This window comes from Puma concolor, chromosome C2, assembly GCF_028749965.1.
Source record: "Puma concolor isolate L17-30 chromosome C2, mPumCon1.1.hap2, whole genome shotgun sequence".
Classification (NCBI taxonomy): Eukaryota; Metazoa; Chordata; class Mammalia; order Carnivora; family Felidae; genus Puma; species Puma concolor.
The window spans coordinates 158,080,145-158,218,587 of NC_141675.1; the positions used below are offsets into that span (position 1 = coordinate 158,080,145).

Consider the following 138,443-nt stretch of genomic DNA (forward strand, 5'->3'; position numbering starts at 1 on the left):
GTGACCCCATTCTTTGATTACCAGGCTATTGGCACAAAGAACTCGCAGTGGCCATGAGTAACCCTTGCTTTATTTCAGGGTAATGTAGCACAACTCCAGTGGGGGCACCCCCACATTCCTTCCAAGCCAGCACCTCCAATCCAACAGAACGTGAGGTTGCAGGGATGGGACGCACCCTTTTGCCAGTGTTTCCGGGACAAATATCAAGGCGCCGGTCCCACGCCTATCTCTTGGTTCCCAGGTTGTGTATTCTGATGACCAGGGATGTGACCGGAGGCTCAGCTATTGGCTAAACGTCCTGGGATTTAACACCCCAAGCCCACAGGGTTGGTGCCTTGGCAGAGCCTTGGCTGGGCCTGGCGTCTCAAGAGGCTGACGCTCTGGGGTGATGTGACATGACAGACCAGTGATTTCTGCAGTCACAACTCTTTTGCCAGAAAACGAGTCCCTTGCACAGAGGCTGTGATTGGCGAGGTCCTGGGTCGGTAAATGCAGCACTAGTGGAGGCTTGAATAGCGACGTGGGCACAGGCACTGTGGGCGGGGAGACAAGCCTGTGGCCGGAAGTGCCCAGCCCTCTGGCGTGGACCGGGTCTCCTGTCTCCAGTCAGACCCCAAGTGGCTTGTTGAACTCCTTGAGAAAAAGACCCTCTCAAAGCCTCAGCATCACTGTCTTGGCTGGCAGGGGGGCCACTCAGCCACGTCGCCCTTTGAGAGAGGGAGCGCATGCTGCCGGCCCCCCCCGCGGCCCCCTGCACCGCGCCGTCCGACCCCCCCCCCAGCCTCTTATACCCCTGCACTGCGCTGCCTGCCCCCCGCCACGGCCCCCTGCACCCCTGCACCGTGCCCCTGGCCCACCCGCGGCCTCCTGCACCCCTGCGCTGTGCTGTCCGCTCCCCCTACCCACCCCCCTGGCCTCCTATACCCCTGCATTGTACTGCCTGCCCACCCGTGGCCCCCTGCACCCCTGCACCGCTCTGTCCGTCCCGCCTACCGCCCCCCCGCCTCCTATACCCCTGCACTGCGCTGCCCGCCCACAAGCGGCCCCCCGCACCCCTACACCGTGCCGTCTGCCCCCCTACCCCCCCGCCGCCTATACCCCTGCACTGCGCTGCCCGCCCACAAGCGGCCCCCCGCACCCCTACACCGTGCCGTCTGCCCCCCTACCCCCCCGCCGCCTACACCCCTGCACTGCATGGCCCGCCCCCCCCCCCCCGAGGCCCCTTGCACCCCCTGCATAGGGGCAGCTCAGTCCAGGAGCCCATCGGGCCAGCACTGGTCTGGCCGGAGAGTGAGGAAGGCTGGCATCCGCCAGAGGAGTCCTCTGTCCCCCATGCTTGTTCTCTGCATGTTCTCTCCCTAGTGGCATTGACAGGACATAAGACCCACAAACTTTGCTCCACCCGCTTAGACCAATTCACTTGCCCAAAGGCATCCTGCCGACAGCCGACACCTGGCCCCCAAACCTTCTCGACTCTGCCCTTCCTACTTTGCTGCTTCCAGACGCGTGACCGGCAAGCCAAACCCTTCACACCACTCCTCCCCCCATACAGTGTCCTGTCCAACCCTGCACGCCAGAGGGTCCCTCTCACCACGGGCCCCTGGGACACGCCTGGCGGGCCAGGGTACAGGCGAGGTGCCTGTGCGGTCTGCACCGTCGAATCACGCAGAGCCTCTCGTGAATCAGGCCTGTGGTGCTCCATCAGTGGTTGTGGGGAGCACCACAGGCGTGTGAGAGGGAGCCAGGCGTGCGCTGGGAGGCCGGTGTCAGGGCAACCCGGATCGTGGGAGGGTCTGGACCACGCACCGTGTGCCTGGCCGGCTCGGGCTCGGTCCCAGATGTCCCACGGCCCTCACATGACAGACCGCTGTGGTGCCTGCCCGACCTTGTGACCCAGCGGGTTTGCGGGTACGTAGCTTGGGGGGGGGGGATAGTGCCCCCGCAATGCGGCCCTCAGTAGCTTCTAGGAGCCGGGAGCATGCCAGGGACTGCTCTCAGCGTTTAGCTGTCTGTTGCAGAAGGCATGGCATTACTCCAGAACCCTAGGGCCCTGGGCCCTGACACTTCTCCTGACCTAGGCAGAGGCCTGGCCCTAGTTAGTGCTCTGTAAGCAGGGAGAGCAGTGGTGGTGGTGGGGGGGGGGGTGGGGATCTTGTGAGACGTCTGACCAGGTGGGGTCTCTGTGGCTCTCCGGGTAAGGGGGGGTGGTTTCCCGTTTGGGGGAGAGGGATCCTGCTGGCCCACAGGTCAGGGGGATTTGGGGTTCAAGATTCCCAGGCTTGTCTAGTAACATTCACCCCATTCTGAGTCTCAAGGTCCCATTTAGTTCCTATCATGGCCTCGTCCTTAGCACAGGAGACCTGTCCATGCAGCTCTGCTTCCCTTTTGATTAAGGTGAACAACCCTCCAGTTTTCCGGACACTGTCTTCCTTTTAGCCCTGAAGGTCCTGTGTCCTGAAACCCCTTAGGCGTGGGCAGACCGAGGGAGTCTCGGACTTAGAGTCAGATCCTCCTGATTTTCGGCACCGCCTGACGGAAGGTGACTGAACACCCAGGGACACATCCGGGGAAGCTGCTGAGGACACACCTGCCGGTGTCCTGCCTGACACCATTAACTGGCTGAAACCACTTTCATTTAATTCTTGTAATTAAAATTCTGTTCAAATAAAGGGAACTTGAGGACCCCAAGAGTAAGCAATAGGTCGTGTCATTTACTTTGAAAATGCAGAATCAAGATTCACAAGCGCATGGGGAGTGAGATCAGTTAATTCGGGGACCGAGATCAAATTCCCCTTAAGGGCCTGAGCACGCGCCCGGCCCAGAGTGCGGCTCATGGAGACACTGATGCTAGGTAGCTTTCCCAGCCTGGCCTGAGGAGTCATTTGGGGACAAGATGTGTCCGAGTGAGGATAAGCAGAGTGGCCTGTTCTTGGCAGGCACATGGGGATCGTGCCCAGAGGCCATCCCGAATGGAGGTGTAACCACCTCCGGCAGCCACCCCGGGGCCCTCCTGCCACCCAGCTGGAGCCTCCAAGGCCACACAACCCATTTAGAGGGTGGCCCCGACTAATGGCCACTTAAAAATGCATGACTGTGGCTCCCGCCAGGTCCTTGGCGGCATTGGGAGGATCCATCCCCAAGGTCCCTCTGGAAGGACCGGGGGAGCCCTGGAATCAGCATCTCCTTAGTCTCCCTCTGTCTTCTCTCCCCCCCTCCCTCCCCTGAGCTCTGTCACAGGTTCTAATTGTGTCCTGGCCCTTCTGCCGGGCTTGGTTCGGGCTCTGCACTTCAGCCACGGCGTGAGGACGAATCCTGTGGCTATGAAAGCCGAGGTTGCTGTCTGGCCCATTTTCTGCTCAAATGCACCAAAGAGCATCAGTACCCAGCACAGCTGTGTTCCCCACTTCCTGCCCTCCAGCTGGCTCTCAGCTTGTACCAGCCTCCGCTCAGACAGCAGGATTTGGCTCTTGCAACCCTGACAGACACCAGCTTACGGGAGGCTGAGTGGATTTTGAGGACAGCTCCCAGGCCGAGGGCTCGGTCAGGGAGGAGCTGTCTCTCTGAGCTCCTCTGCTTCCACAGTGGCCCCTGTAGTCTGAGTCCAGCCTTCTCTCGCGAGACTTCGCGGTGACAGAACTCCCTGTCCTCCCAAGCCCAGTGGGTGGCACTTTGTCATCACACTGCAGACCTCCGCCCTGCCTGCATGGGCGGCTCCTCCCTCCTCCCTCAGCCACGCCCACACGCAGGGGTCGGCCACGGGTGGCATTCAGTGGCGTTGGATGCCACCAGCAGGAGACCCTGCTAACGGTGGCCTAAACAAGAAGGAGGTGGTGTTCTCCCACGACAAGGGTCCATACTGACCTGGCTCGGCAGCCGGACAAGGTCATGGCCATTGTCTGGCCCAAGAGACGGCCATCTGCATATCACTGGCCAGCACGTTGCCCTGCAAACAGTCCAGGCTGAAGTGTGGCTGGGAACGTGCCTGCCTGGCTGTCCTGCGTCCACGTGGAGGCCCTGGAGTGGGTGGTGTCGGGATGTCTGCTGGGTGTCTCTGGAACATGCTACTTCCAGCACCTGTGTTCCCAGAAATGTTCCCCAGCCCTCCAAACCACACCGAGAGTCTAAGGGGCTTTAAGTGCCTGGGCTTCAGCAACACATGTGCTAAAAGTGGAACAGCGCACCGGGGAGCCCAAAGCCGCTGAACCCCCACAGGTAGAACCCCCGAAGGGCTGAACCCCCACAGGTAGAACTGGGGCCTGAGCAAACTGGCTACCGAGGTGTTCGGGAGTCAGGGGGCTTCCGTGGGCCCAGGACCCTCGAAGGCAAGGGACGGGGGCCTGAGAAAAGTAAGCTGGCAGCAGTTGCCATGGTTACCATGCATCTTCCCCCCAGGGACACAGGGGCCTAGACTTGGATGGAAAGGGCCTGACTGATTTTAAAGAAAGTCCTTAAGGCATCTCTTTATTGGAAAGGCCCTGGAACTCGTCCGGTTTTATTGGGTTAGGATGTCTCTCTCTGCATAAAGTTCACCCCATTCCCAGGAGGGTTCTCAAGTGATAGGAGCGGGTTAAACATCGTCTGTTGAATTTTTTGGATTAGTTAATACACTACCATATAGCCCAGTACCCACAGAGAGGTCCAGTGTCCTGGGGCCTTCCTGCTGGTGCCCCTCCCCCACACCCCCCCCAACACACCTGCTCTGAGGGGGGCAGCGTGGGTGTGGCACGTGGGTGGAGGCCGCTAATCCACACGTGGACCTGGCCACCTTCTGTCTGCCACCGGCAATACAGGGGTCCTACTTCCCACCACAGCATCACTGAATAGGTTGTCAATTTTAGACTTTTGCTGATTTGATGAGTGTCAGATAATAGGAACTATAGTGCTGGTCTCTGCCCGCGTCCCCGGCACAGAGCTCCCGAAGGCCCCGTAATTTTCTAGGTGACAAGGGCACTGGGAGCATCTTTTGGGCTAATGAGGTGACTCAGTGGGCTCCTGGATCGGTCCTGGGTCTTTCTGGGGACCTGAAGCTCGGGACTGGAAGCTCTGAACTTTCAGCCCTGACCCCCAATTCTCTGGGGAGGGGGAGGGGCCGGGTATGGAGGTGATGAGCCATCTCATTCCTGCGTGAGGAAGCCCCGCAAATCCCAGCAGGTGGGGCCCAGAGAGCTGCCGGGCAGGTGCACACATCCCCACCGAGAGGCTGACGCACCCCAAGTCTGCGGGACAGAAGGTCCTGTGCTCAGGACCCTCCGGGACCCGCCGTACCCACCCCTCCATCCGACTGCTCATCTGCAACTTTGTCCCCTCCTTTATCACACGATGACCCGGTGACCGTGTTTCCTGGAGATCTGGGAGCCGCTCTAGCAAACTGATGGAAGCCCAGGAGGGTCGTGGGAACCCTGGTTGCAGCCCGTGGTCAGAAGCGGTGGGTCCGCTGGGCCCTGCTGGTCATGATTGGCACCTGAGGTCGGGGGGTGGCTCACGTCTTTACCTTTTTATCTGGTTGGGTTTTTTCTTCTTGATTTTCAGGAACTCTTTATATATTGCCTACTAGCAAGATTAATCCTTTGTGATCTATACTACCTTTCTTTTCAGGGTGTTTATCTTTTGACTTTGTTTATGATGTTTTTTTCCAGGCATGTCTTTATTTTTACAGTCACATTTATAAGTCTTGCATTCTTTGGTTTCTGGATTTTGACACGTTATTAGAAAGGCCTTCTCCACTCCAGGGTTAAAGGGATTCATGCTATTTTCTTGTAACGATTTCATGGTTTCATGTTCTACATGCAGATGTTTGATCTGCCCGGACTGTACCCCCCGGGGTAGAGTGTGAAGCGTGGATTTAATGAATCTTCTCCCAGTTGGGCACTTAGCTGTCTCAACATAATTCGTCTAACGCCTGTCTTTGTGATGACTCTTTTTTTCAAATATCTGATAAGCCTCCCCAAAGCCCTATAAGATTAGTATCGATTCTATTTGATAAATAGATCTACAACAATAAAATGGGATAAGATCTATCTTCTGGGTGGCTGGGATTCAATGAGATAAGCATATGTAAACCCCTGAGCACAAAGTAGGCACTACTCAATAGCATTTTTAAAACCACGGCGCTAAACCAGGATTACCCTGCTGTATGGAATCTCAGAATCAGCCTGGGCCACAGTAGTGATAAATGAGGAGAAACGCCTTGTTGTGTTACACTACTTTGGCCCTACTCCTGAAAATAGTTATGAAAATAACAGGAATACAACTTATACTTCTTTATTCAATGCCTCTTGGTCTTGGGCTCTCCTGCCACTTCCCAAAGATTTTCATTTCAGTCCGTGTCTATGTTCGATTTGAAATTCCAACTCTGTCTCACGCTAAATGCCCATGTGTATTTGGGTCTATTTCTTTTTATTCTTTTAATACTTTATTTATTTATTTTGAGAGAGAGAGAAAGTGCGAGTGGAGAAGGGGCAGAGAGAGAGAGAGGAAGAGAGAAAGAATCCCAAGCAAGCTCCGCACCATCAGCACAGAGCCCGGCGTGGAGCTCGATTCCATGAACTGTGACATCATGACCTGAGCTGGATCAAACCAAGAAGGGGACGCTTAACCGACTGAGCCCCCCGCCCCCACCCTCCAGCTGCTCCTGTTTGGGTCTGTTTCCAGCTGTCTGAGGTCCCGCTGGTCGGCGGGCGGGACGCTGTCCAGCCCTCTCCGTTTGCGCTGTTAAGCCTTCGTAAAGGACTTCGCCACCTCGTAGAGCGTGCTTGTTATTCTTCCTTCACAGAATTTTCCTGGCTACTTTTTCTTGTTTGTTCTTAATACCGTGTTTGAAGTTAGCCTTTCTAGTTACAGAAAAAATAGGGCTGTTGATATTTGTTATTGTAAGGAGTGCCTTAAATTTGGAAAGCGGCTTGGGGAGAGCTGCCCATCCACAACGTTAAGTCCTCCAGCCCAGAGCACACTTTGTGTTTTCACCCGGGCCACTTTGGGGGGTCTTTGAAGGTTCTCCCCATATGTGTTTTACATGTTACACGTATGCCTCGATACTTCCTGTTTATGCTATAGCTGTTGTGGGGCCCTCTTTGTCGCATCTTTTATATGGTACACATACACGTATGCACGCATGCATTATCTATCAATCGTTGTAGACGTATATGAAGGGCACTAATTCATTAATGCAGATTAGTTTCAATATTATAAGTAACCCACTAAACTATCTTATTACTTGTGCTTATTTAAAATGTGTGCTTGGGGCACCTGGGAGTTAAGCGTCTGACTTTGGCTCAGGTCATGATCTCGAGGTTCGTGAGTTCGAGCCCCACGTCAGGCTCTGGGCTGACAGCTCAGAGCCTGGAGCCTGCTTCGGATTCGGTGTCTCCCTCTCCCTCTGCCCCTCCCCTGCTTGTGCTCTCTCTCTCTCTCTCTGCCTCTCTCCTGCTTGTGCTCTCTCTCTCTCTCTAAGAATAAATAAACATTAAAAATATTTGTAAAAAACGGGTGCTTTATCAAGTCATCTAATTGCCAAAATAATAATAGTTTTTATGCCTCGAATTTCTTTCTCTTGTCTAATTCCCCTCTCTGCCAGTACCTCGTGCAATGTTAAATAGCAATAGGGGTAGGGGGATCGCTGTCTCGTCTCTGACTTCAAGGGAATAACTCCAGATCCTCTTCATTAAATACAGAGCTGCCTGATGGGCTGGTATTTACACGACTGTAGCATTATATATGTTGCTGTATTAAGGAAGAATCCAGCATTCTTATTTCCTGGAGCATTTTTTTTTTAAAATCAAGAATGTTGAATTTGGTAAATGCCTTTCCTGAATTAATAGAGATAATCATAAGGGTTTTCTTCTTAGATCTATCCCTAGGATGCATTATATGAGCAGATTTTCCAATACTAACTCACCTTTTTACTTTTGCAACAGATTGCATTTGCTGGTCGACTGTTCTTTAGCATGTTAATGGATTCTAGTTGCTAATGTTTTATTTAAGACTTCTGCATTGATATTTGTAAGCTACACTTGTTTCTAGATTTCTCTTCCTTTGTGCAGTGTTTATCCAATTTGGCATTCATGTTATAGTTCTTTAATGTAAAAGAGACATAAGTTTTCCCTCTTTTTCTACGCTCTGCTGTAGTTCAGAGACGGTGGGCTTGCCCTGGGAAGCCCTCTGAGCGAGCGGTATTTTCTGAGAAGGAGGGAGGGAGGCTTTAACAACTTTCACTATTTTTTATTTGGAAATTATCTGTTTAGTCTTTCTATATATTCCAGAGTCCATTTTTTCCCTAGAAAATTAAATGTCATCCCAGCTTAAGATTTATTTTAAACAAATACTGTAGTTGCTTAGATTAAATCAGTGCACATTAGTCACTGAGAACCATTTTCCCTCGTTTCTGTGGTTACTCCAGGGCATTTGTACCGCCCCCGCTGTCCTCACCCGCTCTCCTGGCCCCCCCCCCCTGCCCCGTGCCAGGCGGGTCCTTCCCGGGCCCCTGCTCCTCACCTCCTGCTCCTTTGTCACCTTCCTTCTGCTTTCCTGCCATCTAGTTTTCTGACCTGCTAAGTCAGTGCTGAACTCATTTATTTTCGTTCTTCCTTTTTTAAATATTGATGTGTGTGAACCTGAGGCCGTGTGTGTTCCAGGCAGCTCCTCCTTGACTTTGTTCTCGGGAACTGTGCCTCCAGGCTGACATCCGCCCCTTGACCCGAGAGCCACCGAGGAGCAGATCTGTAGATTTCCCAAGCAGAATGGCTGTTTGTGTATCAATCCCTGGTGTTGTTGCGTTACGATCGGAAAAAGTGGCTGTGGTATTCCTGAAGTTTGGAAAGTGATCGAGGGTCTCTCGGCGGCTTTGTGGACGGACAACACAGTTTCCTGTCCCGGTGCCCGGGAGAAGGTGGCCGGCCCTGCTGCTGGCCCAGTGGCATCTCCCCGACGTGTATGTTACGGCTCATCGTGGGGCCTCGAATACAGCTCCTCTGTGTCCTAGTTCTGCCTGGGACTGGGAGAGTAGAACACAGTTTCCTGCTGGTAGCGGGTCAGCCTCTGTCTTTGTGTCTCTTCACAGGAGAACCTACCTGAAGTAAAGACACAACCTCTTCCTCCATGCGGAAGTCTGGATGGTGTGAGTGACCGGGCTGGAATGCCCGGAGGGCGTCTGGCCTCCTTCCCCCTCGCCCTCTTCCCCACTTGTGCGTGTCTGTGCAAGTGTCTGCAAAGGAAGGAACCAGAGGGTGCAGGGAGGGCCCCGGGGCCAGTGGGGGCTGCTGGGTCTGGGGGAAGGAGCCCTGGGGGCCCAAGAGCATGAGGCACAGGAGAACCCAGCTGGTGCTGCTGTGCTGGCCGCAGCCGAGGCAGGACAGAGGGGCCCTGGCAAGCCACCCACCGGCACCCACACCACGCCAGCCTCTTTAAAGTCGTCTGTCGCCTTTCATCTGGAGCCCCGGGCCCAGTCTGCCGGGGACAGCTGGCTGACCCCTTGGAGGGAAGCCTTCAGTGCCCACCAGAACTGGGCTGGGGGGTGTGGCAGCCTGGCCGGGTAGCCACGGGCCCTTCTGGGCTGTGGACTTGCATTTTCGTTTAAAAGGTGCAGGGAGGGGCGCCTGGGTGGCTCGGACGGTTGAGCGTCTGACTTCGGCTCAGGTCATGATCTCACAGCTCTTGAGTTCAAGTCCCACACAGGGCTCCACACTGATGGCTCAGAGCCTGGAGCCTGCTTCGGATTCTGTGTCTCCCTCTCTCTCTGCCCCTCCCGCATTTGCGCTCTGTTTGTCTTTCTCAAAAAAAAAAAACAAAAAAAAACAAAACTAAAAAATTTCAGAACGTGCAGGGAGAAGCTGGATTTTCTGTAACAGTTAAGTGCTCAATGTTCAAAATGAAGCATTTATTAGGCGTGATTCTCTGAGCCCGGTGAGTTCTGGGGCAGAGCATTAAACAATAAATGAATCGATTTTCAGTAACCGGCCGTGGACGCGTGTGGTTTAGACCCTTGGGCAACCATGGGTGCCCCCTCGCAGGCTGCTGGCGGGACGCACATGCCGTTGCACGCGTGTGCGGCAGACTGGCTTCATGTTGGGGGGACCGTGAGCTGGGACTCAGGCGCAGGTGGTCAATGTGCCAGTGGCTCCAGAAAAGAAGAAGGGAGTGGGGACGGTGAGGGAGGGCCGGTCAATGAGCGACCGCCTGCCCACAGAGCCGGTTTTCTATTCGGGCTTGACCCCGTGGGGCCCTCTCAGGAGCTGTGCACAGTGCACTCTGAGAAAGCGGGGGCGGGTGTGTGTGCACATTTGTCCCCCCCCCCCAACTCAGGGGAGGGCCTGCTGGGTGAACTTCCTGGAGAAGGTCCTGGGCTTGGGGCAGGAAAGTGGAGACCAGCAGGTCTCAGAGGTGGGACCCTACCAGTACCCCGGCCATCCAGCCGCCACCAATCAGAGTGAAGTGCGGGAAGGTGGCCTGGGCTGGGTTGTCTAGTACAGCCTGTATGCACCACTCAGGCCCCTGTGACCGGACGGTTGTACACGCCGCTGATTTGGTGGGAAGAGACACAGAAATCTGGGTCAGCTGACACCACCCTCCCACCTATTCCAATGAGTTCTGGGGCCTCTGGAGGTGACTGTCCTGGGCGGCCCGGCCCTTGCCTCCCACCACCCTTTTTTGCCCCTGGTGCCTGACGTGACACGTGCCAGGGGCCGGCCCAGGTGGTGCCAGCAGGGCAGGGGCAGCTCCCTGGGCGTGAGAACAGCCAGGAAAAGCTGGATGGAGGTCAATGAGGGTCTCCGGCAAGGCGGTCGCTCCTGCCCCTGACTCCCACCTCCGTTGATCAGGACACAGGTGAGGGGCAGGCCTCTCAGGGGGAGAACCTCAGCTTGAAAGGATAAAGCGAGGGTCCAGGCTGTCCGAAAGCCAAGAAAGAAGGCAGCGGAGCTAAACACAGGAGCACAGAGCAGAATGTCGGGAAATGTCATCCGCAGGGCCAGGTCTGATTTCGTGATCCCTGATTATTCGAGTCACATCACGCAGAGTAAAACCTGGGAAGAGGGTACTGTCTCTGCACAAGCAGATGTGGAGAGCGGGTTCTCTCTGAAAACAACGCACAAGGACAACAGCGGTTTCTGGGAGGGGTGGGGGCCCGGGTTGCGCCCCAGCTCTGCCCTCTAACCCGCCGTGCACCCCTCCTCCCCGCCCCTCCTGTGTTGAGGGGATGAGAGCAGCAGGCTTGCTCCCACACTTGGCCGATGCTGTGAAGAGTGCTGCAGCAGGTGTGTTTCCAGTCACCCAGGCTGGGGAGAGACTGCGTCCTTAACGACAGGCAGCGCCATTGCCGGGTCAAAGGATGGAACGTAATCACTGCCTTTTGCAACGGTGGGCTCGGGGAAGCCACCAACGCCCCCGCCAGCACCCTGGAGTCAACGCGATGCCCACCCTCACCTTCCTCGGCTCTCCCCACCCCCGGCAAGTTTTTGTTAGTTTAGGAGGAAGAAAACGTTTGTATGGCATTTCCTTGCTTCCTCACGACGAAGGTTATTTCTCCGCAAAATTGTTCCTGCTTCCACTTGCCTTCTGTGGACTATCTGCCGGCCCGAGGATGTAATTGACAGATGGCTCGGACGCCGGGACGCATCGAAACGCGTGTAGGGAAACGTCTGACCTGGAGGGGCCAGGCTGCCTGGCCCAGCACAGTGCTGCGCGTGGAGACGCTTCCCAACACGAGGTGAGCCCACCAAGCGCGATCACAGAGGAGCGGGCAAGGGCCAAAATGTTCAGAGCATCACGCAGCTCACCTTGTGGATCCTTTGGAGACTCGCCTGTTAACTACTTTAATGCCAGTTGGGTTTTTAAATATTTATTTATTTTGGGGAGAGTGCAAGCAGGGGAGGGGCAGAGAGAGGGGGTGAGACAAGCTGACAGCAGCGAGCCCCACGTGGGGCGCAAACTCACGAACCACAAGATCATGACCTGAGCCAAAGTTGGACGCTCAACAGACCGAGCCACCCAGGCGCCCCAATGTCAGCTGGGTTTCTAATTAAACTTTTCTTTTGGGATAATGTAGATTCACGTGCAACTCTAAGTGTGCCCTTTACCTCTTTTCTCCCCAGGGGCGACACCTTGCATTGCCTCCAGTGCCCACCCCGACGGGACGGTGACGTTGACACAGCCCAGATGCTGCACCGTCCGTCCCCACCAGGGTTCTTCCGCCCCCTTCCCTGCTTACCCACACCCTCTCCTTAACTCTCGGCTAACACTCATCTGTTCCCTATCTCTGTAATTTTGTCATTTCACGAGTGTTCAGTAATGGGATTGCAGAGCATGCGACCTTTGGGTTTGGATGTCCTCATTCGGAACCATTCTCTCAAGGCCCACCCAGGTCCCTGCACCTCCCAGCAGGGTTCTTTACCGCTGTGTAGTGTTCCAGGTGCGGAAGGCCTGTTTAACCAGCCACCTATCAGAGGACATCTGGGTTGTTTCCGGTTTGGGGCTACTTCAAATTAACCTGCCACGAACATTTGCTGGCTGGCCATTCCTTTGGCCCGGGTCTCTGAGCGGCGGGACAGAGTAAGCGCCGCGATGCCTTCCTGCAGGCACCGAATATGCAGTGCCCCGATACATAATTTAACAGGCTCTTTGGAGCCTGGAGACAAGGTAACGGGCTACCAGGAAAAGACCATTTGGGCACCAGCTCCAGCGACCTTTAAAAAACCCGAATGCTATCAGGAGCAGAGGATCTGGAAAGAGAATAGACATTGATTAATGGGAATAGCATCATGTTCACCATTATTAGGAGGAATCGCCAGACCAGTATTTGTGCTGAATTCAAGCATTTTTCAAATTCCCATGTGAAAAAAAGTTCTGATAGGTCTGTTCGCAGGGAAAAGAGCCCAGAAGCCCCCTTCCTGCTCATGAACCCAGAGGCTGGCTGCAATGGAGTGGGAGGCTTGGCCCTTACCTTCCTTCCCTCCAGAAAGGAAACTTCCATACCTTGGCTATTATAAATACTGCTGCAATAAACACAGGGGTGCACATATCTTTTCAAATTAGTGTTTTCATTTTCTTTGGGTAAACACCCAGTAGTGGAATTATTGGATCATATGGTAGTTCTATTTTTTTTTTAAGTTTATTTATTTTGAGAGAGAGAGAGAGAGAGTGCAAGTGAGGGAGGGGCAGAAAGAGAGACAAAATTCCAAGCAGGCACTGACACTGTCAGTACAGGGCCCAACGTGGGGCTCGAACTCACAAACCGTGAGATCATGATGTGAGTTGAAATCAAGAGCCGGCCAGATGCTTAACTGACTGAGCCACCCACGTGCCCCTGGTAGTTCTATTTAAAAAAAATTTTTTTTAATGCTTATTTATTTTTGAGAGTGAGAGATAGAGCACGAACAGAGGAGGGGCAGAGAGAGAGGGAGACACAGAATCGGAAGCAGGCTCCAGGCTCTGAGCTGTCAGCACAGAGCCCGATGTGGGGCTCAGATCCATGAACCATGAGATCACGACCTAAGCCCAAATCAAGAGTTGGACGCTTAACCGACTGAGCCACCCAGGCGCCCCTAACTAGTTCCCTTTTAAGGGAACTATGGAAAGAAAAAAGTGCAACAACTTGTGTTTACCCATTTGTTAACCACTCCCAGATCTATCCTTCCTACACATCCAAGTTTCGATCTTCTTCCTTTCCCTCTGCAGAACAGCCCTGACCATTTCCTGTTGCACCTGCCTGCTGGCCACAGATTCTTGCAACTCAATCTGAAAATATCTTTATCTGCTCTCATTTTTTAAGAATACTTTTGGGGCGTCTGCGTGGCTCAGTCAGTTAAGTGTCTGACTTCGGCTCAGGTCACGATCTCGCGTGGGTTCGAGCCCCCTATCGGGCTCTCTGATGTTGGTGCAAAGCCTGCTTCAGATCCTCTGTCTCCCTGTCTCTTGGCCCATTCCCTGCTCTTTTTCTCTCTCTCTCTCTCAAAGTAAATAAATAAATAAATAAATAAATAAAAGAATACTTTGCTGGACATAGAGTTTTGGGTTAAGCTTTTTCTTTAATTTGGCACTTTAAAGGTTTATGCCATTAGTTTCTGGTTGACGCCATGTCTGAATGAGTGTCTGAATGAGAAATGAGTGGAAATTTCCATCATTGTTCCCCAGAGGGCCGTGTGTCCTTTGCTGCCTGCTTTTACGACATTCTTTTTCAGTTGTTAGCACTTTGACCCTGATATCCTTGTACATAAGCTTCTTTGCATGTGTTCTACGGAGGCTCTACTGAGTTTCTTGACCAGTAAGTTGAGGTTTTTCAGCAAATTTGTGGGTTTTTGGCCATTGGTTTTTCAAATGAATTTTCTGTCGCATTCTGACGGTTTTCTCCTTCCGGGATTCCTATTACACGTGTGTTAGGTCACTTTATCCTGTCCATGGGTCTCTGACGCTCTGCCCATTTCATTTTCAGTCTTTTTTCTCTTTTTCAGATTGAATAATTTGTTTTGATTTGTCTTTCAAGGTCACTGAGTCTTTCTGCTCTTTCCAACCTGCTGGTAAGGCAGTGAAATCCTCAGTTATTGTGCTTCTCAGTTCTAGACTTTTCATTTGGTTGTTTTTATACTTATTCTGTCTCTGTCTTTCCTCATTAAGAGAGTATTTGCTTTTCATTCTTTGAACACATGTATTACAGCTGCTTTATAGCCTTAACCTATGAATACGCTATTTGGGCAGTTAGGGGCAGGTTTCTAATGACTGCCTTTTGTCTTGACTGTGGTTTACACTTTCTAGTTTTCTTATGCCTAGTAGGTTTTTAGTATATATTGGGCATTGGTAAATCATAAGTTGTAGGGGCTCTGGATCATCTTCCACCGAAGCGTCTTGACTTTTGTTCTTGCTGGCAGTTCAGCTAGACTTTATCACCTTGACTTTGGAGAGGCATAGTTTTATGATTTTTGTTAGGGTGGATCTGAGGAATGTTCAAGGTGTCCCCAAGCCCCAGAACTCGGCAAGATTTAACATCCAAATGCTGTCTGTCTCGCAGACCATGTCAAGGCTTTGCATTATACTGCGTTACACTATACTGCGTTAAGATAGGTCTGGTGTGGGCCTTATTTTAGGGCAGGAGCTGGCAACCTAAGGCTCACAGACCACCTCTGGGCCATGCCCTGTTTTTGTATGGCTGTTGAGCTAAGAATGGTTTTTATATTTTTAAATAACTGTTTTTTGTTGTTGTTGTTGTTTTTTTAAAGTCCCAAAGGAAAATGTAAGACAGAAACCGTATGTGACCTGCAAAGCCTAAAATACTCATCTGGGCCTTCGCCGATAAAGTTGGCTGACCCCTGGGCACATGGTCCTCCATCTAGTGTCTCAGCTGAATGCCCTGGGAGTTAATGAGGTACCAATGAGGTCTTTCCTGTAGCCCAGCTTCACGTCTAGCCTTTGTGCCATGCTTGACTCTGTCACGGCCATGTTCTGGTAAGCCCCAGGGAGCTTTATCCCACCCACGCTGAGCCCAGCCAAAGCCACATGGATTCTGGCTCTGTGGCCCTCCTTAGCTCCTTCTTCCCCTGTGCTCCGCCTCACGGGCTCCAGCTGTCCGAAACTCTGCTCTTGGCCTCCTCGCCCAGCCACAACGCACACGCTACGCTCTACACACACACTCGGCAGCTTTGATCACACCCAGACTACTTCGCCCGTTCATTTACTTTCTCTCATTTGCAAAAGTCAAACCACCTTCCTTGCACAAGAAACTTACACGTGTTCTAGTAGGGTTTAATTCTGTGGCACTCCCCAAACATGCCCACTGGGTGAAGGCCCTGCGTGGCTGGGCACGAGGGAGGGCTCAGGACACAAGTAAAAGGCACAGCCCCTCATTCCAGAATTTTGCAGTACGGTGGGGGCAGGCGTGGAGGCAACCTGCTGTGGAAATTCAGAGAGAGGCAGTTCCTTCCAACCACCTGGGAGGGTCTGTGCGCGGCTGCCTCCCAGGAAAGCCTGGAGCAGGAACCGCAGGGCTGTAGGGTCTCTGGCTACAGCCGGAAGGTGTGTAATCTTGCTGTGCTTTACGGCGGCGACGCTACTTGCTAAAACCAGTGTCACACGAAAACACAGGACCGGGAGTTTCGCAAGGGGTAACCGCCATTCAGTCCAGCGGTGGGAGTTAAGCTGGTGCCTTGACCGGCTCCCCTGAGGCACTGGGTGTCTGGTTACAACAGCAAGAGCTGGGTGATGGGCAACAGGTCACAGAGGTGAGCAAGTGCCTCACCGGTGCCCACATGCCCCCCCCGCCCCCTTAGTGACCCCAGGGTCGTCCCAGTGCCCACGTGCTGCCAGTGCCCCTCAGGGTCACACCAGTGTCCAGTGATCCCCGGGGTCATCCGTGTCCGCGTGCTGTCGGTGACCCCCGGGGTCGCGCCCGCGTCCAGGTGCTGCCAGTGAGTCGCGGTGGCCGCCGCCCCCGGGCCCCGAGTCCCAGGGGATCCGCACGGGGGGCGGCGGCCGCGCAGCCGGGTGGCCAGACGCTGGGGGGCGGTGGAGGCGTCCCCTCGGCCGTGGGCCCGAGGGAAGAGCCGCGCGTCCCGCGTCCCCCACGCCGAGGGGACCCTGCTGGCGGGGGACGCCCGCAAGTAGACCTCAGCGCGGGACCACCTCGCGTGGAGCCGCGGCTCCGGGACGCACGTGGGAGCCCCGCAGGGCCGCGCCGGGCCCGCCCCCCGCGCCGCCCCGCCCCCCGGCTGTCGGAGGACAGCGCCCGCCCCCGGCCCGGAGGCCTCCCCTTTAAGCCGCGCGCCCCGGAAGCGGTAGCGCGGCGGCGCCGGGACCGGAAGTGGAGCGGCCGGCGGGCGGCGGCGGCGGCGGCGGGCGGCCGGCTCGGGAGCTGCCTCGCGCGGCCGGGCGGGCCTCCCTGTCGCGGCGCCGCTCAGGCTCGGGCTGGCCCGGCGCGGCCTCGGGGCTGCCCATGGGGCGCGGGGGGCCGGGCCGGTGACGGCGGACGCCCATGGACGCCCCTGAGGCGCCGCTGCCGCCGGTGATCTACACCATGGAGAACAAGCCCATCGTCACCTGTGAGTCCCGTCGGCGCGGGAGGGGGCGGCGGCCGTTGCGGGGCCGCCCGGCCCGGGCTCCCGTCCCCAGCCCCCGGCCCTTGCGGCCCGGCCCCCGCGCTCCCTGCCCGGCCGCTTCCTGGAACGGAGGTGTGGCCGGGGCGGAGGCTGCGGCGGGGCCCTCCGAGCGGGAAGGCGACCTCCGACCCCGCCGGGACGGCCTGGCGGGCCGGGGCCGCTGCACTTGGACGGCTCCCGGGAGGCGCGCGCGCCCCGGAATCGCGGGCGCGGAACGGGGGGCCCCGCCGTGCGGCCCCGTGCAGCCCCGAGGCTTGGCAGGCGGCCCCGCGCGCGGAGGGGACGGGCCTTCCCGGTGGGGGCGGACCTGTCCTTCCCGCCCGCCGTCCCCTCCGCTCCCGTGGGAGGGTCTCGTGGCTCTGAGAGTTGCGAGCGTGGACGAAGTTTGCGTGCGTGCGCACTTCGCTCGGGGAAGTGGTAGACGTAGTGGGAGACCGAGCACGCGACGCCGGTGATGGGTCGCAGCGGTGCGAAGTGTGCGGCCACCGGCCTGACAGCTGCCGGCCGAGCTGGGCTGCGAGCCACCCCCAGTTCCGGGCGCGTTACCCGCGAGCCCTCCCCGCGGCCAGAGGACAGACCCGCTGCACGGGTGAGCGTCCCCCTGGCCGGCTCGCTCTCGGGACAGCCAGACGGGTGGCTCCCTGTCGGGCGTGCGCCACATCTAGGCATGCACGCGGGGCCCGTTTGCTTTACAGAAACAAAAATTCTACTTTTTACAGGAACTTTAGGGTTAGATGCTTAAAGGAACACGGAGGCTATAGGAGATGTCGAAAGGTCGGCTGACGTTTTGATGTCTTGCAGGGAGGTGTTTCAGGCTGTTAGGATTTTTGACCTGTGACAGTGTTCAGTTTGTTGCCAGTGGTCTTCTTCTCCAGCACAGTTGGGGCGCCCAGGCCCTAGTGGAGTCCGCTGTGTGGGCCTTGAGCATCTCCTGTTTCCTCCCTTTATTCTCCTTTACTGGTTACGGACGCACTCCTGTGTGCGTCCTCTCGTCGGACCCTGAGAGGTGGCGTGTTTAAGGTTGAAGCGGGCTGCTCCGTCGTGACGTGGTAGACCTCCTTAGGGAGACGGGCTGCGTCTGCTCTGAATTTGGACCCTGGCGTGGTTCAGCAATGGCTGTTTTCTTTTCTCCCCCGGAGTATTTGTCACCTGAAAGTCTTATTCAAGGTGTTGCACCTGCACACCTTCAGCCCGGGCGGACAGGTGCGTGTGGCCCTGCGGAGGCCCTGCGCTCTGAACCCTCCAGGAGGAGGGGCCCTGCTGGCCCCGGTCTTCACCGTGTCGGAGTAATCCAGATCCTGGAAACGCCTCCCCCAAATGCGGGGTGCTGGGAGCGCTGGGGGGGTCCCCAGAATCTAATTACAGCTTCTGCCCTTTGGCTTGTCTTCTGTAAGCACCTTCCTGGAGGGAAAGCTCCTGGGTGTCCTGGCTTCGTGCGTGAATTGTTACCCCGAAGGACAGCGGTCCACAGGGGTGTTGAATGTTCGCTTTTATACACACGCGTGTGACCGCTAGAGGACACGCTCTCCTTTCCGGCAGGTTTGTCATGAAGGCTTGTCCCCTGTGTGGAAAGCACACCGAGTAAGGGTCTGAAAAGGCACACAACCGGTCAGGAGGCTTGAGAGAATGTTCGCTGGGAAAGTAAAAAAGGTCCCTTTAAACGTGCCACGTTCTAGGAGACGTGGCTTCCCCGTTCACACGTGAAGTTAGCTTGGTGTTTCCGTGCCAGGGGCTGACGCTCCGGGAGGCACCTGTCTGGTCCCTTCTCCCGGCCCGGCTTTGCAGGGAGGAGCTGGTAGTCCCAGCCATAGACAGAATCCGCCCCAGGCTCCGTGCTCTTCAGATTTTTGATCGTACGCACCCGTCTTAGTTTGCAGCACTTCTGTTCTCCAAGTCTGTTGGCCTCTTGGACGCCCTGCACCTGGGAGGTCGGGCCTCGTTCCTTTTCTGGCGAAGGCAGAGCCTGTGCTTGGTTTTGATGTTTCTCGTACAGCTTAGGACATCTCACTTTCAGTGGAAGTGAATCGTGAGGACCTTCCTGGCGAGAATGTGGGGTGGGACTGGGTCGGGTAAGTTTAGGAAGTGCTTCTATGTATGTGGCCGGGAGAAGGGCGGAAAGCGCCCAGAGACTCAGGTAAGTAGGCTGCGTTATCACTTGGCAAGCTGGCTGGGTTATTTTGATAAGATTCTGAAGCTGCCTGTAAAGCATCCTGACCTTCAGCCCGTCATTAGCAGTTTCTGAACCTGCTGCTCACTTCCTCCTCCCGACTCCCTCAGCAGGGGGTGTGTGTAGACCCGGGACTAGCTAAGTTAGTAAATCCCAGAGAAATGCACAGGGAGGTCGGCCGAGCAGGTAGTGGTGCTTAATAGCGTGACCCGATCGGAGCGATTTGAATACCTGTAGGATAAGTTATTAATCACGAAAGATGCACAGTCTGAAACAAACCCAGCAGTTTATTTGATCTAAATTTAAGTTGGGTCTTAGATTTCCCCCTCCCCCCCCCCCCCCCCCCCCCCGGCCACTGGGTCAGTTGTCTACTGTGGAATGAAGGCTTAGGTTTCTGTTCCAAAGGTATGTCAAGAAAGATATGTTCCTTTCCCGGCTCTCGTTTAGTGGGCAGAGTTAGTGTAATTCCACTGATTTGTGGTGTTTCTTTGTTGACTGCTGGCATCACGCCTAAAATGGCACATACCGTCTCTCCACCTGGAAGTGCACAGTATTCGAAAAATAATAGTGCTTCATCCAAATGATCTTACCGGTCACTTCTTAGGTTGCGTACTTTATTTTTCTGAATCTCTGTATTTGGTTGGGGTTCACATCTGACATTATACATTTTGAAAGGGGGAAAAGGCGACAAAAACGAGCACGTATGTAAATGCTTTGAACCTGGTTGGAGTTCGATCCCCCACCCCCTGTAGTTTGCCAATTTGCACGTTGTAATTTTCTACCCACCCTGGAAGTATGATGCTTGTGATTTAATCACTGTCTCAGTTTGAGTACCAGAAAAGTAACTTAAATTCATGCACACAAACGCAGGTCTTGGTCCATATTAAAATTTTTTTTTAATGTTTGTTTATTCTTGAGAGAAAGAGCATGAGCGGAAGAGGGGCTGAGAGACGGAGACCCAGAATCCGAAGCAGGCTCCAGGCTCCCAGCCGTCAGCACAGAGCCGGACGCGGGGCTCACACCCACGAACCGCGAGATCGTGACCTGAGCCGAAGTCGGACGCTCCACCGACGGAGCCACCCAGGCGCCCCTAAATTCTTAAGCCAATAGTGAATCAATAGTGGACATGTGGGAGAAACATTTGTCCTTAGGGAACCTCCTGCTGTTCCGTGAGGTATATTTGGAGGGCAGGGACCGGAGGTGCTACCAGAGGTTCTCACCCTGCAGTTTGTGTGTTGTGTATGTGTGCGTGCTTAACACGGGTAGGTCTTCCATGCATGACCTAGAGCACGTCATGGTCTCTTCCTTATCTGCGAAGTAGGGATGGTGATAGTACCGATCTCGTAGGGTCGATAAGCGCTCGGAAGAAGAACCAACGCGCAAGAAAAGTTAACTACCGAGCAGTGATTTCTAAACTTTCCTTTATTCACAGTGCCTTTAGCGTCTCAGTAATTTTTTCATGGTATCTCTAAGTTAAGAAGAAGACTTCAGGGGCACCTGGGTGGCTCAGTCATTTGGGCGTCCGACTTCAGCTCAGGTCATGATCTCGCAGTCCGTGAGTTCGAGCCCCGCGTTGGGCTCTGTGCTGATGGCTCGGAGCCTGGAGCCTGCTTTGGATTCTGTGTCTCCCCCCACCCCTTCCCCCACTTATGCTCTGTCTCTCAAAAACGAATAAATGTTAAACAAAAAATTTAAAAAGAAAAGAATACTTTGTAACTCCACTTATTAGTTAGGTCCAAATAATTTTATTAAGTAAGTATTATGTCTTAACGGTAGTTATTTGAAAAAATAATACACATAAGTTAGAGGAAACATTTTCATTTCATTCTTAGATAACCAGCCACAGTAACATAAATGGGATGGTTGTACCTGTTGGGCACTGTACAACTTCTGTAGCTTGGGAGTCAGATTGGACAATGCCATCCTCTGTGTGTGTGGGGGGGTGGTTTATGGTACTTTCCTTTTATCCTAGCAACCACCCTGTTTTATGATATAAAGATGTCTTTGAAAGGAATGTAGCAGGACCCGATACTGAAACTGAATACGTCGAGTGGGGTTCAGTACCTCTCAGCACTGCTGTCTTCCTCGTAAATTCAGAATACTGTCTGATGGGGCCTCTGTGGGTTTGCTACAGTACCGGGAGGCACCAGGGTACATGGCTTGGAAACCCACGTTACTAGTGTATTACCTCTAGGGTGGATTTGAAAGGATAATGTAGAAGTAAAGTTCCTTTTCTGTTTGAATTTGCTTACAGGCCTGATTTACAAGATGTGTTTGTGAAGAGTTTCCAGTGAAGTGTGATTTGGTTTATGCAGGTGAAACTCCAGGGTCTGATTTTCGTTCCTAAGCTCTGCCGGGACGAGGTAGTCCAGTCCAGCGGACGTCACGACCGCGTGTGCCCAGAGAGGAGCAGAGCACGGGGCGGCCTGACACGCTGGTGGGGACCGGCGGCCTGGGGGGGGTCGCCTTCTGCGGGCGTGCAAGTGACGGGCGGAAGCACTGCTCGTCTCAGAAACCTTTTGGCCGGTCGTCAGAGCGTGTGCTCCCGGGAGCCGCAGGATTCGGTGTGTGCGGTCACGGGGTGCTGGTCCCCCAGCGCCTCTGGTGCCTGGCGCTTCCATCCCGCCGCCACCGGCCGCCGGCCTTTGGTCCCCTGGGCGCACCGGTCGCTCCCACCTCCCTGAGCCTCTGCCACCCTGTGCCCTGTGCGGCCTTGGCCTTGCTCCCTCCCGTGCGGGCGTCTTTCCTCTGTAACTGCTCTGGGCGGGAGTGTATGCACGTGCACTCGGTGTTTTGGTCGCAGAGAATATTTGGTTTTTCAGCGGAACATTGAGGACTCCTCTCTTTCTCTCACAACTGGCAGTCAGTCTGCCCACGGTTGTCGTTGACCTCTGACATTTGTCTACAATCCAGCCACTTCTCCCACCTTTGCTGTTGCTCCCCCGAGCACCAGCCAGCGTTGCTCTCCCGGCTCTGCCCCAGCGGCCTCCCCGCCGCCTGCCTGCCTCCGCCCCAGCCCTTTGAAGCCGGTTCTCCCTGGGGTTCGGGCGAGCCCGCCCTAAGAGAAGTCCCGGCGTGCACTTCCCTCGCTCGGACCCTTCCAGGACCGCGCATCAGCTGTCCCTCTGCACTGGTGTTTTCTAGACATTTCGTCCAGACGGAATCCCGTGGCGTGCAGCCTTGTGGCTGCCTTTTTGTCCTCAGCGGTGTCTGGAGGCTGATCGTCCTCGTCCTTGGAGGCTGTGCCTTCATCTGGAGTCCGTTCCTTTCATTTGTGGCTAGCGGGCCGCCCGAGGGACGGACCCCGTCTTGTTGAGCTGTTCCCCGGCTGGTGGACGTTCGGAGTGTTTCCGCTTTTTGGCTGTTGCGAATAGTGTGGCCGGAGCATTTGCGGGTCTATCTGTGTGGACGTGTTATCATTTTTTGCGGGGGGATTCTTAGGAGCCGAACTGCTGTGTTGTGTGATAAGCTTATGTTTAACTTTTTAAGAAACTGCTCAGTTGGTTTCCAAAGTGTCTGTAGTGCTTGGCCATGGCCACCAGCAGTGTGCGAGGGTTCCAGAAGCTCGGTATGCCCGTGGACACACACCTGTTGGTGTTTTTTTTTTTTTTATTAGAGCCATCCCAGCAGACGTGACATGGTGTCTGATTTTGGTTTTAATTTGCATTTCCGTCACGACTAGTGAAGTTGAGCATTTTTGCCAATTCTTAGTAGCCTTTTGTATATCTTCTTTAGTGAAAAATTTATTCAGATATTTGGTCCTTTTTTGATTTTTTTTTAAATGTTTGTTTATTTTTGAGAGAGACAGAGCACAAGTGAGGAAGGGGCAGAGAGAGGGAGGGAGAGAGAGAGAGAGAGAGGGAGAGAATCCAAAGCAGGCTTCAGGCTCAGAGCTGTCAGCACAGAACCTGACACGGGGCTCGAACTCAGGAACCGTGAGATCATGACCTGAGCCGAAGTCACATGCTTAACTGATTGAGCCACCCAGCCACCTTGTCCTTTTTTTTTTTTTTAAGTTTATTATTTTTTGAGAGAGACAGTGCCCCCATGTGTGCATGAGTGAGGGAGAGTCAGAGAGAGAGAGAGAGACAGAGAGAGAAAATATCCAAAGCAGGCTCTGTGCTGTCAGAACGGAGCCCGATGTGGGGCTTGAACTGTTGAACAGAGAGTGTGACCTGAGCCACAATCAAGAGACGAACGCTTAACCGACTGAGCCACACAAGAGTTCCTGTTTTGCCCTTTTTTAAATTAGATTATCATTGAGTTATAAGAGTTCACTGTATTTTCTGATACCTGTCCTTTCTCAGATCCATGATTTGCAAATATTTTTTTCTAATCTTTGGCGGTCTTTAATTTTCTGAATGCTGTCTTTTGGAGTACAAACATTTTTAATTTTTTTAAATTTTTTTTAATGTTTATTTATTTTTGAGACAGAGAGAGACAGAGCATGAACAGGGGAGGGGCAGAGAGAGAGGGAGACACAGAATCGGAAGCAGGCTCCAGGCTCTGAGCCATCAGCCCAGAGCCTGATGCGGGGCTCGAACTCACGAACCGCGAGATCATGACCTGAGCTGAAGTCGGACGCTCAACCGACTGAGCCACCTAGGCGCCCCCAAACATTTTTAATTTTGATGAAGTCTCATTATTAATTTTTTTACTTTTGGGTGGTGCTGTTGACATTGTATCCAGGATCTCTTTGTTCAGCCTCAGCCCAAGTTCATTGTAGTTGTTTGGTGGGGCATTTACCTGATGATTAGTTCTTTTTATGTGTTTATTGATGATTGGACCGCTTCTGAGTTACATGTTCAGCTGCGTTTACTTTGACATTTAAGAGGTATAGCCAAAAACATGACTAAAACACGAATTGGAATGGTGCTAGGAAAAAAAGTGCATTCTATTTTGTATTTTATGCCATATACCTTAGTTTCCTAGGGCTGTTGTAACAGATTATCGGAAACCTGCTAGCTTAAAACCATGGAAATCTGTTCTCCTGCAGTTCTGGAGACCGGAAGTGGAAAAGCGAGGTGCTGTAGGCCGTGCTCCCTCCTGCGGCTCCTGGGGAAGACCCTTCCTGCCTCTGCACGCCGCCAGCAGCCCCTGGCATCCCTTGGCTCGTAGCTGCGCCGCTCTCGTCTCTGTCTTGTGTCCGCCTTGTCTCGCGTGGTTTGTCTCTCTCTGCATTTGCTCCCCTGTCTCTTATCGGGACGCGTGTCGTGGGATGTAGCGCCCACCCGGATGATCTGGGGTGATCTCATTTGGGATCCTGAACTTCATTCCATCTACAAATCCTTTTTCCAAGTAAGATCCCAGCCGCAGGTTTAGGGGTTCGGGAGGTGGACAGGTCGTTGGGGGGCCGAGTTCGTTCCCTGCCGCAGTGTCTGCGTTGGCATCCGGGCGCACATCAGCCAACATCCCTCGAGCTTCCCTGGTTGCGTAACGCGGCCTCGGTCGTAGAGGTTTGTCTTTGCCGGTCTCTTGACCAGGGGCATGATTCCTCGGCATCTGGGATTTGGGGCTCTAGATGTTGGCACGAGGTGGGATGGTCTCTTAGAAAAAGTGAACATTTTTGGTAATGTCTCTCTCCTTTATTATTTTCTCCTGGGCGGTCAGTGCCTTTATTTAGCTTCTTGTGCTTGTGTTCCGTGGTGTTTTGTTCCTTCATGTTCTTTTAGGTCCTTGTTTGCAAAATTTTAAAGAAAGTGAGCAGAGAAATTATGAGGAAACTGACAACAGGTTTAGACCTTGGTTTCACTGGGAACTGTTGTAAGTTTGGAGTGTTTCTTGTTTTCAACAGATCTGTTTAGCATTCAGAAGTAATTGTGTACATTTTAGAGCTAAAATTTTAGGTAGAGCCTTGGAACTAATAATAACCTTTTCAGGTAGTGATTTTTACTAGCTTCACAGCTCCCCATTTATGGGCACTTTTGGATCAGTGGATCAGTTAGTAGGTTTCTAAGTGTGGAGGTGAAAATAGGATGGGCCGTCAGGGGTCATTTTGAAGGTGAAGATGCCAGGGCGGGTTCGGCTGTGCCCGAAAAGGGTCCCTCAGTATTTGATGGCACAGCGGGGATCGGCCTCCTCCCGTGCCACGACTTTACCAAGTAGGTGGGGAGGCAGACACCGTCTGCCCACACTGAGGGGGGGACTTGTCTCTAAAATTACCCCTCAGAGAAATCCTTTGCCATAGAGTTAAGTAAAATAAAAGTCTCGCTTCCTAAGTCTCAGAACCGAGTAAGTCAGCCACGCTAGAAATCCTCAGTGTGATCTTATCCATTCTAAAGTTGCATTCATAGCCTGGGAGCATATTCTGACCCCCAGCACTTGGCGTTCATCTCTGCTGCAGGGTGCCCTGAGCTGCGGGGGCCCTGGCTGTCTGGTGTAGGGTTGGGCTCCACAGCGGTGATGTGTGCAGGTGCATCCGTGAGCACAGACCCCAGCCCTCGTAGAGCCTACATTCCAGCAAGAGGAGGTAGACAGCACGCATGTGTAGTAAATTATGTAACTGTTGGTAAGTGCTGTGGGAAAAAAGAAAAGGGTAAGAGAAGTGGGAGAACTGTAGCATTTCAACTTTTTGTTGCAAGTATGGAGACTTGCAAATGTGTACAAAAGTAGTGAGAACGGGGTAAAGGAACTCCGTGAACCTGTCACCCAACTTCAGCAGTTGGACGGATTGGCCAGTCTTGCACGTCCAAACCCCCATCCCCCTGATCCCGTGTTATTTCCGAAGCAAACCCCAAGTGTATACACTTATCTGTAAGTGTATGTGTTATGGACCAAAGGTTTGGCTCCCCTCCCCGCAGTTCGTAGGTGGGAGCCCCGCTCCCCAGTGTGGCAGTATTGCGAGACGGGGGTCTTTGGGTGGTGAGCGGGTTAGGAGGGGATGTAGGCCCCGGGGATGGAGTCAGAGGCCTATGAGAAGAGGGCGAGCACGCGCCCTCCCTCCCCCTGCACGGCAAGGAAAGGCCACTGAGCACCAGGATGGGCAAGGCACCAACCAGGAAGAAATCAGGCACCTGGCACTGAATGGCCAGCACCTCGATCTTGGACTTCCGGGCTCCAGAACTGGGAGAAAACAACTCCTGTCGTGGTACTTTGTCATGGCAGCCGGAGCGAAGACAGCGTGTGCCTTTCGAGATAGCATATCTCTGAAAGACCGGGACTTTTATTTTTTGAAGTTTATTTACTTATTTTGAGAAAGAGAGAGAACGAGCTGGGGAGGGACAGAGGAGAGAGAGAATCCCAGGCCGGCTCCGTGCTCTGTGCTGAGCCCAACTCAGGTCTCCATCTCATGACTGTGAGATCATGGCCTGAGCTGAAGTCAGATGCTTAACTGACTGAGCCGCCCAGGGGCCCTGGTGTTTACGTTTTCAATGTCTTTTTTTTTTTTTTTTAATCTTTGAATTAATTAGTATACCAGTAGGGTTTTGAGCTCAATGCTCTTCTGGTCTGTCTTCAGATCCCGGTTTCCCTCTATCTCTCTTTTGAGGTTTAATTAACTGCTCTCTCTTCCAGTTTTCTCCCCCCCCCCCCTTTCTGTGGGTACTTGGGGATGAGAGAGGTAGAGCGAGAGCTGCATCAGAATCCCCTAGAGGGCTTGTTAGAACCTGACCCCGGGCTCCACCCTAATTTCTGACTCAGCGGGTCAGGGGCGGGCCTGGGAACGGACATTTCTAACAAACACCTTGGTGATGGGGCTGCTGCAGGCCCAGGGAGCCACTTAACGCAGTCTCTTTCACTCAGCCGTCGACAGTGACTCGTGAACTCCGAGTTCAAACATTTCTAATAGCTCTCTGATGTTTGGATATATCCCACTAGGAGCGCAGTCGGACCGCCTCCCTTGTCCGACTTCTTTCTTGGTGCTTATACTGCCCACGAGCATACATTTAACTTCATTTGTTGTATTTTTTTCTGGCGTTTTTAGGGAAAGCTTTTTAGAAGTTTAACCTTATTTTGTAATAATGTAAAATATTTACACGCTTTCAAAATCGTATCTTCCAAGCAAGGCACATGGACAAGAAGGCAGTGTGTACTTGGGTCCTCTCCGCCCTGTCCCTTCCTTCTCCAAGTATTCTCCTTCCATAAAAAAAATTCATGCGTATTTGTACTTCCCTTTCTTGGGTAGGAGATTGCAGACCACACACACACATTCCCCCCCTCGCTTTTTTTCTCAACATTTCCTGGAGATCTTTCCTGTTGGTGTTTTCAGTCCCGCAGAACTCTGTTATGTAGCCATTCCGTGGTTTGTTCTCCTTGGCCCCCATCCGGGGAGAGAAATGGTTTTGTATTTTGCTGTTTCATACAGTCCTGAATCAAACAGCTTTGTGCGTGTGTCTGTTGGGATAGATCCCTTCAGGGATTGCCGGGGCTACGGAAAACACGTGATTTTGCTAGATGTTGCCAAATTCCCCTCCATGATGGTGCGCCCTTTGGAAGCTACAGCTGGACCTCACTGAGAAGGTGGTCTTTGGGAACCCTAGGGGAAGAGCGGTTTTAGGAGCCCTTGTCTCCAAAGCCCCAGAGCAGGGGTGGGCCTGTGGCAGGCATGATCTCTTGAACTCGTAAATGCTGTGTGTGATTCAGACTGCTACAGTCATTTCGTATTTTCTTTTCTTTTTTTTTTTTTTAACTAAAAAAAATTCTTTTAGGTTCATTTTGAGAGTGTGTGCATATTCAGAAGAAGAGCAGAGAGGGGGGGGGGCAGGGGGAGAATCCGAAGCGGAGCCCGACGTGGGACCCGAACCCACAAACCATGATTACGACCTGAGCCGAAATCAAGAGTTGGAGGCTTAACCTACTGAGCCACCTCTCCATGTTTTCTTTATTTAAAAATATGTAAACCGACAAGGGCTAACTCTTCAGTGCTCTTCATTTAGATGCACTCATCCAGTCTCCTGTTTATGTTTCATCTCCTGAGTTTTAGGCCGTGTTCGATCCGTGAATGCCAGAGAAGGGGACTGTTGTCCTGGTTAGAATTGTTTACTCGAACCTTTTGGCGCTCTTGGCGTGTGCTAAATTGTCTTCGTGTCAAAAAGGAAGGCGACTTTGGGGCTTTATATCTTGTGCGTAGTCTCTGCGTATTGGCTGTGGTTCCTTTCCTGCTTTCTCCCGCGGCACACAACTTGATTACTGCCAGCGTAGATTGTACTTTTCGCCTTTGATCACACCCGGGGTGGTAGCTGTTCTAGAGACCGGCTGCTGGGGGAGAGAAGAGCAGCGTGGAGAGCGGCCACGTGCACATGTCACAGCGGTGAGAGCGGGGTGCAGTGGGTGTACCTTGAACTCCAGTGCTGGAGGGGCAGGATACACGACTCGTGATTTAACGTCTGTATTTTGGCAGGACAGCGGACGACCCGACAAGGGAGCTCTCTGTCATCCCCATCGTGTTGACTGTGGGAAATTGCTTTTCTTTACGCTTGGCCTCTGTGGTGCAGCGCTGGGGGAGGGAGGGCTCACTTGCTTCCCAAGCATGCGCCTCGCGATGAAGGGAGGGCAGAGTTTATACGCTGAAGCGAGGGGTCAGTTGCCCATCTTACAGGACAGACTACACCTGGGTTTCTGCTTCTAGAATCTGAATGACTTCTGGATCTTCTTTGTTTTTTCTCATTAACCTCACTCCCCACTTCCAAGCCCCAAATGTGAAAACCTTGTATGTGCAGATACTCGGGGAGGACCACGGGGGAGGGTTTCTATATCCTGTGATTATGCATCTGACATTAGGCTTCCCCACGAAAGAGCTACCGGTTTGAAGCATTCATTAATTTTCATTACTGTGCTGACATGGTACGGGAAGTATAGCAAACATGCTTTACACAGGATTGAACGGGCTGGCGGGACCTCCCCGCTTGTGACCTTGGACGTTTTTATCGTCTGTTTGAAAGTCCGTTCTCCGAAAAGCTGTTGAGCAACGGAGTCATGTATGGTCTGTGGGCAAGTGCGTGCGGTGTTCGGGTCACTGACGGTGCTCTCTCTTCAGCCCCCCGTTTTCAGACGGGAACACACTGCCGGCTGCTGAACCGTAGCTTGCGTTCGTTAACCGCAAACCCGAAGAGTGGCTCTTTCTGAAGATTTTTCTGTAAGGCGAAGGCTAGATACGTTATATATTTCCTTTGACGTATTTGTTCAAAGGTAGAATCATTGAATCCCTCGCTTGGAAGGGCCTCGAAATTGGTCGTCCGTCCCTAGGCCAGGCACCCCACAGCTGGCAGCCTCCAGTATCCCGGCGAGGAGGTCCTCAGAGCGGGGACACCCAGGCCTCCAAACGCAGGTTCCTCGGTCTCTCACCAGCACTTGTTCACGTTGAGTTACAACCCGTCCGTCTTGGCCACCCGTCCGTGCGGGAACCTGTGGAGTCCCGCAGGCTGAGTCTAATGCTTTTAAGATAAGACATTGCCCGTTAGATTGTTGAGGACACCCACTTTGCTAACAGGCTAAAATAATCTGGACGTCTTCGAGAGCTTGAGATCAAGTGAGAGGAGTGTTTTATTGCAGAAGTTACTATTTCCCTTTACTAAGATTATACTAAAGAATTTGAAGAAAAATTATACTGTATGAGAAATTTGTATCAACAGATATTTAAAAGCTTTATTTAAGATCTTTTACCCAACATCAATCTGCAACTAAAAATACTGAGCTTGAAAATACACGTATTAATTATGAGGGACGCTACCCATCAGCTGCAAATTGGCCGAACCTTTTGTTTTTCTCTGCAACTCTCTCATGGTTATAGTGTCCCGATCCTTTTATACTTCTGTGTTAAGATTTCATAGCTTTGCATGTTTAAGGGCTGGTAACTGGTAAGCAAATGACAGAAATGTTCGCTGTTGAGGGAAGGAAGGGTCTCCTGGAACCTGTATCTTCAGTCAAGCAGCATCGACAGAGCCTGTCTGCAGATTAATCAGCACACAATAAAATTAAGAAATAGAGACGCAACCCAGAGCCGTAGAGAAGAGTGTTGAGCGCAGAGCCAGGCTGTCTGGAGGTGAGTCAGTCCCAGCTTTGAGGCTTATTGGTTGCTTGACCTTGGGCAGGTTAGGGCGATGCACCTGCTCGGGCCTCAGTTTCCATTTGCGGAGTGGCCTTCTCTCCTCGGGCCGGCTTGCGAGTGCAGAGCGCGTGTGCCCAGTGCTGAGGGTGTCCCCGGTGCACTGTGCTGTGTTTGGACAGTAAATGGACGGCCCCTCTCTGACTTCTTGTAGCCAGCTCTCACCTGGTGCCAAACCGCCTGTAGCTTAGCAAGCCCTCCTAGAACCTCAGCAGAAAGGTATTTTGCAAAATTTGTCGTTGTTGCAAATTAAGCGCTTTAATTTTTCTTGTGGTGTCGTAACAAATTGTATAGACTCAGTGCCTTAAAAGAGCACAATATATTATTTTAGGGTCGTGGAGGTCAGAAGTCTGAAGTGGGTCTCATTGGGCTAAAATCAGCGGGCCGCCGGGCTGATTCCTTCTGGAGGCTCCGGGGGAGAATCCCTCGCCTTGTCCTTTTCCGGCGTCTAGAGGCTGCCCACGTTGTTCGGCTCACGGCCCTTCCTCCGCCTTCAGAGGCAACGGTGACCAGTTGGGTCCTTCTCAGGATGCCACCTCTTTGCTTCTGGCCCTGCTGCCTCCCTCCTCCCCCATTGAATACTCTCCTGTGAGCACCTTGGCCCTCCCGGAGGATCCGGGGATAATCTCTTTGTTTAAGATCACCCGAGGAGCAGCCCTGTCTAGCTGCACCCTTGCCGTGTGAGGGAACGTATTCACAGGTGGAGGAAGGCAGGACCGTGACGTAGATTCCGAAATGCCCTTCCCACGTGTCTTGGGGAAAAAAAAATCATGGGAAGTAACGGTTCTACAAGTGTGAAAACCCCGTGTCCTTCCCAACTGAAAGTAACTTTTAATTTAGCCTTGTGTTTCCCCTGAGGCATAATTTATAGCTGTCAAGTACTCAAACCACATTTGGTAATTTATGCAACTTTTTCTGTAGACCGTTTAGTGCCAAATTCAATCCTCCTGTCATAATTGAGTCCTAAAATCGTTTAAAAGTTGTTGCATAAACATCGTAGGAACATCAGATTTATAGCTTTCTGAAGGTAGGTACGGGTGTTTTTCTTTTAGGTAAAGAGAATACCTTTATGTTATTTTAGTTGAGACATCCCATATTCCTGAAATGCAGAAAGCAAACACCCCTGTGATCTTGTCCCTCAGATAGAACCCCTTTGGACGGTTTGCTTTGGACGGAGACTTCCGGGGGTAAAGTGCCAGTTGTTGGCCTTGTTTGAGGCATTTTTGCACAAAGGAGGGCATCCTGACGTCCTCTAGTCTGTAAGTGTCAACCTAACGTTGATTCTGTTCCAGCTGTTGTCCACTGTTACGAATGAAAACTCTGGGGGCGCCTGGGTGGCTCAGTTGGTTAAGTGTTTGACTCTTGGTTTCAGCTCAGGTCATGACCTCACCTCTTTCTCGAAAGAAAGAAAGAGAGAAAGAGAAGGAGAGAGAGAGAGAGAGAGAGAGAAAGAGAGAGAGAGAGAGGGAGAAAGAAAGAAAGAGAAAGAAAGAAAGAAAGAAAGAAAGAAAGAAAGAAAGAAAGAAAGAAAACGAATTCAGAATCTGAGTCTCAAAAATTTGGACACTAAATAACTTTGTGACTTTGTAGTTGTAGTGGACCTAAGATAAAGGCTTCGTGCTCAACGTGATTGAAGGTGAATGTCGTACGGCTCTTCTGGTTGCTGTAGGACAAATGATCTAGGGTTGTGTGGGCAGCTCGCGGCTGGCCTGGCGCTCGCGTGGTGTCGTCAGGTGGGGGGTGGGGCATCTGGGCCTGCTGTTAAGCTCTGGTTAGACTCTCATCTCAGTGACAGCATCTTGGGTCAGAAAAGACTGTAGCCGACAGGTTTCTATTTTTAGTTGTGATCGACTTCTTTGAAGATTAGAGCTGTTTCAAAAATAGCTGTTTTCCTACTGTTGGTGATCTAAAATCGAAGTGATACATCTGTTTCTGAAGTCATATTTTGTAAATTGGACACGTTAGTGTCTTTTTAATGTTGGTATAAGTTCCTAATTACTTTCTCTACAATTGAGTTCCCAAGCCCTTCTGTTTTAAAGGTCTGAGAAAAATGTTGAGTTTGTTGAAAAAGACCCATTTATGCTTAAATCACTGAAGTCATATTTTTTAATTCTTTTTCACTCTGTGTTTAGTTAGTTCCTATCTGCTTTTAGCATAAAAACTTTTGAATAACATGATTAATACATATAAATATATACTTGTAAACATTTCAGAATACAGTAATAGTTCAGGAAATAACGAAGGTCTGGCCAGTCATCTGACAGCATGTAACAGAAAATCCGGTTAACTATTGGCATAAGCAATAAGAAAACAGGTTCATATAATCAGAAACCTGGGACTCTGCCTGCCTTTGTTAGGGGTGTCCGAGCTGGACTTTGCTCAGCGGGTCTGGGCGGCGCCCCGGGTGGTTACAGCCCTGTCTTCAGAGCAAGGTGACTGTCCCAATGTTTCCCTTCACATTTGAGTGGCTCCTGTGCCTATGCTCTTCTCCCCCCTCCTGCCAGGGTCCTGCCGGCAAGGCAGTACCCTGCGCAGAGGGTGACTTGTGGTCCGCAGCCCCCTGGAGCCGCCTGTGGGTGTGGGGGCCACTGTGTGCTCCCTAGTCCTCCTGTCTCCACGTGTCCCCTGGAGTGACGAGAGCGGGGTCATACTTGTAGTCACACATGCAGGGAGAGAGGTTTATGTTAATGGGATTATGCTTTGAATTACCCTTAGTAATTATTTTGAAGTCTCCCCTTTCCCTCCCTCCCTCTCCCTCTCTCTCCCTCCCTCTCCCTCTCTCTCCCTCCCTCTCCCTCCCTTTCCCTCCCTCCCCCGTCCCCCCCCCCCCCCCCCCCCCCAGGGATCTTAGTTGTTGCAATAAATACTTTGACTTTACTTTTTTAATAGGGTTCTCAGGGTGGAAAAGTAAACAGGACAATTTCCTGAACAGGGTTCTCTAAACTTGAGCACATCAGTCTTAAGCCTCATTTTTGCTTTTAGTAGCTACTTAAAAAAAATTTTTTAATGTTTTATTTATTTATTTTTTATTAAAATAGTTCTTTTAACGTTTATTTTTGAGAGACAGAGACAGAGACAGAGACAGAGTGCAAGTGAAGGAGGGGCAGAGAGAGGGAGACGCAGAGTCCGAAGCAGGCTCCAGGCTCCGAGCCGTCAGCACAGAGCCCGACGTGGGGCTCGAACTCACGGACTGCTGAGATCACGACCTGAGTCGAAGTCGGCCCTCAACCGGCTGAGCCCCCCAGGGGCCCCCGTAGCTACTTTCAAAGAACTGAATCCTTGGTGTTTCTCCCTCTGTTGCCCATGGGATTAAAGTTGAAACATCAGCTTGGACGTTCTGTCTTACCATTCAGACCTCAAAGCTCTAAGGCCTTTTCTACTTTGTGGCTGTTTTGGGGACTCTACAAAGTATGTGTTGCTGATTACTTATCACATTAGCTGAGATTTCATTCTTTAAGAGTTTTAGCTTCAACTCCTATCTTCCCCTTTGCATGCTCCGACTCTCCAGAGCCCGTTTTCAGGGGGCATCGCAGGTTTTCATAACCCTCGATCTGAAGGTGGAAGAGAATTATGGTAATAGGTGTATATTCTGGAACATCATGGTAGCTTTTCTCTATTCTGATTCCACAGTGTAGCTAGAGCCTCAGTGGGTTAGAAGAATTTGGTCTCCAAATGTAAATCGGGGGGCATGGTTCTGTCTGCTCGGGCTGCCTTTGTGGCTGAAGCAACCGAAACTTGCAGTTCTGGAGGCCGGGAGTCCAAGATCAAGGTCTCAGTAGGGTCTGCTGCTGAGCCTTTCCCTTCTTGCCATGTAGACAGCTGTCTTCTCTCTGTCCTCCCACAATCTTGTCACATCCCTGCTGTCTCTCTCTGTGCGTTCACATTTTTCTTTTCTTAGAAGGGCACCAGTCAGATGGGATCAGGGCCTGGAGACCTTAAAGACGTCATTTAACGTAATTGCCTCTTCAGCGACCTGATCTCCAAATACAGTCCCATTCAGAGCCACTGGGGTTAGGACTTCAACGTGACTTTTGTGGGGGAACACAGTTCAGTTCAGAACAGGCACTGAGGTCAGCCGGTCACATTTAAGCCCACAGTTACTGTGCTGGTTGACCTGTAATCTTTTAAAATTAAATTTGGGACACAAATTAAAGATTTATTCCATGAGAGAATTCAAGAAAATTACAGTCTCCATTGACATGAGTTTTACTGTTAGGATTTTCCTGGGAGCTCACTTGGTGGGAGGGCATAAGGGGCATTTCATCGTTCCGCTCTGTGTCCACATGTATGCCCGCTGGAGACTCTGGGACGAGGACGGGCGAACACCAGTGAGACAGGGGACAGCTTCCGTGTGGTTGCCCTTACTGCCGTGTTAGCACAAGAGTGGTAATTTTTGTACATTAATCTTGGAACCTTCTAGAGACAGTAGGAATGGCGGTCCACGGTAAGAAATGTGCTGCTAACCGAATATTTTCTTACTTTAATGATTTCTAAGGTGGCTGCCAACTGAATGTAAAACATAAAAATTGTTTTTATTTTAACAAAAAATGTAGTAGGAGGAACCCAAAATACTTTGTGTCAGGCCTCGTTCCAGGTTATTTGTGTGGCCGCAGCCCTCGGTATTATTTTCCTACCTCGCAGATGGCCCTCGGAGGCACAGGAGGGTGGCGGTGTCCCCCGGCTGACTCAGCTGATTAAGTAGGTGGCGTTGGCGAGGAGCCGGGGCCGGGCGGTCAGGCTGTCAGCGCCCGTGTGTCCGGTCCCCTCGCCCCCGCCCCTGATGCTCCGCTGCCCGGAAACACCGCTCCTCTCAGCGGGGACTCGATACCGTTCCGTGGTTTGGGGGAGGTGTTTTGTTTGGTCTCGTCTTGTTTTTTTTAATGTTCACGATAGCAAAACAAGCAACTGTGTTAATGGCCCGCATCAATTCCCAATGATTTCCTTAAGATCAATACGAAAGCAATTTGGATAATGGTTTTGCTTCAAGTTTGAGGATCCTCGAGCGTAAGAGTTTGAGTCATCTACGTTAAAAGGTTCTGTTTTAGCTTAGGAATGATGTGGTCGTGCTATGATTTAATGAGAGCTAATGGACTTCCCGTTGCGTTGGGGCTAAGATGACAGAGCCGAGTTAAGCCCGAGCGTGTGGCCCGAAGTCGGGCACCCGGTTCATAACTAGGCCCCGCCCGCAGCCCCGTGGCCCGAGCGCCTCGGCCTCTCACGTGCCGCCTGCATGTCACCTTCCCGGTCGGTGAGGTCGGGTGCTTGCCGGCCTGAGCGGTCAGTGAGGCCCGCCGGGTGTGGTGTGTGTCACGTGCACGGACAGTGTGCTGTACGTCTTAGCTCCTGCCAGCCTGTCGATGCATATCGAGTCTGTTTCAGTGAAGAAATTCGTGTTCACTTCTCAGGGTTTCCTTTTCTGCACGGCGTTTGTGGCTGGTCTCACAAAGTCAAGGAAAGCGATGGCTGTGGATCACGGGCTCGGGAGGCAGCTGGAGGGAGCCAGCTCCCTCTCTCCTGAGCTCCGTGGCCTTGGGCAGGGCGCTCCGCTTTTCTGATCCTCATTCTCTGCGTGGGGAAAGGGGTCCCTGCCTCGTGGAGGTGCCGTAAGGGAGAAGCTGGGTTACGGGTGTCAGGTGAGATCAGTTATTTATTTACTCGTTTTTTATTTTTGGGATCAGTATTTAAAGGTATAGAACGATTTTGTTTTGTGATGTCATTTTGCTAAATATAAAACTGTCTACAGTTAGCAACTCAATAAATTCTAGAGCTCATGTTGCCCGTTTTCACCTAAAACTGTTGTAACTGCCTTTCTCTTTATTCCTGTTGTAGGTGCTGGGGATCAGAATTTATTTACTTCTATTTATCCAACGCTTTCCCAGCAGCTTCCGAGGGAACCGATGGAATGGAGAAGGTGTGGCCTGTTTGGTTTTTTTGGCTTTATCTCCCTCTTCACTTTTTAGACATTTCTGTGAGCAAGTGAGGTAGTCAAAGTTAAAGCCTAAGTTCTAAAGTGTATTGGAACGAAACTGAACATGTTACAAGATCTCTTGGCCTCACTCTTTAAGGAGTGTGTTGGCTTTGTTACCGAGACATAGGGTGGTAGAAGCAAGACTGCTCTTTTGAGTTCAGGGCCCTCTTTTATAGGAATGACGTGCGTGCTTCTTCCTGGTGGCTTAGAGTGTCTTAAAGACACAGGCATTTTGGAAACGAGACCTGCACTCTGACCCCGCACGGAAACGGAAGGTGTCGCCTTCACCTGTGCTCTCAGCAGGACCGCTCTCCTCCCTGAGCTCCTGTGCTCTTCTCTGAAGGATGAGCACGTATATGGAAAATGTTACATAAAAATCGGGGGGAAACCAGATCAGCCGTCCCGTTTTCCCTTTCCTGTGTATTGTTCATCTCATGACTTGGTCGGAGAAATGGTTGGCGTTTGAATTATCTCATTGGGAAACTTCTTTCTGCTGAGATGAGATGTATTATTTCTGGAAGATGCTTGGATTTTGACTTGCTAGTTCAGGTAATCTGCTTTTAACCGGTTGTCACGCACACTCACGTAGTCCCGGTTGTCACTGTCACTGCATTATTTCTTACTGACCAGAGTGTGTGTTCCCTGACACCATGCAGATGAATGTGGCTTTCTGGGTGTCACTCACCAGGGCTCTCTACGGGCTCTGGGCTCGTGTCTGTGTCCGCCTGTAGCATTAGAAGGAAATGTGTTACTAAATTTAAAGTAAAGGGCAGATAGAAAATGGGAGAATCGGTCACCATCTGAGGAGGCCCAGCGCCGTCCATGAGAGACGTGATTCGGCGGAGGAGGAATTCGTATCTGGAGAAGATTTCTCATGCACGTTATTTCGACATCCAGAAAGATAAAAGAGGTGTGTCCGCGAAGCAAGAAAAGGGCTTACGAGGAGACAAGGAGAAACTGTAGATTCAGCGTGTGCTCATCTCTTCGTGTTCCCGAGCCTCCCTGAGCGGGAGGAGAGGGCTGAGGAGGCGGGAGGGCGCAGGCACGTAGCCGGGCGGGGGGGATGCAGCGGAGACTCCACACCTTCCCGGGGAAGGAAGAGAGACGGGGGCCTCGGGAGAGAAGGCCGAGCCCGTGTGTCTGCAGAGGCGGCTCCCAGGGAAGCAGGTCACCGGGCCCAGGACGGTGGCGGGCGAAGGCAAGGGCGTGCTGGAAGGGGGCAGGCGGGGCGCGGGCGGGGAGCGGTCGCCCACCTCTGCGGGACAGAGGACGCCCACCTCTGCTGACGAGGCACCGCGGAGCGGGGAGAAGTGCCATGCTGGCAGCGGCCGGTCGGGATCTGAACAGGGGCAGCCACGTCGTGGCGGAGCTCAGGCCCCACCCCTGCTCCCCAGGCAGGAGAGTGGAGAATTCCTCGGGACTGGCCGATGGCCCCAGGAAAAGTCCTAGCGTGCTCCCACGCGCTCCCACGGTGCCTTCCCGATGGGAGCAGGAGGCCTTCTGAGGGCCGTGAGCCGGGGAAAGGGACTGCCGGGCTAGCTGAGGCTTGACTGTGTGGGTGGCCCTTGGGTTTATGGCTCTGCCGGAGAGCTTGGGAAGGATTAGAAATGGTGACCGTGGGCTGGGGAAATGAAGAATGCCGCGAGACCACGGGCACGTCACTGAGCCGCTGTAGCCCGAGTGTGTTGCTCAAGCGTGAGCAGTGGCACACACTTAACACTAGGGGAAGCACGCGGCAGGGGTGGCAGTCGCCCGCGAGAGGGCCGTCGGGAGGGTGCGGGGCGCGCAAGAGGACGGACGGGCAGGCGGAGCCTGGCCTGCATCTGTCACGGACGGTCGGACATCCTGTCTCAGAGCGTTCGAGGAGATACAGTGGGTTGAATTGTGGCCCCCAAAAGACAGGTCCATCTGGAAGCTGTGAGTGTGACTTTATTTGGAAGAAGGCTCTTTACTCATCTGGAGTAGCGTGGGCCCTACATCCAGTGACAGGTGTCCTGAGAAGACACAGGCACACAGGAGAAGTCCGCTGGGGGTGGAGGCAGCCGTTGGCGTGGTGGGTCTGCCAGCGGAAGACCGCCACCGTTTGCTGGAAGGGAGGAGAGACCAGAACGCAGCCTCCCCCGGAGCTTCCAGAGGAAGCCAGCACTGCCAGCACCTTGGTTTCAAACTTCTGGCCTCCTGAGATGCGAGCAAGTTAATGTTGTGTTAAGCGTCTGGGTTTGTGCTAATGTGTGAGCGCAGCTCTAGGGAGCGAGCACAGCCGGGAGGTGGAGGAGGCTGGGCCAGGCAGCCGCTTGTCAGTGTGAGAGAGAGAAAGGCTTTTGGACACCATTTGACACGTTAAAGTAGGTACATGTGGCTCTGATGAAAATTTACAGGTAATTGAGTAGATCTTGGATCTAAACTTGAAGCCGGAACTTTACTGGATGCAGTGAACAGGTGTGTGGTGGAGAGCCATCGGTGAGCCGGAGGACGGGGCTCTGTCGCCCTGCAGCTGGGGCTCGGTGCCGAGAGCACAGGTGCGGGGCCCAAGGACACGCCAAGATGCGGGGACAGCCACAGGTGTCGGAGCAGAGGCTAGAGAACCGGGGACAGGCACCACGTTCCCCGAGGCAGATGAGAAGCTTGCTGGAGCCCACTGAAAGTCCAGTGGGGTGAAAGCCGACTGGAGCAAACCAGAAGCCGTGCCGGGCAAACAGACGGACAAGGACACCAGTCTCTAACGACACTGCAAATGCAGCGGGGCAGACCGCGCTTCTCAAAGTACTCACGGAAGACACCTTTCAACCTCGAGTCTGTGTTAGTCAGACTCCGGTGTGGAACGGAAAACCTAGTCGGCGCCCCTGCCTGTGGGCCCGGCTGCCGTGGGACTGAGAAGGTTTGTCCCTCGAAGGGCTGGGAGCCAGCTGGGGCCGGGATCTGTCACTTCTGGCTGCACTAGGCCACACGTGTCTACTCCCGAGCGCCATTCAGATGTTGTGTTCGTTGCTTGCCATGACGTGGAGCCGGTTGGGAAAGAAAGAAAAACGATAGAAACGTTTTCAGACACGTGTGATCGGAAACCTTCCCACCCTGAAGGAATAAAAGGACACGTCGCAACAGGAAAGAAAACGAACCCAGAATTCGTAGGATGAAAGGCACAGCTGCCGGTAAATGAGTCAGAAAAACATTTTCTGTTTTTCTGAAGTTAAGGTGTCAGCCCTTTTAAAAATTAAAAAATCTAAAACTTTAGAAGTGGGGAAGAAGCAGAGGGAAGAAAGTACTTGATGTATTCAGGGAGAAGAGAGACATTTACTCTAGTCTTTGAAGAAAAAAATGTATGCATATTAAAAAATGAAAATGTAACAAACAGGAGGACAGAAATAGATGGTTAAGCTTTCGAACCAGCAGAGAAAAAGGATGGAAAAAGAAAATTTGATTGGTTTCCCAAAGGACAGGAAGGAAGAGTGAGCCCGCAGGTAGAAAATACACAAGGTCAGGCATCCGCATGATCATGTGAAATGTGGTTAGTTTCAGTTTATTACACGTAGACTCTTTATTGAACAAAACGTACAAAATCCAGCTGTAGGATTTCTAGGGGTGGAAAATCCAAGTGTGGAGGAAAGATACCCGTAGCATGGTGGACTTTTCACAAGCGCAGTGATCTGGCACCCATGCCCTGATAGCCTTTCTTTGGGTGTCTGCAGCCTTCCGGGGCTTCTCTGTCCCTCCTCCCTGGGGGGTGGGGGGCAGCTCTCTGCCACCAGTCGTCCTCTGTTTTGGATAATACAGGTGATCACACAAGTATGTGTGTGGCTTAAAGCTTTCATATCTTCCAACTGCGCTTTTGGGAATCTCTTTTTTTTTACAGTAACTTCTTTTTATAGTGAAACTCTTAAGGAAAAGCCGTTTTTCTCAGAAGTCTGTGTTGCAAAGAAGCCTGTGTGTGCCACTGAGTAAAAGGACAGACTTTATGGAGAGGGAGCTTTGATACGTAATTTTGAGCCTTGTTGAGATAATTTATGGAATCTTTTTGGACAGAATATTATCGCTGTAATTCAGGACTAATAGCATATGTGTACTTCCAAACTCACAGATGTGGTTACAGTTACTGTCGGATTTTTCCCTTTTCTTTCTGCTGAACATCCTTCATTTTCCTCAGTGACGTTTTAAAAATTGTTTGTAGGTCCTATGGCCGTGCTCCAAAGATGATTCACCTGGAATCCAACTTCGTTCAATTCAAAGAGGAGCTGCTACCCAAAGATGGAAACAAAGCTCTGCTCACTTTCCCCTTTCTTCATATTTATTGGACGGAATGCTGTGTAAGTATTTCTGTAGGGAGAGAATTACGAGAAAATGCCTTGGAGCAGGATTCAGAATTCACAGGTCTAGCTTTTGTTCAGGCGGCTCTACTTAATCAAATTGACTTTTCAACGTACTCTGTCTTGGTGTGCTCTCTTCTCCGTTCCTCAGCCGAATGTCTGGCTTCGTCCTTCCGTGTTTCTGCTCTGGTCCAGTGCGTCGCCCTCTTGGTCATCACCAAGTACGGTCTTCTTGTGTTTGGAGATCTTGTGAGCCCCCCGCGCCCTCGTGGCCTCTAGGTATTGTTAATATTGACTCCGAGCTTCCTTTTCCAAACTCCCCATGTTCACTCTCAGGTGGTTACTTGACTTCGTAATCCTTGTTGGTCTCCCCTGCTGGTTTGTAGGCTTTCTGAGGGCAGGGGATGGCCCTGCTTCCCCACCGCCGTGGTGCCCGTACAGCGGGCGCTCCACGACTACCCGAGTGACGCTCGACGTCACGGCCCTTACGTGTACTTGGCAATCGTGTGTGTATGAGCCCAGAAGGAAGCTCGTCACTCTTGACAGAACTCTTGTGCCCTGAACTGAGAGGACACCCTGTGGGTCATTTCTTCCTGTCTGTTTCGGCTCTAATAAAACAAGCATTTCATGATAAATAGCACACATAGGTCATTCCACGTTGTGACAGTTTCACCTGAACGTGAGCACGCAGAGGTAGCATTTTGTAATTATAATAAGAAAGGACTAGAAGCTTATGCCTGGACCCTTTTGCCTTTGCTGATTTTGCTTTGTAGCCTTTCCCAGTGGAGACAGTCGTGCAGGGTGGGCTTATACCTCCAGCAGTGAGCATGACGTCCCGTGGGAGATGTCCACCGGGGAGCTTGTCAGAGATCAGCGCCCAGGGCTTTTTTTGGGGTCTGGGCACGTGGGCACCCTCTACCTGCCTCGTACCAAAACTCTAGGCTCCCAGAGGGCAAACAGGTGTTCAGCACAGGCCATATTTGTCCATAGAGCCCGGGCCCCGTGAGGCCCTCCTGTCACGTGGTGGTGGGAACCATCCCACGATCCGTGTTCCCAGGCCTCAGCCAAGGGCCCACCCTGTGAGCAGGCCCACGGACGGCCGTGCCGGGCCCGCGGTGCTAACTGCCCCTTCTCTCCACGCCTGCGCGGTGGCAAGTTTCTCCATGCTGTAGTTAGTGTTTTCCCCTGCCACTGATAAGCTATGTCTGGGGGGCCACGGAGACCACCGGATTATCTTGCCCCTCGTCCGGCTCTCCCGCTTAGGTTGAGCACCCAACAATAATTCTTCTGAACTGGTCTTCCTTGGGGCCACAAACACATTCTGCCGAACGGATCAGCCGGTGCTCCACTCCAGGAAAGAGCCTGCGTGGACCTCTGTCTCATAAGATGTTGTCATCAGGTATCCTTGCTTATCTTGCTGCTCAGGTCGTCCCAGATTTGGCCAGGGAGGGTCACTGTAGGCTGGCCCCGTGTTCTTTTCAGGGACGTGTCTTGAACTTTCCAGCACAGCAAGGTATCCTTGCTGAAGGCTCTCCTGCCTTCGCTGTCCTTGTCCTGGAATCAGCCATTTCTTTGCAGAGCGAGCCCTCAGGCCTCTGGCAGTGAGGGCGTGTCGGTGCCTGTGGCCCTTGGGCGGACAGAGCTAGGAAAGCGTGTGTCTGAGGGACCGTGGGCTGACACCCGTGCCTCCGATTTGAGCCTCACCCGCGGGGCTCTTTGTTGCCGAGTCCCATGCCGTGTTTGCATCTCCCGTGGCTCTGGACAGCATCACCACGGTTGACACGTGCAGACACAGTCTCAGCATCACTGTACCTGCGCGACAGCTAGAAACACAGCTGCCGAGGCGTCCGTGACTATTCGCGGGCGGCTAACGGGTTCACGGCGTGTCTTCCTGCCTGGCCGGCAGACCAGGTGCCCGGACGTCTGACCCCGAGCGAGGGGCGTCTTTCTGCTTGTGTAAGTCCACTTTTGTGTCTTTGGAAGTGCTTTGTACTTTTCTCCATTGTAGATTTTAATTGTTTCTTGTCAGATTTCTAAGATTTTCCTTTTTTTTTTGCTAATGTAAGTGGGGTTTTCTCCCTCATTGTATCTTCTAGTTGGTTTGTTTTGTGTATATGAGGGCTGTTGATTTTTTTCAACAAGGTTGATGTTAACCTTGATTTCTCTTATTGTTTGAGTTAGTTTTGTTGCTGATTCTCTAGGGCCCAAAGTCTGGGGCTTTTCCACATATCCTATCATGTCGTCTTCTCTTTCTCGGTTCTTATGCCTCGGGTTCGTTTTGTCTGTCTGGACCCGTTGTTAAGGAGTAGTGGAGGTCGTGGGCATCGTCGCCTGGTTCCTGACCTCAGTGGGCTGCCTGCGGTGTGTGCCCAGTAAGGAGGGAGCTGGCCCCACGACTCACGCAAACTTCCACGAGCACGTGAAGGGGCTTCCATCCGCTCCTGTTTTCCCAAGGATCTTCATTAGGAATACATCTCGAATTTTGGTAAAGGCTTTTTCAGACTCCATGGAGACAGTCGTATGGGTTTTTTCCTCTTAAATTCATGGATGTGTTGAATTGTATTCATGGATTTCCTATTCTTGAGCTGTACTTGCATTCCTGGTATAAATAACGCTTGGTCAAAGTATTGTTTTCTTAATGTGGTAGTAGTGTCTGTTCATTCAGGGTTTTTTGCGTCTGTGGTCACAAGTGATTGGTCTATAACTTCTTTGGTGCTATCTTTATCAGGTTTAGGTGGCAATACTGCACTTGCTTTGTAAATATAATTTGGAAGTTTTCATTTATTGTCTATTTGTGAGACAATTTATGTGGCTCTGGGACTGTCTAGTCTCTCAGGTTTGGTGGAGTTCTCCCTTGACACCTTCTGGACCTGGCGCTTTCCTGTGGGATCGCTCTTTGATCGCTTTCTCTATCCCTTTTGTGGAAACGGGTCTGTTTCAGTCGCTTGTCAGTTTTGGTAAACTACCTTTTCCTTAGAAATTCTGCATTTCAATTAAGTTATAAAGTTTAATTTCATTGGGGTGCGCCAAGTGGTCTTTTTTGGCTCTAAAATATGCTCTGTGGCGGGGTGCCTGGGTGGCTCAGTCGGTTGAGCGTCCGACTTGGGCTAATGTCACGATCTCACGGTTTGTGGGTTTGAGCCCCGCGTCGGGCTCGCCGCTGTCAGTCTGTCAGTGCAGAGCCTGCCTCGCACCCTCTGTCCCCTTCTCTCTGCCCCTTCCCCACTTGCACTTTCCCAAAAATAAATAAATACTAAAAAAAAAAAAAAAAGAAAAAAAAGAAAAAGAAGAAAATACGTTCTGTGGCAATAGTTATTTCCCCATTGTTATTTCTTTGTATATTTGTACTTTCTCCCTTTCTTCCTTGATTAAATTAGCCATTAGTTTGTAGTTTGATGATTCCTTCTACCCAGAGAGGCAGGGTTTTATTTTCTGATACACTATTCATATGTTTGCTACTTTATTAATTTCTGCTTTCATTTTTATTATTTCCTTCCTTTTGCTTTCTTATGGTTTACTTTGTTCTTTTTCTAGGTTTTGGTTTTCTTTTTTGGGGGGCTAGTTGGGGACACATTTATTTTCATTTTAAATATAAACAATACAGGTCTTTAAAGATAGGAATTTCAATCCCAGTATTCAGTAATTTTTCAGAAATTCTCTGTTTTGTTTGTATTGCCTCTCTTACCTCATAGTTTAACATGAAGTTTTCTTATTTCCAGAAAGAAATTCTTTAAAATGTTTACTTTAAAACTTCTGATTTTATTGCATGGTGATTAGGGTGTTGTTTATAATATTTCTGCTTTATGAAACTTATTTTTTCTCTGTGACCTAATAGTTTTTGTGGGTATTCTGTGTGTGTCTGAGAATGTATTTTCACTTTTTTAATTTTTATGTTTTAATTTTTTAAGTTTTTTATGTTTCTTTATTTTGAGAGAGCGGGAGAGAGAGAAAGAGGGGGGCAAAGAGGGGTAGAGAGAGGCGGAGAGAGAGAATCCCAAGCAGGCTCCACACTGCCAGCACAGAGCCCCATGAGGGGCTTGAACTCACGAACCGTGAGATCCTGACGGAGTTGAAATCAGAGGCTTGACTGACTGAGCCCCCCTCAGGCACCCCTCTCTGCTTTTTCGGTTGTAACGTTAAATGTAGATCCGTAAGAGCTGCCTTACCGATTTGCTGTTTGTGTCATTTATATTTCAATGTTTTGTCCACTCACCCTGCCTCAGCGGACAGCGGTAGGTCGAAGTCTTCTATTGTTGGTATGTGTCTGTGGCATCTGCAGTTTCTGTTTTGCGTCGACGGGTCACGTATCACTTAGTGCATAGGTTCGTGGCTATTACAGTTTTTATGGAGTGAAATCTGTCATTTTAAAAAGTGGTTTCTGAGTAGAGCATATCATGTTTAGGAAGGCCTTGTCTGTCTGAAGATGATAAGTGGTTCTCTCCTATGTTTCCTTGTAAGAATTCTATTTATTTATTTATTTGTTATTATTTTTTAATGTTTTTATTTATTTTTGAGACAGAGAGAGACAGAGCACGAGCAGGTGAGGGGCAGAGAGAGAGGGAGACACAGGATCCGAAGCAGCTTCAGGCTCCGAGCTGTCAGCACAGAGCCCGACGCGGGGCTCGAACTCACAGACCGTGAGATCATGACCCGAGCTGAAGCCGGACGCTCAACCGACTGAGCCCCCCAGGCGCCCCATCTTGTAATAATTTTATAATTTGTGTTTTATCCTTGGATCTGTATAGCTTCAAGGTATTTTTGTGAGTGGCGGGAGCTGTGGGGGTGTAGGGTCTAATTTTACAGTCTTAAGTGGGTAGCAGATTGGTCTACCGTCGTTTTTTAATGGTCTGTCTCTTTTCCCGTTACTGAAAATGTCACCTTTGTTTGAAACCAGCATCATGTATGCACAGTATTCTGGACATTTCAGTTCTGTTAACTCCTGTCTATTCTGTGCCAGGACCAGACTTGTAATAATTCTATTTTTGTATGTATTGATATGGGTTCTTTTAAGAGAAATGCCCTTGCTAGTGTACAAAACTTATCTTCCAAAAGTGACTGTATCCACCTACTCCATCGTCCCCCATGCTCTTCTCCACATGGCAGTGACTTTCTTCCATCGAGAGGAAAAATGGTCGTGTTTCCTCTAGTTGAATCTGAATGGGCATCTGACTGGCAGGAGGGACACTGTGACTTTTTTTTAAATATATATTTTAAAAAATTTTTATTTTGAGAGAGAGAGATAGCAAGCGGGGGAGGGGCAGAGAGACAGAGAGACAGAACCCCAAGCCGCTTCTGTGCTGCCAGCGCACAGCCCGATGCGGGGCTCAAACTCAGGAACTGTGAGCCAAAGTCAAGAATCGGATGCTTAATTGATTGAGCCACCCAGATACCCCGACACTGTGACTTTTGAGACTAAGTCAGAAAAGGTAATACATCTTCTGTGGTGTCCTCTTGGGTGCTTGCTCTCAGAGCCCAGCCACCGTTCTTTGTTTTATAAATTGTTTTAAATAAGTTTATTTATTTATTCTGAGAGAGACAGAAACAATGCAAGCAGGAGAGGGGCAGAGAACGAGGGAGAGAGAATCCCAAGCAGGCTCTGCCAGATACAGGGCTCAAACCCACGAAACCGCGAGATCATGACCTGAGCTGAAACCAAGAGTTGGATGCTCAACTGACTGAGCTCCCCAGGTGCTCCCCCAGCCACCATTCCATGAGGAAGTCAGGTGTCCCCGCGGGAAGGCCACCTGGGGAGCGTCGGTCCCTGCACTCCGGCAATGATCGCCTTCTCGTTGCCTTGTCCGCAGCCTGCAGGCGCCACAGGGGGGGCAGAGGAGCTGGGTGCCCCATGCTGTGTAGACTGTAGATGTGTGAGCAGAGAGAGGGGATGGGTCGCCTTGTAGCAGTTTGTCACAAAGCCACGCAGAACAGGAGGAGAGGTCGAAAAGAAAAGGAAAGAGCAGAGGGGTTTGGTTGGGATCGCCTTGAGTAAATTCGGGTTGATTGGGGAAGAATTTTAGTAATCACAAAGCTTCCCATCTGGGAATGTGGTTTTATTCTCCATTGTCTCTGCCCTTTTTTTACGCCCTCAGTCATGTGTTCTGATGTTTTCCCTAATTCTTGCATTTTTATTGCTAAAGTTTTCGTAGACGTTATGAATGAGGGGTTTTTTTTCCCTCTTAAAATTACATTTCCTAGTAGGGAGCCCGTGTTTTGCGGTTGTTTTGCATTAGTTTTATTATCTATTAAGGAAGTTTTCTGGAGCAAGTTGATCATAATTGGAATTTTAGGATGAAGAGAGAAACTCCCGTGTTGTTGTAGCAGTCACTTTCCGGTTCGTGGTGCAGACCCTGGGCATCCCCTCCTTCCTGCCAGTGTGCGCCTGCACCTGCCTGCTGGTCCCTGCTGTCCCTGCCGTCCTCCAGGCTGGTTGTTACTGGTTTTGCCTTATACCCTTACATTGTAGAGATGAGTCTCTCTTTGAGTTACCACTTCTGGTGCCTGCCCCCCTTTCTGGCGCACAGGGGAGAGTCCTTCCAGTTTCTGCAGATCTGAGCAAGTCTTTATGTTTGCAGAATATTTTACTGGATGTACAATTCTGCTCTGACAGCCGCTGTGTTTCGATTTACATTGTGACCCATGAGGAGGAGTCTTTGCTACTTTCACATAAACTTTTTTTTTTTTTTTTTTTTCCCTTCTGCAGTTTGAGATTTTTTTTTCTCTTCATGGGTGTTAAACCTTGTGTGATATGCCCTGGTGTGCTTTTCTTCATGTTTCTTGTGCGTGGATTTTTTTTAGGCTTTGTGGGTCTGTAATTTTAATTTAAATTTGGAACATTTCTGGTCGTTACTGTAGTTACTTGTTCTGTTCCTGCCTCTCGTCTCCTCTGGGGACCCCAGTCACTCACATATTGGCCCCTGGAAGCCCTACTGCTCAGGGACACTGTGCTGATGGCTTTGCAGTGTTTCTCTTTGTCTCATTTGGATGGTTTCTGCTTCTGTGTGTTCAAGTTAACTAATTGTTCAGTCTGTGGTATCTAATCTGCTCGTAACCCCCCACTCAGGGTATTTTGCAGTTCAGACGCCGTGGTTTTCAGCTCTAGAAGATCCTTAGGGGTCTTTGCCTTTTTCAACAATTATCTTCCATGTTAAGCGGAAGCTTAACATCGGTTTTTTCTTTGCTTTCTTGAACACACTGGATATGGCCGCAGTAAGGGTTCTCATGGTTTTGTCTGCTAATTCTCTTACGTGTGTCATTGCCACATCCATTCTGTTGGTTGATGTTTCTACTTGTCATGGATCATATATTCTTACTTCTTTGCCTGCTTGGCAATTTTTTATGGGATTCCAGACATCGTGAGTCTTTCATTTTTGGAATTCTAGACATTTTCTTCAGCTTTGCGTAATTAAGTTACTTCAGATCCTTTTAGCTATTGCTTTCATGATTTGGGGGTCTGAAACAGCGGTCAGCCTGAGACTAATTCCTCCTTCCTTCCTCAGTTCTCCTCCCAATGCCCTGCGGATTCGGAGGTTTCCAGCGTGGTCTGTGGGAGTAGGCCCTGATCCCAGGCCCTGTGGGTGTTGGGTCCCGTCTGGATGGGTCTCTCCTGGCTTTGGGTAGTTTGTACACTCCTCTGCTGGTCAGCCCCTCTGAGCGCTCTCTCCAGGGGCCCCCTGACCTCTGACCTGTGACATCACGGCCTTTGCGTCCGGGGCCCTGTGTTTGCGCCGCGCGGGGCGCCTGGGAGCTCCGAGCACTCGGCTGGCCCGCTGCACGGCTCGCCTCCCGTGTCTCCCTCTCTGTGTTTTGGTTGTTTCCGGTGGTTGGGTCGGTCTGCCCCCTGCCACTTCACCGTGTCTGGAGGCAGCTGTCCTGCTTATCGGTTGAGGTCCCGTCTGCACCCGTTGACTTCGAATTGGGGAGTGTAATCTGTTACTGTTAGTATCACTTTGAGTGCTCACGTTGTCCCAGATTTGGCCTCTGTGACCTTTTGACATGTCCCTGTTCTCGGAGCTCTCCCTAACACAAGACGTGCCAAGGTCAGCTCGTCCCTTCCCTGCCTAAGCCCCGGGGTCAGCTGCTTCTCCAGGGAGCACTGGTTCCTTCTAGTGGGAAATGGTATTTAGAGACCAAGCCCTGGACTAGACGTGCCCTTTGCTCTGGAGCACGTATGTGTGCACAGGCGTGGCTGCCCCCACACACATGTACACACGCATGTTCCGATTGCAGTCCTGGTGCCTTTCCTTTCCACGTTTGCGACTTCCTTCTCCGAGAAGCCAGGCACTCCTTGTCGTGCGTATGTCTGCTTACTCGAATAATCGCGGTCACTGAGCATTCTCTCACTGCTGTCCTGCTCCTCTCCCCCCACAGGTGCCCTCTCCCTGCCCTGGGGCTGACGCTCCCCACAGGACCGCTTCCCTCCTCACCTCAGCTGACCCACAACACCCAGATGAGGTCACCCCAACAGGGAGGCCCTCTTTGCCGTCCGGGCCTCTGACACCTCAGCCAGCCCCCAAGCCTTCATCGTCTCTCTTGGGGTGTCACATCTTGCACTCTGATACCCTTCTTGCCCTGCATGGCTCTGGTTCCCCGGGTGGGGCCACTCTGCACCCTCCCTGCCAGTGGCTTCTTCCTGTATTGGCTTTGCTTTCTGGAGACACCCTTCACCTCATTGGCTCAGCCTGGGCTCTTCTGAACGGTCACCGGGTCTTTTTAGTAATGTGCGGGGTTTGCTCACTGTTGGAAGCCATGGCCCAGATTATCCACTGCTCATCTCCCCCAGAACTTTGGGGGACTCCGCCCTGCCTGTTGCTCTGCGAGGTCTCTGTCCCAAGCACAGTGTCCCGAGAGGGGATGCTGGTGTCCCCTCAGGGGGTGTGGCAGCCCCTCCCGGGTTTGTAGACCTGGGAGCCAGGGCTGGGCTGGGCAGAGGGTGCCTGGTCCCAGCCCTGTGGCGGCGGCCTATTTCAAAGCGGTCGGGGTGTCTGTGGCCTTTGGTTTCACTCTGCAGGTGTGATGCACTTAGGCCCCTGGCCTGGCAGAGCACCAGCAGCATGGAGTGGGAGCATCCAGTCCGGGAGCTGCCCTTCTGTGGAGGCTGCGGCGTAGGAACGCCTTCCAGGGCACGTGGAGTCTCAGAAAACCGGTCTTTGCGGGATGGCTTTCCTGTTAATTTTTCAGCAAAAGATCTTTCCAGATTGTATTTGTATGTAATGTAAACTGAGGATACGGAGGTTTTAAAAATCAGACTAAAAATTATAAGTACCGATTTCTGGAACTTTTCACTTACTGATTAAACCAAAGGAGGGGCTGGGTGCAGAATTTGAGGTTTCTTGTTCATGGCTCGTTCCCTTTAGCATATTCAAGAGAGACTAAAAAATCCAGAGAAAGTATGGGCAGGATAACAAAGAATCTTTCTATTAAAAAAGGGGAAAATCTATGTATTTATAAATAATAGCTAAAAATTACAGTTTGTCCGATTTGGAAGTGAAGCATGTTGGTTTTAGATTTTTCACTCTGAATTTGCCAAGTGGATTTATGGAGCATAAGGGCAATTATAGACCATTGCTGATAGCAAGTAAACTTTCTGTGTCTCCGCCTGTCTGTGGAGGGGCTGAGGCCGGCCCGTGGGCTTTCTGTGCAGGCCGGCGTGTGCATCTCTGAGTGCATCTCAGTGTTGACTTTTTAGGAGCAGGACGGCTCCCCTGTTGGTCCTCGTGAATTGGAATGGCTTTCAGGAAGCCCTAGGTTGTCCTTTTCCCCTGGGTTTGCATCTGAGGCTGCCTCGCCCCCATGTGGCCTGCAAGTGGCATTGGCTTTCGAGGGGTTCCGGGCGCCGGCAGAGGGCCAAGGGGCTACGGAGGAGGCACCCGGAGGGGCCCGGGCATCCGGCTTCCTGCAGGTGCACGGCCTCTGGCCTGCAGGTCCCAAGCCGGGTGGTGGTGGGGGGCGCTTAGCCCCACTGACATGGCACTTGCCAGGATGGGACTAATCACGTAGTTGGTGTGCACGGGGCCTTTGGCATAGCAGACCTGAGTTTTGTTTTTTTTTTAATTTTTTTTTTTTTTTAATGTTTATTTTTGAGACAGAGCATGAGCAGGGGAGGGGCAGAGAGAGAGGGAGGCACAGAAGCTGAAGCAGGCTCCAGGCTCTGAGCTGTCAGCACAGAGCCCGACGCGGGGCTCGAACTCACAGACCGTGAGATCATGACCTGAGCCGAAGTTGGACGCTTAACTGAATGAGCCACCCAGGCGCCCCAGACCTGAGTTTTAAAGTCCCAACTTACCCAGTGGACTGTGTTGCCTTGGGCAGCTTACTAGGCTCTCTCTCTCGGTCTCTTCCTCTGTGACACTGGAACCATCTTCCCTCGGCGTCCCTGGGCCTGCCCAGAGCACCCACAGGCGCCAGGCTCTGCGTGGAGGGCCCCATCGCGAAGCTATAAAGCGCGGTGGCCAATGTGTTCTCTGTTAGTACACACGTGTTGCTGTTAAATTAAAGGGCGTTGATTAACTTTCCTTCACGGTGACTTATTTATTTTTAGGATACCGAAGTGTATAAAGCTACGGTAAAAGACGACCTTACCAAATGGCAGAATGTTCTGAAAGCTCATAGCTCTGTGGACTGGCTCATAGTGGTAGTTGAAAATGATGCCAAGAAAAAAAACAAAACCAACATCCTTCCCCGAACTTCTATTGTGGACAAAATAAGAAATGATTTTTGTAATAAACAGAGTGACAGGTAAGTGGATCTTTAATTTTACCTCATTGGCAGACCCCTGGGTGATAGAGATGGCTGGTTTCTGCGTAGGGGTACTTCCTCAGCGAGTGCACGGGGCGCCTGACACGTCAGCACGTGGGGGTGCTGCACACCGGGTCCCCGCTCATGGAGCTCCCGGTCTGCTGGGTGAAACACGGGCAGCTGTAACCCCCGGCGTGCTGCCCGGTGACCGCGGCGGGAGAGACCGCACAGCGGCTTCCCTTTGAGGATCCGTGGCGCGTGTTGGTGTGGCCAGGGCTTGGGGACACCTTCTGTCCTTGTGTACGGGAGGGCCCCTTAAGCCTGTGGTGCGTGTGTTTACCTTCACACCTGTTCGGAGTTCCTAAGAACCAAAATTCTGAAATGCCGACTGTATCTTTAGAATCTTCAAAAGCGAACCACGAGACCGCGGCGGCCGCTGTGTCGCGTGGACTTCCCTTCCCCGTGCTCGGCTCTGTCCGGCCCTGTTCTGGCTGCTGGGGGTCACTTCCCTCTCGGCGGTGCCACGGCCCCGCCGGGCAGGCTGGCGGACTTCCTGGTGCCTGCTCGACGGTGTGGTCTCACGGCCGGGCGGGCCGGGCGTTGCTTTGCGCCTGCGTCGCCACACCTGTGGTCGCCCCGGTGGCAGGTGCTCAGAGTGGAGCAGGGGGCCGGGCTACGGAGCGAGGGGAGGAGCCCGGGCGGAAACCCCGGGCCCGTGGCCGGAGTAGCGACCGACACTGCCACGCGCTCTTAGAATTCCGTGACCGCGTCCGGTGTCGGGGCCCCCCGGTGGATCGACGGTTCTCCAGGGGAAGGAGCCTCTGTGGGCGTCCTTTTTATGTTCCCCACAGTTGTGGGCGCTGAGTGATGTTCAGACTCGTTTTGCTTACAGTTTGAGATAAACGTTAGATTGTCGAGCTCACGGTTTCTCTTAGAGAAATTTTGTGCCATCTGGACTTGGGGGATTTTTTCCTACGGTCTGTTATTCCTGAGTCAGTTGTCCCAAAGGAATCGGCTTAGCATGTCGCAAGACCCCAGAACTGAGGACCCGTTCCCTGTGTGGTTTGGCTGTGCGGGCTCGCTTGCTCTGGAAAGGGGAGCCGGCTGCCGGGAGGCTGGCAGGGAGCCCAGCTCTGGGCCCCGTCGGGGGGAGGGACGGGAAGCAGGGTGTGGGGCCGCGGAGCCGGGGGGCTCACCGGCGGCCAGGCCACACGGCCTTCCGGTCATGTCTCTTTGGGATTTTATTAAGAACATAAATTGGTAGCAATGGGGCAGATTGGTCTAAGCCTGTGAGATGTTCGAATTCTGTAATTTTTTCAAAGTGCCCATTGACTCCTTTTAAGGCTACGGTGTAATTTTATCTAATCGCTTAAAGTACGTTCCTGCTGAGCCCACTGAAACCTAACTTGTCTTCAGTGACGAATTCTTTGTACATAAAATTCAACTTCCTGAGATTTTCAGCATTTCTCAGTATATAAACATGCCTTCTAACGTTTTCATTTTCATTAATTCGCAAGCTACCTTCAACAAATCTGTTCTTTATTATTTTTTCAGTGAAGAGCTGGGTCCATACCTTCGAATTTGGAAATATCTGTATTGACAGTTGTTGTATTAGCCTGTTTGATTTCTGGCCTTTGGAAACATTGGCCCACCTGGCCCTGCGGTGGCTTTCTGTTTTCTTTAACTTTAATCTTGTACGCAATTTCTGATTATAAACACTGCACGTTCATCGTAGGATTATTAGAAGAAGGTAATGAGCAAAACGAAAATTGATCTTAACTCTTGGTGTTTGGTATGTGTTTTTCAACCTTTTCCTCTCTACGCACGCTTAGACACGGGTAGTGTGTGTGTGTGTGTGTGTGTGTGTGTGTGTGCACGTGATACACCACGCGTTACATTTTGTGTTTGCTTTTTCCGCCTAATGCGTTGTAAAAATGTTCCCGTGAACAATAAATGTATTTCTCCACCATTATTGTCAGTGAGCACGTAACACTCCATAGCAGAGATGGTATTGGAAGTTGTTCACCCAGTCCTCTACTGGACAGACACGTTACCGCCTGTTATAAACAGCACTGTAAACATCTTTTGAGCTCGGGTGTTGTGTACGTCCTTAGTTATTTCCTTAGGATAAATCCCTAAAATGAAAATTGCTTGGCCCAAACGATTTGTGCATTTTTCAGGCTTTTGGTGAGTACTTCAGGCGTTTGGTAAAGGGTCAGAGGGCTGCCCCGTTAGCTGTGTTCGCAGCGGCCCCGGTGACTGGTGGAGGCCCGGGCCTCTGGCTCCCTGCCGCCCTGGGCACCGGCCGCCAGCACACGCCGAGGAGCCCTTCTCCATGCTGGCGCCCGCCGGTCTGGTGAGCTGTTCTGGGCTGTCTCTCTTGAGTTAACCGCCTGGGCTTAACGCGAACTTCTGAAGCACAGTTCTTTTTTGTTAGAAAAAGAAAATCTAGAAACTGTGCAAGTTGAAGGCACAATAAGAGAGAGAACGTAATGAACGTTTTGTCTGCTTGGTAAGCACCGGCTCACGGAAGACGAGGACCATCCGGGCGGTCGGCGTTTGCCGGCAGTTTCCTTCCCCATCCACCCTGTGGCTTTAGGGGACAGTCAGGGGTACGTGTCGATGATGACCCAGGCTGGAGGATGCCTTGAGGATACATGGCCGAACCGATAGACTCTCGCAGCTCATGCAGGGCATAAAACACGTCAGTCCTTCGGGGCTGTAGGAATGAGCTGGCGGGACGCCTTGTCTTTCGTGGTAACAGGCCCGTGGGGTGGAGTGACTGGAATGACCAGCTACTGATTCTTAAGTTTTCTTCCTGGTACTGGTGGCTCACCTGGTGGATCATCTAGGCCGTGGGCTTCGCGTTTTGGTCCGCTGGTTTGTGATGCCAGAGGTCCAGCCCTTCCTCCAAAGGCTGTGATGGCACACGGAGACTTAGAATCGGTCCGTTTTGCTACTTGCTAGTAAATAAGGCAACACATTCACCACGGAGAAATATCGAAGCTCACAGCATCAGTATTTTAAAATCATTTCTGAGTTCATGTTTATTCATCTTCTTTCTAAATTTTTATCATAAAAGGTAAAGAAATCTATGTTTTCCAACCTGTTAGATGAACATACTGCCTTTTCTAAATCCATTGGAAACTTGTAATTTTGTGCCTTTGGTATTTCCGTGCCACAGATAGTCTTTTTAAAACAAAAAAAAATTTTTAATGTTTGTTTCTGATAGAGGCAGAGCACGAGTGGGGGAGGAGCAGAGAGCGAGGGAGACAGAGAATCTGAAGCAGCCTCCAGGCTCCGAGCTGTCAGCACAGAGCCCGACACGGGTCTCAGAGCCACAAACTGTGAGATCACGATCTGAACCGATGTTGGATGCTTAACTGACTGAGTCCCCCCACTGGGTGCCCCCAGATAGTCTTTTTGTAGGGAAATTGTATCATACCTACATGTTAAGCCATATTCTTTAAGCTTTTATTTAACTGATTACTTCTAAACCCTGCTCTTGAGGAGCTCGCGGCCTAGGGCCCAGGGGGAGAGACGGAGCTATGGAGAGGGAGTGTATACTGCGCGACACTCACCGCCGGGGTAGTGGGGTCACAGGGCAGCGGGGGAGAGGTTCCGGGAGGACGTGCGTCGGCCGAGCCGGATTTGGAAGGGTGAACGGGAGTGTGCTGGATGAAGAGAGAGTAGAGCTCGAGACGTTGGGTGGGCTTGGCTAGGAATAGTGAGAAGGGCTGGGCAGCCAGCCCGGGGCAGGCCGCAACGACCCTCGTGTGCCATGTCAGTAACTCTGAGTGCTGTCCTGTCAGGTACGGGGGACCGGCGACGTTTGTGAAGTGGGCAGTGCGAGTGAGGCTTGGGAGCTGATTGTGTGGGGATCGCCTTACCTTCCAGGGGGCCCTGGAGGCCGGATCTGAGACGACTCATCATATACCCCCGCCCGCTGCCGGGGTTCTGCAGCACTCGCTGCTCCTGTGGTGCTAAACCAGTTCACGATGAAACCTTCTCCTAATCTGGCTTCTCAGCATCTGCCTGGTGGTTGCCAGCGGTTAACGAAGGAAGGAAGTAGGGGCGGAAGCAGTTGGGCTGCGTGCTGTGCTCGGAGAGTGTTTTCCAGACCGTCCGTTCGTGTCTCTGCAGGTGTGTCGTGCTCTCCGACCCCTTGAAGGACTCTTCTCGAACTCAGGAATCCTGGAATGCCTTCCTGACCAAACTCAGGACCTCACTTCTTATGTCTTTTACCAAAAACTTGGGCAAGTTTGAGGACGACATGAGGACGTTGAGGGAGAAGAGGACGGAGCCAGGCTGGAGCTTCTGTGACTATTTCATGGTCCAGGTATGGGACTAAGTATAGAACTAGACGCTTCCGTCTTCTCTTCCTTTATAAATAAGGCAGGCTTTTTGTGGTCGCTCGTATCGGCATAGTTTTTAAAACCAAGAGACAAGGTAGTAGCTAACAGATGTTTCCATCTTTGGGCTCATGAAGCAGATCAGAGGTGGTCTCCTGGGTCATTCTGCCATCAGCTCTCCTGCTCAGCATCTATCTGTTTTCGAGAGGGCCTTGTCCCTCAGAGTGATTTTGGTTTTGTTAGTATCTCGGGCCTTCTGGGGTATCCGCCATGGAAGTGTCTCAGGCAGAGGGGCCCTCGCCGTGGTGTTGATCCTGAGGACAAAGATGCCTACTGCCTGCATGGCACCGATTACATCAGGGCTCCCCGGGGACATTTATTTCCTCTGTAGCTTTGATTTATTATTATTATTTTTTTTAATGTTAATTTATTTTTGACAGACAGAGCATGAGCGGGGGAGGGGCAGGGAGAGAGGGAGACACAGAATCCGAAGCAGGCTCCGGGCTCTGAGCTGTGAGCACAGAGCCCGACGCGGGGCTCAAACTCATAAACCGTGAGACCATGACCTGAGCCGAAGTCAGACGCTCAACCGACTGAGCCACCCAGGCGCCCCTGTAGTTTTGACTTATAATCTGGGGTTCTGATAAAGGCTAGTTTCCAGTGAACCTTTCTAACACTGCAAAGAGTGACAGGAACGTGGCCCTTAGGTTTCCTTATTCTTGTTCACCATGTTGAGACAAAAAAAATTTTCATATTTAAATTGCACTTGTGTGTTAATTACTGAAGAAATAATGCACTTTGAACAAATAAAAGACCAATTCTGATTAGAAATTTTGATGTTTATCTCTGACTCTATTGCTTATATCTTAGTGGTATTTGGGTGATCGGGCGCACATGAGGGAATTACGTGTGTTCATGTTCACGGGATGAGTGACCTGTTACCGACCTTTCCGATGGCCTTGTCACTTCGCCTTTCAAGTGTATCTACACTTGATTTCTAAGAGTTATAAACCTGGAGGGGGAGAATCTAGGTGGACCCAATGGTGTCGGATTGGACTCTGAGATACCATTGTGAACCCATGGTGGGATGGATGGATGGATGGATGGATGGATGGATGGATGGACGGACGGACGGACGGACGGACGGACAGGTGGATGGATAGATCAGGAATATAGATCCGTGTGTGTGAGGATCGTACGTACGCTTGTATTTCCTCGCCCCGTCCTCTGACAGGGCCTGGAGAAAAGATGACTTCCCGGTAGCGGTAAACCCACTTAGTGCTAATAAGGTCTTAGATTCTAAATTCCGTTCTGAAAAAGTGCCAGGGCTTCTGGGAGCAGTGGTTGATCCTCGGGCCGGTGTAGTCCTGCGGGGGCCTCGTGCTGTCAGCTTGGAGCCTGACTTGGGACTCGGACCCACGGCCGTGAGATCATGACCTGAGCTGAAAACAAGAGTCGGCGGCTCCACCGACTGACCCCCTGGGCACGCCCTGCCTGAGCGTCACTCTTAGCGCCGCAGGCTTTTCTCCGTTGTAATCTTTACTGGCTACACATTGTTTCAAAAAGCCGACTGACATGTTTGCTTTTTTAAAAACTTTTGTTTGGATCACCAGGAGGAACTGGCCTTTGTATTTGAGATGCTGCAGCAATTTGAAGATGCCCTCGTACAGTATGATGAACTGGACGCCCTGTTTTCTCAGTACGTCGTCAACTTTGGTGCTGGGGGTGAGTAGTGAACTTGTGGAAGCAAACTCGAGTCTCAGCATAGTTTTCCTCACTTTTGAGTAGTCTGCAGGCTGCCATTATTTAGCCATGATTTGTTCCCCCAATAATTAAATCACCGTTTGTTGCTTTGTGCAAATTACATAGGATGCATTTTTGTGGTTCTAATAGGAAGTGAGACGAGAATTGAGAATTGGTCGTTTTCATTGTTAGAAGAATCTTAAATAAAAGCATTTGAGGAGGAGGTATTTTTGTTAGGTATAGAGAGTCATCTCTACAACTTGCAGCTGCCTGGGTATGCTTCCGATGCTGTGCCTCCTTGCCAGCCTAGGAGTGGGCCTCCTGTACCGCGTTGACAAGTTGTCTTCGTAACATTTGGGTGCTCGTTGCAGAGTTTTAAACGACACCACTGTAATGAGTGCTCGCTGCTCTTTTAAAATTTTAAAGTCTTGAGTTATTTTGGAAGTGCAAGATTAGCACAGCGAGACCACGTACAGAGAAGAACGTTGATCATTCTCACTGTTTTTTGGTTGATAACTTGCTTTGCTGGAAATGGCATCATACATATCACGTGGACGTTTGTCCGTAGCTTGTCGCGCTTAGTAACAGCCCTCTGTGGGCATCGTCCCAAGTTAGCGCGTGAGGTTTTGAGCTGTTGCTATCACTAGCTGCATCATGCCGTGCAGTGTTTATCTGAGCGCCCCTCGGCGTGGGACATCTGGGTTGTCCCCAGTCCCGCCGCCACAAACAATGTGGTGCCAGACATCTTTGTCGGGCGTCCCGAGAGAACCCTGATACGGTGTGTGACGAAAGGAGTGATTTCAGGGAACCGCGGTGTCTGCTAGAAAACCTGTAGGACGATGAGGTACCGGGACAGCCCGCTGAAGCCCCGGGCACTGGCTTTCTTCTAGAAACGACGAACGCCACCCATTCGTTCTCTCTCAAACCCAAGTTTGGGAGGTTCAGGTTTGGATCTCTTACTTTGCTGAAACACAAATGTAAGCATAGCCAGAGCAAAATATTTACTAATTACATTTAAAAATTTTGAGAAGAGGTAAAATTACATTTTATGTATCCATATCATACACGTTTAAATATCTTACATATCTCTTTGAGCATATTTCACATAAAATCCTTGTCCTCTTAGTTTTAAAATAAATGTGGGACCAATTAAAATCCGAAAGTAAGCCTGGACCAAGTTGTGCAGCTCAATGATAAGACTGTTCATTTTTGTTCACTGATTTAGTGGATGCTTATTGAGATCTGTGTATGTACCAGGTGCTGTTCTGAATGTAATAGGGAACAAAACAAAACCCCTTCCTTCATGGGGTTGACGAAGGGGAAGCATAAATAACTTACGGTGGGAAAATAAATAGCTTGAAGTCAGACAGTGTGATAATGAGAATAAATAACTTGACGTCAGGCAGTGTAATGGGCGCGGGCCGCAGGAGGGGTTGTGGGTGAAGGGGCAGAGTGTGACGCTAGGTGCTGGGTGATCTCGGACAGTGTGGTCCTGGAGGCCGTCTGAGGAGGCGGCACCGGCACAGAGGCCCGAGTGGAATGTGAGAGGCAGCCAGGGGAATGCTAGGCAGGGGGCCGGCCGAGGGGCCTGCTGGTGGAGGCTCCCGGGGGGGTGGGGGGGGCACCTCCCTGAGTGTGCACTTGGACAGCTCTGTGTAAATCCCGGTCAGTGAAGGATGCTGTTGTAAGTTGGCACTCGAGATGTTTACTAACGTCAGCGTGCCGACACGGAGTCATACCCGGTGGGGACATAGCATGAAATGGTATAACCGCTCTCTTTTGGAGTGAGTGAATAGATTCAATTTTTGCCATATGGATTGAATGGCTAGTTATCGTGGGCTCTTATGCTTACTTTAAGACCGTGTTTGAGTCTGGGGCTGTCCGTGAGAATTGGGGAGCCTCGTTGGAAGGTTTTGACAGGCAAGAATTTTTACCTTCTGCCCCCCACTACTACTTCTTCTTTGTGCCTCCTGTCCTTCCCCAGGAGCGTGATTTAGGTAGCTGACACGGTTGAGTTAGAGACAGGCGTGAGGCTCAAGGATGGGTGAAAATGGGTGAGGGAGACGGAACAGACAGCACGGTCACGTGAACGGGCCGCTCTCGGCGCCCGGGCAGAGGGGAGCCGGCACAGCGTGCCCCAGCCCAGGCCTCGTGCCTTCTCCCGGAGCTGGCCGAGCGCGGAGCCTGGGCCTCCCTGACCCCGAGCCCGGCAGTCTCCCGTTGCCTCCCGACCTGCTCGTGACCCCCTGGGTGCGGGACGCCGGTGTGCCTCGTGGCCCGGGCGCGCTGCCTTGTGCCTGTCATCAGTTGCTGAGTACCGGGCGGGCCGCGGGCCGTCACTACCCGGTCCGCGCGTCTCTAGACTGGTTCCGTGCCAACGCTGAGGGGGCGGACCGGTGGTGAGGGGGCGACCGGTTGTTCAGCTGCCCGTCGGTACCCGGGGTCCCGCAGCCCCGAGCGAGAACCTCGGTGAGGTGAAGTGATGTGTCGTCAGCGCCTTTCATGATGTGTGTCTGTTTAGATGGTGCCAACTGGCTGACTTTTTTCTGCCAGCCGGTGAAGAGCTGGAACGGACTGATCCTCCGAAAGCCCATAGACATGGAGAAGCGGGAGTTGATACAGAGGCAGGAAGCCACCCTGTTGGACCTGCGCAGTTACCTGTTCTCTCGCCAGTGCACCTTGCTCCTCTTCCTGCAGAGGCCGTGGGAGGTGGCCCAGCGCGCCCTGGAGCTGCTGCACGGCTGCGTGCAGGAGCTGAAGCTCCTGGAAGTGAGTCCCCTGTTCCCCGTTTCCCCGCTGCCTTATTGTTCAAACACAGGACTCCGAGCCCCAACCCCAGGCATCGAACCGTTGGTGCCTGACGGAAGAGTTTTCTTTTTTTTCTGAACGTTCTTAATTTTTAGCGTACCGTTTGTTCCCCTTTACGTGAATTAACCGTTCAAAAGTGTCATTTCCGCTCTCAACGCGGTGGAGTTCGTGTGGCCCGAAGCAAGGTGTTTCTTCATATAAGTTTTTCAGGTGCCTTTGGCTTATTCTGGGGGTCAGGGCCGGGGGGCGGAGGGGGCGGGCTGGCCTTCCCTGAGAAGGAGAGCTCACCTGGCGGACACGCAGTGTTAGGTTTTGTAGGTGGACCTCCGTCTTACTGCAGGACCGTCTTTTTGTCTTGCACGTGAAAACACGGGTAGCACCGTGAGGGACGCACACCGGCTGTGCCACGTGCGTCAGCAGCACGGTGTCTTGGCCAGGTACGTCGTGAATGCGCGTGCGCATGTGCGGGTGAGTGGGGGAGACCAGGCAGTGAGGCTTGACGCTGTGCGTCGCTAGTGAGGCGTCTGCCTTGAAGGATGGCCTCCCTCCAGGCCCGCTGCGCTCGCCCACGGCCCACGGACCCAGACACGTTGCAGTGAAGTAAAGGGAACTTTATTGACGGTCTCGTGGGGGGTGGGGGGGGGTCTTCACCTTTTTTGTTTCTTTGCCCGGAAAAAGGCACACATGCACATATAGAATCTTGCACACAATTTCAGAGGATTCGTAGACACCCCCACCCCACCCCACCCCGTTCCCCGGTTAAGAACTAAGTGAGTGTTCGAACTGCATCTTACAAATGAGGAAAGTGGGCCTGGAAATGGTTAGACTTACCCAGTAACACAACCAGTCTCAGCATCAGACCCTCCACGCCAGACTCGCGTTCTTTCTGTCACACCCCTGCCAGCGTGTCGAGGGCCGCAGTTATAAGAGGTCCTGGCGTATAATTGTACTGCATGAGCCGAACCATGGTGGAGTGTCTTTCGTTATACGGTGACTTGGATCCTGTGTATCCTAGAATGCTAAGTAATAGCCTTAACACTTAGTTTGAATAATCTTAATTTAAACAATTTTTTTTTACCCAAATGAAATTATTTTAGTTGATTTCTAAAGGAGAAATGCTTAGCCTAGCTGAGCTACAAACTCAGGAATGTAAGAATTTGTATCAAATTATTTTTCTTGCCTAGATACCTAATCGAGCAAATGAGGGAAATAGCATTTTCCACCTTGAAATGATACTCTTTTGGCTTCGTCTAACCACATAGACTTGGGTGATCTGCTTTGGCCTCTCCGATCTGACCGTACAGACCAGGGGGCCGTGAAGTAACCGTTCATTAATTGGACAGGGCTGTCTGTGTTCGTGTGCCTAGATACTTCACCTGATTCCGAGATTTTGTCACCTTTAGCGGACGGGGGGTGGGGGGGTGGGAAGCAGGGTGTGTGGGAGAGGCCACGCAGTTCACGCTCAGTACCTTCAAAGCGATGACCCCAGGAGGGTTATTAGGAAGCACTGTCTACGGCACAGCGCACGGGTGGGAAACCGCGGAGGGTGGTGCAGCCAGTCTCTAGTGCTGGTTCCCCTCCTGTCACAAACCGAAGGATTTAAGAATCTGTCCGAGAGGCTTTCTCTCGCCTTAGGAAATTGACTGGTCCCAGCACGGCCAGTCTGGCGGGAGAGGAGACACTGGGAGAGTGGTGAGGGCTGCTGGCCCTGCAGGGAGGGAGCCGGGCCCCTGCGGCCCCGTCCTTACACCTTCTGGAAGCTGGAGGGCGGGGGAGCCTGCGGAAGCGTTAAGTACAGCTCCCTGGATCTGGGAGGCCTGCCCGGGGACACCAGCACAGGGTAGGCATGGGGGGACCATTTCCTCAGATGCCGGCTCCCAGGTGTCCTGGTCCCACCACGGATCCCTTCTTGTCCCGACGCACCAAATGGGGCCAGTGGGCTACATGGGGACGTGCACGGTGGCCCGCTCTTCCGTGGCCCTGCCGCCCACCCCAGCTCGTCTCCCGAGCGCTGTGATACTTCTGGCTGTGGCAGGAGTACGCAGAAATGGGGCACCCTTCCGGCTGGAAAGAGGCACGTGAGCAGCAGGTGGCTTGGGCTCTGTTCGGAGCCGCTCCTGGCTCGGGGTTGGCAAGTCAGCCGGAAGCGGTAGGATTCTGCAGGCTCTCGTCCTCCCCGTGCAGGTGCCCCGAGGGCTTGGCACACGCTTGGTGTCGTGTTGTGCACTTCACATCCCTTGTGGTAATGTTTCCGCTCCCTTCTTTCCTGAGTAAAGTGGTCATCGTCATCGACCGTTCCTCCGGGGGAGGCCGTCCCCCGCTTTCAATCACGTTGATTGCACTTGGCACCTCTCCGGGTCTGCCGTGTCCTGCTTGCTCTGCGTGGACCACAGCTGGATTCGGGGTGGGGACACACACCCCACTGTCCGCTTTCCCTTTCTCCATGCTGGCGACCCACCTTCTCGTTCCCTCTTCTCCGCGTGCCGGGCCATCCCTTGGCGTCCCCAGCGCACGAGGGCCATGGACAGTAGCTGGGCCCTGGAAGTGTGGCCTGCCGGTTAAACCGTGTGGGGCCCAGAGCTGCCGACCTCCTCTGTCGACTCCGCTCGTCCCACAGCTGAGCCTGCGCAGTCCTCACGCAGCACCTGCTCTCACGTGTGGTCAGCCGTCCGCTTGTAGCTGTCCGCTGGGAGCTTCCCTTTGTCCCCTGTCCTGTCCCAGCAATTTGGCCATAATCTCGTCATCAGGTGTCCTTGTGAGGGTCGGCTTTGGGGAAGACAGTCTAGCATAGGCTGGGAGGGGGGGCTCTGGAGCCAGACTGTCTGTGCTTGGACCCCACCTACCCCTCCCCGCCGGAGACCTTGACTCACTTACCCCTCAGAGCTCCCCTTTTCCATCTGTGAGATGGAGGCAGACCCGTAGCTGCCATTCGGGTGGTGAGGACTCAAGAGGTGACGCACATCCAGGGAGCAGAGCCGCAGCGCCTGCGTGTGTCAGCCCTTCGGACACAACTTGTCATCTCAGCCTCTCTCTGTAGGTTGGTTTTGGGTGAGGGAGAACACTGTTAGGTCCCGAGTAACAGTTTTTCCATTGGCAGTTACCTAGAAAAGTTTACTCTTTGGGTTTCTTTTAAGTTTTTGTAGAAACTTTCAAAATCCCAAAGACCCCCAAATTATTTACGTTTTCTGTACATTTAATTCTACTCTAAAAAATAGACTCAGTTCCCGGTGTCTGGGATAGCTTTTTGGTGGGGTGTTTCTCGCATCCGTGTCAGTGGCCAGTGCGGAGCTGTGGCTCTGACCCCAGCCGAGGGGGCTTGCGATGGTGCCGTGTGCGGAGGGAGAGGCCGGGGACCCGGCCAGCTTGCAGGCTGGGCCCGTGCGTGGTTCTTTTGGGGTTAGGCCGCTTTTGTGAAGTCTGTTAAGCCTAAGCATTACAGCCTGTTTGTGCATTTCCAATTACGACATTTCTTTAGCAGAAGACGCTAGTATGTTTGCCTTTGTGATTTGTAAAACATGTCCTCGTAACAACCGCCTGGTTGATTTTAGCCATTGATGTAAAGTATCTTCTTTGAGAGTCGGAGTCCGTGCGGTGGCCAGATGCCGTGGGAGCAAGCCCCCACCTCTGTCATGGGACCTGGCGTCCCACATCACGGGTGCCGGTGAAGAGCCTGGGCCAGCTCTCGTTCAAAACGTGTACAGCTGGGGATTGGGCCTGCCCTGTGAGCTCTGAGGGATCGAGAGGGAGCATCCCTAAAGTATGCCAGTGCTGCGCGAGTTCAGATGACGCTTTCACAGGGTTTCTCTTTTTTTTGTACAACATTGAAAAAGATTTTCTCTCCGTTTACCAAAAGTTGAATATATTCTCTATATAAATTTGGAAGGTAAAGATAAACATACAGAAGAAAATGTCACCTGATGGCAGGAGGTTTCCTTTCCGATCTACGGCCTTTCTGTCTACAGAGGAATGGAGTTGTTTAATCAGTCCTATTTTGAACATTTGAATTGCTCAGAATTATTTGCAATTGTGTCAGTGTGTATTCTCATCCATTTATCTTTACATGATGTATTCATGCAAGTGGACTTGCCCTTTCAAGGACACGTGTTTTTACAGCTTTTAGTGTGCATTGTAGAACTGCCTTCCAGAAAGATCCTCCCATTTTTCAGTTAACAGAGCAGTTCCTATTTCCCTGCATTTTTGGTAAGAAAAAAAGTAATAACGTGCAGATATTTTAGTGTTTACCAAATTATAAGTGAGAATATAAGGAAGATATTTTCTAGAAGGCCGTTATACATTTGTTACAATGACTGCCCAAATGATTTTTTTAAAAACGTGTCCTCCATGGGGCGCCTGGATGGCTCAGTCGGTGAAGCGTCTGATTTTGGCTCAAGTCGGGATCTCAGGGTACATGGGTTCGAGCCATCCAGGGCTCCATGCTGACAGCTCAGAGCCTGGAGCCTGCTTCGGATTCTGTGTCTTCCTCTCTCTCTGCCCTCCCCTGCTCACGCTTTTTCTCTCTGTCTCTCTCTCTCTTTCAAAAAATAAACGTTGAAAGAAAAGTTATGCATTAAAAAATAATAATAAAGTAAATAAAAACGTGTCCCCCTCAGTACCGATTTGTCTTTTGTTGGGTTCGGTTCTGATTATGGTCCCAGGGTAGGCCAGGAAGGCTCGGGATCCCAGAAGAGTGACCTGGTCTAGAGACTGGCCGGAGCCATGCACAAGAGCCCAGTCATGGCCAGTCTGCCGGTTTGCGAGCGGGGGCCACGTGTGCTAGAAGCTTCCACATTAAACTGGATGGAACAGAAAAGGCGTGCCTTCCAGGCTGGCCCCTAGGATTGGCACCCCGAGGTTCGGGCTCAGCAGAGGGCAGAAGCAGAGGTGGAGCTGAGGGGTGGAGCTCCGGGTCGTTGAGTGTGTGCTGCTCCAGGCGCTCCGCGGGGCCCCTCCGTGGACAGGTGGAGTTGTTGCGTGACCGTGAGTCACGTGGACCTGAGCTGGCCGAGCAGCAGGAGCGGACGGGAGGACAGGTAAATGCCAGAGGTGTTGCCGAGGAAGAACCAGTGAGGGTTGGTGGCTCTCGGGAAAAGAGAAGAGGGGCTGCCAAGAGTCCTTCGGGAATCGGTCGATGGCTGCAGGGCACGGGGGTAAACACAGGGTGGGGGGTAGGGCGCGCAGATGAGGAAGAACTCGGGAGACCCGCGCCCGAGGGCACTGAGCCAGCCAGGTGAGCAGAGCATCAGAGATCGGTGTCACCAGGCTGTCGGGGCGGGAGGAGTGTCAAGGCCGCAGAGGCCGCACCTCTGCACGGCTGCCTCAGTTCAGTTCGGCAAACCCAACCGGCGCCTGCTGTGTGCTAGGGAAGATTTCTAGAGGTGGCCTTGTACGAGCTGGGTTGAAAAGGACTCTTCCATTCAGCAGGCACTCCTTGAGCACCTGGGCTGTGCCGGGCAAGCATTGTTCTGGGCGCTGCATTTTCAGCAGAGAGCAAGATAGACCAAACCCCATCCCTGGGAGCCTGCTTTCAATAGAAGGAGTAGACCGAGTGAGAATTTGCCAGGCGGATGTGGCCTGTGGCGGCAGATACGAGCACGTGTGAGGCAGAGAAAGTTTTACTGAAGGAACTCGAAAGGAGCACGGTCTTGCTGGAACCTAAGGGACGAGGCAGGCCTTGTCGGGAAGGCTGCAGAGGTACTAGAAGCTGGGTTTTGAGGAGATTATGGAAGTATTTGTATGTCATCCTGAAGCCTGGGCTTTGTTCCATAGTGCAGTAAGGAGTCGCTGCAGAGCCATGGAAGGTGAGGGACCTGGTGGGGCAGAGGGCAGGGGGAGGCCAGCGATTAGATGGAGCGGGGAGGAGAGCCAGGGACTGAGGGCGTAATCCGGTGGGGAGGACAGGGTTCGGAACTAGAGCACTTGGGGCACATTTAAAAAAAATTTTTTTTGAGTTTGAGAGAGAGAGCGAGCGAGCACATGAGCGGGGAAGGGGCAGAGAGAGAGAGAATCTCAAGCAGCCTCCGTGCTCTTAGCGCAGAGCCCAACACGGGGCTCACACCCACAAACCGTGAGATCATGACCTGAGCCGAAATCAAGAATCGTTTAACTGAGCCACCCAGGTGATCCCATCGGGGCACATTTTGTTTGTTTGTTTATTTATGTTTATTTTTGAGAGAGAGAGAGAGACTGTGTGAGTGGAGGAGGGGCAGAGAGAGAGGGAGACACAGAATCCGAAGCAGGCTCCAGGCTCTGAGCTGTCAGTGTGGAGCCCTGCGTGGGGCTCAACTCAAGAACCGTGAGATCACGATCTGAGCCAAAGCCAGACGTTTAACCGACTGAGCCACCGAGGCGCCCCTGGGGTATATTTTAAATAAATGGATTCAAGAAAAGTCATTCTGTGTGCCTACTAAATACATGTGGAGATAAATCTTGATCTCCTACCGCACACAAGTAATCCCAGGTGGAGTTTTGGTCTAAGCACGAAAGGTGAAACAAGGGAGCTTCTGGAAGATAGCATGGGAGAACGTCTCCATGGCCTGGAGGCCGGCAGGTATTTCTTACCCAGGACTGCAGAAGAGTGACAGGCCGGACTGCACGGAGATCACAACTTCTCTCCTACGTGCGTGTGAACGCCCAGCATCGAGCGAGTGAAGAGGCCGCGGAGTTGAACCCCGTGGGTTATGCGGTCAGGACCGGCTCTGGCCCGGATGCAGAGCCCCTGCAAATCAGCGAAAAAAGACTGACAGATCAGTAGAAAAATAGGCTGAAGAAGATACCCAAATGGCCGAAAAGCATACGGAGAGGTACTTCATCTCCTTCATCACAGTAAAAGCAGACTGGTGGCAGAGAGATGCCCACACGTGGCCGGGTGGGACCCGGTGCCTCCCTGGGGAGAGCTGTGCTGTGCGGCACTGCCTGCCAGGGCGAAACACACACGCACCCCGGGACCCAGCCGGCCGCCCCCGGCGTCTGCACACACACGGACGCACGGACACACAGACGTGCGTGCCCCAGGAGATGAGCGCAGAAATGCTCGTGGTAGCAGGATTCGGAATTGCCGGAAACGAAGTCACCCGGATGTCCGTCACGTACAAGGGACACAGTCGTGCTCTGTTTGGGCAGTGGACTAGCAGACAGCAGCGAAAACAGATGGACTTGGACACGAGAGCAAAACAAGTCACACGCGGAGGAACATGTACGTTTTAAATCCGTGTGTACAACGTTCAGATTAAGCAAAAGCAGTCTGCTGTGAAGCGTCTCACCAGGGATGGGTTTGCAAAGGGGATGGCAACCGGCGGGGCTGGCGGGGGGCCGGGGGGGGGGAGGGGGGGCACTGCACGTGTGATTCTCCAGCAGGGGGTGGGCACGCTGGGGTGCTTAGGATGCTATGTTTTTAGTGTTTGGTCTTAGAAAAAATGTAAGTTTAACAAGAATAAAAAGAATGCCTTTAACTTGAGGCTTAGAAAATGGTAAAACAGCTCTTGGGTTAGTAATAACAGCAGTACAAGGAAAGGGGGGACTTCAGGAAACTAAAGAAGAAACACAGGTATCCCCGATTTTCCCAAGTTTGCTTTACAGAGGGCTTGTCTTGGTACCTGTTCTCACCGACCAGGAGAAGTCTCGGAGAGGCTTCCTGCTTTTAGGGAAGAAAACGTGAGAAGCATCCAGTCTGTTCTGCAGGGGCCGTAGCCGAGGCGGCGTGCACCTGCGCCGCCCCGGGACCTGCACGCAGTTCCGCAGCCTCCAGCCGCCGCAGCTCTGAGCCGTGTCCCTGAGCGCTGGGCTTGATCGTGACCGATTTTGTGCACGTTAGCAAAACGGGTCTTGGGGAGCAGAAGAGCCTAAGAGGTGGTTTTGGGGTCTGGAAACGCTCGAAAACTTTTCTACGTAAATTAGGGGTAACTGCATGTTCACTTTATGCCATTTAGGACTTGCCGAAGGCTTCATGGGAGCGCTGTGCCTGCGGATAGTGGGTGACACCTGTATTAAGAAATCAGTTTTTTTTTTTTTTTTTTTAATTTTTTTTTTTTCAACGTTTATTTATTTTTGGGACAGAGAGAGACAGAGCATGAACGGGGGAGGGGCAGAGAGAGAGGGAGACACAGAATCGGAAACAGGCTCCAGGCTCTGAGCCATCAGCCCAGAGCCTGACGCGGGGCTCGAACTCACGGACCGTGAGATCGTGACCTGGCTGAAGTCGGACGCTTAACCGACTGCGCCACCCAGGCGCCCCAAGAAATCAGTTTTAAAAGTCTGTTGTTTACAAAAGAGGTTCTCCAGAAGGCCCAGAAGTCTGTGGACAGGTGGTCAGCATCCTTCTTGTTCCATCCTTGTCAAGAGCTGCTGAGCCCACCGCCCGGTTCCAAGTGACACAAAGAGCTGTGGCAGGCTTGCCTTCAGCAAAGGAGAGGCTCATCTTTGCTGGGTTTGGGCGGCGTGGGGTTGGGGGGATGTGGGTTTCGAGGGGCTGTCGCCACCTGGGTGAGTCCCGTGGCACACTCGAGTGTTTGTTGACCCACGTGTGTCCCACAGGGGCCGCCACACCCAGACCGGCCTGCAGAGGCGAGCAGGGTTGTTTGAGTGGGTTTAGAACTGGATCTCGTGGAGACTTGTTGCCGTGGCTGTAAACAAGCCCTCTTTCCCAGAGTTCGTGGGACTTTGGAACAATTCTCAAGCTGTACCACAGTGGACGGAAAGAACGTTTAGAAAAGACTGACGACACCAGACAAAAATTGGAACTCGCACGTGCTGATACAAGTGCGAATGTGTCCAGCCGCTTTGGAAAACTTTTTGTCACTGTCTGCTCAAGCTGCAAGCCTGTCCGTGGACTCAGCAATCCCAGATTCCTAGGTACGTGCCAAGAAAAATGAGTCCTGCCGAAAGACAGTAGGAGCTTGTGAACTAGCAGGAGGGTCTGACCTTGGCTGACGTCCCGGCTTGGGTTCCCTGGAAACGGATGGAGCTGGTGCAGTTGTGTTCCAGACAGCCTGGCTTAGGACCGGGTCACCAGTCGCCTGGACTGGGAGATGACAGACGTCTGATGGGGAGCCCGTGTTCTCAGCCCCCCTTGATGGCGGCTCTTGTAACCGCCCCTTGCCGTACCCGTGCAGCTGTTACCAGAGACCGTGGCTCCCGTGGGCCTTGAGGCATCCCGAGAGACCCGGTGTTGATCTCTCCTCCTTGCCCTGATGCCGCAGGGATCCCTGCAGGAGAGGGGCACCTGATGCTGCCTGCCTTCTCCTCCCGTGTGGATTGGCTCCGGGGCTTGGGGGTCTCCCGAGTCTGAGAAGGCTGCTCCCCTAGAGAGGCGGGCAGCACTACCAAGAGTTTTGCCCGTAGTAGCCAAACCCCGGAAACCACCCGTAGGAAGGCGTACGGCCCAGCGGTAGGAACAGGCCTCTGACAAGCCTGGCAAGGTGGGATTGCACTGTTCCGTCCGTTCCATGTGATTCCGCTCATGGGAAGGGCAGCAATCAGGCATAAGTCACCGGTGGCGACAGAGGACGGAAAGGGGTTCCTCTTGGGGTGGGTGTTGACTGGGAAGAGGGCCTCGAGGGAACCTTCTAAGGTAACGCAAGTGGTCAGTTCTCGATTTGAGTGCTGCTTATATTTGTACAACTTCACGGAGCTCTAAACTTAGGATTTGTATCCTTCACACATCTCCCCGTATGTGTTTGTAACTTAGTTTTTTAAAGCAATGAGGAAAGTATGGCTACGATTATACTTGAAGCGAAGTTTGTTTCACGAGTGTTTCTGGAAGTCTTAGATGAGCCACTTCTGAAGTCCTGGCTGCCGGAGCCCAGCTCTGTCAGGCCCGGCGATGTGTTGAGAAGCATGCAGAGGGTCGCTGGTCCCTTTGGGGTGTTTCAGGCCCGGAGATGTGTTGAGAAGCATGCAGAGGGTCGCTGGTCCCTTTGGGGTGTTTAGTTGGGATTTGCTTGGGAGCCAAGATGGACGGACACACGTAAGTAGCAGGGCGAGAGGCCGGTGCACCTTGAAGCCCGAGATCAGGGGGTGCTGTGAGGTGCCGCGGGCCGTGCCAATTAACACGCACGTGTCCCCCAGGAGGAGCTTCCACGGAAGAGGGCGTGTTCCGGGAAGTGCCAGGAGCTGCGGTCACCTCTGCGAAGGGAGCCCGTGAGAACGCTGAGGTTACCGAGCGGACCTGCGGGAGCCAGGGGAGGGACCGGCTGGGGGGCACCCGTTCCGGTCCCGGAACAAGCGCCGGGTCTGGGTAGTAGAGCGCCTCCCCTTGGTTCTTGTGCGGCACCTGCCGGCTGGGTCGCTCTGCTGGCTCTGGCCTCCGCCGCGGCGCAAGTCGAAGCTCCAGCAGCGGCCGGTGGCGGCCACGAGTGCTGCCCTGTTTACCCCCAGAAAAGCTGCCGCTCACTGACCCTGCTGCTTTCTCTTACACGCTGCTTTCCAGAGGGCGGTGCTTGCTCCTTGCAGAAAAGCAAGATGCCATGAACATACCTATTCCACGGTCTTTCTGTGAACTAAAACCTTCATATCGCGGCGTGTGCCTCTTTAGGGTCTGCACGTGCACACGGGTGCCCTCTGGGCGCCTCACTCTCAGGTTCTTGGCCACTTTCGCTCCTCCCAACAAGTGCTCCGATCCCGGAAACCTGCCAGCCCACACCTGGCTCTTCTCAGTGTCCATTGCCCCGTGTCCCCTCCTAGTGCTCCCCCTGCTCCCTGCAGCCCTTCTCGGTGCTCCCCTGCCCGCGTGTTCTCTCTCAGAGCTCCCCCCTGCACCCCTCACTGTGGGCTCCCCTGCCGTGGTCCCCCGTAGTGCTCCTCCCTGCAGCCCCTCCCGGTGCTCCCCCCCACGGCCCTGTCAGTGCCCTCTTTAGCAGCCCCTCTCAGTGCTCCCCGCCATGGTCCCTTCAGGTGCTCCCCTCCCAAGGCTCTCCCTGTGCTCTTCCCCGCGGCAGCTGCCTGCTGTGACGACTGGGGTTTCCCTTTCCCTCTCTGGGTTCGTCCGAATCAGAAGCACTGTGCGCAGCCTTGATACGTGCCCTTTATTCTCGCGGGCGAGTAACCAGTGTGTGCCCGAGGAGAGGTGGCGTTCAGCAGAAGTTTCCACAGAATGGCTGCCTGTGGTCGCAGGGTCTTGGAAGGTGACAGTACCCAGGACATGTGGCACCTAGTTCGCAGGAGGGCCCGCCGAGCTGAGTCAGCTGACCGAGAGCCCACCCCGGTTTGACTGGGGAGGGAGGGACGTGCCCCATCAGGCTCCCGGGCTGTCTCCTGCTGACAGTTCTTCTGCGCGTCCCTGCGTGTGGTCCGTTGTCTCTGCCAGGTTTTCTCTTCAGACATCTAAATGGTTCATCTCATTTTGCAGAGACGGGGCAATTTGGCTTTTACAGGACCATGAAACGGCACCCTGGCTCCTTCTAGTTGGTTCCAGGTCCTTTTACTTGTGCTCAGGGTGTGTTGAAGGAGGCTTTTTGTCAGCGTTAGCAGCTTCCCTCGTCACCTGGTGTAGAATTACCTCTGACGTTCCCATTTTTGAATAGTTCGTATTAACATATCTCAGCAAACTGGGATACCGGATGTAAGATCCCTCATGACATTAGTGCCGTCAAGAAAACGGTCGGTCCTGTCAACTTTATGTGTTAAGATGCCATTGGTGGGAGACACATTCCTATTTCAGAGGTGCTTAAGTGTGGGAAAAAGTGCATCTCAGAATTGGTTCTGTGCAGTTGATGGTTTTTTGCGTATGTGGTAATGTAATATTTATCTTACTGGTCCTTTAATGGAGAGGCTCAAATACACACAACAGTCGAGAGGATAACGTGATGAACTTCTGGGTGACCCGTCCCCAGCCACAGCAGACGACCATTCTCTTGTTTCATCCGTGTCCCTGCCCGCTTTCCCCTGCATTATTTTTAGGCAGATCTTAGACATCATGTTTTAATTGTGGGTAGTCGTTCGCTGTGTATCTCGAGGCAGCAAGAGTTCTTTTTAACAAACATAATGACACCTGAGAAGATTACCATGTTGTATAATTCCCGAGTGTCACCTGACAGCTACTTGATGTTCGCATCTCACGTATGGAGCATGATCTTTCTGAAATGGGGCCCAGTGCTCATCTGAGGTCCTGGCCTCTGCCCTTTGTCATGTGGCCTCTTCAGACTTAGAGTGAATGCTGACAGTCACCCTTTTTGTGGGCTTCTTTTCTTAATGATCTTTCCAGAATATATTATTGAACGTTCTATCCCTGCCCGGTCTCTCCTGTCGTTGGAAATGTAAAACCAAATACCGTGTTTGGACGTAGATCACCCCTCCCCTCTCCATAAGCGAGCCGATGGGATTATTGTTCCGTCCCTTCTCTCCCCTGATAGTTTTGCAGATGGCGGCCCGTTATTTGGGCCGCGCTTGAAGGGGCGCACTAGGACGTGGGGGTTCCGGTGCCTTCCCTGGGTGCTGTCCTCACGGCCACACTTACACCCTCCAGGTCTCTGTCCCGCCTGGCGCTCTGGACTGCTGGGTGTTCCTGAGCTGTCTGGAGGTGCTGCAGAGGATAGAAGGTTGTTGTGACCGGGCACAGATAGACTCGAACATTGCCCACACTGTGGGCTTATGGAGCTATGCCACCGAGAAGGTAACCGTGCCAGATGCAGATGTGGGCGTTGTTCGTGGGCTGTGCGCCTGGGGCGGACGGGCGGAGGAAGCCGTTTGGAGAAGCGTCCACTGGGTCACTGCATGGGCCGTTCTGGTTACTTCAGGGCGTGTCTGGTAGCAGGGATGCGCCAGATGGCTCCCTGACTGCTGAAGATGTTCCACGCCAGGAATTGGGGGAGGGGGTACGAAGAAGGGTGAAGCCGGAAGTGTGTAGAAATGCAAGTGGCTTCTGCTTAAGTGACTGACGGTCACCGCGTGTGTGCAGAGGATGGCCTGCTGGCGTCAGGGTGGCTGGGCGCAGACCGGGCGGGAGGCCTGGGGAGGCTCAGGACGGTGTGGGTCGGTTAGTGGCGTAAGCTCAGAACTGCCAGCCTCGGAAATCACTCAGAATTCTTGCACACGGGTGTGAATCCGAGATGGTCCCAGTAAGATACGTTTTTATATGCAGATGAGAATTATTTGGATAGGAAGGCTAAATTTCTTCTAGGATTTAGTTGGATTTTAATTTGTGTATTCAAATTCATAAATTCTCTGCTGATCACTTCTGTAAATAACGGAAAATGGTGGGTTTATCTCAACAGCTAAAGTCCTTGGGCTATCTGTGCGGACTTGTGTCGGAAAAAGGACCTAACTCAGAGGACCTCAACAGGACAGTTGACCTTCTGGCAGGTTTGGGAGCTGAGCGACCCGAAACAGGTACTTCTGGACGTGTGTCTGTGCACTGGCACGGTGGACAGTGACGAAGACGTCGCTTGCATCTTGCCACATTTAATTCATATTCTGACGGTGTAATTGCTCCCATTTGGGAGATTGTGCTCCTTGTTAGCTGACCAGGTTAACACACAGAGTGTTTTACCATTTAATAGTGTCAAGAAATGTTAGAGATAGCGTAAGAAATTGGAAGGATTTTAAAAAACGTTTCTGAGTTTCTCATAGGCTTGAATGAGCGGATCATGACTTTTTACAGCCTGTGTGGAGTCAAAATGCACCAGTCTCCCTCTGAATTAACAGGGGACCTAGTTTCCTAACAGTATGGCCAGAGAAATCCTTTTACTCGGTAAACTACTCCTAGGTCATAAAGCCCTTTGAAAGGAGCCTTCCCGATTCTTGGAGGTGTGAACCGAGACGTAAGAGTGTGATTTAGCCAAAGCCTTGCTGAGGTCTGGCCCGCGGGCAGACCGAAAGTATCCGGCGGGCCGTGCGGTGTTCACATTCCACGGTGACCACTTGGGTGAGACCACTTCCGATCGTCGTGGAAGTGATGGAATTAAAAACTCTGGTCTCAGTCAAGAATGAAACACCACGTGAAGGGTTCCAGACTATTTCGTGACTGTATTGCTTGGACAAGCACGGAAGTAGGGATGGAGTTCTGGGGGGCACGGCTGTTTGTGGGTCCACAGGCAGCAGGTGCAGGTGAGTGCCTCTCCCCGTGGCATTTGAGGGTGACTGTAGACTCATGACGGGTCCGAGGATGTGTGTAGGAATGCAAGTGGCTTCTGTGTAAGTGACTGGCGGTCACCCCATGTGTGCAGAGGATGGCCTGCTGGGGTCAGGGTGGCCGGGCGCAGACTGGGCGGGAGGCGTCGAGAGCTCAGGACGATGCGGGTTGGTTAGTTAGGACTGCCAGGCTCAGAATCACTCAGAATTCTTTTTTTTTTTTTTTTTTTTTTTCAACGTTTATTTATTTTTGGGACAGAGAGAGACAGAGCATGAACGGGGGAGGAGCAGAGAGAGAGGGAGACACAGAATCGGAAACAGGCTCCAGGCTCTGAGCCATAAGCCCAGAGCCTGATGCGGGGCTCGAACTCATGGACCGCGAGATCGTGACCTGGCTGAAGTCGGACGCTTAACCGACTGCGCCACCCAGGCGCCCCAGAATCACTCAGAATTCTTACACACAGGTGTGGATGAATAAGGATGAAAAAGGACCGAGGGTAAATAAGAACTCTTATTTCTTTTTAAGCCAACACAGCTCAGAGTCCTTATAAGAAGCTCAAAGAAGCATTATCATCAGTAGAAGCTTTTGAAAAACACTACTTAGTAAGTATTACAAACGATACCTGTCTACCCACGGCCCAAGGCTGTCTCCAGAAGGCTCTGTTGACCTTGGGGCTGAGAATGGGATAGTGTTCGGGACCTCCTCCTTGTGGGCCTTTTCCACTTCCTGGCGGGTGCCCTAGGGAGCTACGGGTGACACCCAGGATAGTTGCTGTTCATTAAATGTGCATTGGTATCCATGGTGCCATAATTAGGCATGAAAGCATCTTTGGATGTTTATAATTTTGTTCAGAGTGATACTGCGCGTTCGATGCAATAGAAATTGTAAGAGAGGCTAATGAATGGTTTTGTGCATACCAGAAAATACAGTAGACTTGAACAAATCTATTGTGCTTCATTTTAAAAGATTTCGATTTGGAGAGACCGTAGGAAGCGCAGTGTAGGTAGGAGCTTGGTGGGCCAGCCGGACTCCTGACTTGCAGGTAACTTGGGAGCATTTGATAGAGCGTTTTTGTCCCTATTGTCCAGAAAGTGAGAAAAATACTAAAAATGTTACCCTATATGGGAAGTACTTTGAGAAGTTAAATATTCTATGCCTGCTGAGTTCCTATTTCTTTTATCATTAGGCTTCATAATTCACGTACAAGTTGATGACTTTGCATAAGTCACACATTACATAAAAACGCAGCACGACGATAGACGTAAACAGTGATGTCGTTAACAGCGAAGTCTTTCGCTTCAGTGCTGGGCAGATCCGTGGGGGGTTGCCCAGTGATCAACTACGGGCTCATGCGGATTTCCGCTTTCCCGCAGGATCTGTCGCACGCGGCCATCGAAATGCACACGAGCATCGGAAGGCTCCGGTCTGCTAAGTTTGTTGGGAAGGACCTGGCAGAGTTTTACATGTAATTGAATTTGAAATTTTCTTTGAGTTTCAGACATTTCACACACGTACTGAGAATGTCAGGTATGGGGTTAATACGAAGCGTACATAAATGTGTAGAATGAAAAATGTAGAATACGTCAACCGATCATTTATCAGGTGTTTTTTTCTGTTTCTTCTAAAAACCAAATGGAGAGATTCCTCAGCCTGTTACTCTTAATATCTGTGTTTCTTTGTGATCTCTCTGTGATCTTTGTGTTTCTTTAATTAAATTAGTGTAACGTAACTATATACGCAGGTGGTATACGTAACATCTATGGTATGTAATAACTTTACTTAATGAAAGAGTTATGAGGAAATGGTTAGAAATCTATATCCAGTGGCATAAACTGGGATACCGATTCGTAAGTATTTTGTTATATAGCATTTTCCCTAGTTACCTCAGTTGTCTTCTGGGAAGATGGACAGCCTCGAGGTCAGTGATGTCAACGTCCAGGAGAGTGGGGTGCTCGTGGCGGGTTGAGGGGCGGTGTGCCTGGTGCAGACTGGCGCCAGCTTTGGAGTCGAAAAGACTCCGCGGATTTCTCACATGGCTGATGAAATCGGCCCTTCGAGGAGCTGGCGGTGTGCTTGCTATTTGAGCCCTGGAGAGGGATGTAAATCCTAAGGGAAAAGACGGTTAAGTTTGCCTAAATGTGTGTTTGAGACGCTATCTTGAAATCTGTCATTAAGAAAGTAATTTTATTAGCCGAAACCAGAAAAGATAACTTACTTTCACTGATTAAAGTGGCCGCAGAGGGCTTCGTAAATCGTCTGAGGGACTTCCTAGTTTTCCACACGCGCTTGTAGCCGCTAGCCAGTCACACACCTGAGGACAGGGCGAGAGTGTGGCACTCCTGAGCCTCCATCTAGTAAATCTGAGGACTGAGTTTTTAGTTGTTGGAGCGAAGAGGCCGCCCCCTCGGATGCTGTGAGCCGAGCCCCCCCTGTACACCGGCTCTGGCGAGGCCGGGAGCTCCAGCGGGCTGGCGCTGGTCCGCCCAGAGGCTCGGCTCCCGGCCCCTGCTTGCCGCAGGCTCGCTGGGGGGGCCGCTGGCCTCCGTGTCCGGGGGCTGGGCGCTGGCCTGTAGACTGCCTGCTCTAGAACATGAGAATCTTTGGCTAGAGATAGTAACTGAAGAAGTATTAAAGGTTCTGACCCCTTTGAAACACGGGGACGTAGGAATGCCAACGTGCGTCGTTTGATAGCTTACAAATTTACGTGATTTGAGAATTTGAGAACCTTACTTCTTCAAGAGTAGGCTAGTCAACACTGGAAGGTCTCCCAAGGGTGCCTAGAGCGGACGAGTGCTTGTTCCGCGCTGGCCTTTGTCTAGCGAGCTCAGGAGAGCCCGGACCCTCCAGGGAAGGACCCTCCGTGTCGTCACCGAGGCTTTGGCAAGCTCTCCTCAGTTGTGCCCTGTTTTACTCTAAACATCTTGAAGGTTTAAACTGGGACTGGAAGATCCTCTTGGGCGATGTGTGTTGCTATTTAAATTCTTCCGGGTTCTCTGTAAATCTCCAAGGCCTGGCGAGGGCCGTTTGCCCGAGTTTCAGAGCCTGTCCGAGCTCCCTCTCAGTCAGGCTGTACGGACCGCTTCTGCGTGTGCCCGTCTTTAGCAGGTGCTGTGGCACCGACACGGGTGGACACGGGCGTCAGCGCTTCCTGGCCAACCAGCCGCGTCCCCGTGGATGAGTCCTTCACCTCGCCTCGCCCTTGGCCTTCCCACGCGTCCTGCTCCCGTGGGGAGCGCCAGAGAGGGACTCAGACGGCACAGCGTCGGTGCAGAGGGCGGCGGGCAGGGCGGGATTGTCATGAACCATGACGAAAGCTTCTGTGTGTTGGTTTGCAAGGAGGAAAAAGTCTCCACAGAAGGCGGAAGTGTACCTTCAGGGAGCACTGAAGAACTACCTGGCTGAGGGCTGGGCGCTGCCCATCACTCACACGAGGAAGCAACTCGCCGAGTGTCAGAAACACCTTGGACAGACCGAAAAGTATCCTTTGGGTTTAATATTCCCCGCGAAATAGGAGACTTGCTTTCTGTCCGTACGAGCAGCGGGGCCCACGGTGAGCGTTTGGCAGACACCCAACGGCGAAGAGAGGAGAAGCCCGCCTCGTGCTCACGGACCGGGCCGCCTGTAAGTTAGGGGCCTGGTCGGCACGTCTCACGTCTGTCCTGGAGCTCCTGATAACGTAGGCCCCGAGGAGACTCCGCGCCGGGCTGCACGTGGAGGCTCTGGGGACCGGGAGCCCCTGGTGCCGGTGCCGCTGGGGGAGTGGGGCCTTTTCTCAGATCCTTGACTCTCCTCCAGCTACCTTCAGACCAGTAGCCTTTTGGCCAGCGATCACCACCTGACTGAGGACGAACGGAAGCACTTCTGCCGGGAGATACTCAGCTTTGCCAGCCGACAGACGGACAGCCCAGGTCAGACCCGCTCTTTGCGGGGAGGGGCGGGGGGTGCTTTCAAGAACCTCACTTTTGAAAACCCGCTTCGCGCTGAAGCAGAGTTGGCGCACGGCGTTCTAGTAGTTTCGGGTGTGGGCGTGGCGATTCAGCGGTTCTCTGCACACTCTGTGCTCGTCACGACAAGTGTGCTCTTCATCCCCGCCCCTCCCGCCTCCCTTCTGGCGACCACCAGTGTGTTCTGTATTTAAGAGGTCTTTGTCTCTTTTCCGTTCGTTCGTTTTGTTTCCTCCTTTTTATTTTGAGAGAGCGAGAGAGAGAGCATGAGCAGGGGAGGGGCAGAGAGAGAGGGGGAGAGAGAAGCCCAGGCAGGCTCCGCACTGTCAGCACAGAGCCCGATGTGGGGCTCGAACCCACGAACCGTGAGATCGTGACCTGATCCGAGATCAAGAGTCAGACGTGTAACCGACTGAGCCACCCAGGCGCCCCTGTTCTGTTTCTTAAATTCCACATATGAGTGAAATCGTGGTATTTGTCTCATTTCTTTCTGACAGATACTCAACTTGACCAGCTGACAGCCCTGGTCAGACTCACTTTTAAAACTTCTCCTTGTAGGGGCGCCTGGGTGGCGCAGTCGGTTAAGCGTCCGACTTCAGCCAGGTCACGATCTCGCGGTCCGTGAGTTCGAGCCCCGCATCAGGCTCTGGGCTGATGGCTCAGAGCCTGGAGCCTGTTTCCGATTCTGTGTCTCCCTCTCTCTCTGCTCCTCCCCCGTTCATGCTCTGTCTCTCTCTGTCCCAAAAATGAATAAACGTTGAAAAAAAAAATTAAAAAAAAAAACAACTTCTCCTTGTGAAAACTTTCAAATACTGTAGGAAAGTAAAAAAATAACACAGTATATAACACAGGCTACCCACCTAGATTCAGCAGCTGTTAACTTTTGCCATGTGGCAAACATGTATCTGTATCTTTCTTTCTGCTGAACTTGGCAGTGACTCCAGACCACATGACACACTTCACCCTGAAACTGCTTAGCGCGGCCTTCTGAAATCAAGGGTACCCCCAGCCACCCAAAGAGCAAGGTTCTGACTTCAGCTACTAAGTGGTCTATATTCAAATCTTCCTAAATGGTGCAAAAGAAATGTTTTTATAAAGTATTTTTAGTAGAGTCCAGTCAGGGATCACAAATTGCATTTGATTGTTATATCTCACTTCTCTTTTAATTACTTTTTACTTTTTTATTTTTTGAGGGAGAGAGAAAGCGTCAGCAGGGAGAGGGACAGAGGGAGAGAGAATCTCAAGCCGGCTCCGCGCTGTCCGTGCAGAGCCCGACACGGGCTTGATCTCGCAATTGTGAGCGCGTGACCCGAGCCAAAATCGAGTTGGATGCTCAACCAACTGAGCCGTCAGATACCTCACTTCTTTTTTAATTTAGAACAGTTCTTCCTATCTCTTTTCCTTTTTTTAATATGCTGTTTTTAATATACCAGCTTTATGGAGACACAATTCACCCATTTGCAGCGTACAATTCAGTGGCTTGTAGAATATTCATAGATATGCACGGCCATCGCCATACAGTGAATTCTAGAACATTTTTGTCTCCCCCAAAAGAAGCCTCATACTTATTTCTCCCAGCCTTCCTCCTACCCCCACCCCTGGCAACCACTGATCCACTTTCTATCTCTGTAGATGCCCATTCTGAGTATTTCACGTAAATGGAGCAACCACACGTAGTCCTTTGTGACTAGCTCATGTCCCTGCGCGTCACGTTTTTAGCACTCATCCATGTCGCAGCCCGTGTCGGTGCTTCCTTCCTTTTCGTGGCTGAAAGTAGTCCTTGTATGGATGGACCGCACTCTGTTTATCCCTTTGTCCACTGTGTGACATCTGGGTTGTAAGATGCTGACCTTTTAAAGGCATCGAGCCCATTGTCTCACAGGCTCCCCACCTTGTGGAATTTGCTGAGTGTTTGCTCAAGGGAGCATCACCTAGGAAGGTAGGTCTGAAAGGCTTAGATTTAGGCCAGAGATTCGGCAGATCATTTCATAAGTGGTGCTGTGTGGTGAGGTTAAATTTATTGTAACATTTAGCTCCTCGTGTTTAGTTTTTCAAGAAGAGTGCTCATTTAAGATGGTTGCTGCCTTAGTCCACTTAGACTGCCATAGCAAAATGCCTCACGCCAGATGCTTAAACAACAGACATTGTTTCTTGCAGTTCTGGAGGCTGGACGTCCAAAGTCAGGGTGCCAGCAAGGTTGGTTTCTGATGAGGCTTGTCTTCCTGACGTGTCTTTACGTGGCAACAGGAGACAGAAGTGGGGTGGGAGGGGCAGGGTGGAGAGGGGTGGGGGGGAGGGCGAGGGAGGGGGAGAGCTCGCTCTACTGTCTCCTGATAAAGACACTAACGCTTCATGACCTCATCCAAACCTCATCATCTCCTAAAGGGCCCATGTCCACGTACCATTGTACTGGGGGCTAGGACTTCCACTTAAAAAGGGGGACCACAGTGGGACCCCTGAGGGCTTAGTCAGTTAAGCTTCTGACTCTTGAGCTCAGGTCACGATCTCACAGTTTGTGGGATTGAGCCCCATGTCAGGCTCTCACTGACAGCACGGATTCTCTCTCCCTCTCTCTCTGCTCCTTCCCCGCTCATGTGCATGCACTCTCTCTCTCTCTCTCTCTCTCTCACTCTCAAAGTAAATACACTTAAAAAAGAGGATGGGGTTGACCACAGTGCAGTCTATAGCAGTTTTTAAGTACTTGAAAGCCAGTGTTTCCAAAGATTTTGGCTTCAGGTAGGTAGATATACGGTTGTTGATTGCTGGGGTGCATTTCACTCAAATTGAGCTATCTGGATGGTTTCTCAGGAGCAACATGGCATTGGTTTGTTTGTGTTTTTTTAGATTCTTTTTTTTTTTAAATTTTTTTTTTTAACGTTTATTTTTGAGACAGGGAGAGACAGAGCATGAACAGGGGAGGGGCAGAGAGAGAGGGAGACACAGAATCCGAAGCAGGCTCCAGGCTCTGAGCTGTCAGCACAGAGCCCAACCCCGAGGCTCGAACTCGGGAACCATACAATCATGACCTGAGCCAAAGTCGGACGCTTAACCGACCGAGCCACCCAGGCGCCCCTTTTAGATTCTTTAATGTGCCCCAAATGGTCATTGGCAGAGCCATGTGCCACGTCTGCTTTATGTGACACGTATGTGAGACTGCACAGGCACGCCTCCTGCCAGCATTCCTTGACGATGTCTTTGTAGGACTGAGATAGTCTATGATTGACCACTTGTGCTTCCTTTCCTTCTCTCCTTCCTTCCTTTTAATTAAAGTTTATTTATTTATAATTTATAGTTAAAAGGGAGAAAGAGAGCACATGTATGAGAGCTGGGGAGGGGCAGAGAGAGAGGAAGAGAGAATCCTAAGCAGGATCCGTGCTGTGCTGTCAGCGTGGAGCCCGACGTGGGGCTGGAGCCCATGTTCCGGGAGATCGTGACCTGAGCCAAAATTCAGAGCCAGACACTCGGCCGACTGAGCCACCCACGCCGCCCCTCAAGTGCTTTTAGAACATTAATCTCCGCAAGTCTTTCCTTAAGTTGATTAGTGTTTAATAGACTTACCAGTCTGGCAGCCTTGTACATTTTCTGGCAAACCAGAAAGAAGGCCAGAGAGTACAGCGGGTTCTCCCGCTTAGTAACTGGGAGGCTGTGGCCTCGCTGCCCTCTGGGGGTCCAGGGCACAGGGCTCCCCACTGGCTGGTTTCATAGGCTGGCAGGCACCTGGGTTTATTTCCAGATATATGGGGGGAACGTGGGCGTCTTTACTTAAGAATTTCTTTTTGTTGAGAATTTTCTTTATGTAGGTGGGAAAGCGGTGGAGTGCTTTGAAACAATTCTAATAATTGGACTATTTATAAATACCGTTTTGAAATTCAGGGGTTAATTGACCTGTTTTTCTCTTAGGTTTGCCAAAACAGAGCTTACAGACCTTGATTTCTTCACATTTTGTGACTTCCAGGAGTTATCTGGGCATGTGTTTATGCTCCCCTTTTGACCAAATACCTCGTTTAGCTGTGTGAAGACGGCGCGGGGCCGGGGGGGTTTACGCCGTCCCCTCTGAATAGCGTCGCTTCCTGCTTCTCGTGCCCGGTAGCGACCGAGGCCCCGCCGCCTGCAGGCAAGCCAAGGTGAGACCTGGCGACTAACTCGTGGTAATGTGCGTTTACAGGTCAGAAAATAGTGCTCCCTCTGCACTGTTTTGCACAGCTGAGAGACCTCCATTTTACCCCTTCCAACGCCGTGGTCCACGTGGGGGGGGTTCTGTCCGTGGAGATCACCTTGTGCAGCCAGATGCCCATGCCCGTCCACGTGGAGCAGGTCGCCATCAACGTCCACTTCAGCATCGACAGAAACAACTACCGCAAGACCGCCGAGTGGCTGACCAAGCACAAGACGTCCAATGGGACCATTAACTTTCCGCCAGAGACCTCGCCTCTCCCCGCACCGCAGAACGACTTACCCGCGCTGGAGTTGTATGAGATGTTTGAGAGAAGTCCTTCGGACAATTCCTTGAACACAACGGGGATTATATGCAGGAATGTTCACATGCTCCTGAGAAGGCAGGAGAGCAGCACTTCCCTAGAAACGTCCTCCGGTGTGGCTCTGGAGGACGGGGCCCATGTGCTGAGATGTAGCGGTGTGACTCTGGAACCGGGGGCCAATAGGATAACGTTCAAGACGCAGGTACGTGTCGAGGTGGGGAGCTGACTTTAAAGACGGGTCGGGAAGGGTGTCGAGCTCGCCCCAGCTGTTGGAAGTGTGGCGTCTCTGTGCCCTACCCTGGGTTTTGTTTGTATCCTTAAAGAAAAATAGACTGACGTTTTAAAAAATCTTTTATACTTGAACAGATTTATGGCAGTTGATACATTTTTTTACAGATGTTTGTTTGTTTGTTTGTTTATTTATTTATTTATTTATTTATTTATTTATTTATTTATTTTGAGAGAGAGGGTGCAAGCATGCTGGCCGGGGAGGGGCAGAGAGAGAATCCCAAGCAGGCTCCACCCGCGAGCCCGGACGTGGGGCTCGATCTCATGAATCGTGACCTGAGCCGAAATCAAGAGTCTGATGCTTAACTGCCTGAGCCACCCAGGCACCTGGCAGTTGATACATTGTGAAAGAAGTTCTTAACGTGGATAATTCTGTTTGCTCTCGCTGGTATTAAAAAATACCATTTGTTGGCCTGTGCTTTCAAAGAAGGTGGCTGTCATACTAAACTCTGTTTCCTTTTGTTGGCTGCTCGGCTGTCAAATTAGCGGCTCTGACCTCTCTCAAATTAGCGGCTCTGACCTCTCTTCCAAACCTTGCCCTCAGGCAGAGAGCCCTGTAGTTCCGGGACTGACGACGTGGCCAGCGCAAAGTACCGCTCGCTGTTGGTCACGAGTTCTTAGTGTAGGCCCAGAGCAGGGCTCCGATCTCATGCCGGATGTTCCATTAAACGCCTGTCGGAAGAGAACGCCAGTTTGTTCCATTGAAAATAACGGACTAGAAGCAGAAGGGCAAAGTTACGCCTCAGTGACTTAGGAAATCCTCGATGTGGGTGGAGGGCGCTCCCGAGCGACCTCCTGTGCGGCTGGCCCTGGAAGTGCAGGGCGGAGGGGGGAGGGCGGGGCGGGGACGGGCCGCTAGGACGGCACAGCCCTCCCTCGGAGGATCCATAGATCGATAGATCGGATTGGTACAGGAGTGGGGGTGACTCGCCCGCTTGTGCCTCTAGGCCAGGGAGCCCGGAACGTACACGCTGCGGCAGCTGTGCGCCTCGGTGGGCCCGGTGCGCTTCGTCCTCCCTCACCTGTACCCCCCGGTGCAGTACGACGTGTACTCGCAGGAGCCGCAACTGCGCGTCGAGCCGCTGGCCGGTGAGTGGGCGCCGGGCTGGGCGGGGCCCTTCCCGAGGGGTCCCCCGGTCCCTCTCCGCAGCCACTGCCCTTTTGTTAAGTCCTCAGAGTAGGAGGAACTGGCGCAAAGACCACGTGGCGCTTAATTGAAAGCACAGAGGAGTGAATTTCTCAGCTGTTTAGGCCGAAGACGACGTATTTACTTGGCTTATTTCTTCCATTTGGGAAGAAGAGTCAAGGAAAGCATTTTTTCTATTTACTCTCTCCATACTCCCTACTTTTCTTTTTTTTAAAAAAAAGCCCCCCATGGCCTCCAGGGAAGGCCCTCGGGTGCTGAGCCGTCTCAGCCGGTTCCAGGGCGCCACCGGAGGGCCTCTGCTGACACGAACCTAGCGCCGTGGCCCCGAGGGCCCAAGTGCTCCGAGCGCCATGGTCGCGGTGCTCATACCTTGCTCCCGGCCATGGCCCTCACTCCCGTTCTTGCCTGCGCCTTCCCACCCCTCTCACCTGTTTCTTCCTCCTCCCCCTTCCTCGCCTCTTGCCTTCTTCCTTCTGCCCGTCCTGGGGTGGGATTCACAGAGACCGCGGCCCACCTCCGCCCTCCATTTCCTTCCGGGAGAAAGCAGTGGCTGCACCTTCTGCCCAAAGGTCCAGACCTAACCCGAAGAAGCCAGAAGCGGTTCTGAATAGCAGCAGTACATTCGATTCCACGTCCGGTCTTTAGTGTCCTTACCGGATTCTCTCTCGCTGCCTTTTTGGCAGATCAGTTTTGAGACCCTCACAGACGTGGTTGCCACTGTGATCCCCAGGTCTCTCCTCGGTACTGACGGGTCTCAGGTTCTCTTGTTCCCAGCGAGGGCCCCCTCAACTGTGCACCCCACATCACCGAGATGAAGAGTGAGGGTGGAGGGGTGGGCCGTGGGGGGATCATGGAGCACCTAAAGGGAACACATCTGGTTTAGTAGGAGAAACGGAGCATCCTTTTAACCTCACGGTGGGCCTTCCGTCCACTGATTGTGATACTGATCGCTGTCTTTTTCCCTTTAGATAGCCTTCTGGCTGGTATCCCTCAGAAGGTAAAGTTCACTGTCACCACTGGCCATTATACAGTAAAAAACGGGGACAGCCTGCAGCTCAGCAACGCGGAAGCCATGCTCATCCTGTGTCACGCAGAGAACAGAGCAGTGATCTACTCCAACACGAGAGGTGAGGTGGCAGTCACCTGGTGAAGGCGGACCCTACCGTGTGAGGCTGTAAGGCGCCTGTCGTCCAGGCCGCGCTCAGGCGGTGTCTGAGGACCACTTCTCCCTGCAGCTCTCTCATGGCAATGGCCTGCCTGTAGGTGGGCTAGGACCCTGTCGCTGGATGGGACATTATATTTGGGGGGGGGGGGATGGACTGAGAGCCGTGCATATGTTTGGTGGCCAGGCGGTGCTGAGCTTGCTAAGGACTTGTAATGCAGTATCCTGGCTGGGGTCCCTGCTCCAAGATGATGCCCTGTCAGCCTCCAGTCTCCTCCCACCTCCCCACCCCCACCCCCATCACCAAAAAGCAAAAGCAAATCAGCCTTTTTAGGCACTGGGCAGAAGCCCTAAAAAAGTCCCGTGTCCCCCGGTCCCCAGGCAGGAGGTGTGGAGAGAGGACACTGGTCCCCTTCTGGGCAGGCGTGGGTCTGGTGGTGGGACGGAGCGGGAGCACGTGATGCAGGGAAACACACAGTAGGCCACGGGTGGGCCCTGTGGGAAGTGTCCCTTTTCTGCTTTCAGACTTAGCACAGCGACCGTTCTCTGGCCCACGGCCAGCCAGCTTCCAGACAGTATTACTGTCTTAGAGGGTTTGTTCCCGATTTTCCTGCCTCTGCCCTCCCACCGTAATCCTTTCTAGTACACTCTTCTGCACACGTAGCAGCAGCAGGAGTTGGGCTGGACCTTCACTGCTGAGCCTGTCGCCTACTAGTAGAGAAAGGAACAGCGGAGGGAATGTGTTAGAAGTGACTCTTTCTGTCTTTCCTAGAAAAGGCTTCTGATGCATTGCTCCGGGTTCAGTCGTCTGACAAGGTCACAAGCATCAGTCTGCCCGCTGCTCCTGCGTACCACATGATTGAATTTGAACTGGAAGTTCTCTCTTTACCTTCAGCTCCAGTAACTGGAGGAGAGAGCAGCGTGCTGGGGATGACAGAGTCCCACAGGAAGCATAAGGACACACAGAAAGCCGGCCAGTGCATGGCTACCACAGACCACAAAGTAAGGAGGGGCTGGAATCGCTCAGCTCGGGAAGGCAGCCTCTGCCTGCCGCACTCGCGCGAAAGAGGGGGCTTCTGTTGAAGTGGCAGATTGCCCTTTCCTGATGTCACAGCCTCTCGTTGGATTTAGCATGTGTAGCTTCGAATCACCCTTTCTTAGATAAGGGGTACGTCGTGCAAGGACAGAGACAAACAGGCTCTGAGTTTCCTACACCAACTCAAGAGGGAAGGACGGTGTATCGTAAGAGAGAATGTTTGCTTAGGGGAGGGAAGTTTGGGTCTGTAGTCCATTTGTCTTGATGAAGAGGCTAGGCTGAGTTCTGTGTCTTGGTGTGCTTCCATTTCTGTCCACTGAAACGCCCCATCAGACTTAGCCAGGAGGAAGCGCCATCATTTTACGCTTTGATGTTGATGTCGATCGACCGTTATCTGAGAGATCCATGGCTTAGGTCCACATCCACGGTCCTTCAGCTCAAGGACTGCGTAGCTGCCGTTGTGCTCATTCGGGCATGTCCATGTCTTGCAACACAGATGTCACTTCTGAGGGTTTTTAATGGCCCCACAGGACTGTACGTATTTGCACACCTTAAAAAGCTGCTGCCGGTGGGCCTGGCTTCCAGTCACCCTGAATCTGCGTGCTGAGACCCTCCGCTCTGGGACAATGACAAGTCTTGGCACACCCTCCACTGCGGGAGGTATCAAAGACACAACAGGTGCTGGGACAGCACGAAGGTTTGAGTGACAACCGAAAGCTGGGACGGGCCTGAATGACGAGGTTCATCCCCTACACGAGGCCGCTCCTTCCAGACTGGGAGAGGCGGGTGTTCCCAGTTGGTACAGGGACCAACTCGGAGAGTCCAGCGAAACGGACAAACAGGAATATGCTCCCAGGAAAGAACAAGATAAAACCTCAGGAAAAAGCATCTCAGGGAAACGGAGACAGTTTACCGATAAGGAGTTCAAAGCGATGGTCACGAAGACGCTCACCAAACAGGACAAAAACCGATGGACACCAAACCTCAACAAAGAGATGGGAAATACAAGAACGTACCAAAGAGAAATCGCAGAGTGAACAACAGAACGGCTGAACTGAAATACAGACCAGATGAAGCAGAAGAAAGGATCAGCCACTCGAGGTCAGTGGAACTCAGTCAATGAGAGCAGCAAAAAGAATGACAAAAAGTGAAGACAGTTAGCAGCTCATAAGACATCAAGGAGACTAATACTTGCATCATGGGGCTTCCAGAGGAGGAGAGAGAAAGGGTCAGAAATCTCCTTGAAGAAGTAATGGCTGAAAACTTCCCTAATCTGGGGAAGGAAACAGGCATCTAGATCCAAGAAGCCCAGAGAGTTTCAAGGAAGAAGAACCCAGAGAGACCCACACCAAGACACCTTATAATTACCTACCAAAAAGTAAAAGCCAGGAGAGAACCTTAAAAGCAGCAAGATGAAAACCACTTGTTATGTACATGTACGTGATGCTAAGTCTATCGGCAGACTTTTCGGCAGAAACTTTTCAGGCCAGAGGCAGAGGCACGATACATTCAAAGCACTGAAAGGAAAATCTCCAACCAAGAATACTCTCCCCGGCAAAGTTACGACTCAGAAGCGAAGGAGAGGCAAAGGGCTCTCCAGAGAAACAAAAGCTAAAGGGGTTCATCACCACTAACCCGGCCTTGTTACAGGGAATTCTTTAAGCTGAAAAGAAAGGGTGTTCACGAGAACACATGTGCGAGAATAAATCTCACTGGAAAGGTAAGTATATAGTAAAAGTACTGGGTTAATCAGTTATAAAGCTAATGTGAAGGTTAAAAGACCTAAGTAGTAAAAATAACTACCATTATAATAACTCATTAAGGAACACACAGATAGAAAGATATAAAGCATGACTCAAAAATATCAAATGTGGGGGCGAGGAAGAGTAAAAGTGTTGAGCTTTAGAATGGGATCAAACTTCAGTATTAACTGAAAATAGATTGTTACAGATACAAGTTGTCACATGTAAGCCACATGGTAGCCACAAAGCAAAAACCTGTAGCAAATGCACAAAAAGTAAAGAAAAGGAACATAAGCATACCACCAAAGTCATCAAACCACAAAGAGAAAAGAAGAAAGGAACAGAGAGAAACTACAGAAACAGAAAACAACAAAAATGGCAACAGGCACGTGCCTGTCAGTAATTACTTTAAACGAACTCACTCTGTGTCCAGTCAAAAGACACAGAGCGGCTGAATGGGTGAAAAACGCAAGACCTGTGGATATTCTGCTTACAAGAGGCTCACTTCAGATACAGGGACACACACAGACAACAGTGAAACCAAATAAAGAAATCAAAAATCTAGAACAGCTAGACTTCTATCAGACAAAATAGACCTTAAAACAAAGACTATAATAAGAGACAAGGGGGAGAGTGTTACTTAGTGGGGTCAATCCAACAAGAAGATAGAACACTTGTAAATGTTTGTGTGCACAACACGGTTACAGCTAAGTATGTAAAGCAAATGTTAACAGACCTACAGGGAGAAATGGACAGCAATACAATGATAGTAGGGGATTTTAATGCCCCATTTATATCAATGGATAGATGATCCAGACAAAATCAGTAAGGAGACATTGGCCTTAAGTGACACATTAGACCAGATGGACTTAACAGATGTTTACGGAACATTCTGTCCACAGGCAGCAGAATACACATTCTTCTCAAGTGCACATGGAACATTCTCCAGGATAGATTGTATATTAGGCCACAAAACAAGACTTAACAAATTTAAGAGTATTGAAATCACGTCATGCATCTTTTCTGACCCCAACAGTATGAAACTAGAAATTAATTACATGAAGAAAACTGGAATATTCACAGATATGCGGGGATTAAACAACAGGTTACTGAACAACCCCTAGGTCAAACAAGAACTCAAAAGAGAAATCAAAACATGCTTTGCGACAAATGAAAATGGAGATGGGACATACCCAAATTGGCCAGATGTGGCAAAGGCAGGTCTAACAGGGACGTTTGTAGGGATAAATGCCCACCTCAAGAAACCGGAAGTCTCAAGTAACCTAACTTTACTAACCTGAAGGAACTAGAAAAAGAGGAACAAAGCCCAGACTTAGTAGAAGGAAAGAAATAACAAACGTTAGAGCAGAAAGAAATGAAGCAGACTAAAAAGGCAATAGGAATGATCAATGAAACTGGGAGCTGGTTCTTTGAAACGATACAATCGACAAACTTTTAGCTAGACTCACCAAGATAAAAAGAGAGAGGATTCACATCAGAAATCGAGGAGATGTTACAGCTGACACCACGGAAATACAAAGGATCACAAGAGACTGTTACGGACAATCGTATGCCGACAAATCGGGCAACCTAGAAGAAAGGGATAGATTCCTAGGAACATACCACCTACCAAGAGTGAACCATGATGAAACAAAATCTGAACAGAATGATTACTAGTAAGGAGACTGAATCAATAATCAGAACCTCCCAACAAATGAAAGTCCAGCCAGAAGGTTTCACTGGTGAAGTCTACAGAATGTTCAAAGAAGATGTATTAATTCTTAGTACATTCTTACTACAGTTCTTAAACTCTTCGAGAAAACAGAAGAGGGGGGATCTCTTCCAAACTCATTCTACGAGGCCAGCACTGACCTGGTACCAAAACCGGAAAAGGACACCACAAGAAACAAAAATTACAGGCCAGTGTCTCTGATGCGCCTATGTGCAAAAGCCCTCAACAGAATATTAGCAAGCCGTATTTAGCAATACACTAAAAGGATCATACACATGATCAAAAGGGCTTTATTTCAGGGATGCAAGCATGGTTCACCAGCCACAAATCCGTCCGTGTGATACACCATGGTAACAGTAGCGAAGTGAAGGCTGAAAAGAGACACAGGAAAGGCATTTGGCAAAATTCGACATCCATTTATGGTAGAAACTCTCAACAAAGTGGAGATAGAGGGAACATACCACAACGTAATAAAGTCCACGTATGACAAGCCCACGCTAATAATGTGCTGGACGCTGAAAGCCTTTCTTTTAAGATCAGGAGTGAGACAAGGATGCCTGCTCTTGTCACTTTTATTCCACGTGGTACTGGAAGTCTTTGCCAGAGCAGTTAGGCAAGAAAAAAGAAATAAAAGGCATCCAAATCGGAGGGAAAGAAGTAAAATGTCACTATTTGCAGATGGCATATTGCGTGTGTGTGTGTGTGTGTGTGTGTGTGTGTGTATACATATATATAAAGCTCTAAAGGCTTCATCAAAAAACTTAAATTCAGTAAAGGTGCAGGATACCAAATGAGTATGCAGACATCTGTTGTGGTTCTCTATACTAATGATGAGCTATTGGAAAGAGAAATAAAGAAAACAGTTCTATTTACAGTTGCATCTAAAAGAATAAAATACCTAGGAATGAATTTAACCAGGGAGGTGACAAGCCCACATACTGAAAACTACAAAACAGATGAACATAAGAGAATCTAAAAACATAAAAATAATATAAAAATAGGGAGGGGTACAAAACATAAGAGAGTCTAAAATACAGAGAGCAAAATGAGGGGGGCTGGAGGGGTTGTGGGGGGGGGATGGGCCAAATAGGCAAGGGGCACTAAGGAGGACACTTGTTGGGGTGAGCACTGGGTGTTGTGCGTAGGGGACCAATCACTGGATTCTACTCCTGAAATCGTTACTGCACTATATGCTGACTAACTTGGATGTAAATTAAAAAAATCAATCAAATAAGTGAAATTTTAAAAAAAAAGAAAGAAAACTACAAAACTTTGATGAAAGAAATTGAAGAAGATACAAATACATGGAAAGATAACCTGTGCTCTTGGATTGGAAGATTTAATACTGTTAAAATGCCCATAACTACCCAAAGCAATATACAGATTGAGTGTAATCCCTACCGAAACTCTGATGGCATTTTTTGTAGAAATAGAACAGAGAATCGTAAAATGTATGAAACCACAAAAAACCCCAAATACCCACCACTTTCTTGAGAAAGAATAAAGCTGTGGGCACCATGCTCCCTGACTTCAAACTATATTACAAAGCTATAGTAATCAAAACATTATGGTGTTGGCATAAAAGCACATACACAGATCAGTGGAACAGAATATAGAGTGCAGAAATAAATGCACGCGTATGTGATCAGTTTATTTATGACAGAGGAGCCAGGAATGTGTAATGGAGAAAAGACAGTGTCTTCAGATAAATGGTGCTGGAAAAACTGGGCAGCTACATGCAAAAGAATGAAGCCGGACCCGTGTCTTACGCACAAAAAAAAAACCTCAAAATGGATTAAAAGCTAGAATGTAAGACCTAAAGCCATAAAATCCTAGGAGAAAATAGGTGGTGAGCTCCTTGACATTGGTCTTGGCAGTGATTTTACGGATCTGACACCAAAAGCAAAAATTAACAAGTGGGACCACATCAAATAAAAAAGCTTTTACACAGCAAAGGAAACCATCCACAGAGTCAAAAGACAACCTACTGAACGGGAGAAAATATTTTCAAATCGTATCTATCTGATAAGGTGGTAATACCCAAAATATATCAAGGACTCCTACAACTCTAGCAAAAGCCCCCACAACCTGATAAAAATGGGCAGAAGATCTGAATAGACATTTTTCCAGAGAAGACACACAGATGCTCAACATTACTAGTCAGGCTGATGGGATGTGCAGAGACGGAGCCCTCATGTGCTGTTGGTGGGGATGCCGACTGGGGCGGCGCTCTGGAGAACAGTATGAACGTGCCTCAAAACATTAAGAATAGGGGCGCCTGGGGGGCTCAGTCGGTTGAGTGTCCGATTTAGCTCAGGCCGTGATCTCATGGTTTGTGGGTTCGAGCCCCGCATCGGGGTCTGTGCTGACAGCGCGGAACCTGGAACCTGCTTCGGATTCTGTGTCCCTCTCTCTCTGCTCGTCCCCTGCTCACCCCCTGTCTCTCTCTTTCTCTCTCTCTTTCTCTCAAAAATAAACATTAAAAATAGAACTACCCTACAATCTAGCAATTCTACTTCTGGGCATTTATCCAAAGAGAATGAAAACAGTTACTTGAAAAGGTATCTGCACCCCCGTGTTCACCGCAGCTTTATTTGCAACAGCCCTAAGTGTCCAGCGATGGATGAATGAATGGATAGAGAAAACATTGTGTAGATGCACCGTGGAATATTACTCACCATAAAAAAGAAGGAAATCTTGCCATTTGCAGTCTTCCCATGGACCTTGAGGACGTTACGCTCACTGAAATAAGAGAAAGACAAATACCATACGATCTCTCTTCTATATGGAATCTAAAAACAACTAAAACTAAGCTCATAGATAGAGCAGACCGGTGGATGCCAGAGGCAGGGGTGAGAGATGAGACAGGAGAAATGGGTGAGCTGGGTTTTTTTGTTTTTTGTGTGTTTTTTTTAGTTGAAATAAGTCGAATAATTAAAAAAAAAAAACATGCGTCAGGCTAACACACACAGTCATCGCAGAGAGATGAGGCTTAGAACACAAGACTGGTCAGCACCTCAGGGATAATGTTTTAATTTTCATTCCTTGACATTTTCTTCCCTTATCTGGTAACAGAGTTCAGGAGGTGAAGTTGATACTTACTTCAACGTGAGCGTGAAACCAGGGCTGGATGAACATGCATCTGTGCTCTGTGTCATTTGTTCCAGGGGGAAGTAAACGGAAGCTTGAAGCAAGGCTCATGCCCTTAGCGGAGTTACCAGCTGGGTCCACACCGCGCCCCCAAAGTGCTTGCTTCTCTGTTACGTAGTCGTTGTCGTGTGGATTATTTGGCTAATTCATTTTGTAACAGTGATTGATCATGTCGACTTGACAGAGCACTTTGTTATAACCTCCCGCACGTTAAAAACCGCCTTTGGCGTCGCGGCCATGTTGGTGTGGGAAGAGCGAGGTGGCGCTGGTGTTCCTTGCCACGGCATCAGCTCTGGAGCTTTGGAGACCGTTCTGGTGACTCCCGCACATTTGGCCGCTTCCGTGTTTATTTTTCTCGTCTGTGTACGTAGTTTTATGTTTCCCCTTTGTTCATGCATGTGATTAATGGAGGTTTGCTTTCTAAGCAAGAAATGGCGAGGCCATCGAATGTCTAAGAGATTGGCAGCCACCGCTGATTTGGATGGATGGTGTGGCGGTGGCTGTGGTCGTCGAGTGGTCTGAACGCGTGTCCCTCCGTCTCTCCTCAGGTGTCCATTGACTGCCCGTGGTCCATCTACTCCACTGTCATCGCCCTGACCTTCAGCGTGCCCTTCAGGACCACACACTCTCTTCTGTCCGCCGGGACACGGTAAAGGTGGCCCCCAGGCCTTGCTCCTGCCCCACGCCCTCCTCCACGGAGCCCCTGGCTGCGCAGAGCTCGGCCTCAGGGACACTGAGCATGTTTTCTTACGTAACCGTGACGCCGCTTTCCACGTGTTGAGATTCACAGGGATTTCCTGCTGCTCTGTAACAGCCGGTCCGGATTCACATTTCCCCAGGTGTCTCAGAAATGCCTTTGTGCGGTTAGGATGTGGGCAGTGGGATCCAAACCAAGGCCCCATTTGATTATTAGAGACTTTCTTCTCTCCTGTTTCTCAAGCCAGCGACCCATTGACAAACTTGGGTCATTTCTCCTCTAGAAGGTCCACCATTCTGAACTTGACTGGTCAGGATCTTGTGGGTTTGTGTAACTGTTTCCAAAGGCAACTGTTAGTTCCGTCTGAGCCAGGATTTCAGCCCCAGCACTACTGACGCTCGGGTCCGGTAGCCCCTTGTTTGGGGGGGCCGCGGGGCTTCTGCACACCCCCGCCACTCCCGTTTTATGCCCGTGGCCCTCCCCATCCTCCCCACCCCCACTGTGGCCACCAGAAGTGTCTTGAGGTGTAGCACCACGTCCCCTGCAGGGGCAAAACCGCCTCCAGGGGGGAAGCGCTTCTGCTCTAGAAGCCGGGTTCTATTCTGATTCGGCCATTGGACGCGAGCGCTTGGAGGCGGAGCCCTGTGCCGTGTGTCCCCGCCAGGAGACCGTTTCCCACTGTCCCACCATAAGTGGTGACGTGCACACTGCTCCCTGGGCTCAGGGCTGAGTCTGGCCTCTCGTCACAAAATTCCTTTTGTTTTCATCCGTTGATGACCTCGGATGACCTTTGCATCATTTGGGAACAACGGTGTCGGAACTGTATTTAGAGCGGGCGCTCTGCTAGCGGCTTGCTTGCGTTTCCTTCATGTTACGGGGAGGGAACCGTAGATGTTAATGGCGAAGACACCAGCGCTTCCGAGCAGAGCCTGGGTCGCTTTATTCAGACTTGTCGTCGTGTGCATCAGGGGTCGACGTGGACCCCGCACTTCGTTTCTCCGGGACCATCACTCTCCAGCCTAACTCCCCGCAAGCTGCTGCGTGTGCAGAAGTCCAGTGACAGCCGTGTAACGGCACTGGGTCAGAAACAGAACGTTCTTTGGTCCGGTTTTCCTCAGAAGCAGCTTGCTTGGGGAGATTGGGTTTTGGTGGGGACACTTTCCCCCATAAAATCGAAGGTGGAAACACACGTAACAAGTGGTTCCTACTTCACTTCCCCAGGAAGATCTTCTCAAGAAACCAGAGTACGTTTACTGAAGTTCTTAAGTTTCAAAATCATATTCTTTCTTTTTCTGCTTCAGGAAGTACATTCAAGTTTGTGTCCAGAATTTGTCGGAACTTGACTTTGAGCTGTCGGACGGTCACCTCGTGGATCCTGACAGTAACGCCGACCTACGGCTGGTGCCGCTGAACGCGAAGTCCCCGCAGGTAACGGCTCTCTGGGGTGGAGCGTCCAGCCCCGGCAGGAAACGGCGGGGGCCAGGGTGCGACGGTGGTTCCAGCAGGTTTTGATGAAGACATAGTCTGCCTGTAGAGTGAGCCTTGCAGCCCCGAGAGTGACGTCCCGGCGATAAGCGCGTCTGCTCTGAAACGGCCGCGTCGTTGCCATGACGTGCGTGCTGTGCCTCCTGCGGGCTGGGCGGCACGGGGCGGATTGGGGACAGTGCTCTCTGCGTTCTGAGAGGGGTTCAGCCTTAAGTTTGCCCTGCTGTGTGCACAGCTTTCTGGGAACACCTGTCCGTGCCCGAGGAAGACCTCTCGTGCCCGTGTAGCTTTGTAAGGCATCCCACCCGTGTTCGCGCTGCCTGGCTGAGCGCAGACCTTGCCGTCGCAGACATTCAAAGGGTTTCTCAGGATGTGTGATCTGTAGCATTTTTGAAGGACTTCCCCCGGCTAAGAGCTGACCCATTTCAGACGCTGGCCCAGTTCGTCCCTGTGCTCACGGGCGGTACTGGTGCTTCATTCAGGCTGATGTTAAGTCTAAAGTCATTGGCCTGAACGTAAAGGCGACCTTTGCCATCGGTTGATGGCATTTCCCAGTTTGGAAACGTACGAGACACCGTGTACTGATAAACGTTCTTGAAGCACTCTTATGGTCCCTTGTGCCATGAAGCTTACGGAGTCAGAGAAGATCAAAACCTTTAACTGACTTGGCGCAGTCTTCCAGTGGAGAAGGGCAGGAGGACCGTGGGGCACGGGCGGGAGCACCAGGAGGCGGGTCCCGGCGGCGGGCTCGGAGCGCGGCGTGGGGTGCGGTGTGCGCTGCGTCCGTGTGCGCCATGACAGTGACTCTTTCTGCAGCACGTCCGCAGCAAGCAGTCAGTGTTCTTTGTGTGGGAGCTGAAGTGGACGCGCGCGCCTCCCCCTTCTCTGCGCTGCCGGTTCTCCGTTGGATCCTCCCCGGCTTCGGGAGGACGGCTCTCCATCCCCTTAAAGCCGTACACTTACGAATTTCAAGTGGAAAATTTTTTCGTACGTATTGCATTATTTTTTGGTGGGAGTGTGGGGTGGGAGAATGGAAGGTGGCATCGTACTCCTTTTAATTAAGAAAAAATCGGATAGAAAAAAGTCTTTCAGAGTAACGAGGCAACAGATCGAGGAAAATAGTTAACACTTGGAGTAGCTCAGTCGTTGGCTGATTTATTTTAGACCCGCGGGTCTTTTTCGGGTGACATGTGTGGCTCTGGCGCAGGCCTGCCGGCGGCCTTCAGATGGGTGTTCATAAAGACCCAAGGCTCCTGATCTCTGCTCCCTTTTCTCTCGCCCACATTCAGAATGTCCTGGAACTATTTCTTAGAGTCCTTTCATCCTGATCCTGGCTCCCGCTCAGGGGGGGTTACTTTATAAGGCACCTCTCTGATTTTTTAAAAGAAAAGCTGACAATATGCAGAAACTGACTTCACGAGTATTGTGAAGATGTTCCCATAACCTGCGCATGAAGCGTGGAGCTGAATGTAGCCTTGAGCTAGATGAGGACACGCAGCTGTGTGTTCGTTTCTTTGGCGAGACGCTGGATGTTGTGTCAGGGAAATCAAAACGCAAATACACGATTTTGTGCTGTTTCCTTCCCTTCTCTACTGCTGAAGTTGTCAGGCACTTTGGGGTGTGTTTGTGTGTGTGGCTCTTGCTCTGAGCGGGTTTTTCGGTAACCCTTTCAGCCAAAACACTGTTTTATTTCACTGTCTTTATCAGACTTAGATTCCGGTGTAGTCACCAGCATGATTCGTCTTTTCGTGCCACAAGCAGGAGCCTTTTTGGTGTTTTAACACCAGCGCCACGACCGCTCCCGTGGCGCAGAGGCCGTGACTGTGTCTGGCCTGCTTGTTACCACGCGGTAACTCGCCCGCGGTCACGCTGTCGCGTCTGGCTTTGCTGCTTCCTCTCCACGTGGAGAGCACAGAGACATTTCTGGTGGATCGCTCTTTGAAAACGCATTCTCTGGGGCGCCTGGGTGGCTCGGTCGGGTGCTACCGACTTCGGCTCAGGTCGCGATCTCGCGGTCCGTGAGTTTGAGCCCCGCGTCAGGCTCTGTGCTGACGGCTCGGAGCCTGGAGCCTGCTTCTGATTCCGTGTCTCCCTCTCTCTCTGCCCCTCCCCGGCTTGCACTCTGTCCCTCTCTGTCTCTCAATAAGAAATAAACGTTAAAATAAAATTAAAAAAAGAAAACGCATTCTGTGAGGCCCAGAAATAAAGACGCCACTTTTTTTTAAGGAAAGCTGTTTTGAGATTGAGATACACAGTCTATACACCATGAATTTCACCCATTCGAAGTAGACGGTTCAGCACAGTCGGCATATTGACAGAGTTATGCAGCCATCATCATGGTCTCATTTTATTTTTGTTTTTTAAATGTTTATTTATTTTGAGAGAGAACGAGAATGTGAGCAGGGGAGGGGCAGAGAGAGAGAATCAAGCAGGCTTCCACACTCAGCATGGATCCCAATGTGGAGCTCGATCTCACAACCCTGGGGTCTGACCTGAGCCAAAATCCAGTCGGACACCCAACTGACCGAGCCACCCAGGGGCCCCCAGGCTCTCAGTTTAGGACACTTTAAACATTTTGCTTTATTTATTTTGTCTTTTAAATATTTTTTAAGTGTTTCTTTATTTTGAGAGGAAGAGAGCGAGCACGAGGCGGGAAGGGGCAGAGAGAGAGGGAGAGAGGGAATTTCAAGCAGGCCCCGCGCTGTCCACACAGAGCCCGACGTGGAGCTTGATCTCACAAACTGAGATCATGACCTGAGATCAAGAGCGAGACTTTCAACCGACTGAGGCCCCCCACTCCGCCCCGGGCGCCCCTTCATTTTAGAACACTTTGATCTTTCCGGAAAGAAACCTTCTACCCCAGCCCTAGGCAACCTGCAGATCTGCCTGTTCCAAACACTTCCTACACACGGGAGCGTGTCACACGGCTCTTTCTGCGACTGGCTTCTTGGCCTTGGCGGACTGTTCCCAGGGTTCACACATTGTGTTGCTTAGGTCAGACTTCAGACTTCAGTGGAGGAAGAGTATTCTGCTGTGTGCATAGACCATGTTTCCTTTCCCAGTTGTCGGTGGCTGGCCGTCTGGGTTGTGTCCGCCGTGGAGGGGACACACGTGGCGGGGGCTGTTCCGAACAGTAACGCCGTGAGAGTCCCCGTGCGAGTGTTTGCGAGTTCGGCTCTGGTGGGCAGATAACCGGGTGGGGTTGCCCGGTCCTGTGGCGACTCTGTTTACGGTTTTGCGAAGTTGCCGCGCTGGTTTTCAAAGGGACACCGTTGAGTACCCCCCCAGCAGCGTGTGAGCTCCGGGTCTGCACATGCACACCGACACTTGTTTTGGTGTCTCCTTGCTTCTAGCCAGCCCCGGGGCCGTGAGGTGGCATCTCACCCTGGCCCTGTTGCCACACTTCCCTGACGGTAAATGACGCCAGACGTCTCTCATGCACTTCTTGGCCGCTTGCATTTTTTTCCTTTGGAAAGATGTCTGTTCGTATCCTCTGCCCATTAAAAAAATTTTTCTTGGGGCGCCTGGGTGGCGCAGTCGGTTGAGCGTCCGACTTCAGCCAGGTCACGATCTCGCGGTCCGTGAGTTCGAGCCCCGCGTCAGGCTCTGGGCTGACGGCTCAGAGCCTGGAGCCTGTTTCCGATTCTGTGTCTCCCTCTCTCTCTGCCCCTCCCCCGTTCATCCTCTGTCTCTCTCTGTCCGAAAAATAAAAATAAATGTTGAAAAAAAAAAAATTAAAAAAAAATTTTTTTCTTTAATGTTTATTTATTTTCGAGAAAGAGAGAGAGACAGAGCACGAGTGGGGAAAGGCAGAGAGAGAGGGAGACACAGAATCCGAAGCGGGCTCCGGGCTCCGAGCTGTCAGCACAGAGCCTGACGCGGGGCTCAGACCCACGAACCGCGAGATCGTGACCTGAGCCGAAGTCGGACGCTCAACCCGTTGAGCCACCCAGGCACTCTGGATGGATCCTCTGTCTTCCCGTCCCCCTCTCTCTGCCCCTCCCCTGCTTACCCTCTTTCAAAAATAAACACCCCCCACCCCCCACCCCCCAAAAAAAGAGAGAGACTGAGGTGCCTGAGGTGGGGACTTGCCAGGCACGCCGTCCCTCCAGGGCGATTGTTTAGGGGCCGTGCGCAGCAGCTCTGCTGGCCGACTCCGCGAAGGGCTGAGCCGGCCCCTTCCCTCAGCCCTCTGGCACGTCTGTGGGCAGCACCCCCGTGGCCTAGAATAGCGTTTCTCCAGGTTGTTTCTGCATCTGTGCTTGTCTGTCTTTTTCTTGCCCAGACGTTATATAACGTGAGAGCTGAGATCCTGCCCCCTTCGGGAACGGAGCACTGTAGGACGGGCTCGCTCTGCTCCTTGGAGGTGTCCATCACGCGGCTCTCCGACCTCTTGGAGGTGGATAAGGATGAGGCACTGACAGAATCCGACGAGTATTTTTCCACCAAGCTTATGTATGAAGGTAGGTCTGGAGGCATCTCTTCCCCTGGCTGTTGTGCTAATCCAGTGCTTGAAGTGATGGTGCCCTCCCTTTCTCAAAGTATAGTGTTCTTTGTCTGAAGAGAGAATGTTCTAGAATCAAAAAAGCTCATTTGAATGTTGCGTTGTATAGCAGGTTCCTAGGCTGGCAGGATGTTGGACTTGGTTCTGGGGAGTCATTCTTCCTACAGGTATTTTTAAGCAGTCGTTGGGCTCAGTGCTGACAACACGGGGGCCCCTAGAGCTGCCGTCCCTCTCTGCCTGGGGCTCGGGGCCTTCCCGTGGCCGTGGAAGCGAGGCCGGAACTCTGGCGCTCAGCGGCCCATGCGCCCTGGAGTCCCTGCCCCTGTCCTTTCCCCTCTGGCCTCCTGGAATCCCCCGCTCCATCCCCCACCTGACACTGACCCCCGCCTGGGCCCCTCTGCTCGCTGACTCCCCCCCCCCCCCCGAAGCCCCGCTCCGCCTCCGCCAGGGCCGTCGGCATGGAGTGTTGGGACCTGTTAGGCTCTGAAAAGTGGTTGAGGAGCCAAATATTTCTTTCTTTAGCAACTTAAAAAATAACATTACACGAACTCATGCTTGAAAGATAGCTGTTTTCCAAAACAAGACAAAACAGTGAGAAGGGACTCCTGAGTGACTGTGGGTTAAGCGTCTGACTTCAGCTCAGGTTCTGCGCTGACAGTGCAGAGCCAGCTTGGGACTCTCTCTCTCTCTCTCTCTCTCTCTCTCTCTCTCTCTCTCTGCCCCTCCCCATCTCATGCTCTCTTACTCTCAAAATAAATAAACTGGAAAAAAAAAAAAAAGGAGAGAAAAGAAAATAGACGGGTGACCTTGATTTGAGTTCTTTCAAATCTGATTCCTGGTTCCACGGAAGGCAGCTGAGCCTTCCTTTCTGCCGCACTCGGTCTGCGGTGACACATTGTGCCGGCTGGAGTGCGTGATGGGACCCTAGGCCCGCGTAGATCTGTAGTTGGTACAGGGCAGTATTTCAGACAACCTTCTGTGATACTACACCAAAACATGACAAGTGCTGGGCTTTTAGAGGCCAGTTACAGGGTGGAATCTGAAATCATGTGAATGAACTTTTTGTACTCAGTTTCTTTAAATCCTTTGACCTGGCTTGTGGTTTGACTCTTTCTTCTTTCTTTCTTTCTTTCTTTCTTTCTTTCTTTCTTTCTTTCTTTCTTTCTTTCTTTTTGAGAGGGAAAGAGAGTGAGAGTGCATGGTGCGGGGGCGGGTGGGGAGAGGCAGAGGGAGAAGGAGGGGGAGGGAGGGAGGGAGTCAGTCCCAAGCAGGCTCCACACGCAGGGCAGAGCCCAACACGGGACTCTGTGTCACAACCGTGAGATCATGACCTGAGCCGAAATCAAGAGTCACATGCTTAACCGACTGAGCCACCCGGGCGTCCCTGGCTTGTGGTTTGAAAGGCTCTTCTACCCAGGCAGCATTTTGTGACACCATGGCTTGGTCACTTGGGAAACGGGCCTCCTGATGCACGCGGACCTGCACGTGCTGTCACCTTCTGTTCTACCGTGTGACACGTTCGCACGCGTTTCCAGCTCCCGCTGAGCTCATTAGGGTGGTCTGAGTCCTGGGACACTGCCTGGATCCCAGTGGCAAAGCCAAGCTTTCCAAAAGCCCAACTTTGATCAGAGTTCGAGATTGTATCATTGGCGCCTTGGAAGTGACGGGCTCCCCCCACTCGTTCCCGAGACCACATCTGCCGAATTCCCCAGACTGAACGGCACCACTAATGCCGTCCGCGGCGAGCTCGGTGGTCTGTGACCCGTGCTGCGCCCGGGTCCACGTGCTGAGCTACCGGAGACGGTGCCTCGGGGGGCCCAGGGTGAGGAGCACACAGGACCTCCCTCTAATGATTTGCAACTTCTTGTGAGTCTGTAACCATTTCTGAGTTAAAGTTAAAAAGATGTTTACTTAAGGGTTGCATTTAATAAAACTAACTTGACTGCTTCAGGAAGGACCTGCTTAAGGAAGAGTGGCAGTTTTTATCCCCAGATGTGTGGTGTTGGGGAGCCCACCGCCACGACTCTCCCGCCTGTGGGGCCTCGGTTCACGCTGGGACCCGCGGTCCTGCCCGCCCAGCGCGCAGGGCAACACGGGGGGTGGGGGGAAGGCGGGAGTGTGAAGGCAGCGTTGGCCCCGTGCTGCCCTGGGGACCACGCACAGAACCGCTCCAGCGTGTCCCTCCCACATGCGGCTTCGGCCTCTGCGTGTCCTTTGGTGCCACCTGTCCCCAGAGGCTCCTCCTCCCCGTCTGTAGGCAGCCTGCCCTCTGCTGCCCCTTCTTTGCTGCTCGTGAAGCTTCTAGTCCTTGAAGCCCCTTGGCTCCTGCTTTGCGTCCCCTTACAGAGGGGACGCCGTAACCTCTCTGCAAGGTCGTCCACTTCTTGAGGACAAGGCTCCTCTCCTTTTTGCTTTTGAGTGCCTTCCCAGTTGGGGATTCACATCGTGCCGAGTGACCTCCCGTTTGTGTTGTAGAAGGTGCCAATGACTGCCGTGCGCGAAGGCTCTCTGAGGCGCGGGTGGAGGTGCTCTCTATACGTCTCTTTCCGTCCCATCGAGAGGCTTGTCTGAGCGGCGGAGTTGGGATCGGGACCCCTAGTCTTATGCCACCGCTTACCAGACGCGCCAGCGTCCTGCCCTGCCCGCGTTCCAGGTTGAACAGCCAGGGCGGCCACCGTCTTGAAACATCACACACGAAGTTTTCAAGTGAAATTGAATTGCTGCTGTTCATTTCTTAACTTGAGGAGAAAAAAGCGATTTTCCCTATGCGTCTAACGCGTATTTTCGTTATTAAACCGACGCGTTTTATGTTCAGAAGCAGTTAGGTGACATTAAAATACAGACTGTGTCCAGTTTGGGATTTTGCGCTCTGGAGCGTGGGACTATTGACGCCTCTTATTTGGGTGTGAAAACCGAATGCTCTTGCCGGGGCCAAACCTGTGCTCTCGTCTGCGTTTCAGTGGTCGACAACAGTAGCAACTGGGCGGTGTGTGGGAAAAGTTCTGGCGTCATCTCCATGCCTGTGGCCGCCCGGGCCACTCACCGCGTCCACATGGAGGTGATGCCCCTCTTTGCGGGTTACCTGCCCCTTCCCGACGTCAGGCTCTTCAAATACCTCCCCCACCACTCCGCGCACTCCTCGCAGCTGGACGCTGGTAAGGACTCAGAGATGGGGTGCGCTCGCCATCGGAGCGAGAGACGGCTCCGTGCGGGGATGGGGGAGGGGGGCTCCGCTCGCAGGGCCCGCGCTTCCTGACCAGTCGCGTGTGCTCGGTGCCGGTGGCGTCTAACCGAAAACCCGCTCGGGGTTACGGGTTGTAGGCGCCTGCTCCGGGGCTGGGTCCTCTGAGGGCCCGCGCGCCGGATCCCCTTAGGGGTGGCCTCGTTTAACGTTCTCTCGCTCGGAAGGTCAGCTTGGGTGGCTTGCGGCTCCCCGGGGCAGGTAGCAGGTCCCCGTCGCGGGCCCGCGCCTCACTTCCTGTGCGTTTTGCAGATAGCTGGATAGAGAGCGACGGGCTGTCGGTGGACAAGCACGTGGACGAGCAGCCGGACGGCGGCAGCGGCGGCAGGTGCAGGGGCAGCGCGCACCTGGCCTCCGGCGGCGAGCACAGGGGTTTGCCCATGCCCCGGCTGCAGGCGCTGCCTCCCGGCCAGGTCTTCAACGCCAGCGTGGGCACGCAGGTGCTGGTCATCCCCAGCAAAGACGACCACGTCCTCGAAGTCAGCGTCACATGACCGTGCCTCGGGTCCTGGCGCGCCCCAGGCCGTTCGTGAGTGCGCTTGAAGGGGTCCCGCCTCCTCTGCCCCCCGTCGTCACATCCTAGCGCTAGCCGGACTCTCGGTGATTCTGCCTGGCCGTGGAGGCGTCAGAGAATGTCAGCGCGCAGCCGGTCGGCCGAGTGACAGCGTCATTTCCGTGTTGTCCGTGGTGTAAGATTCCCCGTTGCTTCTTTTTTCCTCCCTGTCCTTGTGCCGGCGCCTCCGGGGTTTGCCTGGACCCCACCCCCGCCAGCCCTCTCCCTGCCCCTGGAAGGTCTGTGCCCTGCTCTCTCACCCGGCAGCCTCCCGGTCTGCCGGCTCCTTATGGAGTCCGTGGGCCTTCCAGGGGGACACACGGCCACCCTCGCCGTCTTAGTAGTGACACGTGTATGCCTTTCTGGGCACACGGCTGCCCTCTTTCTGGACCGGTTGGATTTGTAAGGCTCCTGAGGGATAAAACACCATCCTTTACCCAGATGAGTTGTGCTTCTCTAGAATAACACCCTTTGAGAGCGGGTCAGCGAGGCTGAGTGCTGGAGGGGGGAGGGAACGGAGCCCCTTCTGTGCCTTGGGACGTCACACTGGGAGGGCCTGGAGCCTCCGTTAGCTGGAGCCATTTTAAGGTACTTTGGGGAGACTAGACCAGGGCCTAAAGGACCACTGGTACTGAAATAGTTTAGGAATAAACGTTTCTGGAACCCCTTTTCCCCATGATATTGATTGAATTATCATATGCACTTGGAATTAAATATGTATTTATTTTAATTATCATTACGTTGGGGGTTGGTACATTGTTTTCTTCTCACCTTAAAAGTCTTTCCATGTCATTGTCGCTGTGTAATCGATACTTTCTTCCGCACCTTAAGTCCTAGAGGTTAAGAGGCTCCATTTCAGTGGAGATTGGCGGGGCCCTGTCAGTGTGCTTCTAGTCTGGTTGTGGGAATGACGGAAGTCTTGGAATATTCTCTGCCGGTCCACTAAAATTGCAGTCGTAACCGTACCAATGGATTAATTTGCTCTCGGTTGTAAATTTAATTGTACATATGGTTGATTTATTATTTTTAAAAGTACAGACTAACGGATGTAATGTTTATGTAGAAGTTGCACCAAAAATCAAGGACAAAATAAATGCGTGTTTGTTTTTACTGGTGTGAGAGTCACAGCTTGTAAATAAGTGTTGGCTGTATGAAACCTTTTCCAGCTCTCCAAAGCAATGTATTTTTGTACATAAGAGATAGAGAACTCTTACTTCCCCGGGAAAGCGTGGTCAGAACGGAGCCCGGCAGGCTGATGCAGAAGGGGAGTGCGGTCAGGCCCAGAGGGCACGGCCTCACGCCCAGCTGGAGACGAAAGGGGCCTGCTTGTCACCTGCCAGAGAGAGGCTGGAGGAGGCTGGCGTTGAGGGGGTGGCGGGGACTTGGGGCTGCGGGGGTGAAGGGGCAGATCAGAGTCCTTGTTCCCACGCTTCTGTGTTGTCTCTCAAATCACTCAGAAAATAAGGTGGTGTGATTCCCCCGCACCCCACCCTGTGTCTTTTTCGTTTACAGAAATTGGAGATACGTAAAGAAGATCAATATTTGTGAGTCTAATTAAACTTTTCAGAAATTAATCTTCCTTAGGTGCACTTTAAAACTAATAAACTTGGTCAACTAGGCAAATTAGAGCTTCGGAGTCTAATGATAGTTTAGGGTTTCTAAAATGTTTGTTTTGTTGTAAAAATTGATGATTGCCCTACGGATCTGCCAAGCCCTGTGGATGAAGAGATGTTTGAGACGTGATTCCGCCCGAAACACCTCACGTGGTCAGTCTGGGAGCCACCGTGCCTAATGCGGCTTTCCCTCTACACTCCGGAAGGGGACGTGTGATTCGATGGTTACCTTATTTCTGTTTGATTGTGTGTGTGTGTGTGTGTGTGTGTGTGTGTGTGTGTGTGTGTGTGTGTGTGTCTAGGTTCCAATCCCAGGATGAAATTCTCTAATTACGTAATATATATAGAGGGAGAAAAGGAAGGGGAAATCCAAAATGTTCATGGTGGCTTCTTACTGTCCTCAATTTATATGAAATAAAATTTATTGGAGGTTCGGTTTTTTTTCCCCCAATTACCTGAGAGATCTTTTGCAACCTAAGTTACAAGGGTGCCTCTGTTTTTATTTTGTTTCGTTTTACCCAAAAGAAAAATGTTACCTCTACCTTTGTCTTTTTTTTTTTCTTGAAGACAGTAATTCGATTTTTGTTGTGTTTACAATGAAATAAGGCTCATGTGTTTGCGACAGGCTGGTTTTGTTAGTAAAGATGTAGCAGCTGTTTAATAATTGTGAAGCCAGATATGGAATGTGCAGCTAAAAAGCAGAATGTGCAGCTGTTTTACAAATATCTGTGGAACATGTAAATACTAGCAAGTGGAAAAGGAAATAAGTTATAATTTTGGTGAATTTCATGGGGTTTCCTATGATTGGAAAAGTTATAACTTCTGATTTAATGTGGAAATTGTATTTAATCTGAAAATGACTATTACCTACGGTCCATTGTCAGCACAGCCGGTCGTGGGTTGGATTCTTATGTAAGGGAGTCTTGGTTGATATCCCATAGTTAGTAGAGAAAATACACACAGGCTACTATCCAGTTTTTCTTTAGTGTTTAAAAAGAAGAGTGAGTTACAAAATGAAATGAAAGAAACACTCCAGAAGTGTGCATGGAATGAAAAGGATACTACTTTTTAAAGAACAAACTACACTGATCTAAATGTTTTGCAGTCAAGCGTGATCTTTAAAATAAACCCTACGTGATTTTGGAATTTGATTTTTCATGAAAGTGCCCCCTTTCTCTAAATTTATTCATCATATACGTCAGGCCGTAAGACCCAAAAGTATCCTTAATACAATTTGCTGGGATTCTGTGACTGGAAAAGGTGACAAGTTGGTGACTTTGACACTGCAGGTATTAATTCCATTTTCATGGTTTACTACGAGAGTCATTTTTCACATTATTCTGTAATATATTGTTAGACTAAAACCATTGTATTAAGACTGTTTAAAATGTAAGCATTATAATTCTGAAAATACAGATTTTAAGAAGAAACTTGGCTGTTTTGAACTTCATTCTTTTGGTGAGGAGCATGAAAGTTGAGTGTGTGAAGTTAAAGAATTTTCTGGTTTTCTCTCCCTACTCCTTCTTCCTGACTCGAAGCATAGATTATTTGCTTTGTGGGGAGCACAAGGGATTTTTTCATAATTCATTACCCTACAGGAACAAAGACATTTGAGTGTTAAGGGCTTAGGGTTGTGGGTTTTTTTGTTTTTTGTTTTTGCTTTTTGTTTTTGTAGCTCTGTCTGCCAATGAAGTTAATTGCCTTTGTGACGTTTGGTAGCATCGACGATTTCTTTAGTTTACTCCGTCTCCTTGTTTTTGGTCCCCCCATTCATAATGCAGAGCTTAAATAATTAAGCGTGGGGTCAGAGCGCCTCACCCACTCAGGACGTGAGCCTTCTGGGCAGCGGCGCAAGCGGGACCCAAGAAGGACAGAGCCCCAGTCCTGCTTGGTACCCGCGGGTGCGCGGCTCAGGGCGCGGGGGGCGGGGCCGGCAGTCTCACGCCCCGCCTCGGGGTGCGGTGGGGGCGGGGCCTGCGGACGGACTCTGTCGGGGCGGGGGCGGGGCCCACGGGCTGGGACTCTGCCTCGGGGAGGAGGCCTGGGCGGGGCTCAGCCTTGGGAGGGAGCGAAGGCGGGGCCTGCGGGATAGGACTCTGCCTAGGGGTAGGGGCGTGGTTCAAGGGCTCCGGCTCCGCCTGGTGGAGGAGAGGAGGCGGGCCTGCGGGCTGAGGCTCCGCCTCGGGAAGGAAGCGGGGGCGGGCCTTCGGGCCGGGCCTCCACCACGGGAAAGGGGCATGGGCGGGGCTCAGCCTCTGGAAGGAGCGGAGGCGGGGCCTGCGGGATAGGACTCCGCCTGGGGTGGGGACGTGGCTCGCGGGCTCCGCCTCGGGGAGGAGCGGGGGCGGGCCTGAGAGCTAGGTCTCCGCCTCGGGGAGGAGTGGGGGCGGGACCCGCGGGCCGGGACACTGCCTCAGGGAGAAGGGGGCGTGGCCTGTGGGCAGGGCTAAGTCTCGGGCTGCACCGTCCCTCCGGGTCGCCTGGGGGCGCCGTGGTGCGGCGCCGCGGCCACTCCCGGAAGCGCTCTCTTGGGGTTGGCGGTCCTGGAGGCAGAGGCTGCTCTACAGCACACGTGCGGCAGCCGCGATGAAGTTCGCTTACCGGGTAAGCGAGGGCGCGGGACCGGGGCCGCGGCGCTGGGTCCGGGGTGGGGGGCGGTGGGGCCGCACTGTCTCTCAGCCTGTAACCTGCGCGGCCGGCCCCAGGGCCATGGGCGGACGTCCCGGACCCGGACGGAGAGGCGGGCCCCGGCCCCCAAGCGGCAGGTGTGGGCGGGAGAGAACGGAGCCCTAGCGGGATGAGCATTGACAGGCCAGCCCTGGACTGAAGGCCTGATTCGCGGCTGCACGCGGGCAGAGGAGCCGCAGAGCCGAGCCCCGGAACGTCGCCTTCATCTTCCTTCGCTGTCAGGGTCACGTGGCTGCCCGATGGTGGGGGCACTGGAGGTTTACCACCCCGTCCACACCTTGTGGGTCCCAATTCTTGAGGGTAGTTCTGCCCCCGGCCTCCTGCCTGGTCGCGTGCCTCTCTCCCTGGTTCGTGCCAGGTCCTTAGCGCCTTGGCCTGGCTCTGGCCACAGCGCAGGCCTTCTTCAGCGCCACCCCGCACTTGCTGGCGCTTGCCCCTCAGTGCTCTCTTCCCCTGCCACCTAAACCAGGAGGGGATGGGTGGCGGCTCTCCTCCCGCCCATAGCCAGCTCCTCTCTGGCGGCTGTACTTCACCCGCTGTCTCCATTCCTTGGGGCCACCTTCCTGGTCGGGACAGCATCACCGAACCGCCTCCCTGCTCTCCCTGTGGTTCCCGCTGTGGTGAGCATGGTCTTAAAAAAAAAAAAAAAAAGGGGGGGGGGGTGGGATTTGAATCACAGCCGGCCTCTGCTTAAAATGTTCTCGGCTGGCCAGGCTTCTCCCTCTGAGCTCCCTGAGGTTATGAGGGCCGTCACTTCCAGATGCTGGCCCTGCTGGCTCCTTCTCTCTAGGTTCTGGTTCTGGCGGCCCCTCCAGGGGTCCTTCCCTGACCAGTCTCGGAACTACCTCTCTCTTCCAATCGCTACACACGCTCTGTAGTTCCTTCTTCAGTGCCCCGCCCCCTGAACATAGACTATGAGGGCATCAGGGCACAGACCCCAGCATCCAGCCGCGTGTCCAGGGAACACATGAGTTTGGCGATGAATGAATGAATCAGCTAATAAATTGGAGCCCAGCAGGTTACTTTGTTCAAGAAGCCTTGAGCCCCAGATGCCCTTGGAGTGCCCTTTTCTCCTCCTGAAACGTGGGTCCTGTTCTCTTCTGCACTTGGCAAACGCCTCTGTCCTTGTACGCGTCCCACATACTCCCAGTGCCCCTCTCCCACCTCAGCAGGAGCTTAGGGCCCCTGGGGGTTGGGCTCACTTTGCTTTCCTCCCTCTCGCTCAAGGCTGGGCTGCACAGGTGGCCAGCAAGTGTCCCAGGGGATGCGTGGAGGGACCCCAGGAATGACCAGGGACCTGGGGGGGAGCAGGGAGTCTGTGCTGTCTCCTTGACCAGAGAGAGGCCTCGTTTAGCCCTTTCCCAAAATTGAGACTTTTGTACTTTTGTTGTGTTAAGATGACTTTATTTTCTTTCCAGTTTTCGAATTTGCTGGGGACAGTCTATCGGTGTGGAAACTTAAGTTTTACATGCGATGGAAATTCAGTTATTAGTCCTGTGGGAAACAGAGTGACGGTGTTTGACCTTAAAAAGTAAGTGCGTTACCAGGATGTTAACGACAGTGACCGCTATGGCGTGTGGGCAAAAGCTGACCGCGCCTTCCTCTCACTAGTGCCCCCGTTAAGTGCCGCAGCCCGAAAGCCTGTTCCAGGGTGTACGGAGTGTCAGCGGGTCAGGAGTGTGCCTGGTCCCTCAGCTGAAGCTCAGTATCTAGGTTGTTGACCTCACCTCCAGGGCAGAGCTCCCGCTGCTGGGCTGCCTTGTCACCGGCTCGCTGCGGCTCAGTTCTGCCTGCTGGGTGTGCTGTCCTCCCGGACAAGCATGTGGCTCTGTCCTTCCTTCTCAAGGGGAAGGACTCCTGAGCGGTTGTCACTGCTTCCCACAGTCGTGTGGCCGGGGTGAGACCCTCCTGTCGCCTGGGTTTCTGTCCTGCTCTGCAGGCCTCAGCCTGTCTGTACGGTGGGACGATGGTCCACGTCTTTGCCGAGGGGGACTTCTGAAGCTCCTGAGAGCAGTGCTTGTGGGGGAACTCAGGGCCAAGTGCAGGCCTGACCGTCACGGCTGCCGTGGCGTTTAAATGACATCTGCTGGGGCTTGCTGGAGCGCTCGTTGGAGGAAAACTAGAAAGTAGGACAGTAGGGAACCAAGTTAGACTCTAAGCAGCGGTTACCCGTCTTTAACGTTATTTTTGCGTTTTTGCACACTCTCCCAGCTCTGTAAGAACAGTTCTGCCTACGTGTGCCGACCTTGTGGTTAATCCTTTCTGTTAACGTGTAGCTTGTTTCCAGTTTTCCGACTTTGTAACGTCTGTAAAATTCTCCCCAGATGTGGTTCTACAAACAAAATTGGCAAACCGAAGCCCAGTTTTAAGGTTTTTAATCTGCTTTACCAGATACTCTCCGAGGACCTGTTTTTCTTTCTGCTTTCCCAACCGGGAGCTCTGGCCCCAGAGCCAGGAAGGGACAGGAAGGGTGGGGAGGGGAAGGGTCTCAGGCCACCCCTGCCCCCCTCGTCTGACAACTGAGACCAAGGACACGGCTCTGGTTTTGTCTCCTAGCAACAAATCCAGCACTTTGCCCTTGGCCACTCGGTACAACGTTAAGTGTGTCGGGCTGTCCCCAGACGGCCGCCTGGCCATCATCGTCGATGAAGGTAAGTGCCCTTGGCCGGGAAACAGCGGCTCAGGTGGTTGGGGCACATGAGGCCGTCACCCTGTCCTGCTGGGGGTGTAGGCCTCCACGGTCCTGCCTGCGGCCCGGGCGGGCTTTGGGATGAGGGTTTGGGGGCGGGGGGGGGGGGACGCAGATGCGCCTGGGTGTCCCGTCTGGGGCGACCGCACATCCGCCACTTTCCCTTCCTGCAGGGGGGGACGCACTGCTGGTCAGCCTGGTCTGCAGGTCCGTGCTCCATCACTTCCACTTTAAGGGCTCCGTGCACAGCGTGTCCTTCTCCCCTGACGGCAGGTGAGGGCTTGGCGCGGCCTCCGTGACCTGCGCGGCGGGGCTCAGGGGGGCTCTCTCGACGGGAGGTGGCAGCGCGGGAGCCTGTGCTCAGGCCTCATCTTGATGCGCGTCTGGGCTCCCGCAGGGCTGCACGGCCACAGGCCCCGCTCCCCCTACTTGAGGGCTGGGGCTCCCACCCTGAGTGGGAGATTCCGAAGGTCCTTGTCCAGGACCGCCTCCAGACAGCAGAGCCACAGAGGGGCCCCTGTCTCTGATGGCACTGACCCCCAGCCTCGACGTGCACAGTGAGAATGTTGTGTGCAGACAGGGCCCTGGCTGGACCCAGCCTTGCTCTGGGTTCAAGGGCCACAGGAGAGAGGGCCGGTTCCCAGCATGCTCACACCCAGGCTGACCCTGATGTGCCCTGGAGGGGGCAGCCCTGGATTTCGGCCGTGAGCCCCCGTTCCACGTCCACACTCAGAAACTGCTTAGGACGGCCTCCAAGGCAGTGGCCACTCCCCAGCGCCCGTCGTGCAGAGCCCTGTTGTCCTTCCGGCTCCCGGGGCGTCTGTCCCAGGCTGGCGGGCGGCCAGAGGTGTGGCAGCATTCAGGGTGCCTGCAGGGTCGGTCTGTCTCTGACTGTCCACCTGTCCTTCTTTGGCCTCAGTCCCTGTAGGAGGAGAGGGGACCTGGGGGCCATGGAGAGGCAGGACCCTATGTTTTGCCTCTCGTAGGAAAACGCCTCGTAGCACGTGCACTGTCCTCAGAGGCTGAGCTGGTCTCGGGACTCCATGGGTCTTATGGATCAATGGCCCCTTTTCTGTGGCAGGAAGTTCGTTGTCACAAAAGGCAACATCGCTCAGATGTACCACGCCCCTGGGAGGAAGCGGGAATTCAACGCGTTCGTCCTGGACAAAACCTACTTTGGGCCGTACGATGAGACCACGTGCATCGACTGGACGGACGACTCCCGGTGAGGCCTGCGGGCGGGGCCTGAGGGGGACGCCTAGTAGCTGGCCTCTTGTTGGGGGGGGGGCGGGGGGGAGCCTGGTGACTCTTGTCGAAGACCAGAGTTTTGGTCTGGAGTGGCCTCCGTCCAGCCTCACGAGGTGCTGGAGGCAGGATGGGCTCCTGGTTCTGAGTGGGGCCTGCGCTGCCTGGGGCATCCGCCCCTGGACACCGGAGTGCGGGATGGCAGCCTTGCTGGGGATGCTGTATCCGGTGTGACACGGCCCAGTCGGTGCCACCAGATGGGCGGAGCAGCTGTGTCCACGGCAGAGTCGGGAGCTGCTCCCAACATGGGGGCCGGCCCCGTCCCCTCACGGCCGCACCCCTAACCGCCCTGAAAGGCACCTCAGCCGCTTGCTCGCTCCCAGCTGCCCTGTACTCTGTGCACGGGGACAGTGGAGGCTGGGGGTCAGTGCTGCTTTGCACACCGGCCACCGCCGGGTGAGAGGTGGGGCACAGTCGCGGGCGGTTCCCAATGCGTCTGCGGGAGATGGCCTCGTGCTCCTAGTGCGTGGCTCCTCTATGGACGGGCAGGGGCGGCGCCCTGTAGCCATGCCTTCCCGCCTCTTCCGCGAGGCGATGCCTATTCCCGCGTCTGCCTGTGTTCATGCCCTAAGCAGGGCCCCCCGCGCGGCACCCCGTGGGCACGGTGGTCCATTCTCAGGGCTCCCTTGGGCTGCCCTGTGGGGAGGGCTGTGACCCGTCCACCAAGACACGCAGATCAGCGCAGTGCAGGCCCGGCTGGTCTCCCTGGGTCTCTCCCCTGCACTTGTGTGGAGCTCCACCACAAACCCCGAGGACGAGCTGAGTCTCTTCTGTCCAGGTGCTTTGCGGTCGGGAGCAAAGACATGTCCACGTGGGTTTTCGGAGCCGAGCGCTGGGACAACCTCATCTACTATGCGCTGGGAGGACACAAGGACGCGATCGTGGCTTGCTTCTTTGAATCCGACAGCCTAGATGTACGTTTCACTCGCCCGATGCGTCCCAGATCTCAGCTACGCGCCAGCTGCCCCCCCCCCGCCCCCGTAGACACAGGTGCCCCCCGGGTTACCTGGGGGTGTTCAGGAGCCAGCGGCACCTGTTGGCTGCCCATTGGCCATCGTCTCTGCCAGTGCTCAGGGGCAGGCTGCAGACGGATGTAGCTACGTGGGATTTTGTCCACCACGTGGCTGGCACGGGCTAACCCGTGCCCACTCCCACACGCTTCCTTTTCCAGCTGTACACGATCAGCCAGGACGGGGCCCTGTGTGTGTGGCAGTGTGACACCTCCCCCGAAGGCCTGAGGCCGAAAGCCCCCACGGGCTGGAAGGCAGATCTGCTGCAGGGGGAAGAGGAGGAGGAGGAGGAGCGGGAGGAGGAGACCACAGTCCGGGGGAAAACCGCACCGGCCCCGGAGGAGCAGCAGGGAAAAGTGAAATACTCTCGGCTGGCCAAGTAGGTGTCCTCACAGAGGCTGGCGGGGGCCTCGCGCCCTCCAAGGCTGAGATGTGACAAGGAGGCACAGAGGGCCTGGGAACCAGCCGGGAGGCCGCCTGGTGTCCCAGGTGCAGGGTCAGGGAGGGGAGAGCCTCGGGAGAGGGAAGGAGAGAGGCCGCTGCAGCAGGGCCCGTGTCCTGCATGGAGCCAGGGCGCCTGGCCTGGGGCACAGGCATGAGATGGGCCTGGCGCCCCGTCTCTCCATCCACGGCTCTTCTGACCCCCCGTCCATATAGGTACTTTTTCAATAAGGAGGGAGATTTCAACAACCTGACTGCTGCGGCCTTTCACAAAAAGACCCACCTCTTGGTCACCGGCTTTGCTTCTGGAATCTTCCACCTTCACGAGCTCCCCGAGTTCAACCTCATCCACTCCCTGAGGTGAGGGCCGGGGGGAATGGCGGGTTGCACGCGTGCTCGCCGGCCCCACCGGACGACGGCGGGGAGTGAGTGCGGGGCCGTGCGAGGTGAGGCTGTGGGACGGCCAGGCGGGCGATGGGCAGAGTGGGCTCGTGGTGCCGCCTGCCCACCCTTTTCAGATGCCCCGCCTTCCTGCCCAGCGTCTCCGATCAGAGGGTCGCTTCCATCGCTGTCAACGGCTCCGGAGACTGGATCGCCTTTGGCTGCGCAGGTTCGTCTTTGTGCGGGGTCCGGCCAGAACAAGAACGGAGCTCTTGTCCCAGGACGACCGCCTGTGGCCCCCTCGCCTCCGGGGCCCGGTGCCAGCGAGCACGGCCGGTCGGCCAGCGGCCCTCGTCAGGAGCAGCGGTGCAAGTCCACGAGCGACACCTCGCTTGCTGAGCCCCTGTCTCCGTCAGCCGGGCCCATGGCCGTGGGCCTCGGGTGGGCTCCGTTAGGTGACGGGGCCGCCGCGAGGCAGTGACACGGGGTGGCAGCGTCCCTGCCGGGTTCCCTCACTCAGGTGGATGGTGACAGAGGCACTGGCCTCGGTGGGTTGGGCGGTCCAGTGCCGGCACAAGGCAGGACCCGATGGGGCGCGGGGCACAGTATGGTGGGCAGGTCCCCAGCCCCTCCCCACGTGTGCTCCGTAGGCCTGGGCCAGCTGCTGGTGTGGGAGTGGCAGAGTGAGTCCTACGTGCTCAAGCAGCAGGGCCATTTCAACAGCATGGTGTCTCTGGCCTACTCCCCCGACGGGCAGTACATCGTGACCGGTGGGGATGATGGCAAGGTGGGGCTGGTCAGGTGGCCAGGGCCGTGGCCTGGGGTGGGAAGGATGTGGGGCCTTGTCTGCTGGCTGGGGCACCGGGGGCTGGCCCAGCCGGGGAGACCCAGGCTCCAGCTCCGGGGTTCAGCCCGGAACTCACGGGCTTGCCCGCTCCATCTGGGCTCGCGGGGAGGGGTTCACAAATGACCTGGGGCCGTTTGGCTGTTTCTCTGTCTCTGCCTCGGATTCCCGCACACGTGCGCCCGCTTGTCCGTGGTGGCAGCCGTGGCATGTGGGTGCGGGTACGCCCCAGGGTGACACAGGCCCCACAGACCTCTACCCTCCCTCGCGTGGAGGCGGCAGAGAGGCAAGGGGCAGATGGCGTCTCTAGGCTCGGTGGGCACACGGTGGAGTGTGCACATGTGTGCGTGTGCGTGGTCCTGAGCTGGTGCCGGCCTCCCTCTCCGCGCTGCAGGTCAAGGTGTGGAACACCCTCAGTGGCTTCTGCTTCGTCACTTTTACGGAGCACTCGAGTGGGGTCACCGGCGTGACCTTCACTGCCACTGGCTATGTCATCGTGACCTCTTCCATGGATGGGACCGTGCGTGCCTTTGACCTCCACAGGTGACCTTTCTAACAGTCTTTCTCTGGGGCGGGCCGTGATCGCGAGGCAAGGGTCGCGGGCGTACAGACGAGGGTTCGGGGAGGGCCCAGGAACCTGAGCGGGGGCGTCCGGGACTCTGAGCGTTGCCAGCTGGACTCGTGTCTCGGGGCAGGTACCGGAACTTCCGCACCTTCACGTCTCCACGGCCCACCCAGTTCTCCTGCGTGGCCGTGGACTGCAGCGGGGAGGTCGTTTCGGCCGGGGCGCAGGACTCCTTCGAGGTCTTCATCTGGTCCATGCAGACGGGCAGGCTCCTGGACGTAAGAGCCGCACGGCTGGGGGCCAGGGTCGGGGGCGCAGCCACACGCAGGAGGGGCGCCTCTGCAGACCCGCGGGGAGCAAGCAGCTCCGGCTTCCGGCCGGGGCTCCTCCCGTCCTGCGGGGATACAGCCAGCCCGTCCTGCGTCCTCGGGGCAGCGGGACCTCGTGCGCAGCACCCTCGGGGCGGGTGGCCTCTTCATACCTCCTTTTCGGTCGCCACAGGTTCTGTCCGGCCACGAGGGCCCCATCAGCAGTCTGTGCTTTAGCCCGGTGAAGTCCGTCCTGGCCAGCGCCTCCTGGGACAGAACGGTGCGCCTGTGGGACATGGCAGACAGCTGGAGGACCACGGAGACGCTGGGCCTGACCTCGGATGGTGGGTGCATGGGCCAGGGGAGGGGGGCTGGCGGGCGGGAGTTCTGACACAGGGAGGAAGGCTGCGTTAGACGGGGCACTGCCCGTCCATCTTGGTTGTGGATTGAGGGACATCAGGCGTAGTGTCCCTCGGTGTCAGGCTCCTCTGTAGGACAGTCGGGGGCCTCGCGCGCTCGCTTGCTCAGCTGCCGGCCCCGAGAAGCAGCCAGCGCTGTCGGGCGGAGCCTCAGGGAGGACTCCGGGGTGACGGTAGGCTGGGAGGCCCCGCCACCCGGGCTCCGGCCGTCTGCGCGTGCGGGCGAAGCTTTCCTGCCCCGCACACGTGACGTTTGCGTCGTGGGCCCCTGGGACTCGCAGCCTGTGCGGTGTCTCTGCTTCCCGCCACCCCGCTCGTCTCTGGTTCGTGCTCTTCGCGGCCGGCCGGTGGCCTGTGTCTGCAGGGCCTCCAGGTCCTCTGTGTCCAGTCTGTCCCGCGGTTCTGTCAATCACCTGTGTCCTGCTCTCCGTGTGCCGCACCCCCGCCAGGCCTGGCCCCTCACCACCACCCCCCCCCGACCCCCCCCCCCCCCCCCCCCCGGCCCCTCCCAGCAGGCTGGCCTCCTGCCTGTCTCATGACCCCACCATGACCCCACCCGGACCCTCTCGCCCCCTGAGGCAGTTGGAGCCCTGCCCTTCGCTAGCATGGCCTCGGGGCCTCCCTCGCAGGGTGGGGCTTGTCTGGGGGAGCTTCGTGTGCCTCCACTGGTGCCTGCCTGGCTCTCCTGCGTTGACACCGGCTGAGGACGGAGGGTGTGGCCTCCTGCCAGCGCTGGGCTCCTTCTCTGGCCCTGATCATGCGTCTCTTTTCAGCCCTGGCTGTGACCTTCCGTCCCGACGGGGCAGAGTTGGCCGTCGCCACACTGAACTCACAGATCACCTTCTGGGACCCCGAGAACGCCGTGCAGACGGGCTCCATCGAGGGCAGGCACGACCTCAAGACGGGCAGGAAGGAGCTGGACAAGATCACCGCCAAGCACTCGGCCAAGGGGAAGTGAGTGCCTCAGTGAGCGGGCGCAGAGCCCGGGTTGGGTTTGCGGTTGGCGGGTGTCCGTGTTTTTTCCCCTCCTTGGCCTTGTGGACCGTCGGGGACTGGTGTTTGCACATCTGCCTCTGCTCCTTTTGGGTGTGGCTCTTGGGGTGGGGTCACCAGGTAACCCAGGTTCACTTTTTCGAGGAACTGCTGGAGTGTTTTGCGAAGTGACGGCACCATCTGATATCCCCGCCGGCAGCGGGAAGGGTCCCGGTTTCCCCACGTCCCCGTCCCCGTCCCCGTCCCTGCCCATTACTGCCGGTTTTTCTAAATCACAGCCGCGTGGGACGGGGCGTGAGGTGATGTCTCGACGTGGCGCTGACTTATCTTTTTCTTAAGGACCGATGCTGTCAAACATGTTTTCGCAGGCCGAGCGGCCGTCTGGACGTCATGTCTGGAGAAGCGTCTGTCCAGGGCATTTGCTTGTTTTAATTGTGTGTTTCTCGAGTTGTGTATGTATTCGAGACAGGAGCTCCCCGACAGACCTGTCCCTTGGAAATCTCTTTTCTGCTCTGTGGGTTCTCTTCGCTTTCTCTGGTGTGTTTTCAAGCGTGAACGTGTTTATTTTCTCTTCTGTCGGTCGTGTCCTTTGGTGTGTGGGACAGTCGTCTCCCGTGGCCAGGCCCGTAGGCACCTGGTTTCCGGGGATGCAGGGCCGAGGAGGCCCCCCTGCCCGTGGTTGCCTTGCGGGTGACAGGCACAGTGGCCTCCTTTTCCTTCTGACTTCAGCAAGGAAACATCGTGACTGGAGCCATGCGGTCCTTTCGTGAAAGGGCCATGTCCGTTGGGAGGTCCCTTCTTGGGGGGCCTGCTGCCTCGGAGCCTTGTGAGCCCCAAGCCAGAGGCCCGCAGACGATGCCTGCTGGGCTTTGAGGGAGCGCCACACGCTAGGGGTCCCTGGGGGTGAGCGTGTGTGTGTCCCCTCTGCTCAGGGCCTTCACTGCTCTGTGCTACTCTGCGGACGGCCAGAGCGTCCTCGCAGGAGGGATGTCCAAGTTCGTGTGCATCTATCACGTCAAGGAGCAGATCCTCAGGAAGAAGTTCGAGATCTCCCGCAACCTCTCCCTGGACGCCATGGAGGTGAGCAGGTGCCCGGGCCTGGGCTGCCCTCCCCACGTCCTGGCGCCACAGGGACCGGGAGGAGGCTCTAGGCGTGTGTGCGTCTGCCTGGGTCCTCGCCCCCTCCCGAGGGATTCTGGGTGCAGGTGTCCCCGTTTCCCTGAGGACGGCAGGCTGATGGGGCAGACGCCCCACGTGTGCCAGCCTCTTGGAGGCTGACGGGAGCCCTCGGTGCAGCGCGTTAGGGAATCTGACCGCCGTGGTGGTGGCAGCGGGGCCCCTGCACGTCCGCAGCAGCTCTGAGGGTGGGTTCTGCTGCGCAGCGGGTAGGGACGCGTGTCCCACGTGCATCCCACACGGGGCCGGGTCTCCGTCAGTATTTGTGGCACGTGAGGAAGGCAGGGGACAGGGGACAAGTGAGACATCTGGAGCTTTGCCCTTCTAGGAATTTCTGAACCGGAGGAAGATGACAGAGTTTGGCAACCTGGCGCTAATCGATCAGGACGCCGGGGCAGAGGACGGAGTCGCGATCCCACTGCCGGGTGTGAAGAAAGGTGAGCGGAGGGCCCCGCGTGTCTCCAGAGGCCCCGGCCACAGCAGGCTGCGCTGCCCACTTCCTTTACCCGCGTGACAGCAGCCTGGCTCAGCGGCTGGCACCCGGCCCTGTGCCTGGTGCTCACCCACACATGGGCCACAGGGAGTGCTCCGGGGTCAGGGAGCTGGCGGTCCAGGAGGCCCACAGGGTGCGTGCCCCTCACGGGGACGGGGCAGGAGAGCCGGGGGCCTGGTAGACCGTCAGGAGGGGATACCGCCAGCTAGAGAGCCCATGTGCCAGCCCTGGGCAAGCAGCTGCTGTGCAGCTCCCCGCCCCCCCTTCCCCGTGCTGGCCTGGGTCGGCTCATTCCAGCCCTGGCTCGTGCCCCACCACGTGCCTGCGGGCCCGCCCCGCATGCTGGGGAGTGGGGGCTCCTCAGCGACTGGCTGGGTGACGGACCCAGGACCGCACGATCACCGTGGGCCCTGGAGCAGCCCTGCCTGCACCGAGCCCCTTCTCAGGAACCTCTTGGGTCTGTGAGCCCTCAGTGATGGGCAAGGGTGCTTCTCAGCCTGTCTGGAGACCTTTTTTTTTTCTTTTTAAATTTCTTAATGTTTATTCCTGAGACAGAGAGAGAGCATGAGTGTGGGAGGGGCAGAGAGAGAGGGAGACACAGGATCCGAAGCAGGCTCCAGGCTCCGAGCCGTCAGCACAGAGCCCGACGCGGGGCTCAAACCCACAAACCGTGAGATCATGACCTGAGCCGAAGTCGGTCGCTCAACCGACTGAGCCACCCAGGCGCCCCGTGTCTGGAGACCTTTGATTGTCACAACTCGAGCAGAACAGGCACTATTGGTGGTGAGTGTGGGGGACTGAGGGGTCCGCTGGACCCATGAGAACCCAGCCCCATGTGTTGGTCCCCCTGAGGTCAAGAGCCCCCAGAGAGAATTTGTGGGGAGATACACACGAAGTGTTGCTGAGCTGGCTTCCAGGTGGCTGGGGGCCAGGCAGAGAGGAGCCTTTTCTCAGGTGATGTATGTGTCGTTGAGCTTGGAACATAGCACCCCTCACACTGCAGATTTGAAAACAAATTTCAGGAGCGCCTTGGGGGTGCTCAGTTGGCTGAGCCTCCTACTCTTGAATTCGGCTCCGGTCACGATCTCGTGGTTCATGGGTTCGAGCCCTGCGTCAGGCTCTGTGCTGACAGTGTGGAGCCTGCCTAGGAGGCTCTCTCTCCCTCTCTCCCTGCCCCTCCCCCACTCCTGCTCGCTTTCTCTCTTTCTCTTTGTCATAAGAAATAAACTTCAAAAAGTTAAACTAAAACAGGTTTCCAGAGGAGATGAGGACGAGCCCCTACAGATGCATGGGGTGGTGACCAGGGAGGACGAGGCCCCCCCCCCCCCCCACACAGAGCTGCCCTGTGAGGTCGTGCGTCTCGTGCACTGCACAGAGTGCTTGGCAGAGTGGCCGGTGGGGACTGGAGCCACCCTGCCCTCGGTCTTTGGGTTGTGCCAAGGCCTTTTCGCGGAATAGGGCAGGTGTCTGTCGGCCAGGCTGAACGCCCACAGGAGCGTGTGCTCCAGGGGCTCGTCCGCAGAGGCCAGCGGCGCCCGTGAAACAGCATCTGGGGCCCTGGCACGAGACTCCCCGCGGGGCCCCGGGGCCAGAGCTGCCGCTCCCGCTGGGCCTGGAGCAGCAGGGCAGCCCTCCTTTCGCGGAGGGGGAGGGCTGCCCTGTAACCGCGAGGCCCCTGTGTTCCAGGTGACATGAGCTCTCGACACTTGAAGCCTGAAATCCGGGTGACTTCGCTTCGCTTCTCTCCCACCGGTGAGCCCCGGCCAGTGGGTCGTGGGTGCCGGGAAGCGTGGGGGTTGGTCCCGATGGGCTTCCGGGCCCACGGTGCACGTGGTGGGCCTGGCACCTCTGTTCCAGTGACGAGGTTGGTCACAGCTTCTGGCTGGCTCTGGGCCTTGCTGTCCTCCATGCGTGACGTGTGGTCTTTGTTCGCTCCCGACACGCTGGGCTTTGAGGCGGAGGCAGGCGGCTGCGCCGAGCGTCCTCACGTGTGCCAGTCTGCGGCGCGGCAGGGGAGGGTCTGTGCCCGCAGGGCCTGGGACCGTTAGGTAAATGCGGTCCCACAGGGCGGACAGGAGTGGGGGGTGCAGTGGGCTCGTCCAGGGGGTGACGGCCGACACTCCCCAGCATCAACGGGGAGGCGGAGGCAGCAGGGCACAGAACGGCACGTGGCCGAGTACGGCCGTGCAAGTCGGGGCGCAGACCGTGGCCCAGTCTCGCCGGCTCCACAGTGGGGACGCCACGTTGCCGCAGAGCCGGAAGCCCACAGGCTCACGGAGGACTTGACCGGGCCTGGTGCTCACGGGACGTGAGCGGACGCACACGGGCTCTGCCCTGAAGCGGCTGGTGGCTGGGGTGGGAGCAGGGGGCGGGCGTCCCCGTGCCCCTTTCTTGCTGATACTCTTGGGACCGCGGGGACTTATTCGGTGCCTTTTAAGTAAAAGCGGGGAAGGTGAAAGTGGGTGTTCAGGAAACCCCCCGACTGCCTAATTCCCAGGGCGCTGCTGGGCGGCCACCACCACCGAGGGGCTCCTCGTCTACTCCCTGGACGCCCAGATGCTGTTTGACCCATTTGAGCTGGACACCGACGTCACCCCCGCACGCATCCGGGCGGCCGTGCGCCAGCGGGACTTGACCAGGGCCATCCTCATGGCCTTCCGGCTCAACGAGCGGACGCTGCTACAGGAGGTCCTGGAGTCGGTGCCCTGGGACGAGGGTGAGCGCCGGACGGGCCCGGCAGCCTCTCGGCCCCTGCACGCGCGGGGTGGGGTCTAGGCCGCGCTCGCCTTCTCTCCCGCGGGACAGTTCTTTGCAGAGTGAGTACAGTTTCCGCCCCCTGCAGTCGAGGTCGTCAGCTCCTCGCTTCCTGAGCTGTACGTGGAGAAAGTGCTGGAGTTCTTGGCTTCCTCCTTCGAAGTGTCTCGCCACCTGGAATTCTACCTCATATGGACCCAGAAATTGCTCCTGGTGCACGGGCAGAAGCTGAAGTCTAGGTGAGGGGTGCGTCAGCTGTGACGCCCGGTCTCCCGTCGCTCAGCTGCGCTTTGCTGCAGGTCAAAGGGGGAGCTTTGTGCGCACGCGCGCGCGCACACACGCGCACACACACACACACACACACACACACACACGAGAGGGCACAGCTAGCGCCTCGGCGAGTGCTGTGCGCTGAGACAAGTCTCCTTTCCAGAGCAGGGAAGGTGCTGCCAGCCGTTCAGTTCCTTCAGAAGAGCATCCAGCGGCACTTGGACAGTGTCTCCAAACTGTACGTGTGGCTGGTGGGGTCAGTGGGTGGGGCGGGGTGGCCCGTCACCAGCTGGTTCCACGCTGGGGGCTGCCCTGAGTCGTCTGTTTTGGGGACAAAACACTGGGAGGTGTTCCCTCCCTCCCTGGTGAACTGAGCGCACGGGCCACCCGCGGCGGGACTCGGGGCTGGCGGGCTGCGGGTGTGGCCGGGAGTTTCGAGCGATCCCCCAACGAAACGAGTTCTCTGTCCTGTCGCCGGACGGTTCGTTCGTGGTTCGTGCCCCTTCTGCCCCCTGCCCTGAGGCTCAGCAGAGTCACAGCGGCCGTGATCACCGCCGCTTGGCCTTTCCTGGGCCCGTCGACTGGGCACGTAGGGGGCCTGCGGTCTTTGGGTCAGTGTTGAGGTGTCCCAGCCCTGTTTCCAGAGCGTGTTCTCTGCCCTTGCTGGTGACTGCCCGGTGTCTATAGAGGCAGGGCCTGTGTCAGTCCTCGACTGCCTCCTCAGTCTTCAGCCCACAACAAGCCCTTCCTTCTAGTGTCCTGGCCGCCCGCTGGAACACGCCAGGGGACGAAAGGGGTCTGTGGTAAAGTCTGCCGCATGCTCAGAAGAGCCTTCTCTCTGTTGAGGCTTCCGTGACTCGACAGAGCTCAGTCCCAGAGACCAAGTGCCTCTCGTTAGACGGATTCTTCCGTCACGTTCACGTAGATGCGTGATAAATGCTTCATTCCTTGGACGTCCATGCTGCTGACGTGTAGGGTGCTGTTGGCTTTTGTGTATTGATTGGGGAAGCAACACTTTGGTTACGTTGCCAAACCTAGATTTGGGGCGGGGAGGGTCAGTTTGTTTTTAAAGTTCATTTATTTTGAGAGAGCGAGCGAGCACATGCACACGTCAGCAGAGGGAGGAGGAGAGAGCGTCCCGAGCAGGCTCTGGACGCAGGGCTCGATCCCACGACCTATGACCTGAGCTGAGATCAAGAGCCGTGACTGAGCCACCAGGGCATTCCACCTCGATAGTCCCTTACCTTTAACTCGTTCTCACTGGGTGGCTTCCTACATGGAGACAAGGGTGTGATTTTTTCCCTTTATTTTGTTAACGTGGGGACTGACCTGATTGGGAGCGTCCCTCTCTGCTCTCTAAAAGGCCTTCAAGCTCTGCACCCACCCCTTCCTCCGTGTCTGGTGGGGCTGGGGAAGCTATCGGGATGGGGTCCGGGCAAGGGCAGGGGCGGTGAGGGCGGACCAGAAGAGGTGGGTCTTACGGCCGGGTCCTTGAAGGCTGCCACTCCTGCAGGGCTGGGTGGCTCAGAAACCGAGTTAGGAGGGGCAGGTAGGGGGCTCCTGTAGTCCCTGGCTGGTTTCTCTTAGGGTCACAGGGAAGGCGGGTGCCGGGTGAGCCAGAGTCTGGATAGAAGAGAAAATCTGCTGCTCTTACTGACGTGACTCCTGTGCGCTTTTCACAGCTGTGACTGGAACCGCTATAACATCCAGTACGCTCTGGCAGTTTCCAAGCAGCGGGGCATAAAGCGCCCCTCAGAGCCGCTGGGAAGCGAGGAGGAAGCGGATGCGTCTGACGACGATGACACTCTGCACCCGCTCGGGGAAGGACAGGAAGACGGGGACAGACAGCTGGTGTAGAGCCGGCCGCGTTCGCCACCCCACATTCCACGTGTTTTGGTTAAGACTCCCGGAGAGATGGAACCACGCGGCCTGGGCCCAGAAGCAAGTGGGAGGGCCGTCTGAGGGCTGCGTAGGTCCCCACGCTGGGACTCCTGTTCCCACGAGAACCAGACGTGACAGCAGCGGCAGCGAGAGCGCAGGCTTGTCACACAGGCCCGGGGCCCGCGGTGTAACAGCGAACGTTGCTCATCTCCTGTTGAAAACGCCTTTTACAGAAGCAAAAGCGTTCATTTTTATAGGCTCAAATTTTGTAGGACTATTATTTATATTTTTAATACATTCTTGACGACAGATTTAGAGATAAAAAAGATGAGGTTTTGTACATAAAAGTGGATTAAATCTGAACTCTGAATTGAGGATGTTTATAACATATCCTGGGTCGTGCAGGAGGATAGGGTCCCCTGTCTGTTGGCCTCCTTGTGCAGGGGGCGTGGAGGAGCAGGGCAGCGGGATCACCCTCGCGGCCCCCAGGCTGGGCTGCCTGCCTTGGGGGTCTGTGCACTCTGACCTTGGAGGGGCGCTAGCAGCCCCAGAGCTGAGACTGGACAGCTCCCTTGGGGAGCTCACGCAGGCGCAGGGGGTGACACGAGCTGCTCTTCCGTGGAAGGCCCCTGAAAGCCTCACTGAGCAGGGCACAGAACCAGCTTCTCCCCAGCTGGGGGCCTATCCCAGGGGCTCAGTAGCGAGGGCCACCAGGGTCAGGAAACCAGGGTCAGGGCCGACCTGGGTGCAGCCCTTCCCTGAGGCTGCCTGGAGGCCTACAGGGTCAGGTGCGGGTGGGGCAAGCGCCTGGGGGCCCTGTAACCCTTGGGGGCCCATGTGCAGGTGTCACCGGGTGTTTGTGTCCCCAATTCTCCCCACGCTCGCGGAGGCTGGAAAACCAGCCAGTCTTTCCAACTCACCTCTGCTTTCTTGCTAAGTTTCACATGTGCACGTTGAAGTTACGAACATTGATAGCGGGAACTGGTTTAGAGTGCAGTTGGGAGGCCAGCAGTGGCGGCTCTCAGCCCCATGGCTACCGGTCCACTGCAGACCCCAACCAGGAGAGACTTTCCTCCTGCCCCGGCAATGGCCCAGCCAATGGGAATCCACTACACTTCCAACTCCCAGTTTACTCCAATGGACTGTTTACAACGCCCCCCCCCCCCAGCCCCAACTTTATAAATGAGCCTTCACTGGACCGCCCCGTGGTTTGACTGTAGTTTCAGCTTGGTGGTAGGGCTCCTGTCTCCAACAAACCCATTTTTGCCTGTAAAATAACCGGCGGCGTTATGTTTGACAAAGTGTAGCCGAGCAGACCCTGGAGAGGACAGAGGAGTGGGAGGTGGGGGCCCTGCAGGGCCTGGAGATGTGGCCGGCCTCCTACACGCTCAGCAGGGAGGCGGCTCTCAGCTCCCAGCCCTACTGAATCAGAATCTGCATCGTAGCCCTCCCTTCCCCAAAATGGAGACGTAGTGCATGTTAGCATCATCCCCGTGACCCCGTCGCTCTTATCAGCTCCTGTTCTGGAGGTGACACTGAGGGGACAAATGAACGCACCCACCCGCCAGTCCCCCAGGAGCCATGTAGAAGCCAGAATCCCCGTGGGAGAGTTCCCAGCTGCAGGGAAAGGATTGAGAATGGCTCCCTTGGGACCAGAAGAAATTGGGTCCATCTGTAGAAATGCAGGGGTCACGGCTGAAGGTTCAGGAATAAAGACAATGATTGTTCCAAGCTCATCTTTGGTCCTTTTAGAATATCCTGAATTTATTATTGTAGTTTCCCAGGAAGATCTCTCTGCAGAGATTTACCCTAAGTCTTAAAAAATGGAAAAATTTAAACATCAATGACAGTGGCAGCTTTGGGTTGAAATGCACAATATGTCTGCAGTGCTCCAGTGGCTTCCAAAAGTGACCACTTAAATTATCTTGGGGGCACCTGGGTGGCTCAGTGGATTAAGTCCAACTTCACCTCAGGTCATGATCTCTCTGTTCGTGGGTTCGAGCCCCGCGTCAGGCTCTGTGCTGGCTACTCTAAGCCTGGAGTCTGCTTCAGATTCTGTCTCCGTCTCTCTTGCTCTCTCTGCCCCTCCCCCACTCACACGTTGTCTCTCAAAAATGAATAAACGTTTTATACATATGTATATAATATATATATTACATATAAACTCTTGGACACCTGTTAGTTTGCAAAATAATAGATTAAGGGAAAGTAAAATAAAGAACTCATCCAGGCGGCTCACGTGACCTGAATCCAGGATAACAACTAGGTATTTTTAACGGGAGAATTCCAGCTAGTACCTGAAAGAGTCCTGCTATCCCCACTCAGCAAGGATTTAACGCATGGAGACACTCTGTGCATCCGAGGCAGCGCGCGCCTGCAGCAGAAAACAGACATCCCCGTGGCTATCCTCGCCCCAAACCGACCCGGGGAGCCTTTCCAACCAAGCTCAACTTGCAGGAAATGCGGAAGGCGGAGCCTCGAGGGGGCTCCCATCCGGATCCCGAGTCAAACACCACGAAAAGACGACTTGAAATGTGAACGTGGGTTATTCGCCATCAAGGAGCTGCTCCCAAGAGTGCTGACAATAACGAAGTCTGGAGTCTGACTCTCTATCGGCCTGGAGCCGCGCCCGACCCGGGTGCCACAGCCCGCCCCAGCTGGGAAGGGGGTGCTTCCCGCCCCGGGGTCCGGGACCCCGAGCCCAGGGCAGCAGCAGCTCCCCGGGCGGCGGGACACGCTACTGCGTCGACTCACGCAGACGACAACCAGCGCACTCGCGGGAGAGGGGCCGGGGCGGGCGGACGGTGCGCAGGCGCGGCCCCGCCCACCGGCGCCCTCACGGGAGTCTGGGCCGGGGCGGGCGCATTGTGCGCAGGCGCGAAGCACGCTCGTTCCGCTCAGGCCTCCTCGGTCGCTGGTCCCTGCGACCCACTGTCCCCGCGCAGTCATGGCGGTGGTCAGGGCTCTGGTGGCGCCCAGGCTGGCGGCGGCCTCCGCGTTCGCGCCGCTTCATGCACCCGCCCCGCGCGTGGCCCTACACAGCTCCGCGCCGCGGCCCCGGGCCAGGGTCGCGCTGGTAAGCGGACTTCGGCGGGCGGGCATGGGGCGGGGCTGCCGCCAGAGGTCACGGCCGCTTCCCATCCAGTTCCGCCCGAGGTCGGGCCCTCCTCACCCCCCACCCCCGAGGTCGGGCCCTCCTCACCCGCCACCCCACCCCCCCCCCCCCGAGGCCCGCTTCCCTTAGCCCCTCCCCTCCCCCTCCCAAGGTCGGGCCCTCCTCACCCCCACCCACTCCCACCACCCCCACCCCCCGGGCCGTCCCCCAGCCCTCCACCTCTGCCCGCGGCGGTTCTTATGGTCCTCACCGCCACCCCACCGAGGCCCGCCCCCTACCTCTCTCCATGCAAGTCCCTTCTTCACGCCCCTCCCCCTGGCCGGCTGCCTCTAGGTGGAGTCCCCCTTGACATCCCCCCGCGCTGTCCCGCAGGTGCTGTCTGGATGCGGAGTCTACGACGGGACTGAGCTCCACGAGGCCTCAGCGTAAGCCCTGGAGGACCCTTTGCCTTTTCCTGAGCCATTTGGAGAAATGTTTGATTAGAAAGGCAGAGGAAACTAGCCACCAGGCACGGGGAGGCACACAGCGGGAGCCACAGATAAGTTCTCTAAGTGCCACCTGTAGCGTTGTCACTCAGAGACAACCATGGAATACATCTCGTGTTTAACACCCATGGTTAACTTCTATTTTTATTTAAAAAAAAAAAAAAATTTTTTTTAACGTTTATTTATTTTTGACACAGAGAGACAGAGTATGAATGGGGGAGGGTCAGAGAGAGAGAGACACACACAGAATCTGAAACAGGCTCCAGGCTCTGACCTGTCAGCACAGAGCCTGATGGCAGGCTCGAACTCACAGACTGCGAGATCATGACCTGAGCCAAAGTCAGACGCTTAGCCCACTGAGCCACCCAGGTGCCCCACCCACCCATGGTTAACTTTGAGGTCGGATTGCGTCATCATGACTCTAGGGCGATGAAGGCCTGGGTGGCTCAGTCGGTTAAGCCTCCGACTTCAGCTCAGGTTATGTCCTCGCGGTTCGTGGGTTCGAGCCCTGCGTCTGGCTCTGTGCTGACATCTCGGAGCCTGGAGCCTGCTTCCGATTCTGTGTCTCCCTCTCTCTCTCTCTGCCCCTCCCCCGCTCACGGTTTGCGTTTATTTCAAGAAATAAATAAACATTAAAAAGTTTTTAAAAGAAGGCTGTGAGGCACGAGGCACCTTCAGCTGTGGATGGTGTTTTTGATGTAACCTGTCAGATGTTAGTAGTGTGTGGCTTTTTATGAAAGGCTTCTGTGAGCAGGACTGGTAGATGTCAGATCTGGAGTCGGTGGGCAGGGAGAGTTAGGTCATGGTTGGGGAACCTCTTCCTCCCAAGTGCAGGGCCCGAGCATACCCAGAGGAGCCTGAGGCCCCTCCCCATCCTGCACCTGCCTGCGTGTGCGGGTGTGGGCACTGGACATGGAGTGGGCTTTGGAGTGGGCAGAGCTGGCAGGTGGCAGAGGGCCAGGAGAGCTTCCAGAGCGGGGCTCGGAGCAGGGGCACGAGAAAGCAGGCGGGCTGCGTGAAAACTCCGGGGTGTGGGCCAAGGGAGCCCTGTGTGGAGAGCCCTGCAGGTTACAAGGACGAGAGCCTGAGTCCCAGGGTGGTTCTACCGGGTCACCCACCTCATGTCTCCTCCTCTGAAAGGGGGACAGTGAGAGCCCCGTGTCTGGGACAGATTTGGACTTGTGCCTGGCACACAGCAGCCCTCAGGGAGACCTGCATATCTCTCTCCCAGTCCTGTGACTATCATGGGAGAGGCGGGAGAGAGCGAGTGTCGTGACCGGAAGCCCCCCTCAAACCCTTGAGGGCTGCGTTGATTGGCCTGTGGGAGGAGGACCACCCTGAAGCAGCCTGGGGTCCAGCCTGGGACACCAGTCAAATCACCCGTCCCTGCACCCCGGTTTGTAAAGGGAGCTTGGGGACTAGCTGGGCTCTGCAGGCTAGTTCAGGGACAGCGAATCTGGATTGTGGCCATTTGGGTCATCGGCAGGCCAACTATAACTTTTTGTAAAGTAGGATATTAACGTGCACGAGAGACTTCTGCAGGGCGCTCTGCAAAAACCCTGCTTGTAGAAACACTCTAAGAGGTAAAGCTGGGTTGGGCATGTTTCAGTTCTGTGTGATTTTCTTCCATGCAGGGTACTGGTTCACTTGAGTCGTGGCGGGGCTGAGGTCCAGATCTTTGCTCCTGACGTCCCTCAGATGCACGTGATTGACCACACCAAGGGGCAGCCTTCTGAGAGCGAGACCAGGTGTGATCCAGCTCCTCCGTCCTGGAATGTGGGCACGGGCCTGGTACAAACTCCCTGAGAGCTGGCATGCTGGGTGGCTTTGTCCTGGCGGGGACTCTGCCTGTGCTCTGAGTTCTGAACTCAGTCATTCAGAGCCCCCGTCCTCAGGCTGTCCTGTGGTCGTGCTGTTGTTATCTTTTAATGCCTACCAAAACACGGAAAGGATAGAAAATTCCGGCTAAGTTCCTCCTATCTTTGTTTTGACCCACTTCTACTTTTTTTTTTTTTTTTTTTTTTTGTACTATTTATACCCTAGGTGGGGCTTGAATTTACGACTCTGAGATCAAGAGTCATCCCCCCACCTTTGTTTTGGTCAAGGCTGTGCCTCCCAGCTGGGTCTCGTGCCGTGTTCACCTGTTTGGGCCCCAGATCTCTGAGCTGGCTCGAAACGGTGTTTCTGTCACTGAGGCCTGTGCGGTCTTTGTGCTCTCAGAGCCTTCCTTCTCCTCCAGTCTTGCTCCAGTGCAGGGACGGCCACACTTGCCCGCTGGCTTCACACAGGGGGCGCTCTTTCTCCTGGGAGCTGGTGTCAGCCGCCCCCCCTTTCTTTTCTGCCTGGGACACTGGTCCTGGCTGCAAGGCCTGGGGGAACACGGCACGGCGCCTACTGTGGCTGACCCTGGTTTCCTTCACTTACCTGTGCGGCACCTTGGCCTTCCCCTGCTCTGTCCTGTCTTTCATCCGTCCCCAGTTCTGAGCACTCCAGATGCTCCAAATGGCCGTGTCACCTTCTCTAGGTCCTGACCTTGAGTGCAAGTGCTGGTGCACTTCCCTGGCCCGAGTACATGTTTTCTTGTCCTGTGATAGTGTTCCCCCCCCCCCCCCTTTGTAGTCTGCAGGCTAAAGTTTGCAGGCCTCTTTTGTGTTCTTTCCCAGGAACGTTCTGACGGAGTCTGCAAGGATCGCCCGCGGCAAGATCACCGACCTGGCCCGGCTCAGCGCGGCGGATCACGATGCTGCCATCTTCCCTGGAGGCTTCGGAGCCGCCAAAAACCTGTGCGTGTGGGGTCTCTGGGGTGTTCGCTTTTCACCTGTAGCGAAGCCGGGGACGGAGACGGGGTGGGGACGCGAGCAGCCGTTGGGGATCTCAGGTTCCAAAGGGCTGCACGGAGCTGGTCTGTGACAAGGAACCGGCGTAGCTTGGGGCTTAGGTCAACAGTTAGCCAGACGTGCTTTTTCTGTCACTTCTCCCAGAATGCTCCTGGGCTGCTGCTGCGGGGGTGGGGGTAGGGGTAGGGGCTTTCTCTGATCTAACCCTGTGCCCTGCCGGTCTCCGTGTCCGTGTGAAGCTGCTGTTCTGATGGGCCGTTCAGATGCTGGTCCCAAGTGGAAAGGTTTTGCTCTCTGGTTGTTACCCTGGTAACTAGATCTGCAGCCGGGAGGGCTCGCTCTGGCCTGATGTCCTGTGGGTTTTAGATCCTCTTTCTGTGTGCATCCCGGAAGCTCTCTGCGCACTGGCCTCGCCATCCAGCACATCTGTTCCGAGGTGGCTTTGGCACAGCCGTTGTGGGTGGGAAGCCGGAGCCGGTGGGGGGGGGGGGTGGCGAGGAGCAGCTGCCTTGGGTCCTCGTGCTCACTGCCGCCCTCGCCCTGTTGGCTTGGCTGGCCAGTGCCCCCCCCCCCCCCCCCCCCGCGGCGGTGCAGCAGCTCCCTGGCTGGCTCTGTGGGTGCCCCGCAGCCAGATGTCAGGTTCCCTGATGTGTACGCTGACCCCTGGTGGCTCCCCTCTGCCTGCAGACATCTGAACAGCTTTTGTCCACATCCCAGCCCTGCGTTCCCAGCCCCTCGTGGCAGTGCCTCCCGCTCCTGTCCACTTTGTCTTCCAAAAACCAGCCTTTCAGGCGACTGCCACCTTCACGCACCTCTCGGCAGTAGATGGCAGAGGACGGCCTGAGTTGCTGGCTGGACTTCCTCTTCTGCCAGACCGAGGTTTTTTCGTCGGGAGGACGAGCCTTATCTGTGACCCTTAGCTCCTCCCTGAGGATGAGGGCACTTTGGGGGTCTGTCGGGGTTGTGTCCCCGGCACAATTGACCACCCACGCTCGGTTAACTACAAACAGACACGAGGCGCGCTGGGTTGTCGGTGGGTCCGTGTCTGTGCGCTCAAGGAAGCAGCGGCCTTGGGTCAGTGCTGTTGTCTGAACCCACTTCCTGGGGGAAGCTGTGGCTTATGGTCGCTTGCCCTGTTTTTCCCAACCTTTCTGGAAGTCAGGCGGGCTTCCGTGTCCTTGGTCTCCGAGGCTGCAGCTGCTGTGGTTGTCGGTTGTGCAGGGTGCACGCGGAAGGCTAGTTCGCTGGGGATGCGAGTTCACAGCAGGAACCGGGTTCCTCTCGTGTGGGGCCTCAGGCTCCTGCCCGGCCGTGTTTCCTCCACCAGAGGTTCATACGCGTGGTCATGTTAAACTAATGAGGTAGAGGTGTCTTAAGCTCAGTGATGTGCACTTTGTGTTTTCCGCCAACGGGGTGGCTTGTCGGTGGCCCTCTAACCACCTCACAGCCACACACGCAGATCCCGTTGGGTAGATGACCCAGCTCTGATGGACACCGTGTTTCCAGTTCCCCTTTTGTCTTGAAAGCTGTTTGGAGGTACAGTTGACACGTGTTTAAAGAGTAAAGTTGAGGGGCGTCTGGGTGGCTCAGTCGGTTGAGCGTCCGACTTCGGCTCAGCTCATGGTCTCGCAGTTAATGAGTTCGAGCCCCGCGTCGGGCGCTGTGCTGACAGTTCACACCCTGGAGCCTGCTTCAGATTCTGTATCTCTCTCTCTCCCCTTCCCCTGCTCATGCTCCGCTTGTCTCTCAAAAATAAACAAATGTTAAAAAAAAATTAAAAAAAAAAAAAGTGGGGTCCCTGGGTGGCTCAGTCGGTTGAGCGTCCAACTTCAGCTCAGGTCATGATCTCGTAGTCCGTGAGTTTGAGCCCCGTGTCGGGCTCTGGGCTGACGGCTCAGAGCCTGGAGCCTGCTTCCGATTCTGTGTCTCCCTCTCTCTCTGCCCCTCCCCTGCTCACGCTCTGTCTCTCTCTGTCTCAAAAATAAATAAAAACATTAAAAAAAAAAAAAAGTGAAGTTGGCTGCGTTTGGACATGCACGCACCCCGAGGATGCAGCAGTCCCTCAGGTGGCACGCCTCCCTCGCGCCCACCGTTGTCCGGTCCCGGGGCTGTGACGCTGCCGTGGACCTCCCAGGACGGAGGAGCCGCGTGTGCAGAGCAGACAGCCCAGAGACGGGGCTCGTGGCAGGGAGCGTGTACTTTGGGATTCGGTGGGTGTGACCAGTTGCCTCCCAGAGCAGTGCGGGTGCACACCCGCCGGCTGTAGGAGGGGGGCCACGCCGGACGCCTCCGCGGTCATCGCTGCAGTGACAGAAGCCGTGTGTCGTCTCACCTGTGCCTCTCACCTGGTCAGTGGAGGGCCTGCTGGCTTTAGGTCCACGGCCTGCGCACCTGTCACCTTCGGTTCGCTGTGGCATCTGCTGCCCTCCCCTGCTGCCGTTTTTGCTTCTTTCTGACATAAAGTTAGAAAAAAACACGTACGTGTAATTGTACAAAACACACGACACACACGTGAACTGCTTGTCGCGGGTGCTGGGGAGGGAGCAGAGCCACACATAACGTCTGCGGGGTAGGGTTGGAGGCGCCCCAGGCTGGTGGACACCAAACTGTGAGAGGCTTCTTCTCGTGCTAGGAGCACCTTCGCCGTGGACGGGAAAGACTGCAGAGTCCACAAAGACGTGGAGCGCGTCCTGAAGGAGTTCCACGAGGCCGGCAAGCCTATCGGGTACGTAGGGGTGGGGAGTGCAGGGCTGCACCGTCCTGAAAGCCTGTTTCGCTGAGGGGTTCACAGGGCGTCCTAGGCACCTTCCAGCTCGGAAAACTCTGTAGTTGTGTGCTTAGGTCAGTATCACTTGGTGACTTTACAGGAAAGAGAGCTTCTGGGAGGTTCCGCAGTCAGTCCTTCCCTGACCGCCAGCCTTTTCCAGTGCTCGTTCTCCTCTCCTGGCGTCTGCCTTCTGTCCTCGCTCCGGGCAGGCTGGAGCCAGTCACACACGAGCACCGTTCCCCAGCACCTTCCTCTGGGCCTGCACGCTCATTGCGTGCTTGGGTCTTTCACACTTGTCTGCACACCCAAACTCACCGGACCTTGCTCTTGTCGAGGTCCGAGGTCCTGGGTCCTGGCAGGTGGTGAGGCCGGCCACCCCTGCCACCGGGAGCATGATGGTGCCCCTGTTGCCAGATCTGAGCCCCTGAGACTCGACTTCCACGGACGCCTGGCCCCTGCTCTGACGAAGGTCGGTGTTTGTCCGTGTCAGTGCGCCGGAGCGTGCAGAGTGCACGGCTTCGGGTCTGCTGGTTGGAGAGACTCCCTCGGGAGCTCTGCGGTGAGAGATGCAGTGAAGACAGCTCATTGTGGTATAGACGGGAGCACTCCAGATCCCCTCTGACATCTGTGTGAACAGGGCTGTGTTAGAACCCTCCCACCTGGATGGGATATAGCGCCTGGCAAGGACAGTCCCCGCCCAGTCACTCTGCGGGGAGCCCCCTCCTCACGAACGGGGCCGGCCTCGGGTCTGCAGGTCGGGAGCTTGTCTGCTCGCACAGTGCCTTCTCAGTCCCGGGCCTGCTCGGAAGAGACAGGCAGCAGGTGACGGCCATGCTCCACGCCTCTCTCTCCCAGAATGCTGTCACTGGAGCGGCACCCACTTCTGTGGGCTGAGCGCTAAGGGGGACCCTAGCACCCGCCCTGCTTGTCATGAGCACAGGTGGAAGCAAGGGGTCCCGGTGGCTCGGCCGCCTGTGTGTATGTCCTCTGACCTCCGTGCAGGAACGGTCCCAGCAGGGGCCTCTGTCCGGAGCACATGGCTTTGGCTTGCTTCGGTGTCCACAGCCCAAGACCAGCACGGCCGACCACACAGCCGCACTTGAGGGCTGATGCCGCCGGGTGTCTGTGCAGGCTCACGACACAAGACACTCTGGAGACACTAGGTCCCGGGACTGTGTCAACTTGGTGGCTGGGGGAAATTTCTGTCCGGGGTTTCTAAGTAGGCGGGTTAGCTGTGGGGTTTGAAGCACTGTGTAAGTTTGTTTTGACGATACTTTTTCGTGGCTTGTTATGATAGCTCCTACGCTGGGCCTTTAAAGGCCGCGCAGGAGAACCAGCTGGGTGCTGTGGAAGATGAGCCAGAGGAGAGGCCTGTGTGGGAACACGGTGGCCCAGAGAGGTCTGGGCGGCGGCTGGAAGGGTTGTGGACCCCGGGTGAGGGGAGGGCAGTCCCCAACAGCCACACGCTGGGGCGGCCCGGCCCGTAGCCGCTATGGTGGATGGCCCGTGTGCCCCCTGAGCACGCGCTGACACAGGCAGTGTGCCGGTGATGTCTGGTGCCCAGAGGTCTGGTGTGGCTGAACCACCGTGCTCGGGAGCGACTGGTCGGGAGTGCCTCCCGACTGCGGCCCTTAGGGGAGTGAGCGGAAGCTCGTGTCACCTGCGACACCCCTCGCCCCGTTGGCCACGGCCGCCCCGGGCGGCCCAGCTTCCACCTCTCAGCTGCCAGGCCCTCTGGCTAGTGTTGGCACTCATCCTCAAGGTCAGGGAGGTTTGCGTGCCTTGCTGCGCCCCCTGGCCTGGCGTCCACTCGTGTGGTCCCGAGCTGACCCTGTCCTTCACTCTTCAGCTTGTGCTGCATCGCTCCCGTTCTCGCAGCCAAAGTGCTCCGCGGCGTCGAGGTCACCGTGGGCCACGAGCAGGAGGAAGGCGGCAAGTGGCCCTACGCGGGGACCGCAGAGGCCATCAAGGCCCTGGGCGCCAAGCACTGTGTGAAGGGAGTGACCATATCCTTTCTGGCAGCCAGGGTGGCGGTGGCTCCGGGGACCCCTCCTCTGGCTCTTGAACCGGGAGCTGCGCTGCCGGGGGCACCTGGGAGCACATGCGTGACACGTGTAGGGTCCGATGCCGGCACGTGTCCCTCCCTGGCCGTGTTTCCAAGTCGGCCTGGTGGATGCGGGCTGGGTTCGGCACACCCCAGGCACACAGGGCCACCTGGTCAGGCGAGCGGTCGGCCTCAGGCTCGACGGGGATGGCTTTCTGGGTGGGAGGCTGGGAGCTGCCTGCCAGGGAGGGGAGTGAGGTTGCGCCCCAGGGTGGGGTGGAGGCTGCCCGTGGATGGGAGCAGTACCGGGGGGTTTCCTGGCTTTGGTGGAAGTTCCTCTGGTGGTGTGGACCGGAGCCAGCCCAGTGGCCTCATTGGCCCCTGATCCTCCTGCAGGTGCCCGAGCACTGTGCACACAGAGCCTCAGGCCAGGGCTGACCACAACCCAGGTCCACACCTGGACCCAGACCCAAGGAACAGAGCAGCACGGTGTCCCGGAAGGTGCTGGAGACAACACCGTGACCCTGGGTGTCTGTCTCGAAGGTGCTTTTCTCTCCTTGGAGGGCCGTTTGGCTTACAGACAGTTTCGGTTAAGTGCCCACCTCCCTCCTGCGCAGAGTGGCCGGCCCGCCCAGCAGCTGTGTGGGTGGAGCTGGCCCCGGGGCCTTTGGAGTAGGTCCAGGAGGGCACCTTATAGGGAGGGGGCAGGGCCAGTCCCATCAGCGCTTGGCGTCTGCCCGACCAAGGCGAGAGCTCGGCTTGTGTCGGGGGAGGGTCCCGGGTCGGATTGGCCTCTTGTGGCCGACACTCGGAGCGGCTCTCTGTTCCGGTTTCTCAGACGAGGTTGCTGTGGGGCCGGCGCTCCTGTGTGTGCAGCCCAGGTCTGCGGGCGGGCCTGGGTCCCGTGGGGGCCTGCCACCTTGAGGGGTCTGAGGAAACCAGCGCTGGGCTCACTGAGGTCGGGACGCGTGTGCTCTGGTTACGGGGTGTGAGTGGCATGGGACATGGACCCTGGCCGCGGGGACTGCGGCAGGAAGGATCCCCCATTTGGAGCTCCATTGAGAAGGGCAGCGGAGCACACTCTGGGGGTGCGCGGGGGCGGGGGTCAGGGTGGCGCTTCACGCCCGCCACCCCTGTGTCCTTGCCGGGTGACTGTTTTCCGTAACTTCCGTGCACGAAGCTCACGTGGACCAGAAGAACAAGGTGGTCACGACCCCGGCCTTCATGTGCGAGACGGCGCTCCACCACATCCACGACGGGATCGGGGCCATGGTGAAGAAGGTGCTAGAACTCTGTGGGAAGTGACAGCGCCGTGAGCCCCGCCTCGTCCACCAGGTGGAGCTAGTGGCCTGGCTTCCCGTGCTGCCTGCCGTGCGGCAGGAATTCGATTCTCTGCTTGCGTCTATAGGTGCTTTTTGTCTGAAGAGGAACCCTTGGCTGGGGTCGGCGGAGGCAGGCAGGGCCCGCACTGAGCCTGCGGCTGGTGCCTGCTTGGTGCCTGCGGGCGCAGGGGCGGCTGACATCCTCCTGTGACAGAGATTAAAATGGGACCTGCTCTTTCAGGAGAAGAATTGGGGCACAACATCCCACACTCTTAGGTTTGGCTGGCCGTAGGGTCCTTGGTGTCTGGGGGGGAAGAATTTTTAAGTTTGTGGGTCTGGTAATTAGGAAACCACGCCACTGAACTTCTTGGTGATTGAGAACTCTGTAACTTGGAGTAATGCGTTCAGAAATGACACGGGGGCTTCATTTGAGGCCGGGGGAGTTTGCTTTCCCAAATGGACGCCGGGACGGCCGCGTGTCGGGCCTCCTGAAGCTGGCACGCGGGAGCACAAACCAGGGCTCTAGCTTTCCAGAAGGGGGGGGAGGGTGTGGCAGCCAGTCTGTGTGGTCGGCCTGCTGGGCGGAGACCGTCGGGTTGGTCCCAGGCCACGAGCAACAAACAGCCGGTGTTGGATGTACAGAGCAGGGGCAATAAAGCGTCTTGTAGCCGCACCAGCCGGTGTCTGTCGTGCGTGTGCTTCTGTTTTGGGGAGAAACGTCGAGGGCGGCACCTGAGTACAGGGCAGGCTTCACCCCCTGTGGCACATCCCTCCTTCTGTCTGCCTCCCGTGACCCCCGGGAGGGTGTCCCCGCACGCAGCTGCCATTGCGTCCGTCTGTGCCTCATTTGCTTTTGAGAAAGCTGCGGGGGTCGGCATAGCGGGCCGTTGAGTGTGGTGCAGCTGACACTGAACTGTGTGGGTGCTGGCCTGGGAACGGGGCACCGAGGCACAGGCCCCCCACGCCACCCTTCAGCACTCTCTGCTGCCGTGAGAGGTAAGTGACAATGAGCCTTGTGGTTTTCCGGGCTTGGAGGGGAGCACGGAGAGCAGGGCCTGTGGACAGGGCAGTAATGCCTGAAAGCGTGCCCCCCGGCCCCCCCCCCCCCGCTCGCCTGGTATCTGTGCCAGCCGGCCCCGACGTTTCCGGCCCTTCCTCCGTGGGCACTCCGTTCTCTGCGGCCTGACCTTCCCCCGCTGAAGCAGGAGCCCCCTTGGCACACCCACCGGCACCAGCCTCGCTGGCTGGGATGGTCCTTGCCCTGTGCGCTGTCCCGGGGCCCGTCAGAGGTCAGGTCATGGACGACCACCTCTCTCTTAAGAAACTTGCCTGTGGAAACACTTGTTCCGTGTGTACACCCGTGCACGTGGGGGCGGGGGGGCTGGATCACCAGCGTGTGGCTCACGGAGTTATCACAAGGCGAACACAGCTGTGGAACCAGAGGACCCGTCCCTGCCACCCGCCCCCGCCCGCCACCACCACCAGGGATGGTGCACGTCTTGGCTCTGTGTACAGGCTTTTCCCTGTGGAAATGTTCCCAAATGGGCTTCTCCACGGGCTTTCCCATGTCGCCCGAGCGCTGCCTTCACAAATGTCCTTGTTGGTGTTTTGGTGCATGTCGTGGCCCCGGCTGTTGCCACATCCAGGGGCGAGGCCGCCGGGTTGCAGGCATGTTTCGAGCTTGGCTTTAGTGGGGAGGGTCCATGTGGCGCTGGGGCCTGGCCGGCCTCCTCTGTGTCCTCCCCGCCACCCGGTGGGCATGGATGGCGTGGCCCTTGGTTTTTTCTGATGTCTCCTTGACGTCCGCTGAGGCCCATAGCCTTTTGTCTATTTCTCGGCCTTCTGACGATCTGGTTTGGTGAAGCACGTGTTTAGGTTTCTCATTGGAGCTACTCGTGCGTTCTGGTTACACGTCCTCCGTGGGTACGTGGGCTGCACGCGTTTACTCCCTTTTCTTCCTCAAGGGGCCGTGACGAGCAGCCCCTCCCAGTGCTTGTGCAGGCCCGTCCCCTGCCCTCCCTGGTGTGTGGGGTTGTCTTGAACTTCGCTCCCCAGGTCAGGAAGGCGTCTTCCCGCTCCCTGTTGCCTCTCTCCACCTGTATGTCAGTAGTCTGTCTGGAGGCCGCGTTTACGAATTCACCTGCTCTGCGGGCCGTGCACGGTGGCCCGGGAGCAGTCCCCCCGTGGCCACGGCGCCCCCGGGAGCTGGGCCCTGCACAGGGGTCGCCGCTGGCACTACCTGGAGCCCTCTCCCGCCTCCGCCCACTCGGGGGTCTCCCCACGGGGTCGGGTGACGTCAGGTGGTGCGGGACACAGAGCCCGTGCTCAGGAAGTGGCAGGCTGGCTGGCTGTCACCTCCTCTCACTGTGCTTCCCCGGAGAGGCCCTAGAGGGGGCGGAGAGAACGTGAGGGACGGTCCCCACGGAAGTGCTTGTGTGATGGCGTAGTGTTCGCACAGCTCTGCGTGCTGGCCGTCGCCGTCCATCCTGTCCCTTTTCAAAGGGACGAAGTATCTGCTCTCCCAGTTCAGAAGGACACGCGCGCCTTTCCTCCTAAAATCCCGCCGCCGCGATGCGTGTGGTGACCGCCAGCGTGTGTGGCTTCCACGTGCCAGAGCCCGGCGGCACTCGCACCCG

General features: G+C 54.1%; 3 protein-coding genes across 7 annotated transcripts; all 3 read left to right on the top strand.

Annotated features, from left to right (window-relative positions):
- The first annotated feature begins 16,761 nt into the window (after positions 1–16,761).
- Positions 16,762–104,517, top strand: TRAPPC10 (trafficking protein particle complex subunit 10). 4 transcript variants are annotated; one of them, XM_086676098.1, is made up of 23 exons: positions 16,762–17,015; positions 36,110–36,191; positions 40,414–40,549; positions 51,087–51,283; positions 55,427–55,622; positions 57,249–57,360; positions 59,900–60,147; positions 72,644–72,790; positions 73,392–73,506; positions 74,774–74,850; positions 75,622–75,713; positions 77,585–77,725; positions 78,044–78,156; positions 82,358–82,872; positions 83,906–84,047; positions 85,074–85,232; positions 86,163–86,269; positions 93,476–93,576; positions 94,926–95,052; positions 95,926–96,096; positions 99,395–99,572; positions 102,574–102,768; positions 103,107–104,517. In XM_086676098.1, the coding sequence occupies exons 1-23, from the start codon at positions 16,949–16,951 to the stop codon at positions 103,346–103,348; spliced, it is 3,660 nt and encodes a 1,219-aa protein (XP_086532224.1). In that variant the 5' UTR covers positions 16,762–16,948; the 3' UTR covers positions 103,349–104,517. The 4 variants fall into 4 exon arrangements, with proteins under 4 accessions (XP_086532224.1, XP_086532223.1, XP_086532226.1 ...); XM_086676097.1 differs by having other exon boundaries at positions 16,763–17,015; positions 86,040–86,269; XM_086676099.1 differs by lacking the exon at positions 16,762–17,015 and adding an exon at positions 35,227–35,913 and having other exon boundaries at positions 86,040–86,269.
- Positions 104,518–107,495: 2,978 nt separating this feature from the next.
- Positions 107,496–123,611, top strand: PWP2 (PWP2 small subunit processome component). The gene is made up of 21 exons (XM_086676101.1): positions 107,496–107,624; positions 109,127–109,239; positions 110,265–110,359; positions 110,571–110,670; positions 111,479–111,622; positions 112,481–112,616; positions 112,874–113,091; positions 113,370–113,513; positions 113,693–113,763; positions 114,185–114,321; positions 114,773–114,921; positions 115,074–115,221; positions 115,445–115,595; positions 116,444–116,624; positions 117,596–117,743; positions 118,168–118,276; positions 120,019–120,084; positions 120,830–121,048; positions 121,175–121,325; positions 121,520–121,594; positions 123,039–123,611. The coding sequence occupies exons 1-21, from the start codon at positions 107,607–107,609 to the stop codon at positions 123,211–123,213; spliced, it is 2,748 nt and encodes a 915-aa protein (XP_086532227.1). The 5' UTR covers positions 107,496–107,606; the 3' UTR covers positions 123,214–123,611.
- Positions 123,612–126,097: 2,486 nt separating this feature from the next.
- GATD3 (glutamine amidotransferase class 1 domain containing 3) lies at positions 126,098–136,480 on the top strand. 2 transcript variants are annotated; one of them, XM_086676103.1, is made up of 7 exons: positions 126,100–126,313; positions 126,725–126,777; positions 128,472–128,585; positions 129,501–129,620; positions 132,307–132,399; positions 134,291–134,447; positions 135,662–136,480. In XM_086676103.1, the coding sequence occupies exons 1-7, from the start codon at positions 126,185–126,187 to the stop codon at positions 135,788–135,790; spliced, it is 795 nt and encodes a 264-aa protein (XP_086532229.1). In that variant the 5' UTR covers positions 126,100–126,184; the 3' UTR covers positions 135,791–136,480. The 2 variants fall into 2 exon arrangements, with proteins under 2 accessions (XP_086532228.1, XP_086532229.1); XM_086676102.1 differs by having other exon boundaries at positions 126,098–126,313; positions 134,291–136,480.
- Positions 136,481–138,443: the final 1,963 nt, after the last annotated feature.

Coding starts and splice junctions, on each gene's coding strand:
- TRAPPC10 (XM_086676097.1), top strand. CDS start 16,949: ATGGACGCCCCTGAGGCGCCGCTGCCGCCGGTGATCTACACCATGGAG. Junction 57,361..59,899: donor CGTCAACTTTGGTGCTGGGG/GTGAGTAGTGAA, acceptor GTGTCTGTTTAG/ATGGTGCCAACTGGCTGACT. Junction 84,048..85,073: donor GCGCGTCGAGCCGCTGGCCG/GTGAGTGGGCGC, acceptor TTTTCCCTTTAG/ATAGCCTTCTGGCTGGTATC.
- PWP2 (XM_086676101.1), top strand. Junction 113,764..114,184: donor GATCGCCTTTGGCTGCGCAG/GTTCGTCTTTGT, acceptor TGTGCTCCGTAG/GCCTGGGCCAGCTGCTGGTG. Junction 115,596..116,443: donor GCTGGGCCTGACCTCGGATG/GTGGGTGCATGG, acceptor GTCTCTTTTCAG/CCCTGGCTGTGACCTTCCGT.
- GATD3 (XM_086676102.1), top strand. CDS start 126,185: ATGGCGGTGGTCAGGGCTCTGGTGGCGCCCAGGCTGGCGGCGGCCTCC. Junction 126,314..126,724: donor CCCGGGCCAGGGTCGCGCTG/GTAAGCGGACTT, acceptor GCTGTCCCGCAG/GTGCTGTCTGGATGCGGAGT. Junction 129,621..132,306: donor TTCGGAGCCGCCAAAAACCT/GTGCGTGTGGGG, acceptor TTCTCGTGCTAG/GAGCACCTTCGCCGTGGACG.